The 116,574-nt window shown below is 49.5% G+C and overlaps 1 protein-coding gene and 1 pseudogene across 4 annotated transcripts; one reads left to right on the top strand and one right to left on the bottom strand.

The window, feature by feature from the left end:
• Nucleotides 1-2,052: 2,052 nt before the first annotated feature.
• Nucleotides 2,053-110,831, bottom strand: BSN (bassoon presynaptic cytomatrix protein). Of its 4 annotated transcripts, none has more exons than XM_064367107.1 (12): nt 110,792-110,831; nt 45,984-46,392; nt 29,510-30,394; nt 22,465-22,974; nt 15,354-22,013; nt 11,028-13,110; nt 9,919-10,718; nt 9,686-9,785; nt 9,017-9,148; nt 8,745-8,799; nt 8,276-8,365; nt 2,053-6,033 (listed from the first exon to the last, which is right to left on the bottom strand). In XM_064367107.1, exons 3-10 carry the CDS (start codon nt 30,362-30,364, stop codon nt 8,759-8,761), a joined length of 11,181 nt encoding a protein of 3,726 aa, XP_064223177.1. In that variant the 5' UTR covers nt 30,365-30,394; nt 45,984-46,392; nt 110,792-110,831; the 3' UTR covers nt 2,053-6,033; nt 8,276-8,365; nt 8,745-8,758. The 4 variants fall into 4 exon arrangements, with proteins under 4 accessions (XP_064223177.1, XP_012323159.2, XP_012323158.2 ...); XM_012467736.3 differs by lacking the exon at nt 110,792-110,831 and adding an exon at nt 110,229-110,305; XM_012467735.3 differs by lacking the exon at nt 110,792-110,831 and having other exon boundaries at nt 22,537-22,974; nt 45,984-46,050.
• LOC105727650 (eukaryotic initiation factor 4A-II-like) lies at nt 100,212-101,423 on the top strand (annotated as a pseudogene).
• Nucleotides 110,832-116,574: the final 5,743 nt, after the last annotated feature.

Here is a 116,574-nt window from a genome sequence, read left to right as displayed (position 1 = left end):
GGGGGTGGCCCGAGCACCCGAAGGGCGGGGCCCGAGGGGAATGGGACCCATGAGTCTTTGAGGATAAAGGGCGGGGCGGGCACGGAGCCCTGCGAGGAATGTGGAGCCGGGAGCCAGTGAGGACGAGGACGAGGGCGAGGGCGAGGGCGAGGGCGAGGGCGGGGCGGTGGGGAGCAGGCCGCAGAGTGGATCTCCCGTGGCTCTGGGGCTGACTGTAGGGTCCCTGCCGGTCCACTACGAGGCAGGCATTCACTAGACTGTGCCAGATTCTGCCCTGGAGGACTCCCAGGCAGACGAAGAGAAGGGCGAGGGTCCGGGCGGAGGGCGCAGAGCAGAACCCTAGGGTGCCGGGAAAAGAGGGGCGGGTGCCGACTCTCAGAGTGCTGCCTGGGCTTATCAGTCACCAGGCCTGCCCCAAGAGCTATCTATCCCCGCAGCCTTTACCCACCCTTCTCAGTGGCTCCTTGCTGGGGAGCCTTGCTGGTGGGTTCCTGCCTTCCTCCCCAGGCCTCAGCCTGAGCTTTTGGCTGTGGAGGGCCTGGTGGGCTTAGACTCCACCCAGGACCAGAGAGCTTCCTGGGGAAAGAAACGAGGTAGGCAGGCAGGCTCCCTGTGCACGTGGCACAGGATTGGCTGGGCTAAGATGGCAGCAGAGAACAGGAGAGGCTGGACAGTAAGAACGTCCCCTCCATATACCTCATTCTGGCTGGTCTTCCACATTCAGGGCCCTGGCTCCCTGCTCCATTGCGTGCTGGTGATTGAGATTCCACCTGTCTGACCTGCAGCTTCCCCTTTCCCATCAGCATCATCATTACTTACTCAAGATTATTAGTTAAAAAAAAAAAAAGTCTCAGCCTGGCATGGGGCCCACACCTGTAATCCCAGCACTTTAGGAGTCCGAGGTGGGTGGATCACCTGAGGCCAGGCGTTTGAGACCAGCCTGGCCAACATAGTGAAACCCTGTCTCTACTAAAAAATACAAAAAATTAGCCAGGTGTGGCGGCGGGTGCCTGTATTTCCAGCTACTTGGGAGGCTGAGGCAAGAGAAGTGCTTGAACCTGGGAGGCAGAGGTTGCACTGAGCTGAGATCGTGCCATTGCACTCCAGCCTGGGCAACAGTGTGAGACTCTGTCTCAAAACAACAACAACGAAATACTAAAAGAGTCCCAATTTTCTGACGCCATTGCATTCGTATGTACAGGACTGGTATCAAGGCCAGAAACAGTAGAATGAGTGGCCCCAGATACGAATTTGGATGGAAAGATTGGAAACTAGGATGTTCATCAAGCATCATTTATAATAGGAACACTGAGAATACAGTGCCTGTTCCTCAGGTTGTGTGCAGTAGACTGGCTACAAACTCATGGTGTACAAACTCTGGAGGTTGGGCACTGGAAGATGAACACATCATAAATACCTGAAATAAACGTGGAAATAAACAGAAAGCTAGAAAACAGGATATATTGCACCTCTGGCTTCTTTTTAAAATGACTGGAGCAAGAAATAGTCAAGATGTTAACTCTGGGGAGAGGACCAGAGGTGAAGCTGGGATTCTTGTTTACCTGTGTTTTTTAAAAAAAATCTAGCAATTCTGGGTGACTTTGGTAAGGAGGTACTCCTGGCCATCTAAGGAAGGCTTAAGGTGTGGCAGCCAGCAAGAGTTTGGGGGTTGGAAAATTCGGAGCAAGGCAGAGAGGTGCAGGACTTCCTGGCAGCACCAGGGGGCAGCACTTGCTCACTGCCTCCCCGGAACCAGGCCCCAGAAAGCTGTGCGCGCAGCCAGCACACTAAAGGCCATGGAGGCACTGTCCCTCAGCAGCCTGCGCACTGACTGCCTGATCCAGGTCCAAGCTTGGGACCTCTACTTGGGCACCTTTGTGGAGGGCCCATTGTCTTTGGATGGCTTGCTGTGGACTCAGTCCCGTGTCGTGCCAGCATTTCTGCAACTTTGGCTATCCTTTTCTCTTTAGCCATGGACAGGATTGTTGCAAATTTGGGGATTTGCTCCTTCAGCTAAGCCTTCCCACTTGAGAAACCATCCCAGAAACAGTCTATAGGTTGTTTATATCAAGTCCTTTTATTCTGATACCACAGAATTACCTTGTCACAATACAGGGGAGGGACACTGAAGTACCACGAGTTCTCACAGAGCACAGGAGGACAGCACACAATTCACAAGGTCATGTGGAGGACTCGGGTCATTGCACTTACAACTGTAAACTTGTTTGTTTGACTTTGTACAGCACTCTTCCCCCCTCAAATAAAGGAGAGAAGGAAAGAAAGGGAGAGAGGGAGGAGGAGGGGAAAGCAAAAAAAAAAAAAAACAAAAAAAAACAAGACATGAAAGCTAGAGGAAAAGGTATTGAGTGACCACCACTCTCCAGGGTACTGCACTTGGAGAAAAGGAGTTGATTTGACCCCAGAAACTGAATGAGGCAGAAACACACACACACACACACACACACACACACACACACACACACGATCATGTGCATACACATAAAATATCTCACCACTTCCATGGCTCTCCAGTGCCACCCCAGTGCACATGGCAGCAGGGCTGCTGGCACCCAGGGAGACAGAGATGGCATCTCTGAGGAGTTTCAGTTGGTTAGGCCTGTCCCTCTAACCCTGTTGGAGTCCATGATGACAAGTATTTACAGCATGGGCGTGGGTAAGGGGAGAGGGGAGGAGGCAACAGGGCAGGACCATGCTGTCATGGCAAAGGACCTGCCTGGAAAACTCCCTACAGGCTCCAGAAGACAGGGCATAGTTGCCACCACTGCTGTTCTTTTACTGTGGGCCCTGAGACCACATGCTAGCCCAAGGACTAAGAGGATGGTGGTGGGGGGAGGGCTGTCACTGTGAAGTGAGTACACTGGGCCCTGAAGTGAGCAGAGAGAGGAGGCAATGCCCTTGCTCATGATGCTGGGAAGAGGGGTATGGAGAAGGCCTGGGCTGCATGCTAGAGACTCATTTGGAGATGTGTCTGTTGCTCTCTACTTCCCAAGGCACCGAATGCTGGTCCCTCAACTTCTGGCTGCATTGTCCCCAGAGTCACAACTGCATCCATGCAAGGGCCAGGAAGGATAGTCCATGGACCAGAGGCCTGCTCCAGCCACCTTCACAGAGGGCCAATGATGTATCCTGGGGGTACAATGGGGGATGAGGAGTGGCAGCTGTCAAATTTCAAACTCAGAGAGCTTGGCCAGAAAGGAAATTTGCGGAAAAGTCAGTACTTTAGAGCCTGAGACTAGGCCTGCTGGAGGCTCTGACTTCCTAACATTTCCCTGTCTGTTCCTTGCTTCTTGTCCCATCCCCTGGCCTGTAGTGGAAAGGATGATTGCCTTGGTCTCCAAGGCACATCCCCACACAGAGCTGGTCCTGGGTGGCCACAGGTGTTAGATGATGGCTTCCCTCAGCCCTTGCTCAGATGGTTTCATTCAATCCATACCTGATCTCTGGGATGAGGAAGGTATTCCATGGGTTGGGTAAGGCCAAATCCCAGGAAGGCAAGGGTGTTAAGTCCAACGCAGAGGTTGGCAGCTTCCTGACCCATCCATTGCTTCCAGAGGTGAGCCAGGAGCCCTCACTGAAGGGGTGTGTAGACCTTATAAAAAAGCATGAGAAATGCGGACCCCTGAGAAATGCATGGTGCAAACCAGAGCACTCTGGACAAAGGTCAGGCCTTGAGGGGTCAGGCAGCTACTGCCTGCCGTACTCCTGGCTCAGTGGTAGAAAAACTGATGAGCAGTGGGATGCTTGGGCTTTGGAGAAGGGGGTGGGCAGGGAGCATAGGGTCCTAGAGACAGATGCAGAGAGGGTCACACAGGACCTTCTATAAGATTTGCTATTGAGAAACTTCACAAGAAACTTAGCTTGAAGCCACTGTTTATGTGCACAGTTCCAGATGACCATTGTCAACTGTTCTCACCACAAGTGCCAAAGGCCCAGCTCTTCCTGAGCATCCATTGACCCCCTAGCTCCAGCCCAGATCTCCTGGCTCACAGTCCTTTGAGCCTCTTAGTCACAGAGGAGAGGCATGGAACAGGTACAGTCAAGAGCTGGGGTCCCTGAGGCACAGCCTGACTCTGGTCTTATCTCTGCCTCTCTGGCCATGGATGCTGCCCAGCTCTGCCCTTGACTAGTGCCCTTTGGGAAAGGGCTAGCAGATGCCTCTGGCTCAGGGTTGGGGTAGGAAGGGAAAATGACAGACAGACAGAAATCCTAAAGCAAGCCTTCAGAATGTCCACACACACGCATCCTGTTAGGCTCCTACCATTGTGTCTGCTCTGGGGATTCCTTTTTACCTGCTATCCTGGACAGAGAAAACTGCAGGGTGTGTGGGGCCTTGAACTACCTGCCCTGCAGCCTGGCACGCTCAGGCAACAATTCTGGCAGGTCCTCACTAGCTTGTGCAGAAGTCAGCTAGAAGTGCTCCTGAAGGAGAGGTTCTGAGGCAAAAAGAACTCCAAGCAAGAGGGTCGAGCATTTAAAATGGATGAAATCGTGCAAAGAGGCTGCGAGCTGTGCATGCTCCACTGCGGGACAGGCGGTGACTCACCTGGCAGCAGCGAGTCCTGCCACAGGTCAAACATGCCACAGACTGAGAATTTCACACACACAATGGGAGCAGGGGTGGGGTGGGGGTCAGGGGTGATATGAGTGTATCTATCCAGTTTCTCAGTTGCATGTTTGCAATTAACTCCTTATACATAACATGGAATTTATTAAATATTAACAGTTGTCATTGAGGGTTTATATTTCATTGCATAGAACGTTAGAGATGAGACTTGTGGCTGTGCCCAAGATGAAGGGAGGCCCCCAAGGGAAGGGCCTTGGGGAGGAATGCAGCCCAGTCCACCAGATGGATAGACAGTGGCACACTCCCCCACACAGGGCTCTGGACCTTTCCCTTGGCTAGCAGAAGCCTGGCCACTCTGCTCTGAGCACACCCACTGGTGATGGCTTAAGAAGGACTGGAATTGCACAGTAAACAGAGGCGGGCTGAGGGACCTCCCTAGACCTCGCCCTGGGGTTGTGCTCTTGATGGCCTGCTGCCCCCTATTGCTTCTAAGTCAACATTCTCCCTGTGCTGAGCAGGGGCAGAGCAGAGAGGAAACCGAACCATCAGTCACAAAGTGGTGGTGGAGGGGAGAGGCAAGGGGGTGAGCCAAGAGAAGAGAGAAAGTGGGAGAGAGAAACAAAAGAAAAATGTTTATGAGGTATACACGTAAATCAAACTGGAATGATTAAGGCTGTTCTTGAAATCAAAAGAAATCCCCAGGTGTACAGACGAGGAGCCGGCTGGTTGAGACAATGGCGGTGCCGCTGGGATGCTCACGATGGCTAGGGGGATGGCTTTGAGATGGTGGCAGTGTGCTAGGACGCTGCCACCCACGGGCTGGGAGAAGCCTCAGCCAGCGCCCACGCTGCTTTTCGGTGCTACGGCCTCTTATTTCAGTGATGAGACAGTGTTAGGTCCTAATGTTTGTAAAGTTCTCCCAACCCCATGCTGGCCACATGGAGGTCTGCTCCGATGTCACCCAGAGGGCAGGTGACGGGGGCAGGGCCCTGTGCCACAGAGGGATCCGGGCCAGCTGGAATGTAAAGGAAACGGAGCCCGGGACCCCCAGCCCTCAGTCAAAGCCCCTCTCCAAGGCTGTGGAAAAACTTCTGGCATCTCGGAGGGAGGGCAGTGTGCGCCCAAACTCTGTGTATAACGCATTGGAAGCCTGGCTGGCCAGGCTGCAAAGAGGCGGCTGTGGGAAGTATGGCAAGATACCGTGGTGGCCGGGTTTCTGGAGAGGGTCCTCCCTCCCAACGAGGGCTGTGTGCCTTGAAGGTGGTGCCCTACATAGAGCAGCGTCTCTGGAAAAACAATCAAAGGTCCTCCGGCCACTGGTCCCACTTGTCCAGCAGATGCTTCACCCCGACAGCTGCTGTGAGAAAACATCGCGTCCTCAACTGAGGCCTGCCTGCCACATCCCACCTGGTGAGTCTTTGGGCCAAGGGTTTGCCAGATTGTAGATGCTTGAAAGAGAAAAGGAGGGAGGGAGGAAGGAAAGAAAAGAAAGAAGGATTCTGTCAAGAACCATAGATAGCTGCTTCCCACCCTCACACACCTCTCAGCCATCTGCCTGTGCCAGCAGCCACCTCCTCACCCATGGGGTGCCATGCCGCTCAGGCCCAGGAGATGGGTGCTTGGGCAGGTTGGAGGTCACAGAGAGGACAGGAAGAAAGAAGAATCAGGTCAGCCAGGAAAGGACACTTCTTTTAATGTAACAAAAGTTCCTTTTTTTTTTTTTTGCTTGAGAGTGATGGAGATGGAATTTGTTTTGCAATGGCAAACTTTTCCAAGCCCATCTCTGAAATTGCTATAAAGAACTCCAGGAGAGGGATACTCATGGCAGCACTGTCCACTTGACCCAAGCATTAGCCGAATGCTAGAACTCGAGGGAGATTTCTTTAACTACAAAGTCAGTGGTCTCAGTGGCCCGCCCACACCATGTGGCAGGATGCAGAACAAAGCTGTGTCTGTGCTGCTTTTGCCTGCTCAGGAACCACACCCTGGCCCCAAAGGTAGGTACTGCCATGAATCCAGGCCATGGGCCGCCCCTCCTTCCCCTCCTCTCAGCACCACTTCTGATTTCACATCTGTTCCAGGGCAACTCCAAGGAAACATCAGCTGAGCGGGAAGCTGCAGGAAGCCCACTGTGGGAGGGTGAAGGCAGGAAGAATGCTGAGGGCTGCACTATGCTACTGTAATTAGAATAAATTCCAGGCTTCTTACTTGGCCTGCACAACCCACCCCAGCTGGGTCCCATCCCCTTGGACTTTACCCCTGACCACCTCTCCCCTCCACTGTGGCCCTAGCTGTGCTGGCCTTTTCCCTGTCCCTGGTGCCCCCCAGTCCGATCATCCGTCAGTGCTGTTCCCTCCCCTCTGTACATCCCACAGCAGCTGTCCTCCTCCCTCAAGCCTTCCCTCACATACCTTCAGCACTGAGCACTTTATCTAGAGCAGACCTCACTGCTTTCATAGCTCTGCTTCACTGGCTTTAAAATACTTATCACTTTCAGAAAGTACCTTTTTAATTGAATTTTTATTTTTAAACTTATTTATTCTCTATCTCCTTTAATGGATTGTCAGCTTCAGAGGGCAAGGACTTGGTTTTGTTCTCTGCCACATCCTCAGAGCCTGGAATAGCACCTGGCACATACCTGGGGCTTGATAAACATTTGTTGAATAAATGGATGGAAGCCTGGGCCTTTCCAGGGCCCCACTGCTTTTCCAGAGAGGTAGCCTGTGAGGTACCACACCTAGCTCCTTCCCTCCCACACCCAGGGCTCCCTTGAAGTGACCTGCTCACTGACCACCAGGCCCTGCATGGATACCACATACATGCCTGTACACCGTGAGAAGCACCCTGAAGTGGGAAGGAGGGAGAAGAGGAGGGCCAAAGGGCTATGGGACAGTGGTCAGTGGTCCTGGCTATGCACAGAGCCACACCAACAGCCAGGTGATTCTCCTCCCACTCAGGATGATGCACTTTCTCCTCCTCCCAAAGAGGCAGGGCCAAGGCCAGGGCCAGGGCAGGGTCCAGGAAGTGGTGTCTCATCCTGCCTTGGCCACTGCAGCCCAGACAGGGCCAGGGCTCCCATCCTGAGGCCATTCTGTCCTCTCCTTGGGCTGACCTAGACTGGGACTGAGACTCCCTTTCCTCTATGTCCCTTCCTGTCTGCCTCTCTACTCCTTCCACTCTTCTATCCTATGGGCCACAGGCTCAGCCTGTGAAGCCAGGAGTGTTTTGACTTCATTCCCAGAGTTGCAGATGCAGCTCTGCAGGGTTTGGGGACTCTAATCTCTTCCAACTGACTGGAGCAAAGGCACCAGTAGCAGACATCAGGGAAGAGGCGTGTTCCCCCACAGGAGCCATAAACCACCCTGTCCTTTGAACTCAGTGCCCAGCACATAGCCACAGACCACCCTGACTTTGAACTCAGTGTCCGGCACATAGACTTCAAGTTGTGGGGTGTAGTTGGCTTTGCTGGGCTCTTCTCCAGGGGTGCCACCTGACTCATCTGCCACCATCTCAGGGAGCTCTGTGGCCCCTGCCTCTGCCAGGATGGAGGGCTGCTGGGCCCATCACAGCTGAAGGAAGCCCACCAGGCCCTTCCCAGTTCACATTTGTTGGAACTGGCTAGCTGCTGTCAGTCAGGCCCTGGCCCTTCACCCCTCCTCTGGCGCATCTCACCCTGATCCTGACACTCACTGTTATACGCAGAGTCCAGAGCTGCGCCCAGGCCTCTGACTCCAGAGATTTTTCCACAGCAATGATAACTCTCTTCATTTCTTCAAGAGCCTGTGGAGCATTTACAGAGAAGGGCTGGAGAGGAGCTGCATGCCAGGGACCCTACCTATAACCCAGTGCCAGCCCACTGTTGTGAGAGCCCTGCAGGGGATAGCAGATGGTTTGAAAGACAAGGGGGCATCAGCCCTGGCTTTGGCCCCTCCTTTGCTGGGGGCCTCTACTGTGTTGGCCCCATGGTCGGGGCTCTGTGCACAGTGTCCTTCCTCTTTCTCCTCCCACATTCAGAGAAGAGAACATTGCATCTCTGGCCACAGCACCAGCAGAGGACCGGACTCCTCCCAGAGGACCCTTTGGACTCACAGCCCCATCCCCACTCCCATTGCCTGGGGCCTTTCCCAGAAGAGGCAAGGTACAGGCTGCTCGTACTCACCCTGCTGGGCATGGTCACCAGAATGAGGAAAATTTTTTGCCAAAAGCAGAAACAGCTGTGACATAGAAAGAGGAGAGAAGCATCAGGAAATTGGGCGAGAACCCTCCCAGTCAGGGCCACTTGGCATAGTGAAGCCAAGCATCAGCAGGTGGGCCCTCCGGCTGGCCTGTGCCTGAGTGACTGAGTCTGGAATCATCTCACAGACCCAGCCTGCACCAGAGCAGGCCCCAGAGCAGCCACCCACCACAGACCCGGTCACAGGCAGTGCATACCTTCCGTCAGTTTGCCAGCTTGCTCGGCTGCCCCACCAGGGAGTATCTTGGAGAACACGCTCTCCCCTTCGGCACCTGGCTGGCTGGTGGGAGCCCCTGGGGTTCCTCCAGGCCTTGCTCCAGCCTTCACACCTAGGAGGAAAGAAACCACCCTCATGAGCTATGCATGGCCTGCCTCTTCAGGGTCTGAGAGTGCAAGTAGGCACAAGGGAATCTGAACACAGGTACCCCATGAGCTGGGAAGGTGAGAAGGAGGCTATGGGAATAAAGAGGTGAAGGAAAGAACAGGAAAACAAGGGGTGGGAGGAGGCAGAAAAAAGGAGGTTGAGGATGGTAAAGAAGAAAGGGAAGCAAAGGCAGAGGAGAGGAGGAAAGGGGAAGGAAGGAGGGAGCAAGAAGCTACGGTCCCTGCCCTGTGCTCACCAGTGCCTTCCAGCTTCTCTGCCCAGAGCTGCTTGGGCCCTAAAGCCCCTGTGCTGGTGACCTCATTGGCTTATTCTAACCCCAGGCTTGTTTTCTTCTGGGGAGGTCCACAGCCCGTGGGGCACCTCTTCAGGAATTAGTAAGGGCATGCAGTGTGGGGGAGCTCAGGGCGCAGGTGGTGTAGAGAGAGAACAGCCTGGGTCTGTGCTGTGGGCCATAGCCAAGGATGCCAAAGGATAGGCTCACCTGCAGGTCCAGGTCCTGGTGTTGGCTGGGCCTGAGGAGCCCTTCCCTGTTGCGGAGCTTTGGCTGTCCCTTTAGATCCATTTGTCTGTTCTGCCCGTGGCTGCAACACAGAACCTATAGCTGAGATTCTGCCCATCAACCCTGCGCATGCCCAGCCTGGAACCAAGGAGATGCCCAAGCCTCATTCGTAGCATCTGCCCTGGTTATAACCCATGTACGGGAGCTCTGCTTACCAGTCCTGCTGGCTGAGGGCCTGTGGCTGTCGTGGGGCCTGGCTGAGGCTTCCCTGCAGGCTGGCTGGCAACAGGGGCTGAGCCCCGGGTGGTTGGCTGGCTCTGTTGCTGCAGCCGAGCCTGCGTCGGGGCCTGCTGTGGGGGCTGCAGCCCAAGACCTTGCTGCTGCTGCTGCTGCTGCATCTGTGGCTGGCGCGATGTTGCCCCAGAGGGTATTTGCCTGGATGATGGTGGCTGTGACTGCTGTGGCCCTGGAGCTGCCTGCCGACCTTGCAACTGCGGTTGCGCCTGGGGTTCTGCCTTTGACTGCGGTGCAGCGGGCCCGGAGTGGGCTTGCCGGGAGCCCTTCTTGCTGTCAGAGGCATGATGGTATGCAGAGGGAGCACGGGATGGCTGTGAGTACTCAGCAGAGCTGGGGTAGCCAGGCTGACCCTTCTTCGGCATAACTGGAGCAGAGCTGGGCTGAGAGTGGGGCCGGGCCTCATGGCGACCCAGGTCCCGAGCGTGTGGTTTGGCAACACGCCGTCCTGGCTCCTCACCAGTGTGGCGGCCTGAGTGCCGCCCGTGGTCACCATGGTGCCGGTGTTCCTTGGCTGAGGCATGGCGGCCTGGGCCACCCTCATCCTGAGGCCACAGGCCCTCCTCAGGGGGTTCATCGTAGTCATGGTAGCTGTGCCTGGAAGGGCCTCGCTTCTGGGAGGAGGAGGAAACTGCATGGCCCCCGTGGTGCCTGAACCGGTCGGAGCGGGCATCCCGGGGCTTATCAAACCAGTCTGTCTCCTCCTGGCCCAGGTGATACGCTTCAGAGACCAAAAACAGAATACCATCAACCCCTGGGCTGGCCACAGGGGGAGGCCTAGCTGAAGCCATGCAAAGAAACCAAGAGAGTGGGTGCCACAGCCACAAGCGGATCAGCAGGCCCCCAGCCCACCCTCCCGCAACCAGGGACCAGGGTACAGATGGAGCAGGCAAGGGCAGCCTGCAGCAGGGCCCACCAGAGGAAGCGCCAGGCCAGACCCTGCTGGGACATCTCAGGGCCCAGGGCCCCACAGGCAGGCAGGCCCCCCAGGTGCTGAGTATCCGCAGAAATCACCCCTGGCTGCCATTACCTTCACTGTCGGAAACCACGCAGTGGGAATCATCCAGGATGTAGCCCTCCTCACGCTTATATGCGTGGGCCCGAGGTCCGTCCTTGACATGCTCCTGGACATCAGGCATGGAGTGGCTGGAGCAGAACTGTGGGCAGGTATCCCCACCAGGAGGGAGGGGCCCTCCGGCAGGGCGGGGCCTCCCCAAGGGGCTGACAGGGCTCTCCTCTTCAGAGGCCTGGCTCCGCATGGGGGGCCGTGCCCGGCTGTGGGCCATACTTAGGGATGAGGGCTTGGGGCCCACTTTTTGAAGTCGCTCCACAGCCTCCCGTTCCCTTTCGTACCCCTTGCCCCTGCCGCTGAAGTCATGGCTGGACAGCTTCTCCCCACTGTATGTAGAAGGTGCCCGGGACCGGCTGCTCCCACCATAAATGCGGTCATCCTCCTCTACTGCGTCCCGGCTGGACATCCCATAGTATCTCTGCTGCTCATACACATTCTTCTTGAGCCCATAGGTGATTTCGTCCTGGAACTTTCTGCTTCGAGAGACCAGGCTGCTGCTGACTGCAGGTGGGGGGTAGGACGCCAGGTCTGACTCCACATCCTTGGCCTCTTCAATAGGCGAGAACTTGGAGATCTTTTGCTCCATGCCCTGCTTCCGGTGCTTGCTGCGCTTTGAGGAGATGGCAGCTGGAGCCAGGCTCTTGGAGGGATGCTTGGGCCCCATGGGCCCTGGACCATACTTCTCTGTTCGAGCCCCATGTCTGTAGTCACTGTCACCATAGTAGTGGGTACTGGCTGGTCGACCATTGCTCTCCATGCTCCGATGATGGCCACCCTTGCCGCGGGGGTCGTATGAGTCCTCCTCAGATTCCTCTTCTCCTCTGGCATAGCAGCAGGGCAATGTGGGCCCCTCAAGGACACCTGGTTCTCCAGGCTCTTTCCCTGGACGCCCACTGCTGCCTGGCCCCAGGGGCTCCAGCCGCTGGCTGTCAGGAGCAGTAGAGGTGCTGTCCTTGGTCAGTTCACTGATGTCGTCGATCATTACATAATTTCGAGGAACGTTCTGCTCAAGATTGGTATAGTGTGAGTCAGAGGGGTAGGTGGGGGCTGGGCTCTGGCTCACACTGCCACGGTCACCAGCTCGGGGCAACTCAGGGACCTTGCCCTGCTCATAGCCACTGCTCACTGTTGGGCCACTGTAGCTGGTTTCAGAAGGGGCCGAAGACATGGCCACAACGGGGCTGGCGATCACCTCATAGTTGGTGGGCACCTTCTGCTCCAAGTCGGCTAGCGATGTCTGCCGTGGCTTCTGCGGGGGGGCACGGCTATCAGCAGGGACTGGAAAAAGGGTGCTCTGTGTAGTTGGCATGGGTGTTTGGCCTACATAATGGCCTGTGGGACGGAAAGCCTGCTGGTTTGGCAGGCCAGGCTCGGCTGGGTAACTGGTGCCAGGAGGAAAGGCAGGAGCAGCTGGGTATGTGCTGGGGCCAGGGTAGGAGGGGGCCTGGTGGGCTGGGAATCCGTTCTGAGCTGGCCCACCACTGCCTGCAGTGTACTGTGGGGCCAGAGGCTGAAAGCGGGGCTGCTGGAAGGCAGTGGGACCTGAGGGGGTGGTAGGAGCAGCGGCAGTGGCAGGGAAGTCCACATACTGGCCAGAGGGAGTAGTGCAGCCCTGGAGCCGCAGCTGGTTAAGCTCGCTGTCCGACAGGTAGTCACGATGCTCACCAAGACCACGCAAGGGTGGGTAGTCACGGCCACCTCGGTCTTTGGCCAAAGACTCTTTGCGTTGTGTGATACCTAGCTCCAGGTACTTGAGCTTGGCGTCAATCTCCTTCTCCTCCTCATCCAACTCCGCCTGCTTCTTGCGCAGCTTGGTGGATTCATGTTCCACCAGCCGCAGGTCCCGGTCCAGCTCCCGGAGCATGCTGGCCTTGGTAGCAGGGACAGCGGTGGGCCCCGTCAGCCCTCTCTGCAGCAGGCTGGCTGCATACAGCTGTGGGGCGGCCTGGCCAGCCAGGGGAAGGTGAGCCTCCTCTGGAGGGGGGCTGGGCAGTGTCCGCTTCACCTTGCGGACCAGGCTGTTGGGTGGCAGCGCCGACACCTGAGACAGAGGGAAGGGTGGGCAGCACTGAGACCCAAGGTGTGGTGACTTAGCGGGGTGTGGGGTAGCAGAACCCAGGCCTGGGCTGGGGCAGGAGCTGGGCTCCACCGTGCTGGCACCCTGATTTACCAAGCAGCCTGGAGGCCTACCCTGCCCACCCATAGGCCTTGGTTTCTTTGCCATGGAAGGAAGATCTGTGATTATTTTACAGCCCTTCTCCTTCCCAGAGCTCTGGGAAGCAGGAGGGTAGGGGCAGATTCCCTTCATGCCGATGTCCTATACTGGCCCAGCACACGGCTTTGAGAACCCCAGCACATCTCCAATGGGCCTGCCACCCTCTGCTTCACATTGAGGTGAGGAGAGTACAGCTGTGGTTCTGGGTTTGAGGCCTAGCAGCTGACGGGGGTTGAGATCAGTGGAGAGTGTGAACAGGAGGGGTGGAGTGGAAAGCATCCTGGGCTTGCCAGGCTCCCTAAAGGATCACGGGAAGGGACACTTGCGGGCTATATGCCAGTCGTAGTAGGCTCTGAGTCTTATTCTGCCTCCTGCCCTAGTCCTCTCTAAAGTGACATGCTTCTCAGCGACCTGCTCACCCTCTTCCTCTAGTGCCCTGCACCGCCCTCTGCTGAACCCTCTGGGCTGTGCTCTTGGGCTAGTCCCTAGCTCCCTGCAGGTCCCTCAGTCAACCTGCTGTTCTCTGGAGCCACCGGTGCATCTCTAAATCCTCCAGCCCTATCTCCAGCAGCATGGCTTCCTGGCCAAGGTTCCCTAACAGTGCCTGCCGTAGATGCTCCGCATTGCCTGAAGTTCCACATTGCCTGGCAGTTCACTCCACCTTCTCACTTTTTCTCTAGCTCCTGGCATTCCCAGAATGCCCCATGCCCTTGGGTTTCAATGCCCTTAGAATTTGGGACCACCCACATTCTAATTCTGAGAAGTGACTCTTACAGGATTCTTACTTTTTACCTTGCCAATTAACTACCTAAAAGTCTCCCACCTACTTCCACCATATGTCATAATAAAAATTATAGTGTGCCACCAAAATCTCAGAGTGGGCCTTTTATGGAATAAATTTAGCTTTTTGAACCCCTTACTCTGTTGTCTCTTTTCTTATTTTGGCCACGGATCATGAGTGCCTATCACGACCTGGTCTCATGACCAGCCCATGGGACCTCTGTGCCTGCAGTCAGGATCCCCCTGCCTCTCTGACCTGCCCTCCCTGCCAGCCCAGAGTCCTGGTCCCACCCCCACCCATATGGCCTGCATATACCAAGACTCTTCCCTACCCAAGATCATCACCTCCACAACCCCAAACCAAGGCTCCACTTTTCTCCTCTGCGTCACACCCTGAAAATGGGCAAATATACCTCAAGATGCCTCTGCCAGGTCTCTTCCTTCAGCCCATCATCTCACATTCTGCCCAGGAAACTTTCCAAAATATCTGCTCTGTCCCATCTCACCTGCCTAAAACCTCCAGAGGCTTCCAGGGCCTTTAGGAAAAGCCCACCCTCCTCAGCCTGGCACTCAGTCATTGGCATTAGGCCCTCAAAACCCCCTATTCTCACCTCTGCTGCAGCCCACAGCCAAGCCGCCTCTCACAGTCCCCATACATCACTGGCAAATAAAGCCACAGACAAGGGTAAGTTTATGCTTCTGAATCCCTTATCCAGGGGAGCAGACAGGTGTGTAAACAGATTTACCGAGGGCCAGGTAAGGGCAGGGAACACCCTGGGGCAGAGAGCACACTGCAGCCCACTGGATGAGCCTCTAGTGCCAGGCCACAGGGCCTGGGCTTCCTGTGTGGCAATAGAAACCAGGCCAGGACTGAGAGGCCAAGAGCAGCCCTTCGAGGTCCATGTGACTGATTTTCTTAGGAAACACCCATAGAATGAGGTTTGGAATGGAAAGGGTCCAGACTAGAAGTGAGAGCTGAAGAGGCCTGAAGCGGGAGGTAGCAGTGGCTGGACTAGGGACAGTGCTGGGAGGAGGCTAAAGCTTCTAGTGGGGTATGTGGCTGGAAGGCTGTGGGGGTCCATGTGTGTATCTGTATCTGCCAGGCTGTCTGCCGGGCTGCAGGCTCTATCAGATGTGCACCAAGGAGCATCTGCCATTAACTCCTTCCCCTGGGCCTCTGGAGCCAGAGATGCCTCCACTCCCACCCCAGAAGAAGCCCCTCCCTGTGGGGGCCCCTTGGGCTAGGCAGAGACCCCTGTCCCACCCTGGAACAGCCCCTGTTCCCATACCTGGCTACCCAGTCCCCCCTGGTGCTGGTAGAGGGAGAATCTCTCTTTGGCAGACTCTTCGGCGGTGGGGCTGAGGGGCTTAGGGTCAGACAAGGACCGCTGCAGGGTCTTCATGGGGCGAGGCAGCGTCTGCTGGCGGAGAGCGCTGTCAGCTGTGAAGTGCTTCTGGGGACTCACGTGAGCCTTGTTCAGCCTCTCACTGGAAGCAAAGGAGGTGTCCAGGAGCCGGTGAGGGGACAAGGGTGAGACTGGTGAGTAGAGGACCTGAGGGGACTTGGGAGGCTGGCGGCTCATAAGCTGTGAGAGAGACTCTGGAGGCAGGTGGGCCTGGTACCCAATCTCCAGGGGATCTGGCTTCTTTTTTTCAAATCTGCCCAGAGGTCCTGGGGTGACGATCTGGATGCCGGGCAGGTAGGGGCTGATGGCAGTTGGCCCTACAAGCTGTGGCCCAGCTACACCCTGGGCCTGCCCATCTGGTTCCGTCTGGCAGGCCAGGCTCTCTCCGCGCCCAGTCTTCTCTGGAGCCGATATGTACCTGACAATCTCCACCTTGGGATCGGTGGCAGCTGTGATGTGGATGGCTGGAGAGACCCTGGGCAGCTGGTCGGGCTCCGTCTGCACAGAACAGTCACTGATGGTCTGGATGCCCACACTGCTCATGGCCCTCGCAGTGGCAGCAGCAGTGGATGACGAGGCAGTGGCATCGTGCTTGCTGTCAGAGCCCGAGTCTGAGTGGCGGGGAAGACGGGACCTGCGGCGGCGCACTGGCTGCTCCCACTCAGCACTGTCCTCGTCGTCCGTCTGCACGCTGCAGTCAGTACTCCGCCGTGCCCGGCGTCGCCGGGTCAAGAGGTAGCGGCCCTCCCCATCCTCATCGTCTGTCTGCACGCTGCTGTCAGCAATCCTCCTGACCATGCAGGGCTCAGGCGCGGATTCTGGTTCACAAGCATCTCTCAGGCGTGGCATGGAGTGCCGCTTCTTGATGCCACTACGGCTGGTCTCCCATTGCTCCTCTGTTTGCAGTGACATGTCTGAGGCAGAGCTGGGGAGACCCCGGTGCAGCACAGGCTCACGAGGCTGCCCAGGTCCTTCAGGCCCTGCCATGGCAATGAAGGCTGCATGGGTAAGGGGGGGCCAATACTGGCCGTTCTGAGCCAGCTCAGCAGCCGCTAGTGGAGGCCCTCGGCCAGGTGCCTCACAGGCTGCAGGGAAGGGAGCTTTCTGCCGCTGCTTCTGCTCCTCTAGCTGCTGCTGTAGCTGCTGCTGCAGCTGCTGGATCTGCTCCAGCTGCAGACGCTGCTGTGCTAGCTGTTCCCGCTGCAATGCAAATTGAGCCTGGCGTTCCTCTTGCTGCTGCTGCAGCACATGGTGCTTAATGGTCTGCAGCTCCTGCAACTCCCGCTGCACCAGCAGCTGCTCCTCCTCACGGTGCCTCTGCAGCTCCACACGTTCACGCTCTAGCTCCTCTTGCAGCCGAAGTTGTCGCAGCTTCTCCAATTCCACCCGCTCCCGCTCTAGCTGGAGCAGCTGCTCCTGCTGCTTCCGCTGCCTCTCCTCCTGTGATGCTTCCTCTTTCTCGAGCCCTGACCGGCTGAGGGCCCCAGTGCCACCTCCAGGAGCAGCATCTGCTGGTGGCTTCTGGCCAGCTAGTGGGGCAGGAGCTGGGGCTCCCGCAGCCTCCTTGATGGCAGCAGGGGTGGTTGTGGGAAGAGGCTCTTCCCGTGCAGCCCCTGCTGGCATCTCTGGCCTTGGAGGGCCCCCAGCCCCAGAGGCCTTGGCAGCAGCAGGTTTCCCCAGATAGACAGGACCCTCTGCAGGTGGAACACTGGAAGCAACGGGGAATCTACTTGGTGCAGGATATCGGTATAGCCCTGTGGGTCCAAGAGGTACCCGGGGGGCAATCATGGGCACACGTGTCAGACTGGTGAGTGGCACGGCTGTGACTCCACCAGATGCGTAAGGCCTGTACATGCCACCACGCACCATGGGCCGCAGGACTGAGGCAGGCTGGGTGGTGATGGGCAGTGTTGCAGCAATTGGGGTGTTGATAGTCGAGTAGATCATGCCATCAGCTGCGCGCACAGTGGCTGTGGATGGTAGCAGCTGTCTGACTGCTGTTCCCTGGCCTGCTGTAGGCCCATACTGGGCCAAGTTCCCAGGACTTGGGTGGCCCTCTGGAAAGGTGGGGTTACCAAGGAGTCCAGGTCTGAGGGGAGCCAGACTCTGCGGAGCACTGAGCCCGGGCCCATGCTGGGACTGGTACTGTACAAGGTCAGGGCCACCACCACCACTGCCATGCCGCCCACCGTACTGGTCCATGGAGTTGAGGGCAGCGCACATGCGACTGATTTCACGGGCTGTGGTGGCACTGTACTGGGCCAGGCTGGCCTCCTGGAAGCCAACTGCATCTCCCCGTGGGCCATACCTGTGGTCTGAGTAGATGTTTGACACTGAGCTATAGCGCCGCATGGGAAGTGGGTGAGCCAAAAGGTCTGTAGGATGACGCAGGTCCGTGAATGAGCCATACTGCAAGCCCTGCCCTAGGTAGCGTCCGTCCGCAAAGCCCAGGCTGTAGGAGTGCTTCAGTGAGCTGAGGTCCACAGCCGAGTCTCGTCCAGGGCCCTGGAAGAGCTGTCCGATCCTCTGGGCATGGTAGTTGAGGCCGGCCTCAGCCAAATTGGTGTCAGACATGGAGGAGTACAACCTACCAGGCAGGCCCTGTGGGTAGGGCCTCTGCTCCTCATGAGGCCCAGGCCCCACAACCCCCTGTGCCCGGTAGGTGAGGGGCTCAGGAGGCTCAGCGTCCCGGGGACCATAGAAGGGGCCACTGCTTTGGCCAGGTGGGGCAGCATCTGCCATGCTCTTCTCAGGCGCACTGGGGGCGGGGTGGAAGGTGCCAGTGCAGCTGCTCCCAAAGGGGAGCTTATAGACCATGTCACAGCATGCCAGCTGGCTCTCAGGCCTCATCCCCGTGAGGTCCAGGGCACCTGCAGGCTCCTCTGGGAGCAGCGTGGTCACAGTGCCTGCCGTGCCCTCTCCCATCTGCACCACCACTGTGTGTGGCTTCCTGGCACCTGGCAGAGCATGTGACCGAAGCTCTGCAGGGGTGGCCCGGTGGGGCTCAGCACCAGGCTCTGGCACTGGGCCTGGCTTGAGGCTAACACTCTGGGCGGTGCCCATCTGAGTGATTAAAATGTCCCTTCTAGCCAGAGGTGTTACTTGGTTGGGCAGGTTATATCTGGCAAGCTTGGCCTCCCTGGGTCTTCCCCGGGGCCCACTTCGGTATGGGACTGTCTGAACAGCCTGCTCTACTTGTTTGACCTGGGCCAGGCACACGGGGCTACCTCCACCCTGGCCAAAGTCGAGGCGGCTCTGGTAGGGGTCTCCATAGACCACAGGCTGCTTTTGTTGAGCCATGAGCACAGACGAGGCCATGGTGATGCTCACGGTGGTGGCAGTGGCAAGGAAGGTATGGGTCTGCTCCTGGGCATTGAGATTGATAACCAAAGGCTGCACAGCGGTTGACTGCCGTCCTGGGATTGGATCTAGGGCAAGACCATACTTCCTCGCTTCCACAGCAAGAGAGGTGAGGTCCATGCCCTGGTCAGTGAGGATGATGGGCGTGGGCTTGACAGCTGTACGGAGGTCTACTACTGCAGTGCCAGGGGGCCTGGGGCCTGGCTCAACCCTAGATGTCCCAGGGACAGAGGAGATCCGGCAAAGGGAGATGTTCTCAGCAGGAAGGGCACCCCAGCCATACAGTGCCAGGGGCCCATCCACACCAGCACTGGGTGCCCGTGGAAAGCCAGGTAGCCCAGGTGGCTCTAGGGGTAGCTGAGATACACTCGGAGGTGTTGTCTGGCTGTAGCTATGGGTGGTGGGCTGGGTTTCAGGTGAGCAGAGCGGGGAGGTGGAGGCACTGGCATGTACCATCCTGGTCTGGCTGGAGGCATCTGATGCCAGCGTGATGACCATAAAGGGAGCCTCCTGCGAGGACTCCTGCCACACCAGGCGAGGGGTGCTTGGTCGATGTGGTGTTTGTGTGCCCTGGGCTACCATAGGTGATGGGGTGGGGGCACCAGGGCTCCGTGGCATGTCTGAGGCAGGGGCTAGACTTGGTGTCTGTGTAGAGAACTCTGCTGTGGCCCTTTGGCCCAGCTTGCCAGGGGAGAATGTGAGACTCTCTGAGGGGGAAGATGGGGAGACAGGTGAGCTGGAGCTTGCAAAGTAGGAATATGCCCGGGAAGGCTGAGGAGTGCCACCCTCACCGTCACTCGCACTCAGTGGCTTCTCTCTGGCAGCCCATCCAGCTGTAGAAAGGCCACTGAGGACCTGAGGTAGATCCTCAGTTTGGGACCCATAGTTTGCAGTGGTTGGGCTGTGTCCATAGCTATGGCCTGTGGAAGACGGTGAAGGACTGCGCTCGGAGCCTGCTGGGGAGGCTGGAGTCATATATCCTCGTGGCAGCCCTGCTGGACAAGGAGCCACAGCTGTGGTGGCTGGGGTCCCAGGGCCCTGGGACAAGGGCATGCCTGCCTCCTTGGAGGCTGAGCTGGGAGAGGCAGGAGAGCTGTGCAGCTTGAGGGGGTCCTGAGGCTCCTTTGCAAAATGCTGAGTGACACGGACATCGGGAATAACTCGGCCCCCGCTGCTGTCCAAGGAGGTGGGGGTGGAGAAGGACACAGGGGCAGCGAGCTGGGTGGGACTGGTACCAGGAGTAAGGGGGCCGCCATTTTGCTTCATCGGGTCCATGTATGCACTCTCAGCATTCAGAAACTGCTTCTCCTTCTTTTTGTCCTCAGCAAAAGCCAGGTCTCGTGAGGAGGCCTGCCGCATGCGAACTATGCTCTGCGACGTCTGAAGAATTTCTTCGTACACGGCTGCTCCCAGGCTGGCTGGTGTGCCCTCTGTGGCAGGCTGAGCAGCCCGGCCATAGTCATGGTCTGCAGTGTCTTGATATTCGAAGGAGCCTGGGGCCCGGGGGCCTATGGGCTGAGAGGGGCCACCATGGGGTCCCCGGGCCCCTGGCGCCTGGCCCTGCTGCCTCTGGAGCAGCTCAGCTTTGCGCATCATCTCTTCATAGGCCTCCTCGGCACTCTTGAGGGGCCGTCCGGAACTGGGAGTGGTGGAGCTGCCAGAGGGTGTCTCGGTTGGTGAGTAGAGGGACATGAAGGTGGGCAGGTTGTACTCACTGCCCGATTTGTAAAGCCGGCTGGGGCCACCATCCAGGGCCTCAGCCTCAGAGTCAAGGGAGGGTGAGGGCGAGTACTCAGAGCAGGAGGAGCGGTGCAGCTCCTCCATCTCAGCTGCCTGCCTCAGCTCCTCCGTCGGGGAGGCATCCTCGATGGGTGACAAGTTACTGGGTGGTGTCTTGGAGCGCTCTCGCCTCCGCTGGGCACGCAGTTCTTCCTTGTCCCGCCGGGTCTTGCGGGCCGTGCTGCGGATACGCTGCTGCTCCACCTCCCGCATCTTCTCCTGCTCACGCAACAGCTCCTCTTCCTCCCGCAGCTCCTCCTCCTCCGAGGAGTCCTCAATGGTGGGCAGCAGGGGTCCGTGGGAGCGGTGCCGGGCCTTGCGCTGCTGCTTTGCTTCTTCCAGACGCTGCCTGCGGCTGGGGCTGCTGTCACTGTCCTCCTCTAGGGAGGACAGAGAGGTGGGAGAGGTGCCCGAGGTATAGCTGGGTGTGGAGGCAGGCAATGTAGAGGAGTGCTCACCACGGGAGCGGTCCTCAGGGGAGCCCGTCAGGCTCTCCATCTCCAGCTCGGGCTCCCGGTCCAGACTGGGGTCAGGGCCTTGGCCCAGGTCCAGCTCATGGCCATAACTTCCTGTGCTGTTGAGCTCAATAGTCTTGAAGCGACGGAGCCCACCCTGCAGGGTCCCACTGCTATCAGTAGCCTCTGCTGAGCCTCCCTCGGGGAGCAGCTCCTCATAGCCCGTGGTGGCATTGTGGGGCAGCCGCCTCTTGGGTAGTGCTGCTGGTTCTTGGCTAGGCTCAGGCCTGGGTCTGGGGCCGCCCTTCTGGGTGCCATGCTTGGCCAGGCCATGCCCGGAGGTGGCAGTGTCGTCCTCCTCCAGGTTGTCTTCCTCAGCACTCATCTCCAGAATCTGCCGTCGCATGAACTCCTCATCAGTCAGTTCTGCTGCCCTGGCTGGGGGCTGGGGTGGAAGAGGGGACAGGCCACCTTCACTGCTGTCCTCCACATAGTCATGCCTCAGTTGGCTGCCAAAGTCATCTGAGGACTCGGCAGTGTCCTGCTGCTCCCTCCGGCGCCTCCACTCGACAGAGCCTTCCTCTTCCTCCAGGATATCCTCCAGCTCTTCATCAGAGTCAAAGGCCTCAGGAGTGATGGACAAGGAGTGGGGCCGCTGCTTCTGCTCCTCGCCAGTACTGCTGCAGGGTGGCTTGCTCCGCTCACCACTGGGGGCCAGGCCCTGGGCCTCCAGCAAAGGCCGCATGCTGCTCCCCACCTTGTGGATCTCAGAGGGGCTGGGTGGACATGGCCCTGTCACCCCTGCACTGTCCAGTTGTTCCACCTCCTGCTGCACAACTCCTGTGATCTCACTCTGGGAGCTAGAGATGCCGTCGGAGGAATAGCCTGTGTCACTGAGACTCTGTGGGCTCCGAGACAGGTCCTGAGAGTAAGGCTTGCCCACCAGGTCCTGCAGCAGGGTGAAAAGCAGATACTGACTCCCCATGGCAAAGCTCGTGGTGGGATCCCAACCCTCCCTGTTAATCCCAGGGCCCCAGGGAAGAGTCTGTCCATTTCTCAAGGGCTTGCCACCCACCCTAGCTCCCTTTAGCCTTGAATAACCTGAAAGTTCCATGGCAAGCCCAAACCAGCCCTTGGTCTTCAAAGAGAAACTTTACTAGATCAAAGGGTATCAAAGCCCAGCAAAGCAACTAACAAGGTGCCATATGCAGCCTCAAACTCACAGTCTTCAAGACTGCAAGAACCTCATCTAGACTTTCCTTCTGCTGGGGTGTCCCTTCCCTCCTGTGTGGCCCCAAGGCACCTGTCCTGGGCCTACAGCTCAGCCACCCAGGAGGCAAGCCTTTCCATAGACTGTCCTGTCTGAAAGCTAAGGTCCCTGGAAAATGAATGGGACTGACCTCCACCTCCCCACCCTTGGGGGCTTCTGGAATGGCCTTGATGACAGGGGTGGCAGGTTCAGCCCTCCTCACCCCACTCTTCACTTTAGGAGTCCCAGGGGTCGGGGTAGTCTCTGGAGGTGGCTTCGGCATGGGCTCAGCTTTAGTGGGGACTCCGGTCTTCTTTTCCAGGGCACTGCTTGGGGTCTTGCTAGGTTCAGAAGCCCTGAGGGGCTTGGCCTGGGGGCTGGCCTTGGTGGGTAGGGGGCTGGCCTTGGTGGGTAGAGGGCTGGCCTTGGTGGGCAGAGGGCTGGCCTTGGTGGGTAGAGGGCTGGCCTTGGCAGGCAGGGGGCCTGATGGCTGGGCCAGCCCCTGTGGCCCTTTCTGCTTCAGAGGGGATGTTCCAGATGCACGGTGAGGGGCCCCGACAGGGGGCTGCTGTGAGGTGGGCGGTGGCAGAGGGGTCAACTCTCCCAGGCTGCCCTCCAGTAGCCGCTTGGTTTGGCAGTTCAGACAGAGCCACTCTGTTTTCTGCAAGGAAATGGGAGAGGAGGTTGATGAAAATTACGAAGACACTGAAGAACTCAAAGAATATTTCCATGCTATTTCTGTAACCTTAGGGAGGAGAGAGACTTTCAAAGCATGACACCAAAGACAGAAGGAGAAAAAGACTGATCAATTTACTGCCCCCAAATGACAAACTTCCTTATCCTTAAGATGAACACATACAAAGTCAAAATGCAAGTAACAACCCCAAAGAAGAGTACTTTCCTTAACTGACAGAGAACTTTTCACCCATCCAGAAAAGGGAGAGAGCTGCGGGGGACGGGAGGGCCTAGCCCTAAACATACGGGAAGCTGAGGTCTCAATCTAAGGGAGCAAACAGTGCCTAGCGGGCTGGTATGGAGTCCAGCAGTTGACAACCCTCACAGAACAGGAGTGGCATCCAAGCATGGAGCACTTCCTGGAGGCACTACCCTTCCCCTGCCTCCCAGCTCTCAGGTCTGACTCTATCCTTACCCAGCTGTGGAGGGGTACCCTTTAGATGCCCTACATATATATACTCACTATGTTCCCTGCACAGCCCAGCCCTAACACCACTTCTGACTCCCTTGAACCTTCTCTGATGCTCAATGTGTCTCCTCACAAAACCCCATGAGGCAATAAGTGCTGGCCGCTGGCCAGGCCCTGGGCTCACTTGGCTGCAGGGTCCACCCACAGAGGTGCCTGGGGAGAATGCTGGATAGGTTAAGACCAAGCCCCAGAAGAACAGAACATGGGAGAGCACAGAGCCCAATCCAGGAACCCTAGCTCACATGCCCCCAGCATCACCTGTGTACACAATGGAAATTCCCCTGTGTCAGACAGGACTGTGAAATGGCAAAATGACCCTGGAGAGATGGCAGGGCTACAGGCAGAGACCAAGAGAGAGAGCTCTGGAAATGAGCAAACAGCCCCTTCCCCAGCCCCAGGGTCAGCATGATGGGTTTAGGATCTAGGTCCAGACAGTGGGCTGGCCCAAGGCAGTGCTGCCCTCACTCCACTTTGGAGCCCTGTACATCCATCCCATGTTAGCCCTCTCAAAGTTTGGTTACCTGCCCTGGTCCACCTTGGTGGCTTGGCAAACCCATCTCTGGCCTGCAAACTCCACACAGAAGCAACAGTCTAAATGAAGCAGGGCACCTTGGAAGGGTGGTCTGGATGGAGGAGGCACCTAATGCTAAATGCTCTGACAGAATGCTGGAGAGACCTGCTTGGCTGAGCCCAGAGGCCCAGCCTTCAGCAGAGATGCTACCTGCGATCACATGCTCCCTGGGGCTTTGCTCCTTCATAGGCTTATTCACGGTGACAGCCAGGCTGCAGGTTGCCTGGCAGGCCCTCTTGCTCCTGGCTCTGCTATAGTAGGCAGTGAGGAAGGAAGAGCAGGCAGGAAGAGGCATGTGAAGTAAGAGCTAAAAATAAACATTGACCTGGCTGCTGGAGGCCCTTCCCAAGCCCTCTGGGGGTGGGGAAGAAGGGTACAGCGCACTGGGGCTGGTAGGAGTAGAGCCAGGGGAGACCTGTCCCAGGCCCAAGTCTTCGGGGGAATTAGAATCAGGTGGAAGGCAGGCCATGTAGAAGCTCTGTGCCTGGGGGATGGGACACAGCTGCTGGGGTCCCAATTCCTTTATTCATTCTATTCTCATTTTCCCCAACCCCAACATACCCCTACCTCCATCCCAATCATTTATTTCCTCATTCTTCCACTCATTTCCATTCCCCAACTTCAGTGTTGGTTACTCATTCATCCACCCAGTCATTGCACAGCCTTTTCATTCTCTGCCTCGCCCAGCCCATGCCAGCCCCAGTCCTTGGGAAAGTGCTGCCTGCTTACCCCTTTGCTTGGCCTCTTTGACAAAAGGGCAGGGGATGGATAATGGGGTGGCTCTGTTGACTACTTCTACCTCACCTCCCTCTGTCCAGTTCCTTTCTGGGGCAGGAAGGCACAAATCCCCCAAGGACAATCATCACCTAATGGTGGGAGAGGCAGGTGTGTATGCCTTCAGATGGAGCTCAGTGGTTCAGGGCATGACTACTTAGGGTGAAGAAGGGGAAATGAGATGACTGAGTTACTGGGGTGCCCTCTAGGCATGTGAGAGCTGCTGCCTTCTGGCACCACTGGCCATTTGCCATGTGGGCCAGGACAGATCCTCCACTGTCTGCTATCATCTAAATGAACCTGCAGTCCACATAATCTCTTCATGTGTGGAGCTGGCTTACATGCCAGTATGGTTATGGTGACACCATTCCAGTCAACACCCTATGGCCAGCTGCCTGGCCCTACACACCCTCAGCCCCGTTGCCAGACCAGGGGGCAGTGAATGAGAACTCCAGAGAAAAGGATGCCCAGAGGTCATCCTGAAGGACACTGGACCACAGGGATGGCTATCACTGGTGCTGCTGTTCCTCTCCTGATACTGCAACCCTGCATCTCCCTATCCCTGGACGTGCCTAAGCTCCTTCTTTCTGGGCCTCTTCTTCCCATAAGAGAAACCCTCCCTGGTGTTCCCAGTGTGTATCCTTGTGGCTGGGCTGTACCTCCCTCACCTCCCAGGACCAAATGTGTTCATTCCCTCTAGGGCATCCCTCACGATACCAAGAGCTTGCACTGACCACAGGGTCCATCCACACCCAGATAGGAGCTCGTGGGGATGCTTCCTTTTTCACACAGAGATCCTCTTTCAGGACGCTCCTGTTTCAATACCCTTAAGCTTAAGGGCTGACTGTGTCAGACCTTGTATAAGCATCTGAGGTACAGCATCTAACCTGGTTCTGTCCCTAAGAGGGAGTATTCTGGCCCCCATTCTACATGGGAGGCAACAGGGCCTCTGGCCTGGTGCCCCTACTGCAACCCCTGCCCCAATAAGCAAGCCCAGCCCCATGGGCTTTTGCACCCTCATGGGTGCAAAGCATTTTGCCCAGGGAGGCCTGACTTGTCAAGAGCACAGCAGGAATTCTGGCAATTATGATACAATAAGAAACTGGTAATGTTACTGTGACAATTCCAATTCTACTAATTTCTTCACAAACTCTATTTTGAACTGAAAGTCAATTAAAAATTAAGCCAGAGGGTACTATTATTCTTCCAAAAGATAAATAGGTAAAAAAATTGGAATCAACAACTCTTTTTTTTTTTTTTTTTTTTTTTTTTTGAGGCGGAGTTTCGCTCTTGATACCCAGGCTGGAGCGCAATGGCGCGATCTCGGCTCACCGCAATCTCCGCCTCCTGGGTTCAGGCAATTCTCCTGCCTCAGCCTCCTGAGTAGCTGGGATTACAGGCACGCGCCACCGTGCCCAGCTAATTTTTTTTTTTGTATTAGTAGAGACGGGGTTTCACCATGTTGACCAGGATGGTCTCGATCTCTTGACCTCGTGATCCACCCGCCTCGGCCTCCCAAAGTGCTGGGATTACAGGCTTGAGCCACCGTGCCCGGCCAACAACTCTTAATTATGAAATGACTCACTAAACAGCACTATGGTTATTTTTTTCAGAGGAAACTTCAAAGGGGAAAAGGATCCAATTTTACTCCCTCCTCTATTGTGTGCTCTGAACTCCCAATCTAGAAAGAAGAAAGATTTTTACAGCTCAGAAATGTTCAGGAAAATTTCCAACCTATGGGGAAGATTCCCAACCCATTGGCCCAGATAGTTGACTCTGGCCTAAGGTGGAGTCCTGGGAGGTCTAACAGGCCTGTGGGGAGCTATGAGTGAGGCTCTACTGGTCTGTCCTTCCTTTATGTACAGAGACACCGCACAGTCATTCTTGAGCTGGCAAGGTCCAGAGAGAGACAGGTATGGCAGACACACCCTTAGGACCCAGAGAAGGCCCTGCTGGCCTTACCACCTCACTCCCAAGGCAGGGTAAGTGCTGGCAAGTGCTGAGAAATCAGAAACCACTAACCAAGAACACACAAAGTAGGTCACAGGGAAGCACAAAATTGCTCAGGACACCGAGTGGCCACTGGCTGAGGTGAGATCCAAGACGGCCCATGGCCTGGTTAGGGGCCTCAGTGAAGAAAAGCAATGCTGGGGGGGATGGGGGACACATCAACACCAGCCAGCCCCTCTCCACCAGTTCCTCGCAAGACCCAAGGCAGGTGAAGACGCACAGAGGTTTTAGTCATTGTGTGGGTAAGGAAGGATAAGGACGGAAGGACTAAGGCTGTGACCGTGGGTGGGAGAGGAGAGGCCAGATTCTTGTGACAGTGGGGAGGCAGAGCTGGCAGGGCTTGATCCATGGAGCAGGTGCAGAAATGAGAGAGGAGGAGGGGAGGATGACCTTGGCTGCTGGCTTGCGTGTCTGGTGGTGGATGGTGGCACAGTCTCTATGGTGGGAACCATGGAAGGGGCATTATTGCCACCTGCCCACACCTTCCCCAGAAGGGCCACAGGCCCTCTGGGGACAATAGCATTGACAGGAAGAGCTATGAGAAAGAAGTTAGAGAGATTTCATCACCCTTGACTGCTGTGGGCTGGGGATGAGGTAGGACCAGGACTAGGACAAGGACATCTCCCAGCTTTGCTTTCAGGCTCATGGGATCCATCAGACCTGTGGAGACAAGAGTGGTCCTGGCTAATGAGGGGTCAGCGGGGCAGGGCAGTGGAGACAGCAGGAAATCATGGGGGGCTGTGATAGGGGAACAATGGCCATCAAGAGACAGAAGTTCCAGGGTCCAGGAAAGCCAGAACCAAGCAGTTAATGAAAGGCCTAGGTCAGAATCCAGACACTTCATTTCAGTGTGCAACTGAAACTCTTCTGTTTGGGCAGAATCAGCAATTCCCGTGGCCTGGCCCAGGGGCTGCCAAGAAGAGCTGTCAGGAACATTTATGCTCCTGGAGAGAGACAGTTTTCCCCTCCCCTTCATGCACATTCTGCTTAATAAGGAAATGTGGGCTGGGAGGTCTCTTGGGGACAGGAGTCCTCCAGGCCAGACCAACTCAGGAGTCCACTGGGGCTCACAGTCTCTCAGTGTCAGGGTGCCTCACCTGACTGGCAGTGAGTTTGTGCCTGGAGGTCTCTGGGAAGAGCAACCAGCTAGGGTTCTCCTGGTCTTGTGGTGACATCCTGGTGCACCCCTTCCCCCGAGCCAGTGAGGCAAACTGTGGCCAGTGAGCCACCAGACCTAGAGCTTGGAGAGTTGGCTTCGTGGTGCCTAGAAGACCACGTGGGTGCCAAGTGAGGAGGACAGTTGTCTTGTTCAAGGGTGCCCTTCCCTGCATATTGGAAAGCATGGCCTTTGGTGGCCACAGTAGTCTTCCTACTCACCCTGGGCTCCCATGGGGACTCCTCTGGAGGCCTGGCCCAAGGGAAGTCAGAACAAGGTGCCACAGAGGCCATGGAAACACCATGCTCTCCTCTCTTGTCTCATCCTGGACCAGTGATGGTTTGCACTCTGCACACCCCTGCCCCACCATCAGCTACAAATGGCTCAGCCCAAGAGACCAGAGAGCTCAGGTGGCTGCCCATGTGCAAGAGCCAGGGTCTTGCCTCAAACATCTCCTAATGTGACACAGCTGGGAAACACATTCACCTATCAAGACTGAGGGCACTCTAAGGAAGCAGACACACTAAGCTATGCCTAAGGCAGCACGGTAGGGGTGGCCCTGGGCTGGGAAGAGTGGGCCACAGGACTTAGGGAGGAGCAGAAGCAGCATCTGCTCCTGGCCCAGGCTGGTCCAGTTCTGTCAGGGCACCTTCATCTTCTGAGCCTCTTGAGCTGGACTCCAGGCTTCGAGGGAACACTGAGCCTTACACTGGGCCTCCTGCTCCCTCCCACCTAGCACTGCACAGTACCCAGTGCCCTTCCCTGGAGCAGAGTCTGCGGAGAGAATGGCCCCAACTTTCTGCCTCAAACCGTCCTGTGGGAAAGAGGAGCATCTCTGAGCATCCCCACAAGCAGTCTAAGGAGAGCCCAGGACCAGCCTGGGTAAAATATGTGGACCAAAGCCTGTGACTTTGACAAGTAGACGTCAACACTTACGACCTCAGCAGAGACAATCGAGGTTGAATACCAGCTAGCTGCGCTGGAGCCTGGGCAGTGGGACATGTCCTGCCCCATTGTGAGAAAGCTCCCACCCTACCCTGGACATGGGACACAACCCTCTGCCCCATGGCCGTTCAATCCCTAGCCCTGAGAGGGTCACAGATCCATGGCAGTGTCGGACCTCCCCCTCTGAGCAGGGGAGGTTGGTGTCTTTCATTAGGGACATGCCCATAGTAGCTAGAAATGGGGAGGCCAGCTCAGGGATTCTGGGATCAGCCTTAGGGCACTAGTCAGAGTCAGCAGGCACCATTACCTCCAACTACTGTGCCAGTTAGTTCTCTGAGTGAAAAGTTAGTTGTGAGTAGAACTGGGGCCTGAGGTAGGAACAGGAAAGGGAATGCAGTCCCTCTGCAGTATTAGTTGTGCAGGGGCTGCCCCGTGGCTGCTGCACACCCGGTACTCTTCCCGGTTCCCATGCCACCCTCTACCCCGGCCCGGCCTCTCATCAAGGCTCAAAGGAGCATGCTTGGTCCAGCTCTTACCTCCACCAGGTGGGGTGTTGGGTTGAAGCCACACAGGTTGCACACCTGGAGCTTGCAGGTGGTACACGTATTATAGTTGGCTGGGCTCTTGCTGCCCACGTTGAGCTCAGCTTGGCACAGTGGGCAGGTGGCCCTTTCCTTCGGCATGGTCTTTGGCTTGGCAGCAGCCTTCGATGCTACCTGGTGTTCTGCTTTGCCATGCTTTGGACTGGTTGTTCCCCCAGTTTTCGCCAGGGCTCCAGGCCCAGATCCAGGACCTGTTCTAGCCCCAGGTTCAGTTTTGGCTCCAGGTGCTGGCCCAGGCCCAGGCACTGAGCCCGAGGGTTTTGGGCCAGTCTCCTTGCTGGCATCACTGAAGACGATCTTGGGTGTCCCCTTGCTGGGGGCAGGCTGGCCCTGGGTGTCAGCCTCGGGCTGCACAGACATGAGGGTGCTCGCCTGGGTTAGCAGCGATGCGCCGAGACCGAAGAGCTTACCAGTGAGGCCCTCCTGGGTCTGCTCGGCGGCACCAAGCCCAGTGGGCACTGCGGTGGCACTTTTGGCTGGGGCCTCTCCTGCAGGTGGCCTGGGCTCAGCTGTGGAAGGCTTGGTGGGTTGAGGGGGCTGAGGAGACACCCTTCCCACCTCTGGAGGGGCAGCTGCTTGGGCAGACCCCGGCCCTGAGGTGGCCCTGGCGGTCTCAGCCTGGGAGGAGCCAGGCTGTGGTCCTCCTGGGCCCCGAGATCTCTCTTGCTCTGGCTTCCCCTGGGGCTGTTTGGCAGGGGAGTGGGCAGGAGACAGGGCTGGGGAGTGCAGCTGCTGCTGGCTCTTGGAGCGAGGTGCAGTGGTCATGTCCATTCCCAGAGCCCTCTGCATCTGACAGTTCAGACAGAGCCACTCCTTCACCTGAGGAGAGAAGCAAAGTAGTCAGCAGGGTGGCCAGGACTGGCAGTACTCATGGCCCAGGTCAATGCAGGCTCCACAGCAGCCAAGGGCACTCCTAGCACAGGCAGGAGCACCAAGCCCTGCTCAGGCATTTCTGGGCTGCCAGGGGGCAGGGCTGAAGGACAGATGGCACTCCCCTACCCTCTAGGAGTTGCCAGGTATATGGAGCAGAGCAAAGATAGTCCCATCCCCCCACCCCACCTCCAACCACCAATCCACTGCCTGCCAGACGCTCCTGCTTAAGAGTCCTCCCCACCGCCCCCTGGCTGTGCCTCAGATCTGTGCACTCCAACCTCCTGCTTGGATGAACCCAATAGCCTTCCTCTGCTTCCCCCTTCAGGCCATTTGCACATAGCAACCAGACTGATCTTTTAAAACCTAACCCAGGAGGAAAGGCATGGCCCTAGAACAGTGCCTGTACACAATGGGTGTTCAGTAAAAACTTGCAGAATGAATAAATATGTGAAGAGTAACACGTGGGAGAAGGAGGCATAGAGAATAAAAAGAAACCAGAAAGAGAGAAAAAAAAAAGAGAATAAAAAGAAACCATGATTCCCATTCTGAAGGAGCTCAGAGTCTAGCTGAAGAAAGATTATACGGAATGAAAAATCTTAAGAGCAAAATAAGTGAGGGAAAAGTAATGCAATGTAAGTGACTGATGTTAAGTAGAATTTTTAAAAGCCTTTTTTTCCCCCTTAAGGAAGATAGCTTTTTAAAGAAATGGGATAATTCATGCCTCCAGAGCAAACGAGACACGTGCCGCTATCCATGTGATAAACACATAATTTCCCTCTGTCATTAGCCCTGTGCAGGGATGGGCACTTGACCTGGCAAACAGAGCCAGTTAGCACCTTCTGTGTTATTTGGTAATGAACAACAGGAGAGAGGGTCTTGTTTCCTTTTCCTTTGGATTATTAATCAGAAGGATGTAGCTTTGGAGCAGTAGTAGTCTTTCCCAACGTGCAGAGAGACACTAAGAACAACGTCAATAGCCGGGCACGATGGCTCACACCTGTAATCCCAGCAGTTTGGAAGGCCGAGACGGGCGTATTATGAGGTCAAGAGATCAAGACCATCCTGGCCAACATGGTGAAACCCCATCTCTACTAAAAATACAAAAATTCACTGGGTGTGGTGGCATGTGCCTGTAATCCCAGCTACTCGGGAGGCTGAGGCAGGAGAATGGCTTGAACCTGGGAGGCAGAAGTTGCAGTGAGCCAAGATCATACCACTGCACTCCAGCTTGGCAACAGAGCAAGATTCCATCTCAAAAAAGAAAAAGAAAAGAAAAAAAAAGAACGTTATCAATAGATGGTAGGAAGAGGAGTCAAGAAAACGGGAAAGGAGTAGATCTGATGACTTCATTCCATTCCCTGGATCTGGCTACGCCCCAAGTCTACACTTGGTCTTCCAATTACATGAGCCAATATTTTTTCTCCAAAAAACCCACATGTTAATCAGAGCATCTCACTAATAGGACCAAACCCTCTAAGTGGATTCCCACCACACCTTGGGAACTCTTCAGTACAACCCTGTGACCCATGCCAGCCTGCCCCTTTTTCTCTGGCCTCCTTTCTGCCATCTCCCCTTGGCTGTCTCACTGCAGACACATTAGGTCTGTCAGTAGTCCCCTGAGCTCATTTCTGTACCAGGGCCTTTGTACTCCTTATTCCCTCTGCCCCCTGGCCCAGCTCGTTGTATAGATTTCAGATGAGGTATCACTACCTCACCAGGGCCTCCTCTGGCCACACAATCTAAAACACTCTCTCTCCTTTGGCTGGGCACAGTGGCTCATGCCTGTAATCCCAGCACTTTGGGAGGCAGAGGCAGGAGGATCATTTGAGGTTAGGAGTTTGAGACCAGCCTTACCAACATAGTGAAACCCCATCTCTACTGAAAATAGTAAAAATTAGCTGGGTGTAGTGGCGAAAACCTGTAATCTCAGCTACTTGGGAGGCTAAGGCAGGAGAATTGCTAGAACCCAGGAGCAGAGGCTGCAGTGAGCCAAGATCGCGCCACTGCACTCCAGCCTGGGCAACAGAGGGAGACTCCATCTCAAAACAAATAAATAAATAAATAAATAATAAAACACCTTCCAGGTACTCTGCATCAAATCACCCAGCTTATTTTCTTCATAGTGCTTATTCTTTCCCAAAGTGTCTACTAATTTGTTGTTTATGAGGTATCTCCTGTCCCCGCAAGTGGCCTGTGAGCTCTTGTTGATAGGTTGTTCCCAAGGCTTCACACAACATGTGGTGCAGAGTAGGGCTCATTCCAAAGAGGCTTTCTTCATTCATCCTGGCAATTTGGTCAGGCGGGTCACAGCTCAATAAGGTGGAAGCCCCAAGATCTGGTGCCTCAATAAAGAGGCTCCTCCTCATCGACAGAGCCAAGGCTGGAGGCCAAGGCTGTTTTCTGTCTGTGGTTGCAGCCAGAGGTTCTGAATGCACCCAGATGGCCACCCAGTCATCACCAAGGGAAGGTGCAGTCTCATCCCTGGGGTAGAAGACCCCTTCTATTCACCCACAAGCGTGGCTCCAGCCCTGCTCTCTGCCTTGAGGCCCCAGGGCTACTACTGCAGCTTGACTTGCCAGTTAGGGGGCCTGGGCTCAGGTGACTTATCCCAGCAACCGAAGAGCAGCAGCCAAGAAGAGGGAGAACACTGCACTTTAGCGAACACCCCTTTGTGTCAAGCACCACATAGGGCATGATCACAGGCATTCTCTCATTTTGTCCTCACAGGAGAGAAAACCAAACTCTGAGATGTTTTAGCAACGTGCCCTCATGGTTCCCTGGCTCGGAAGTGTTGCTGCTGGCAAGATCAGCCCTGACAGCTCTACGCAGCTCCTAAACCACAGCCTGGACAGCCTGGATCCTGATGCCTTCTACAGTCCTGCCTCTTCCAAAGGCCAAATCAGGCTCTAGAAGTCAGCGTTGCAAACCCTGGCAGAGGCCCCTAAAGGTCAATCCCAGTTCTAGAAACTCTAAGAACGGTGATGCTGAAGCTGTGAGGTATGAAGCCATTAGCCTAGTTGGGAACCATTAACCCACCCAGATGCTTTTTAAGAAGCAAGGCAGTTTTGTCTATGTTTGGGCAGAGAAAGCCACAGAGAAAACAACTGCAGTCCCTGAACCCAGTCTAAAGACCTCTTTAGAAAGGTGATTCTTAGGAGGGAGGGGCTCACTCCCATCAAAGTGGGAGTTCCCAAAAGCGGGCCACTTCTACTCATCTGGAGAGGGACCCTGGAAGGGAATTACTCCCCAGAGGGAAAGCTCAGCCTCTGGTTCAGGGTGGCAGCCACAAATTCAGTTCTTGCCGTGGGTGCCCAGCCCACACCCAAGATCCCATCTCTCTCATTCACCTGGCCACTGCAGCATGCCCTGAGGTGAGACTTCTTCCTGGAAAAGGGGATTTTGGAGGTAAGGCTTCTTATCCTGGGACTTTGGGGTGACTCTCCCTGGGGTTCTAAATCAGGCTGAACAAAGGCACGTGCCAAACCTCCTGCATTTACCGCCAGAACTTTCCTTTCCCCAGCCCCGTTATCCAGGCTGTGGCACAGGCATCTCACCTAAAATAGAACTTCTCCAAGAAAAGGCTGAAACACCCCTCAATGACTCATCGCCCAGATGGGTGCAGCTATTTCTATCCAGCCTCTTCCAGACGGTGAGGAACCTTGACCGCACCCTCCTCACAGCCCCTCCCAGGCTCAGGCCCAGCATGCAAGACCTCCTAAGGAGGACACTGGCTGAGGGAGTTCTCTGAGGCCAAAGAGACCTCCCCATCTCTGCCTCTCCCACAGATCCCCAGGAGTTTCCTGGGAGGAGCCCAACCTCAGCCTCTTCCTCCCTGCTGCAAGGCCCCCTCCATCCTCAGGGGGATGGAGGCTGTCCACGGGGTAAGGAGAAAGATGATAGCCATGCACCCCAACCTACCTGCTTACCCAGCCTGGGTATACATGAATAGTCCTGTGGCAGACTCCCCTGACCTAAGTGCCAGCACAATTAGAGCCTTCCTTAGCTGCACAGTGATGCCTCCTCATCAGGCGGTTGAGCCCAGAAGGCCCCCTGTGGCTCCTAGGCCCTCTCCAAGCTGGTTGTCTACCACAATCAGAAGAGCTAGCCTTCTACCAGTGTGACAAGAAGCCTCAGCTAGGGTTCTGCTGTCTAATACCTCCAAGACCCTGATCTGGCACATGGGCAGGAGATGTGCAGGCCAGCAGCCATTAGCCTCATGTCCCAGGAGCCTTCCTGGGGGTACCCTAAGGTGGACAGCTCTGCTAGACATTAGCTTTTATCAAGCTGACCCTTCTTGCCAGCAAGGAAGCCCATCTTGCTATCTCCAAGGACTGGTAGGGACCTCCATGGAAGTCTATGCACCCTAGTCCAGTGGGGGCCTGGATAGCAGTAAGGATGGGAAGGCTCAGTGCAGTACAAGATCAAGAGGTTGTCTGAGGGGTAGGGGAAGCAGAAGCTACAGGAAGCCTTCCTACAGGCTTTGCAGGGAGCCACTGCCACCTGCTCTGCCATGAGTCTGCTAGGGACTTGGAAAGGCAGGGCCCTGTGGGCTCTGTGGCTCTGAGAGGACTTTCTCCCTCAGCAGAGTCTTTCTTAGCTGCTTCCTTACTCAAACTGTTCAGTGTGCAGAAGGGCAGCTAAGGTGGCACTGGCTACCAAGGATCCAGAGGCTTGGGGCCCAAGCTGGGGGCTGTATGAACCCTAAGTTGAATGAAGAACTGTGATCTGTCTGCAATGGTCACTCCCTGCTAATTCCTCCAATGGGCTCTGGAGCAAGGAGGGCAGTTCTGGGAAGAGCGTCTACATCTTCCCTGCAGGAACACTGGCTATAAAGAGTGTCTCAGCCCTCAAGAGTGGGACCCAGCCTTGCTTGCCATATCTGGCTCCAAAGGATGCTCACAGGGTGGAGTCTATCTCACTGTCACCTCCATGGCTACCAGGAAGCTCTGAGAGCCCCCAGAAGTCACATGTTCTCTTCCCACTCCCCTCCCCTCACCCCCCAGCAGCAAGGAAAAGGAGGGCTGCAGACGTCAGTCAGCCTTCTTCCTGTGGAGAGCCCCAGCCCTACCAGGGAGAGCAGGCATTCAGTGTTTCAGAACACTCAGCACTGACATCACGCCTGATGCCGCATTCATGTTTTCCATTTTGGCACTAGTTGAAACATCACAGAAACAGCTCATAAAGGAGCCCTCCCTGCAGGTGCCAAATCTAGAGGTTCTTAGGAGGGCCCCACTGACTAGTGTAACTATATGCCTTTCTGGGCTATGAGTCACTGGCCAGGTCTCAGCTGGAGAAACATACCTCCCCATGTCCCCTGGATAACAAGGACAGGCCAATGTGCAGAAGGGCAGCTAAGGTGGCAGCTGTGAGGGAGGGAGCCAGGCCTGGCCTGGGTCTTCACACTGCTATAGCAATGGACATGTCAGCTGCCCCATCTAGCACCTTAACTGTCAGCTGGCTGACCTCAGGCTTAGGAAGCAGGTACCACAGGATCCCAGTGGGCACAGTCACACTGATCCAGAGCTGGACCAGCCAGGGGAGGCCTGTGCCAATCTATCAGAGTCCTGAGGAAGGTCTTGGAAACCTACCCAGTATCTGAGGCCAAGATCTGGGGAGTGGAGAGTGAACCTAATCGCTTCTTGGGGCTAGAAGGCCTCACTGGCTTGGATCTTCACAAAAGGGAGGAAATCCATTCCCTTGCTGATCCCTGGACACATCTGCCTCTCTGCCCCCAGTATCTCTCAACTCCTCCCACACTGCTCTGGACAGCCTCCCCTCCCTCCCAGCCCGATCCAGTGCACCCCATAACACACCCCGTCCATGACCTGCCAACTCACCTGCACCCTCCCCATACACACTCCTCTTAGTCCCCAGTCACCCTCTCCAGGTGCACCCTTGGACTAGCCTCAACTTCTCCTTAAAATCCCCAGGACCCTTTGGCTCATCCCCAGCTTCCCCACATTTCTCCCTGGCTTCTGCTCCCCTCCCAGCCCCTTCATCCTGGCCTGCAAGTCCTTGGCCCTTGCCTCCTAAACTTCCACTAAATGACTCTCATGGTCACTCCAGATGACCTGCAGCCCACATGGGGCTGAGCTGCAGACCGCTTCTCAAAGCTTAAAGCAATTAATCTCTGCACATTGCATTATATGTAAACTTTACCTGAAAAAAAAAGAAAACTTACATAAATGCTGAACTCTAGTTAATGATATGCTTGGTGAAGTGCTTAGTTGGAAGTATACTGATGTCAGCAATGTACTGTTTGTTTGTTTTTTTGAGACAGGGTCTGGTTCTGTTGCCCAGGTTGATGTGCAGCAGCACGATCATGGCTCACTGTAACCTCTGCCTCCCAGGCTCAAGTGGTCCTTCCACCTCAGCCTCCTGAGTAGCTGGGACTATAGGCATGGCACCACCATACCCAATTTTTTGTATTTTCTTTGTAGAGGCAGGGTTTCGCCATGTTGCCCAGGCTGGTCTTGAATCCCTGGGCTCAAGCCATCCTCCCACCTTTGCCTCTCAAAGTGCTGGGATTACAGGTGTGAGCCATCATGCCTGGCCCACTGCAGTGTACTTGGACATTCAACAAAAAGATGGATGGAGAGATGGACAGAAAGAAGAACAAATAGAAGAATGGATAGGTGATAAAGCCAGGAGAGGAGGGGTTCATCATAAATCCAGATAGTAGCTTTGTGGGTGTTCCTTGTACAATTCTTTCAACAATTTTGTAGGCTTGAAAATGTTTATAACATGATGTTGGGGGTAAAAATGAATTGTTGACCTGGTTGTTCTGTGTTGCTCCACCCAGTGAGGCATCAAGAGCTCCTGTGATGGGCTCTTGGCAGTTGACTCCCAACTACTACTGCCCAGACATTCTCCCCTCCTGGACCCCTTGGCCCTCCACTTGCTGGCCTTTCTACTCTTCTTTGCTTATCCTTGCCAGCCACCTTTGCTGGGTTCTTCTCAGTGTTGGGGAGCCCAGATCCTGGCACCTCTTCTCTCTGTCCACATCTCTTCTAAGGCAATTTAAATATCATTATATGCTTGTGAATATGAAACAAAAGTCTCCATCCCAACCTGCCTGCTTCATGCCAGGGTCTTAGATTCATCAGGCACCTTCAACTTGGCACGGCCCAAACAGAAAAATTCTCTATCTCCATCTCCTACCCCCAACATCCAATCGAATTCTGTCTGGTTAGCCACCCAAATACACCAGGAATCTAACATGACTCTCCAGAGTCACCATCACCACTATCCCAGCCTCAGTCTCAGCCCCTTCTGCCCCTCTGGCTCCCAGCACCCACCCCCTACCCCTGCAGGCTGTTCTTCACATAGCAGCTGAGGGGGTCGGTGTATATATATGTGTTTGTGTGTATGTGTGTGTTGTTTTAGTGTATATGTATGTATATGCACACACATATATAGTATGTGTTAAAATAAATATAAAATTGCCATTTTAACAATCTTAAAATATACAATTCAGTGGCATTAATTGTTCATAATGTGTAACCATCACCCCTGTCTATTTCCAAAGGGTTTTTAAAATTTGCATTATTTTTGGCTGGACACTGTGGCTCATGCCTGTAATCCCAACACTTTGGGAGGCTGAGGCACATGGATCACTTGAGGTCAGGATTTCGAGACCAGCCTGGCCAACATGGTGAAACCTCACCTCTACTAAAAATACAAAAATTAGCTGGACGTATTGGCAGGTGCCTGTAATCCCAGCTACTTGGGAGGCTGGAGGTGGAGGTTGCAGTGAGCTGAGATTTCGCCACTGCACTCCAGCCTGGGTGACAGAGACTCTGTCTCAAACAAACAAACAAAAATTTGCAATATTTTTATTGTGGTAAAATATATGTAAATTTACTACCTCAACCATTTTTAAGTGTACAGGTCAGCGGTATGATATTCATAATGCTGTGTACCCATTACCACCCTCCATCTTTGTAACTCTTTCCATCTTGCAAATCTGAAACTGTACCCATGAAACTCCCCATTCTCCCTTCCTCCAGCTCTCGGCTACTACCATTCTACTTTCTGTCACTATGACTTTGACTATTCTGTCTACCTCATATTTGTCTTTTGGTGACTGGCTTATTTTACTTAACATAATGTCCTTAAGGTTCGTCCATGTTGTATCATGTGTCAGATTGTCCATCCTTTGTAAGGCTGAGTGATATTCCATTGTGTGTATATAGGTATATACATACACTTGGTTTATCTGTTCATTTGTCAATGGGCTGTTCGTTGTTTTCACATTTTAGCTATTGTGGAAAATGCTGCTATGAACATGGGTGTACAAAGATCTCTTCAAGACCTTCCTTTCAATTTGAGTGTATACCCAGAAGTGGAATTGTTGGATCATATGGTAATTCTATTTATAATTTTTTGAGGACGTGCCACACTGTTTTCCAGAGTGGCTGTACCATTTTACATTCCCAAAAACAGTGCAAAAGGGTTCCAATTTCTCCAACATTCTTGCCAACATTTATTTTCTGTTTTTTTTTTTTTTTTAATAGCAGCCATCCTAACGAGTATGAGATGGTATCTCATTGTAGTTTCAATATGAATTTTTCTAATGATTAGTCATGTTGAGTATCTTTTTTTTCTTTCTTCTTCTCTCTTTTTTTTTTTTTTTTGAGACAGTCTCGCTCTGTCGTCTGGGCTGGAGTGCAGTGGCACAATCTTGGCTTACTGCAACCTCTGCCTCCCAGGTTCAAGCAATTCTCCTGCCTCAGCCTCCTGAGCAGCTGGAATTACAGGTGCCCACGACCACACCTGGCTAATTTTTTGTATTTTTAGTAGAGACAGGATTTCACCATGTTGAATGGTCTGGTCTCAAACTCTTGACCTCAGGTGATCCACCTGCCTTGGCCTCCCAAAGTTCTGGGATTACAGGCATAAGTCACCACCGCCAACCTATGTTGAGTATCTTTTCATGTGCTTATTGGCCATTTATATATCTTCTTTGGAGAAATATTTCTTCAAGTCCTTTGCCCATTTTGTTTTTCAGAGACAGATCTAGCTAGTTGCTCAGACTGGTCTCGAACTCCTAGGCTCAAAATATCCTCCCGCATTAGCCTCTCAAGTAGCTGGGACTAGAGGTGTGTGTCACCACCACACCTGACTCCTCTTTGCCCCCTCCCCCCATTGCTTTTTTTTTTAAGACAAGGTCTGGCTCTGTTACCCAGTACTGTGATCTTGATTCACTGCAACCTTTGCCTCCTGGGCTCAAGTGATTCTCTTGCCTCAGCCATCCGAGTAGCTGGGACCACAGCTGCCCACCTAGTTACTGCCCAGCTAATTTTTGTATTTTTAGTAGAGATGGGGTTTCGCCATGTTGCCCAAGATGGTCTCAAATGACTGAGCTCAGGCAATCAGACTGCCTCAGCCTCCCAAACTGCTGGAATCACAGGCGTGACCAGGCTCTTTGCCCATTTTTAATTGTTTTTTGTTTGTTTGTTTTTGTTGTTGAGTTGTAGGACTTCTCTGTATATTCTAGATATCAATCCCTTATCAATATATAATTAGCAAATATTTTCTCCGATTCTATGGGTTGCCTTTTTACTCTGTTGATAGTGCCTTTAGATGCAAAAAAATTTTTAAATTTGTATGAAGTCTATTTTGTCTATTTTTTCTTTTGTTGCCTCTGCTGTTGGTGTCATATCCAAGAAATCATTGCCAAATCCAATGTTGTGAAGCTTATCCCCTATGTCTTCTTCTAAGAGTTTTATAGTTTTAGCTCTTATGTTTAGGTATTTGATCTATTTTGAAGTTAATTTTTGTATATAATGTAAGGAAAAGGTCCAACTTCATTTTTTTTGCATGTAGATATCCAGTTTTCCCAACACCATTTGTTGAAAAGATCGTTCTTTCCCTACTGAATGGTCTTGGCACCCTTATCAAAAATCATGTGACCACATACCTAAGAGTTTATTTCTGGGCTTTTTTACTCCATTGGTCTATATGTCTGTTTTATGCCAGTACCACATTGTTTTGATTACTGTAACTTTGTAGTAAGTTTTAAAATCAGGCAGTGTGAGTTCTTCAGCTTTGTTCTTCTTTTTCACAATTGTTTTGGCTATTTGAAGGGCCCTTGAGATTGCATCAGAGGGGTGTTTAAAATGCACATCTGACCTTCCCACTGCCACCTTCCCAAACCTTGGGAGTACAGTAGGAGACCCCAGCAAGCCCAGGAGGACCTGTATGCCTTCTAGTCCTGTTCTGTGATACCCCAGCTCTCCTGGACCTGACTTGCTTCCGAGCCCTCACATGGACCAAGAACATCCCCTCAGGCCTCCCATTTTACCAACTGCCTTCTGTCCAGCAATTCTAACATTCTACAGCCTAATGGGTTCTCTTTGGAGAAGCCCCCCAATAATTTTTTTTTTTTTGACAGTGTCTTACTCTGTCGCCCAGGCTGGAGTACAGTGGCATGATCATGGCTCATGCAGCCTATACCTTCCCAGGCTCAAGTGATCTTCCGACCTCGGGCTCCCAAATACTTGGGACTACAGGCATGCACCACCATGTATTTTTGCACCATGTATTTTCTTTTTTTTTTTGAGATGGAGTCTCACTCTGTCACCCATGCTAGAGTGCAATGGCACAATCTTGGCTCACTGCAACCTCTGCCTCCGGGGTTCAAGCAATTTTCTGCCTCAGCCTCCTAAGTAGCATTACAGGCACACACCACTACACCTGGCTAATTTTTGTATTTTTAGTAGAGACAGGGTTTCACCTTCTTGGCCAGGCGGGTCTTGAACTCCTGACCTTGTGATCCACCTACCTCAGCTTCCCAAAGTTCTGGAATTACAGGGATGAGCCACTGTGCCTGGCCACACCATGTCTTTTTTTTTTTTTTTTTTTTTTTTGGTAGAGATGGGGTGTCACCATGTTGCCCAGACTAGTCTTGAACTCCTGGGCTCAAGTGATCTGCCCACCTCGGCTGCTCAAAGTGTTGAGATTACAGGTGTGAGCCACCATGCCCAGCTACCCCAGGAATCTTGTCTCAGCATCGTACCAACAGTAGCCCCATGCCCCTCCCCTCCTTGACCCCAGATGCGATTGTGTGTTTGCTTGTGTGGTTCTTGGTGGAAGTGCTGCCTCCTGCACTGGCCTGAAGGCTTCACAGAGCTGAGCAGCACATCTGCTTCACTTCTGCCTATTTCTCTGGGTCTGGGACAGTTCCTGGCTAACAATAGGACTGAAAAGCACTGTGGAGGGTGGCAAGGACAGGAAGAAGGGAGAGGGCTGCCCTCTGACTCAGTAGGATAAGCATGCCTGTCCAGGCCAAAGGCTGAGCAAAATAAAGAGTAGAAGCAGCAAAACCAACAGGTTACCAGCCAGCAACTGGGAACTTTACCAAGATTTCGTGTTCCCTGCCTCTTCCTGCTTCTGGCTCTCTCTCCCTCACCTCCCTTTCCTGTCTCCCCTTCTTGTGCCTTCTTCCGCATCTTCCCACTCGTGCTTTATTTACGGATTTCTCTTTTTCTCTACCATTTTTACTGCATTTTCTTTTTATTCTGTTTCCTTTATCCTTAGCTATGAAAACAAGTGTTTTAGGAGTAAAATTGCATATTTTCAGTTCAGAATTAATTTTACATTCATTCTTAGCTTAACTTATGACCATCTTCCAAAACTAAAAGGTAGAATTCCATGCCTGTTGTCTCCTCATGACCCCAGTGGCTCTTGCCTCCACCCTGCAGAGGTCCAAGCAAATAAGTAGGCTGAAGGTCCTGTCTCCTGGGAACATGGACCGCCTCGGGGCATGTATTAAGCTGCCCCAGAGTAACTAAAGTTTGGAGAGCATTTCTCTATTGACTTGGAGACTGTTTAGGTCAAAGAGGCTACTCTAAAGCAAACTGCCCAAGGACTAGCTATTCAGTGGGAGAAAGGCCTCCTGGAGGACCTGCCACCTGGAGATCCACTTCCATTTTGCTTGGAGGTGAGTATTGGAAGGCTGGGCAGACACCCTCCTGGGCCCAGGAAGGAGGAAGACACCTTTGCCTCCCCTCAGTACACTGCTGGTCCCATGTCCTGAAACCGGCTCCTCATTCCTCTCTGGCCCAAGCAGCAGTGTGGCCAGGAGGGAGCAGAGGGAAAGAGACAAGGCTGTTAGCTGCAGTGGAGGGATCTGTGCTGAACTCACAGCACCACCCCCGAGCCATCTGGTGCCCTGGTCCTTGCCGGAAAGCAGTGGGATGCAGGCAGGAGAGAGAGAGGTTCAGAGCCACTGCATTGTCTCCCTCCCTCCTCCACGCCACCCACCCTGGGCAGGAAACTGCGTAGGCTCACGGCTTGCCATTGGGTAGGAGTAGTGGATGGTATGGGATAAACATCTTTGGGTTGGCCTCAGCCAAATCCAGACCTTGGAACAGGTGAGGGAAGACCATGCTTGCTCTTCTGTGATTTTCCTAGAGAAGCTTATAAGTAATTCTGACTAGAGCAAGGGAGGTACCTGGAAGGCAGATGGATCACCTTGGCCTAGAAGGCTGGGAATGGGGTGGCAACCGTGCTGTTGCCCACAGGGGCAGAGGGTGGGTCCCTTTACTCTAGATGGTGCTCTGGAGGATTCAGCTGATCAGACTGGAGGCTTGGGCATGCAGGCAATCCTGCATCTACACTGCACTCACTGCTGGGATGCCTCTCTGATGAGGACAGACTGGCATCTGGAGGAGCTCTAGGCCAGAATGTGCTTCTGGGACTGCTTTGAGTGCGGCATGGAAGCCCCAGGCTACTGTTCATATTCCCCAGCAGCTCATTCCCATCCCCACTGCCCACCCAAACTGCATCTTCCCATCTTCTACCCAGGAGGCTCAGGCCCATGCCTTGTCTCCTACTCCCAGCTGTCAGAATAGAAGCCTAATAAGGGCAACATGGACCACCCTTCTGGTTCAGAGAGGGGTGGTGGGCCCAAATGTAAGTCACTGAAGAATGGAGAGGTGGACTCGCAGGCCTGAGCAGGCATGGGCATTACCAAAGCCACCGATGCCAATCCCTGGACTCCTGCTTTTCCTTCAGAGAAATCTGACATTCAGGAAATTCAAGTACTTGTCCAAAAACCCACATCTACAGAGAGAAGAGGAGAACTGTCTTCCTGCCTTCTCCATATCATTGAGGACTGAATGCCAACGCCTCTGCCTCCCTGGCATCAGTGTATTGTCAGAGGGAGGGTCTCTTGTGGGTGGTGAGAAATGTTCAGGCCTCAAACAGAAGCACCCAGTCTTTCTCTGTGGTTTCAGACAGGTTAAATTACTGGCTTGCCCTGAGCTACCAGGCCTGGAAACATCTGGAAAGAAATGGCCTCCACCCAGAAGAGTATCTGGGACCTCCCTATTTGTTCAGAACCAGCTTCAGTCTGAGCAAAAATGGACTATGGATGGGGAAAATGAGGCAGAAAATCCCTAGGGGAAAGCTGGAGACCAAGCCACTGGTCTAGGTCCACAGCTCTTTTGTCCAGAATAACCCAGAATAAGCCAAGACACAAGGAAGATGTGCCAAGGATTATTTTTCCTTGACAAGAACACCACTGAAGGCCAACTCTGGAGAAGTAAATGTCCTACCTGGAAAACCCAGCAGAAAAGGGCATCCACCATGTGTGAACTTGGAGAAGGGACCAGGTCAGCAATTCCCAAACTGGGTGCCATGGAACAGCAGCTCCCAAGATGCTCTGTGAAAGCAAGTCTGGGAAAGGCTGCCAATCACAGCCCTGTCCTGGAACTCTGCGATGCCCCTCAGAACACTGAAAGTCCTGCAGAATCTCACAGCAAAGAACCATTTCATTTCATTTGCCCAGCCCAGCATTTGCTTGAAGTATTTGGCTGAGACCCGCTCTTCACCAAACACTGTGGATCTGCAGTGAGATTGAGGCCCCATCTTCTCCTGGCCCTGAGCCTCAGCTTCCTCTCAGCACAACGAGGCAGATGGACTGAGTGTCTCCAAGGTCCTCCTACTCTGCTGTTTTTCCAGGCATAGTCAATGCTGGCTCCCTTCCTACCTCATTGAAGGTCCTGGGCTTGGAGAGCCTATACACAGAGGCCGTGGGGTGGTGAGGAATGGGATACCAACCAGGAGCCTGGGGCCACCATGTGTGGCTCTTCCTTAATCCCCACCCACCTCACCCGGCATCGCCCAGGTCCTGTGCTACATCTCAGGGGAGCTGGAACCCAGAGGGGCAAGGCCAGCGTGAGGAGGGAATGTCCCCATAGCAGTCCAGTCCACCTCCTCCCTGTTCCTGTGAGGTGCTTCTGGCTTCTCGCTGGTGGAAACACACAGGTGAGCTTCCCTGGCCTTAACTGTATTGTTCTAAATTCTGAATAGCAAGCGCTTACCTAACTGAACAGTGCAGGATGGCCTGTTTCTAATCACAGATGCAGTAATCACGAGCGTGCACGCCTCCTCAGGAAGCCCCCACACTCCAGGAGCGACTCCAAAGGCACTGAGTCATCTCCCCACACCGACAGCTCCTTCCTCAGAATCTCACACTTACCTCTCACAAACCACACGTCCCACACCCACAGCACCTCATGGCATATATAGACCCTGACCTGTGAACAATTATTCTCACTCAGCCCTCTCCCACAGAGTCCAAACAGCTCCAGCTGCTGTTAATCCCAGAGGCAGCCATGCCTGTGCCTGCAGCCAGCCTCTCTCCATCCTGTCCAAAAACAGATCCTTGTGGAGAGAACCAGAGGCTTCTACTCCCAGAGGAGTAGGAGAAAATCAGCAGACCTACTCCGTTCATTTCAAAGCGATGGCCTCAGCTCACTTGGCAAGGCATCCCACAGTCATTCAAAGCGTCCTCAACAAAGCCAGATTAGGGCTGTAGACCCAGAGTCCTCTTGTCCTCTTGGGCAAAAAAGAAGCCAAATTCACAGAAATGGTCCTACAGTGGCCTCTTGGTGAATGTAGGACACTGTCATCATCCTTGGCGAATACTTGGTTCCCAGCCTGGGTCTTTATCCCAAGGTCATTTCTTTAGAGTGGGGTAGCTGCCCCACCACCTCAGGCCCCCAGCTGACTGGAACTAAAGCCCATAAGAGGTGCTTCCCAGAGCCCAGCTGGAAGGCAGTTTCCTGCCTCCAATGAAACCTTTCTCCCCTCACCAGCATCCCCCTCTAGGGCCTGCTGTCAAAGAGAGGCCTCCTGGCCTAGGTCAGGGAAGTTTGCCATGGTGAGGTTTGACCCCACACCAAATGAGCTCCATTGGGAAAAATTGTTCATAAGATTGTCTTTGCCCCTCTCCAAGGCCATTTTTCCAGACCAAACTTGATCCAGAGGGTTAGAAAGTATCTTCTACTCTCAGACTCTGCCCAAGCTTTCAGGGTATGCAGAAATCCCTTGGGACATCTGGGGCCAGGCCCAGTTCTTTGCTACCACATCTTAGAACCAGGACACATCCCCACAGGAGGACACAGATGCTGGTGGCCAAGGGAAATGACCAGGAAAAGAAAGTTGGTGAAAGAGGGGAAGGGAATCAGGGGAGGTATGGTAATGAGGTGGCAGGTGAGTGGGGAGCCGGCGCAGGGGTGGTTACCTGGGTGAGATGAGGGTTGGGGTTGAACCCACACTGGTTGCAGACCTTGTTGTGACACTGGGTGCAGGTGTTGAAGTTTGGCTGGCTGGGGGTCGACGTAAGGTCCGAAGTCTTGCATATGGGACATAGCGTGCTGCTGGGAAGGGGGGCGATCTGAGGGACAGAGTAAGGTGATGTGGGGGTGCTGCCTCTGTCCGGTGACACTGAGGGGGACCGCCCTGATCTCTGTGTCCTGCTGTCTACCTGCAGCGTCCTGCGGGGACCATCAGCCTCCTGGCCTGCTGGTCCCTGTGCCCTTGTCTCCCGCGGGCTTTCATGGCCAGGAGTAGTAGCAGAAGCCTGCTTCGGAGTTGGGGAAGCTGCTCTCTGGCTACCCAGGGGTTCCTTGGGGTCCAGTCTCCGGGAAGTGCTGAAATGACATTGAAGATGACTGTTAGAGACACATTTTAGAGAAGCAGCTTACAGAGGTCTCTACCAAGCTGGGTGATCCTGCCAAGCCCCATCACCACCCTCCTCCTCCTGCCCAGCGGCATTATCATGGCACCCATTTGCTGTGTCCTGTGCTGAGCTTTGACAAGCATCTCTCACTTGAACCCTTAGCACCACATCATGTGGCAGGATCAGAACATGTCCTCTCACGTTCTGATAAAGTACAGACTCTGATTCATTAGATCTGAGTAGGGTCTGCATTATAAGAAGCTCTAAGATGATGTCAATATTCTGGTCTGAGGCCCATGCTTTGAGTACCAAGATTCTAAACCTACACATTAGAAATACCTAGGGTGGGCCAGGTGAGGTGGCTCAAGCCTGTAATCCCAGCACTTTGGGAAGCCGAGGTAGGCAGATCACTTGAGGTCAGGAGTTCAAGACCAGCCTGGCCAACATGGTAAAACCCTGTCTCTACTAAAATACAAAAATTAGCTGAGTATGGTGGTGCATGCCTGTAATCCCAGCTTCTTGGGAGGCTGAGATGGGAGAATCACTAGAACCGGGAGGCAGAGGTTGCAGTGAGCAGAGATCGTGCCTCTGCACTCCAGCCTGGGCAACAGAGTGAGACCCTGTCTCAAAAAAAAAGAAAGAAAGAAAAAGAAAAAGAAAGAAAGAAAGAAAAAGAAAAGAAAATAGAAAAAAAGAAATACCTAGGGTGATATTTAAAATTCTGACTCCCAGACTGCATCCCAGTCGAATTACATAAAAATCTGTGGAGGCAGGACCCTGGCATTAGTATTTTTTCCTCCCTAGGTGATTCCAACATACAGCTCAAGTTACTATACTATACCATACTATACTGAGATAGTATACTGAGATACTATACTGGCTGATCTGTTATATCTTGCCTTGTCTCCTTCAGAAGCTGCCCCTAGATCGCTGGGGATGGGGAGATACTGCAATGCCTAGTTAATGCCATCTCTTATACCAGGGGCCTGTCTCTACACAAAGGAGTCTGCCTTCTGGTGGCCCTCTGGCAAGCCTGATGCCAGACCAAATCTACCAAGATGGGATAAAGTGTTACTTTTCCACTAGTGTGAAGCTGGGTGGGGTTGGAGTTCCAGGATCCAGCCTTGAGGAACCACTGAGTGAGATCCAATGTGTCTAACCCCCACCTCCATCCCAATCTGGCTGCAGAGGAGCCAGCAGTGTTGGGTAGTTCCATGAGGTAGAAAGCAGAAAGCAAACCATCAGGCTAAAAGTCCATCATATATTCCTTCTCCTTTGACCCAACTTAAGTTCATCTCTACAACTTTCCTCTTTTTCAGTTTAAAAGAGGATGAGCACAAAAAAGCTAAAGGCAATGCTTTATACTGCTTCCCTGAAATTTTCTCACTGCTTTAGTCTGTACTCATTAGGGTGATGCTGACACTCAGGAGACAGGGCCGACTTGCTGAGAGCAGTGAGGAGGCTGCCCTGGCTGCTTCTGCCTCAGTGCCCCAGGGTCTGACTGACAGGGGATGATTCTAAGTTTGCTGCCCCCATCTGAGGCCATCTGCTTGCCAAAAAGATTTAAGAGCCGACTGGTAGGGCATCTTAGGACAGGCCATTTAAGGGGAAAGATGAGGAGCCCGCCTGGGGATGCCCACCCCAAGACACTCTGCAGTCCTTCCTCCCTTCTGAGGAACTGGGGTGTACAGAAACATATCCTTGGTCTAATAAAGACTCTTCTGGAAAAAAAAAAAAACACTATTAAATAGTGTTTAACATTTCTCTCATCAACCATCAATGGCATATACCTAACCATCCAGTCACAGACCCACCAATTTCTTCTTCAGCAAGACAACCAGAGTTTGAGTCCAGCCCCTCAGGGCCATCTTTGCCACCAGCTGTGAAGCCTAGCATGGTGGTGGCCACAGCATCTGTGGCCCACAGTGGGAACCTGGGCTTTTCCGGGCCCTTTCAGTATACTAATTTCTAGGTGTCCTAAAGCAATATTTCCCACTTGGCTAAATTTATAGTTTCATTTTTCACTTAAATTATTTGGGACTGGAGTTTAAAGGCAGTCCTTGAAAGCAGATCAGAAGCGATTGAGAGCCTTTTTAACATGTGAATGGGCTGCGGCCCCCTCTCCAGGCTGTGCAAGTCTTCTGAGAAATGTAGCCATTTCTATTCTATTTGTGTTGCCCAATAAGTAGCAGGCAATCTACGTACACAGTAACTTTTTAACTCAATGTTGTATCACAATGTAGTCTTTCTGGAGACATTTTATGTGAAGATTAGGGTTCTAAACTCAGCTGTGGTAACAGTGAATAAACAAGCAATGTCTCCTGCACCCAGCAAAGTCTGCACTGCCAGGGCAATGCTCCTGGCATTGATGTGTGCCCACATACCTCATAGTAGCCATCGGAACACTTGGAGATTGCAATATATGCCCATGGTCCTTGTACTCTCCCATCTTCCTGGATGCTTCCTCACACCTCTCCTTGATCCTCAAGTCTCCCAGCACCTCCTTCTGTCTCTTCACTGCCACTGATGACCTGCAGACCATCTCACGAAAAAGTAGGACCCACCAGAGGGAACCCGCACAACCTCAGCCTCCCTACTCCTGTCCCCAGTGTTCATCTGCCTCCTGATCCCAAGGCCCACTTCTAACCTTCTCCAATTCTCCCTCTCCCTCATCATCCATTTCCCCCTCTCTATTGGATCATTTCAATTATCATACAAACAAGCTTCTCCCATCCTAAAAAAAAAAAAAAGAAAAGGAGAAGCAGCAGCAGCACTTTGCTCCACTACTCCTTCAGCTACTGTCCCATTTCTCTGCTCTTCTTCACAGCAAAACTCCTTAAAATAATTATCTCCACTTGCCTGGCAAGGTGACTTGCACCTGTAATTCCATATTGGGAGACAGAGGCAGGAGGATCTCTCGAGCCCAGGAGATCAAGGTTACAGTGAGCTAGGACCACACCACTGCACTCCAGCCTGAGCGACAGAGCAAGATTCTGTCTCTAAAATGAATAAATAATAAAAGAAACTGCCTCCACTCACTACCTCCCACTCCTCTCCTCTCTCCCTCTTAACCCACCCCTCCAACCTGGCTTTTGCCCATCACTCCACAGACATTGCTCAGGTCACAGTCAGTAGGGACCTCCACATCGTCAAATCCAACAGTCACATCTCAGTTCCTCATCTCACTTGACCATCAGCAGCACTTGATCCTTGGTGATCACTCCTTCCTTCCTGAAATAGGTTCTCTATTTGTTTTCAGGAATACCACCTTCTCCTGAATTACCTCCCCCTGCCTGGCCACACCTTCCCTGCCTGGCCACACTTTTCTAATCTCTTTTGCAGGTTCTTCCTCATCTGCCAACCCCAGAACCCCACTTCTTACACTGGAGAGACCTGGGGCTCAGTCTTTATACAAATTTGCTTCTCTGAGTACTCACAATCCCCAAGTCTCAAGACTTACCCAGTCTCAGGGCTTTAAATCCACTTTCCACTGATACCCACCAAATGTCTATCTCTGGCCCAGAATTCTGCTGTGAACTCCTCACCTGTCTAACTGCCAACTCCTCATCTTCACAGAGATTCCCTGTAGGCATCTCCACCTTAACACACCCAAGCTGAGCCCCTGATCTTCCCCCTAAATGTGTGCCTCCTAGTCTCCCTGTTGGTGCCATCTCTGCCTCCCTTCCTCTCTCATCCTAAGTCAATCCAGCAGTAAATCTTGTTGGTTTCTGAAGCTGGCCACTACTATCTCCTCCCTCCTCCTCCTCATCCTACCTGGTTCGAGCCATTCTCAGTTGCCAGGATAAGGCTTTTTTTGTTTTGTTTGTTTTTGAGAGAGTCTCCTTCTTTTGCCCAGGTTGGAGTGCAGTGATACGATCCAGACTCACTGCAATGTAGCTGGGACTACCAGTGCACACCAGCACATTCAGCTTATTTTTTGTATTTTTAGTAGAGTCGGGGTTTTGCCATGTTGGCCAGGCTGTTCTCGAACTCCTGATCTCAAGTGATCTGCCACCCTCGGCCTCCCAAAGTGCTGGGATTACAGACGTGAGCCACCACGCCCAGCCCCAGAATAAGGGTTTAAATACACAAATCAGGCCACTTCGTTGCTTTGTTTAAGCCCTCCACTGGCTTCCTTTCCCTCCCAAAGGAAAAGTCAAAAGTCTTACAATAGCGCATGAGGCCCCATGAGATTTGGCCCGTTTCCCTCTGGCCTCATCTCTGATTACCATCTCCCTGATTCCACTTCCCTATGCCAGGTCCATTCCTGCCATGTGCATTTGGCCATTGGATTTGCTGTTCTTTCTGCGGACACTTGCTCTCTCTCAAGCCTTTACTCTGGTGGCATCCTTTCAGGGACACTTACCCTGACTATTTAAAACTGTGCTTGTCTCCCTGCCTCTTTGTTCTCTGTGGCACTGAGCACCTTCTGACCCATCATATAACAAATGTACTGCTTTTTATATCCTCTGGGATCCCCGCATTAAACTGCCAGCTCTGTGTGGGCATGGCCTCCATGTGCTTTCTTCACAGCTTTCTCCCAGGGCCTACCACCGTGCCTGGTGCAAACTGGATGCTCAATATGTATTTCCTGAATGGGTGGACTGTAGGCACTAAGTGACTCAGGGCAGTAAAATATGGCCCCAAAATTTTAAAGCTAGGGAAACACGGCAAGTACCTGGCATGGCACTCGGCCCTTCTCTGGGTCTGACTTCATGCAGGAGAGAACTTCAGGAATGATACCTGGCATCCTCCCTGCAGCTGCTGGCCACACCGCCAGCCATACCATAGAAGGCTCTGCTGACAATAATCGTGGTAATGCTGACCAAACCCTCACCATGAGCCACCTGTCACAGTAACTGCTTTAAGCCTCACAGCAAATTCACTGGGTACGATCTATTTTGCCCATTTTACAGATGAGAAAACTGCCACACATGAAAGTTAAGTAACATGCAAAGCCATCGTGACTTGCAAATGGTGGAGCTGGGATGCCAATATCCAGGCTACCAGTCTATGTCCTTAACCACGTCCCATACTGCCTTTCTAGGGGAGCGCCGTGTAGCTGTAGAGGGAGTCTCTGTGTATACAGATTGCCTGCTACATACTGGGCAACACAAATACAGTAGAAATGGCTACATTTGTCTCTTGCACAGCCTGGAGAGGGGGCTGCAGCCCATTCACATGTTATAAAAGGCTCCTAATAGCATTGCAGTTTGGGTTCTTTGGATTATTTTTTCTGAAGAGCTGCTTACGCAGAAGCTCCCTGGGAAGAGGTCTCACCATTTTGCGCCCCACTATATCCTTAGGACCCAGTGCCACGCTTGGCATTGAGTGCACACTCAATAAGCACGTGCACAGTGACCAGAACAATGTGTGAACAGTAGAATGAGCTCACGGAGTGGGGCTGGGCTAGGGCCATGACACCTGGGACTTGCCTAGCAACACTGAGAGACTCATACAGAAAACGACTCCAACAATAGATATTCATTCATTTAGGCATTCACATTTACTGACCCCTGGATTAGTTCCAGGCCCTATAATAGGTATTGAGGGTATAAAGGAATTATATCTCTTCAATGGAAGGTGGGTCCACAAGTGTTCATCATATTGTTATTCTTCACATCTTATACATGTTTTATAAGTATTCTTATATTCTTTATAAACAGTTATTTAGTATTGAATTAAATTAATTTTTGTTTTAAGATGGAGTCTCACTCTGTTGCCTAGGCTGGAGTGCAGTTGCGCGATCTCGGCTCACTGCAGACCCTGCCTCCCGGGCTCCAGCGATTCTCCTGGTCTCATGGATGTGGCCTCATCAGCAGAGAGGCCCCTTGAGGCCAGTGCTCCTCCCAGTAGCCATGGGAACCCTACTGCTAGGGAGGGCCAGGGTAAGGGTGGGTAAGCAAGGACGGGAAAGGGGCATCACCATAAAGCAGACACAGGGTAGCTGGGACTACAGGCATGTGCCACAATGCCTGGCTAATTTTTGTATTTTTAGTAGAGATGGGGTTTCACCATGTTGGCCAGGCTGGTCTCGAACTCCTGACCTCAAGTGATCCTCCTGTCTCAGCCTCCCAAAATGCCAGGATTTCAGGTGTGAGCCACTGCATCCAGCCTAAAATAAATTTTTTTTTTTTTTTTTTTTGAGACGGAGTTTCGCTCTTGTTACCCAGGCTGGAGTGCAATGGCGCGATCTCGGCTCACCGCAACCTCCGCCTCCTGGGTTCAGGCAATTCTCCTGCCTCAGCCTCCTGAGTAGCTGGGATTACAGGCACGCGCCACCATGCCCGGCTAATTTTTTGTATTAGTAGAGACGGGGTTTCACCATGTTTACCAGGATGGTCTCGATCTCTTGACCTCGTGATCCACCCGCCTTGGCCTCCCAAAGTGCTGGGATTACAGGCTTGAGCCACCGCGCCCGGCCTCTAAAATAAATTTTTTAAAAAATGATTCATATAGGAGTCCAGTCCTCCAAGAGCCTCTGGCCTAGAGTAGAAACAGATATGCAAACAAATCCCTGCAAGACGCACTGCTGCATGGTCCAGTGGTGGGCAGAAGCAGAAGTCTTTGAGGATGAGAAGACATCTAAACTGGGTCTTAAAGGATGGGCTGTTCACGCCAAGGTGACAAGGCACACTAGGCAGAGGCAACAGCACGCACAAAGGCTCAGAGGCACAGCAGAGCATGCTCAGTCTGAGCAGCTGTGTAGGGCAAGCATGGAAGACGCAAGTCATTGCTGCTCCCAGCACCTAGAACAGCTCCCAGCTATGGTGTTGTGATAGTGTGTGTTGAATTACCTGAGCTAATTGGGAAGCTAAAATGAGCAGGGCCTGTAAGGTTTTCACATAGGGGAATGTTTAGGCTCCGTTTAAGGAGAAGATGATGAGGTAGGGAAACCCGTGAGAATCAGGCACTGGCCCAGGAGATAGCCCATGTGGTGAGAGGAAGGGAAGGTACAGCAGCAGGTATTCTGGCTTTGGCTCCAAGGTGGAGTGTTCCTTTTCATTGAAATGGGGAATCCAGGGAGATAAGTCAATTAGTGGAAAGTGAAATCGCAAAATCACAAGTTTAGATTTGGTTGTATTGAGGTAGGGGTAGGGGGTAAGAGACATTAAGAGATGGGTCATGGCTTGGGTTCAATTCAGATAAGTGTAGATATTTTTATCTGGGAGAGCTAAAGGTCTTGTTCACAGACAATTCTCAGGCTGAAATCACCCAGAGAGCAGTGACCCAAGAAAGCTTTGTGGGGAGGACCAATGTTCATGGGAGTAGAGGAGATGTCAGAACCAGAGAAGTCAGAGAAAGGAGAAAAAAAGAGAATGACCCTACAGGGTTAGAGGAGTTCCTATGAGGAGGAGCACTCAACAATGCCCCGTGCCATGATGAGTCTACATAACATGAAGGCCAAGAAGTCACAGGAAGAAAGGTTACACCCATGAGGGCCACACACCATAAATGCCCAAGCCCTTTCCCAAACCAGTCCAGCTTGGAAGGGGCCAGTTCCTTCTCCAGCTGAACACAAGGGTCCACCGTGGCAGGAGCTTCAGGGGTCAGGACTATCTGTGCCACACACCTGAACACACATCCCAGGGGAGCCACAGTGACTGCAACCATCCAAGGCCTCCTCAGGAGGGAAGAGGTGAGCCCTCCGGAAGGCTCTTCTCAAGAGACACAAACAAAGGCCTCCACCAAAATATGGCTGCTGGGCAGGAGAAAGAAGGGAATGAGGAAAAAGAGAGGGAGGTGTCCACAGACAGGACCCAGCCCACCCCAAGGAAGACCTGGTCTCATGGATGTGGCCTCATCAGCAGAGAGGCCCCTTGAGGCCAGTGCTCCTCCCAGCAGCCATGGGAGTCCTATTGCTGGGGAGGGCCAGGGTAAGGGTGGGTAAGCAAGGAGGGGAGAGGGGCACCACCATAAAGCAGACACAGGAGACAGGCAGGTGCAGGAGGGGAACAGCGGAGAGATGAAGGAGTGGCTAGGAGCTAATCAGGGAAGACTAGAAATGCCTTATCTAGGGATAAATATGTATTTTTTAAATTTTTTATTTTACTTTAAGTTCTTGGATACATGTGCAGAATGTGCAGGTTTGTTACATAGGTAAACATGTGCCACGGTGGTTTGCTGCACTCATCAACCTGTAATCTAGGTTTTAAGCCCCACATGCTTTAGGTATTGAGACAAATATATTTTTAAGGAGGCCAATAAAGGTAGAGAATGTAGAAACAGCAAGATATCTACCAGCTTTCCTTCCTTCCAGCATTTAAGGCTATTAACTGATCAGAAACAATCTTAACTCAGAGCTGTTTGCCAAGGCAGGAAGGAGCCCCCTGGCCACAGAAGGGCTGCTGGGAAGGGGAACAGAGCCAATTCAGTTAGCCTCTCCCCCACCAGTCCTTAGCACCCTGTGGCCTCCTGCCCTATCCCATGACCACTGCTGGGAGAGATAATCCTGACTGCACTGGTCAGAGGTTGGGGGTCCTCTCTGTCAAAAGCCCACAGAAAGGCACAAGGCCAGCAATTGTCAGTGACTTAAAAAATGCTCCAGACACCAGTTACATCCATAATGGCAGAACCACCAGGGAGAGATGTGGCTGCCCTGGGGCACAGTGGGAAGGAGGGCCTGCCCAGGCTGATTCAGACCGGAAGGAAAAGCAGCCAGGCATGGAGCCAGTGCAGGCGCCAGAGGGAAAACCAAGCTGGTCCCCACAAGGCAGCATTCCAAAGCATGCCCCTCACGGCCTCCAGTGGAGCATTTGAAAGAGAAGTGTTTCCCATTAATAAACGGCTGTCTTTGTTCACCAGGAGGGGAGTGAACTTAAGGAAACTGTTTCTCTAAGTCAGAGCAGCCGGAAGAGTCCCACAGCTTCAAATGAGGTTTTGATAAATTCATGGCTGACCTTTCTGTAATGGGCAATTAGAGATGGGCAGGTGCTGTGGGAGGACCCTGTCCTTTGAGGCCCAGGGCTGGAAGGGCTACTGGGCCACCCCACTGTTCCCTGCGCAGCCAGGCAGCTAAGTAGAAGCTGTAGAGCAGTGGGTGCTGGGGCCAGGCCCTGCGTCCTGGAGCTCCTCTCTCAGGAATGGATATGAGAATCCAGAAAGTTTAGGCTTGGAAAAAATTCCAGTTTTTGTGTAAAAATACATGTCCTGGCCTGCTCAGCCTTCAGGCCAGTGGCCTCCTGCCTTTTCAACCATGTGCCTATATCAATAAAACATGTTTCAGCCTCTCCAACATATGAATATTCACCTACCAATTATATGCATGCATATTTTTTATAAAACCCACCTCCCCAAATGGAAAAGTTTTAAAAGATGAGATAGATAATAAATGTAAATAGGAATTTCCATATGTTCTACCTTGTCCCTCCCTCTTCCCCAATCCGTTGGCATATGTGTCCTAGTTGAGGCCACTGCTAGGAAAATTCTTAAACTCTCAATCTCCAGTCCTTAAAATCCTATCTATTGGTTTCCCAGACCAGATTCAGTCCTACCTCCCACTGGGTTCCATGGAAATACTTAGGTCAGTGACGGGGAGGCCCCAGGCCATCAAGGGCTGGCCTCATCAGCTTCCTGATTGCCTATAGGCCAAAAAGAATTTGCAGTGCTGATGGCAACAGCACAAGGGTGAGGATCTCCATAACACTCAGCCACAGCTACAGAAAGAGCCTGTGATTGCCCAAGAAGATGGCATCAGGAGCTCAGAGCCTCTAAGATGCTGTCCGTCTGCTGGCTAGGGAGGGAAGGTGCCACACCCAGGGTTCCTGGGCAGGGTAAGAGGTCATGCCATAGGCAGAGCTCCCTTGAAGCTGACATCTTCTCTTCCTAACTTCCAAGCCCTTTTAAGTTGTGGCTCCACTCTGATGGTACATTTCCAAGACCCAAAAGAACTCAGAGTAACCCAGAGAGCTAGCTTCTTGGTAGAGCTGGGAACAAAGCACCATGGAGGCCTGGTGATGGCAGGTATATACTGATGCACTTGGGCAGACACGCACTCAATGCTCCTGAGCAGACAAACCCACATGAAGGAACCATCAGTGTTACCAGGTACCTGCCACCTCCACTCATCCTTTCCACTCAGAAATGTCTGGCAGGTGGGACTCCTGTGGCCAAACAACAAGGCTCAATTTGCTCCAGGCCAGTCTGTTTGGGCCAGAAGAGAACATGTTTAAGGCAGTGAGCTCTGAATGCTGTGCTGTTGCTGAGAGCAAGAGTCTGGCATGAGACTTCAGGTGGGTCAAGAAGGGGAGAATGTGACAAGAGGAACTGGTAGGAGCAAGACTTGCTGCCATTAAACACAGGCTAGGGGAAGCTGCCAGCATCAGAGGGAGAGACCACCAGGAGTCTGGGAGCAAGGGGGAAGCTAGTAACTGCCACAAAAGCAAACCTCATTCCCCAGTCTTGGGGCCTGAGTGGCTCTACTGGATTGAAACATCTCTCAGGGCAAATTGATTTGCTTTTAGTTTCCTCCAGGACCAGCTAGTCTCCAGAATCCAGAGCAAGGATGGGAAATAAGGGTAACTTTCCTAAAACTCCAATAAATTGGTAGTGACTGCCTAGGAGGTAGGTTTGAGAAGGATTCATGGGAAAGATTGTTACCATCAATTAAGCATAAAGGCCATGGGCTTGTCATCCATGATGGAGAACAAAACCAAACCCTTAGAGCTGCCTCTATTCTTGTAATGTCACACTAAGAATTGCACCAGGCCCGCCTCAGGCCAAATTCTATAAAGAGACCAGTGGGTATACCGTAGTGGTTTATGTAGTGTTTACCTTTGATATTCCCCTCAGTCCCATTTTCACCTCTATCCCATGGCTTTTCCAGAGTAGCAAGAGCTATATGTGGCCATCAGTCAGCTGAAGTGTCAAATGCCATGAGCTCAGTGTCACTTTAAAGACTGAAAGTCTTTTGCACCATGGGGCCGGTGACAAGCATTGTGTGATTGATGGCTCATCTGAGGGCAAATAAGTGGTGACGAGGTTACTAGTCCTCTAATCACAGCATCTCCATCTATGTCTTATGGAGTTTATCTCTAGAAGTTTTTATTCATTCATTCATTTAAAAAGAACTCATGGCCAGGCATGGTGTCTCACACCTGTAATCCCAGCACTTTGGGAGGCTGAGGTGGGCAGATCACAAGGTCACAGAGTTTGAGACCAGCCTAACCAACATGATGAAACCCTGTCTCTACTAAAAATACAAAAATTAGCTGGTCGTGGTGGCGTGTGCCTGTAATCCCAGCTACTCAGGAGGCTGAGGCAGGAGAATCACTTGAACCCAGGAGGTGGAGGTTGCAGTGAGCCGAGAGATCATGCCATTGCACTCCAGCCTGGGCAACAGAGTGAGACTCTGTCTCAACAACAACAACAACAACAACAACAAATAACTCAGGGAAACCATGTTTTCTAAGTACTTGAATGTCTGAATATATCTTCATGACCTTTACACTTGAACTACAGCTGGGCGCGGTGGCTCATGCCTGTAATCCCAGCACTTTGGGAGGCCAAGACGGTGGATCACTTGAGGTCAGGAGTTTGAGACCAGTCTGGCCTACATAGTGAAACCCTGTCTCTACTAAAAATACAAAATACAAAAAAAAATAGCCAGGTGTGGTGGCACATGCCTGTAGCCCCAGCTACTCGGGAGGCTGAGGCAAGAGAATCGCTTGAACCCAGAAGGCAGAGGTTGCAGTGAGCCAAGATCGCACCACTGCACTCCAGCCTGGGCAAGAGAGCAAAAACTCCATCTCAAAAAAATAATAATAAGCCAGACGCAGTGGCTCACGCCTGTAATCCCAGCACTTTGGGAGGCCGAGGCGGGTGGATCACGAGGTCAAGAGATCGAGACCATCCTGGTCAACATGGTGAAACCCCATCTCTACTCAAAATACAGAAACTTAGCTAGGCATGGTGGCGTGTGCCTGTAATCCCAGCTGCTCAGGAGGCTGAGGCAGGAGAATAGCCTGAACCCAAGAGGCGGAGGTTGCGGTGAGCTGAGATCGCACCATTGCACTCCAGCCTGGGTAACGAGCGAAACTCCATCTCAAAATAATAATAATAATAATAATAATAATAAATTAACTTGAACAACAGGTTGGCTGGATATAAATTCTGGGTTTACACTCTCTCTCCCTGAGGACTTTGCAGATATAGCCCCTCTGTTTTCTATCTTTGATTATTACTATGGAGAGCTCTGAGCCAGCCTTTTTCTCCCCTTATATAGATATGTTAACTTTTCCCCTCTGGATGCAATAGAACTATTTTTTTCTCTTTGGAATTCAGTGACATCACCAAGACATGTTTTTGGGTTGAATATATCTATTTTTCCTAAAATTCAGTCTGGCCTTTCAAACAAAAGATTTATGTGTTCTTTTATTTCAGGGGAAAAGTTTTCTTCTATTATATCTTTGAATATTTTTGTGTTCCATTTGTTTTGTTTTCTTCTCCAGAGATACTAATTACACCTATTTTGAATTTCCTTCATTTTTCTATTGGCTGAACTGCTGGCAACCCATAGTTTTCCCCTCCCATGCCACACCCTGCTCAATTCCTAGGGTAACTCCACCTCCCTAATAACTCCTTGGCATCCCACAGGGTTCTGAGACACTCCCTAACCTTCTCTGAATATGCTGGCTTTGCTAGCCAGTCCAACAGAGCATTATTTGTTTTGGCCCTCTGGACTCTGACAAGTGTCCCCTCCTAAAATCCTCCAACCTGGACTGATTTTGATCCTGGAGTTGAAAATCATTCTTTGTTTCTGGTATTTCAGGTTATGGGTGTTTGTTACTTTTGTTGAAGGTAGAGTTTTCTTTTCTGTTTCTTATTCCTCTTGCAGCTTTTGGTAGGAAAAAATGCCTTTTTTTCCTGCTTAGTCATCAGATTTGGGTAATAGCTCAACAGCAGGAAATTCTTAGGGGAGATAAGACAGGTGGGAGTCCATGCTGGGAACCAAGAGGAGCAGAGGAGGGAAAGAAGACAGGCAGGTGGCCAGGCCAGAGTCATCTCCTGAAGCCAAGACCTAGGTCAGCAGCTCCTTGAGGAGCTCCTCCTATGATCTCCTAGGCTCTCCAGATGACCTTGGCCTGGGACACCAGAAGAAACTAGGGCCTCAACCTTAGGGACTCTTCCTTTTGGGTGCCATAGGACTGAACCCAAGACACTGCATTTCTCTGAGCAAGTTACAGTGCATTCCTGCATTAAGACCTTCCTGGCCTTCCTAGTCTACAGTGACGGGGCACTCTTTAAGAGCGTTCTAGGCCAAGTAGGTAGCTCCATGTGTTCCCCTACTAGGCTCACCTTTCTGAGGGACGTCTAGCTGGCCAGGTAAACTCTCAGCCACCTCTCCACAGACTTCTAAGGAGCCTTGGCCTCAGTGCCGGCCCTCTGTTCACATTTCCCAACCCCGCCTTCTGGGAGTACCATAGCTCTCAAGTATACCCCAGGAGTTCTGATGCAGCCCAAGTAACTGAGGCTTCTGCTCCCCAGCCAGCCCCAGGCTTGCAGACACCTGCATTAGGACCCCACATGATACAACTTTGGGTTGTATAGAATCACAGTGTTCTGGCCCAGGTCAGCTCCTAAAGCTGGGAAGCTTGAATCAGGAGACTGAAGTCATTACATAAAGCTGAGCCAGCTTTTCCCATGTTCCAGCTACTGCAACTCCTACTACTACAGCCTTTTACCAAGGGGACAATGCTGTGCTTGTCAGCTTTCTTCAAAATTTTGCTGCAATCTGGAAGTCAAGATAAGCTAAGAGAAAACTGCAAGTCTTTATGACTAGAAAGGAAGCAAGCCACTTCCCATAGTCCTGCTCCCAACAGGGCAGAAGCCAGAAGTCTGGTCCAGAAACCTCAAGTTTCTGACCAGTCATCAGACCCAATACTGATAAGAGACTCAGCACTGAGCTGCCCTGAGGGGTTGTCTGGACACATCTTTAGCCCACAAAGATGGTTAAGGGTCTACATCACGCTCAGCCCTGCTCTAGGCACAGGAAGAGAGATACAGGCCAGCAACGGAGTTAGCAAGATCACCCAGTGTCTGTGTCACTACTGCATGCATGAATTAGCTGAACATCTGCTGTGCTCAGGGGACTAAACTGACCCCAAAAACATCCCAGTGTATGAAGCATCCCAGAGCCTCCTGTTTGAGACTTCCAGGGAAACCCCATCTGAGACCCTTGATACCTTTCTCATGGGAAGTCAGTGGAATTAAAAAACTATGCCTATTGTCTATTTTGTGGGAGAAAGAAACACCAAACTAATATCTATTCATCCCATGTTAAAAATCTCTCTGTCTAGAAATCAGGCCTACTTGCCTTTTTTTTTTTTGAGACAAAGTTTCATTCTTGTTACCCAAGCTGGAGTACAGTGGCATGATCTCGGCTCACTGCAACCTCCGACTCCCAGGTTCAAGTGATTCTCCTGACTGAGCCTCCCAAGTAGCTGGGATTATAGGCCTGAGCCACTACGCCTGGCTAATTTTTTGTATTTTTAGTACAGATGGGGTTTCGCCACATTGGCCAGGCTGCTCTTGAACTCCTGACCTCAGGTAATCCACCTGCCTCGGCCTCCCAAAGTGCTGGGATTATAGGCGTGAGCCACCGCACCCGACCCTACTTGCTTTTTAAAAAATTCAAAGAAAAATATTTTGTTGACTAACAATAGCCTTCTTGCTTTTAATATTTCTATATAAGAATAAAGGAAAACTAAAAATTAGCTGTAATCCTAGCTACTCGGGAGGCTGAGACAGGAGAATCTCTTGAACCCGGGAGGCGGAGGTTGCAGTGAGCCGAGATCACGCCATTGCACTCCAGCCTGGATGACAAAAAGAAAAGAAAAGAAAAGAAAAGAAAAGAAAAACTTACAGCTGGGCGCAGTGGCTCACGCCTGTAATCCCAACATTTTAGAAGGCTGAGGTGGGCAGATCACCTGAGGTCAGGAGTTTGTGACCAGCCTGACCAACACGGTGAAACCCTGTCTCTACCAAAAATACAAAAAAATTAGCCCGGCGTGGTGGCAGGCACCTGTAATCCCAGCTACTTCTGAGGCTGAGGCAGAATTGCTTGAACCTGGGAGGCGGAGGTTGTAGTGAGCCAAGACAGCATCATTGCACTCCACCCCGGGCAATAAAAAAAAACTCATTCTCAAAAAAAAAAAAAGAAAGAAAGAAAGAAAGAAAGAAAAGAAAAACTTTTCTGTGACTCAAAAATGGCAAAAGAAAATTGTGATTGGGGATCATCTGTGTTTTAGCTCTGAGCAAAACAACAGAAGGGGTCTGAACTTCTCCATCCTTCTTATTCCCCAGAATCACCCTGTTGGCACCCTCTGTCACTTGCCCTCAAAGCCCAGGACACTGTGTTAGCTCTTGGAGAGGGCTACTGCAACAGCTGAAGAATCCTACCTTTGGACAAAGGGCTACAGCACTGGTTTGGTGCCAGGCAGTGCTTGGCACTAGAAATAACAGTGCTTGGCACTAGAAATGAAAATGAGACCCTCTGAACTCTACCTTTGCCTTGCAATTTCAAATTTATTACAATCAGAAGAATACAAAGCAAATGTTCTCACACACAAAACTCCATCTATCACACACAAAAGCATGGGAACTTGAATGTGCATGTGTGTGCATGGTAAGAGGGGTCAGTGGTCCAGGGGTTCCCAGAAGGAGAAATCAATATGGGCTGGCAGAGTCCAAGAAAACCCTGGAGGAAGACGTGGGGAAGGGGAGTGGTTCCAGAGAAAAGTGGGCCATCTGGCTTTCTGCCACACACAGTCACCACTGAGTCCTCAGAATCTGGTACAGGGCCTAGCTGAGAGCAGGGCTCAGTAAATGTTTGTGGACTGAATGACCCATGGGCTCAGATGATCGATCAGGGAAGCAGAGACTCTATGTGGTAGCGGTGGCCAACACACTGGGCATAGAAGACAGAAGACCCACTGCATTAATTCTGGGGCCTGTAAGGGCATCCCAGGTCGATGATAGACAAGTCTGGGGGAGACAGGACTCTGAAGCCTGGTACAGAGACATGAGGGTAGGCCCTGCTTAGGAGTCTCACTCAGACAGCCTGTTTGAAAAAGGCCTGGCTTTCGTACGGTAGCTGCCACAATCATAGTCACATGTGTGAAAGCTCACACTGGTTATACTGTGCTGAGTGCTCACTCCTCCCATCCCACCTAATCCCACCATATGCATGTCAGGCACAGCAGCATATCCAGGGTCAGCACTCCACCCTGGACACAAGTGCCCACAGCCTTCAAAGCACTCTACTGTGTGGCTCCTTCTATCTAGGCAGTCTCTCTTCCTGCACTGCCTTCAGCAGGGATTCCTGAGGCTCCTCATCTGACCCCCACCCCTACCAGCTCATGCTCTATTCTCTTTCTACAAGGCTGTTTCCTTAAAAGCCAATTCAGGCTACACGTGTGGTGGCTCATACCTACAGTCCCAGCACTTTGGGAGGCTGAGGTGGGAGGATCACTTGCCCCTAGGAGTTTGAGACCAGCCTGGGCAACACAGGAAGATCCCATCTCTACAAAAAATTTTTAAAAATTAGCCAGGCATAGTGGTATGTGCCTGTGGTCCCAGCTTCTTGAGAGGCTGAGGCAGAAGGATCCCTTGAGCCTAGGAAGTCAAGGTTGTAGTAAGCTATGATCGCACCACTGAGCTCTGCAATCCAGCCTAGGTGACAGAGACCCTGTTTCAAAAAAAAAGGTCAATTTAACCTTCAAAACCTGGTTTAAGCATCCTGCCCTCTATGGGCCCTCATCAGATTCCTCAGTTCCCAGAAATCAGCTGTGCCTTCCTGCAGACTCCTCATGGCCTCATGCAGGAGGGCTCCTGTATGCTGTGGGCCCCCTCTGGCCTCCCTCTTTCCCCTCACCTGCATGCAGCATGAAGCCAAATGCCCAGACAGGGCTGGTGCTAAGGAAGTATGGACCAACTGAATGCAATTCTTTATAAGGCTTATAAAAGACAATGAGAATGATTTTAAAAAGGCCATCTCAAGACAGTAACTGAGACTCAAGATTTTCAGCAGGAAAAAACATCCCCTCTTCTAAATAATACCCATTGCAACATCAAAGGACATTTTAAAAGGAAAGCCATCTACTACCTTCCAGCCTTCAACATTACTGTGTCCTTTGTTCCACATGCCTGTCAATCTAGTTGCAGAAAAATATACATAAATGGTGGCTTGTTTTCCTTTCTTGCCAACTATGCGGCCTTTCCTCTGTGGTTTTCTTGTTTTTCACTTCTAAGGTGTCTAACTCAGAAGGAGAAATCTAATACCTATCTGTGGCACTTTGGCTACTGCCCTTCCTTCTCTCTCAGCCTGTGAGAGCCAGGAAGGTGCTGGGGGTTCATTTCTAGATTCCCCCTGTGGACAATTTCCCTAGTGGCCAGTCAGGGAGATTGCCTCCCACTGACAGAGACCACCCAGTGAGAGGCCTCCTGCAGGAGATGACTGACACCCCCTCCATACCCTCCTCCCATTCTTCCTTCCTGCCTCAGAGATTGATTCTCAGTTCCCCTCACTGTTCAGCCTGATATGGGGTAACAGCCAAGAAGGCCTGGTCTAAGGAGCCATCGATCCCTTTTAGGTGGCTGGACCCACCCTTGACTAGAAGAGCCCCCCACCCCCCACTCCTGGCAGACCACCAGAAGCTCCCTCCTCTACTCTCTTCCCCTTTATAGGGCTCAGGTCTGGGGAGCACAGGTTCAGGTAGCACAGGTCAGGGGAGCACAGGTTCAGGGATGCCCATGTTCCTACCTGACATGTTTTCACACATTGAGAGCATTAAATTCAGCTACTGCGGCCTAAATTCCATCAAGACAGATGCTCTCATATAGGAAATATCTGCCTATTGATTTGAGAGTGGTGACTAAGACCTGAGAAAACTGCACACGTGCATGTGTAGTGTGTGCCCACACGTGTGTGCACATGCATTGTGTGCATGTGTGTGTGAGAGCATGTGATAGTATATTGTGATCACGTTCTCCACGGCACAGAGCTAGCCACTGAGTAATGAGTAATATACTGCCAAGCAGTCCTGCTCCCAAAGAGATGGGCAAGTGCTCTGAAGGACTAGCCCAGCCCTGAATCACCACACCCAGAATGCCTGGGCCGGACTGAGCCAACAGAGGGGCCAGGGCCACCCCAGCATGAGGAAATGCAGTGCCAAGTGCCCAGTAGGCACTGAGAAAAACATTAGCCTTGCCTTCCTCCCTTTCTTCCTTCCCTGGCTTGACAACAAGTGGAGTGGGCAGGAAGCCTGGATTCTGATGCCAAAATCTTCAGGGTAGTGGGAAATAATGAGAAATCCAGGCAGCAATGCTAAAGTAGAGATAGTGGTAGAACTGTATGGTCTGTGTCTGACAAGAGAGGAAAGACCAGGGTCTGAGAGCCACGCTCATGCAAAGGCCCCCTGGCCCAGAGGATCAGGCAAGTGTGTGGGGGTCCACACAGCTCTGCTGAGGGAGTAAGGAGAATACTACATACTCAGGCACCCGCCACCCTGACCAGCTAATTTTTGTATTTTTAGTAGAGACGGGGTTTCACCATGTTGTCCAGGCAGGCCTCAAACTCCTGACCTCAGGTGATACACCCGCCTCAGTCTCCCAAAGTGCTGGAATTACAGGCATGAGCCACCGCTCCCAGCCTGCAAATAACATTTTGGCATGGCCAGGTTTTTAGCTAGCAGAAGGTAAAGGGAATGTCTGTGGAAGGTGCTGGGGACTCAGGGTAGCTTAGGAGTTCCAGAGAACAGAGTGGGGTACCTAACATGGAGGCTGTAAATACAGACCCAAATATAAAACAGGGAGGTAAAAGGGGTCAGGGCTCCAATGGTGGCCAGAGCAGCACAGGCGTGTGGCTTTACTGCATGTCAGGTCCTCACTGGGAGCTTCACGGCCCCTGGCACTGGGCTGCACTGCAGATGCTGGCTACCTAGTAGTGAGCAAGGCAGACAAGGCCACTCATCTCACAGGACTCACCTTATGGCGCAGGATATAGGCAAAGACCAAGAAGACAAATAGGTAAGCCCCATTCATTCGGAGTACAATAGGTACTTAGAAGAACAATATGAATGAGAAAGGAAAGAAACTACCCTGGTGGGTAAGGGGCACTTCTGAAAAGGAGACACCTGAGCAGAGTCATGCAAATATATATATATATATATGCATACATATGTATTTTTTTTGAGACAGAGTTTCACTCTTGTTCCCAGGCTGGAGTGCAATGGTGTGGTCTCAGGTCACTACAACCTCTGCCTCTGGGTTCAAGCGATTCTCCTGCCTTAGCCTCCCAAATAGCTAGGATTACAGGTGCCCACCACCATGTCCAGCTAATTTTTGTATTTTTAGTAGAGATGGGGTTTCACCATGTTGACGAGGCTGGTCTTGAACTCCTGACCTCAGGTGATCTGCCTGCCTTGGCCTCCCAAAGTGCTGGGATTACAGGTGTGAGCCACCGCGCCTGGCCTGCAAATATTAATATTTCGGGAGAAGCCATGCCAGGGCCCTGGGAAGAGCATCCCAGAGGAAGAAATGACAGGGTCCATCAAAAAAAAAAAAAAAAGAAAGAAAGAAAGAAAAGAAATGACAGGGTCTTAGGCTTTGAGGAGGGGGTATGCACTGCAGGTAGGGAGCAGCAAGCAGGCCAGTGTGGCTGCAGGGATGTAGTCAGGGGAAATATGGGGAGGGAAGAGGGTGGGGGAGGTAGATGTGGGAGGCCTGGGAAATGGGAGCAGATCCTGCTCCTGGATCCATTCTCACACCTCAGCATCTCATCCAGTGCTCAAATGTATGACCCTGCTCCAACTGTCCATCAGGCTGTTGCAGTGCCCAAGAAGCCATGCATCATTCACACTAGCCAAGAGGTAAAAGCAACCATGTCCACTGATAGATGAATGGGTAAAAAAAAAAGTGGTATATACATGCAGTGGAGTATTATTCAGCCTTAAAAAGGAAGAAAATTCTGATACATGCTACAATATGGATGAACCTTCAAGAGACTATGATAAGTGAAATAAGCCAGTCACAAAAGGACAAATACTGTATAATTCCACTTATATGAGGTACCTAGATTGTCAAATTCATAGATATAAAAACTAAAACAGTATTTACCATAAGCTGGAGGGAAATGCAGAATTACTGTTCAATGGGTACAGAGTTTCTGTTTGGGATGATGAAAAGTTCTGGAGATGGATGGTGATAACGGCCACACAATAATGTGAATGTACCTAATACCACTGAACTGTACACTTAAAAAAGTTAAAATAACACATTTTGAGCTGGGCACAGTGGCATGTGCCTGTAGTCTCAGCTACCCAGCTACTAAGGCCTTCAACTTCTGGGATCACTTGAGTCCAGGACTTGAAGGCCAGCCTGGGCAATGTAGCGAGACTCCCATCTCTTTAGAAGAAAAAGAAAGGTACCTTTTATGTGACATATAGTTTACCACAATAAATAAAACAAAAGGAATGAAGTACTGATACCTGCATACTACAATGTAGATGAACCTCAAAAACATTAGGCTAAGTGAGAGAAGCCAGGCACAAAAGGATATCTATTTTATGATTCCATTTATAACTATTCAAAATAGATAAATCCATAGAGACAGAAAGCAGACTAGTGGTTACAAGGGGCTGGGGGAGGGGGAAATGGGGAGCAACTGCTTAATGAGTGTGGGGTTTTCTTTTAGGGTAAAGAAAATGGTTTGGAACTAGATAGAGGTGATGGTTGTACAACATTGTGAATGTATTAAATACCACTGAATTGTTCACTTTAAACTGGCTAATTTTATGTGATGTGAATTTCACAGAGAAAGACAGAATCCCTGTGTAAGATCAGAGAATGCTTCTAATGGGCTGCAGAGATCCTCACCTTGTTCCTACCATGAGGCAGGCTTCATCTAATGTACCAACAAACCTGCAGACTTCATCCTCTTCCTGACCCACAGGGTCTACTCAGCACTCCTCACACATGAGGCCCCTCTTAGACAAGCTCCAATCATTTGCTCATTCAATAATCATGGTATAATCCAACAAGCCTACATTGCCTACTGTGGCAACCTTGGCAGGCAACTCCTAAGATACACCCTGAGAAGTCAGGAACCTGAAGACGGAATTGGGCAAGGCTGGTGGCATCTGCTCACCACCACTTCAACTGGCCCCCAGGAGGAAGAGTTTAACTAGGGTCCCACAGTAGCCAGGTAGCAACCACCAATAACCAGAGATGAGCGAGACACAGAGGCAAGGGCACTTCCTGTGACAGTTCAGAGACTGTCCCCAGGCCAAGCACAGAGCAGGTAGGCAAAAGGGTAGGACCTGGGGGCCTCAAGTTCCCAGGTTGGTGTCTGGGAGGGGCCAGCAGTGGAGAGGCATGACTTGATGGGCCCAGCCCTGGCCACAGATATGGAAGACCAGGCCCCAGCTGCCCAGTGAAAGGCAGGTATGCCCAAGTGGGTCAGGCTGATCTGCTGACCAAGCATGAAGTGCCGGGAGCAACACTGCAGCGAGCTGCATGGGATGTCAGCATCTTCCGTGCCATGCCCTGATTCACAGCACACCCCTCCCTTTACTCTGCCCATGAGCATGATCTGAAGAAGGGGCAGAGTGCGCAGGAGAGGAGGTCAGACTATGGGAGAGGGTCAGGAAACTGGTCGTTTTTTAGCATGTGCCAGACACTCTACACCCATTGGTTAATCATCCTCATAACAGTGCTGCACTGGAGGTCCAGATAAGGAAATCAAGACTTAAAGAGAGGGCCAGGCGCAGTGGCTCATGCCTGTAATCCCAGTACTTTGGGAGGCTGAGGTGGGTGGATCACTTGAGGTCAGGAGTTCAAGACAAGCCTGGCCAACATGGTGAAACCTCATTTCTACTAAAAATACAAAATCAGCTGGGCGTGGTGTCGTGTGCCTGTAATCCCAGCTACTAGGAAGGCTGAGGCAAGAGAATCACTTGAACCTGGGAGGCAGAGGTTGCAGTGAGCTGAGATTGTGCCACTGCATTCCAACCTGGGAGACAGAGTGTGACTCTGACTCAAAAAAAAAAAAAAAGATGCAAAGGAAGTGATGCGCATAAGGCAGAGCAAGGATTGGTACCTAGGTCTCTCCTTCCCCAAGCCTGTGCCCTTTCTCTTGTATTGCTTCATGCTCCCATGACCCTTCCTGACCTGAGGCATTGCCAGCTGCCTCAGAGAGAATTCAGTCAGAATGAGTTGTCCTGCTGCCCCAGGGACACAGAGGAGACCATCAGGGCACAGCATGTCAAGAGGACCTATGGAAATCACCCTGCAATGGATGTTCCTCTTTCTGATCCAAGGGGCAAACTCAAGGGCACTCCAAGGAAAGAGCTGGCAGAATTCAGTGGATAAGGAGCCCTTGGCGCCAGCCCCTACCCTGACTCACCCAAACACAGTAGACTAATTAAAGGGATCCCAAGTAGAGAGGCTCTCAGGAAACAGGGCCCATTTTCCCATATCTCTACTCAGGCAAGGCTTGTGTCGGACAGGCAGTGATGGTAAGCTCAGGGAACACCAAGTTCTCCTGCTTCTCTTATAGCTCAGTCATAGAACAGAACTGGGGACCACGCAAAAGCAACAGATGGAGTCCTCTCTATTTCAGCCAAATGCTGTGACTCATTTAAACAAATCCTACAGTTTTCAGAAATCTAATAACTACCTCCTATCAAGAAATAAAAGAATAAATACTTCAGAATCAAACCCTGCTAGTGATACATACAAAAACTGGAAAAATGTTCTGGTGTCATTCTGAGACTGGATATATACCAGGCTACACTCAGAATCAGGCTTCACTCTGAAAGCGACACCACAGAGCAGCTTGGGTGAGAACGATGGCCTCCCAGGAAATAGACTCCTGGTCCTCCCACCCAAGCCTTGGGCTCTACTTGCCAGACTTGGCTTCACTCTCAACTTTTTGGCCAAGACACAGAGCTATAAGGTGGCACTGGAGGGAGGTGCTATATTCAGACCAATCTCAAAGAAGCCATGCTCTTATTCAGGTCTCTCCAGGCTTCCGGCCACTCATACATCCCATGAAACCTTGGAAAGGAAGGCAGAGCTGAGCACATGGGATGCTGTCACGCCCAGAAGTACAAGTAAGAACTTCCTTAACTCCTGCACAACCTTCAAGGGGAAGCTCTCACATATGACATCCAGGCGGCTCTCATGATTGTCACCTGCAATGTAGATCACCTCCTCTGTCCCTCCAGTTTTTCTGGCCATATTTCTAGGTCACTACTAGCTGCCTTTCTCTGGAGCCCAAGGCATTCCCTACTTGCCTTCCTCTTGGAGAACCAGCTCTCCTGTCTGTTCCCCTAGAGAGGTTTCTCTGAGACAGAGTTGGTATCTACCACTGGCCACTGACCATATCGCAGGAGCTAAGGATAAAGAATTGGGGCTTCTTTTTTTTTTTTGAGACGGAGTTTCACTCTTGTTACCCAGGCTGGAGTGCAATGGCGCAATCTTGGCTCACCGCAACCTCCGCCTCCTGGGTTCAAGCAATTCTCCTGTCTCAGCCTCCCGAGTAGCTGGGACTACAGGCGCACGCCACCATGCCCAGCTAATTTTTGTATTTTTAGTAGAGATGGGGTTTTACCTTGTTGACCAGGATGGTCTCCATCTCTTGACCTCGTGATCCACCCACCTTGGCCTCCCAAAGTGCTGGGATTATAGGCGTAAGCCTTGAGGATGGCTCCTCACCTGCTCCTTCCTCATTCCTGGTGAACTATTCTTCTGTCTCAGTCACCTCTGTCACTGGCTCCAAGATGGGGCCTCTGGGTTATGACTACAGCCTCCACTCATTCCCAGGGCTACAGGCTCCCCTCCTCCATATATGCCATACACAGTGGCCAGAAGAATTTCCCTAACAAACCTCAGCAATCTTCAAGGGCTTCTCTGCTGCCTTTATTTACTCATTTATTTTTTAGAGATGGGGTCTTGCTCTGCCACCCAGGCTGGAGTGCAGTGATGTGATCACAGCTCACTGGAGCCTCGACCTCCCCGGCTCAAGCAAGCCTCCTGTCTCAGCCTACAGAGTAGCTGAGATTACAGGCATGCTTCACCACAACCAGCTGATTTTTTTATTTTTATTTTTACCTTTGTGGAGACAGGGTCTTACTGTGTTGCCTATGCTGGTCCCAAAATCTTGTCCTCAAGCCATGGAGTTTGGCTAGAGTACAGGATCCTTCCACCTCAGCCTCCCAAAGTGTTAGGATTACAGGCATGAGCCACCGCATCTGGCCCTCTGCCACCTTTAGACTCAAAATGCTTTAGTCTGACATCCCAAGCCCTTGCCTTCTGGTCTCACCACCCTACTCAACCTCATGTCTGGAGGTCCCTTAGCCCAGCCCCCGTTTCCAGTCAGGCGGGCCTCCTCACAGCCCCTGCACACTCCACAGATAACCATCCTTTCACGATGTCCTCACCTGGAGCGCCATTCCCTACACACTCTCCCATGCCCCTGCCAACATCCTGCCCCTGGCCCAGGCTCAAGACCTGGTTCTTCAAGGCCTGGGCTCAGACTGCCAATTCAGGATCTGCCTCTGAGCTCCTCTGTCTCCTCCTCCTGAACTGACATAGCTGTTGTCGTGGGAATCATCAACCCACCATTTCATCCCCAATTCACACATTACACACAGCAAATTACTTGATGAAGAGCTGCTTGCTTGCCTCCCACTGAGGTTTCTTCTGGCTCCTTGAATACAAAGGGGCTATCCCCATGTAGGACCCAGCAGCAGGCCAGGGTCTAAGCACAGAGCAGGCCTCCCTCACTGCTTATATGGGGAAGCAAATTCAAGGTGTTTTACTTCTTTTTACTCCACTGGACAAATCCTTAATGACAGAGTCCATGTTACCCACCCAGGAAGATTCCTAGGGCCATCCATGGAGTAAATAAGAATTGATAAGGAAGAACATTTGGCTTTATGCTGAGGAGTTACAGTATGTTTTAAAATAACCTAGGAAAGGACTTCTAAAATGGTGGAGAAAAGAGGTTGGTGAACACCTTCCCCAACAAAATAACTTAAGTGGAGGAAATTATAATGAACAATCATTTAAAGTCTCTGGAAATTGTCCTAAGGGCATACAGCAAATGGAAAAATATTCAGTCCAGAAAGTCTACTAAATCCTGGTAAGAACAGTGAGAGTCTGTGGTGTTTGGACCACAACTCATTCCCTCCCCCATCCCTAGCTCTCTGTCTTAGGAAAATGCTATTCCAGATGCTCCACCCGCAGCAGGTATGGCCAAGAAGATGGGACTCCCTTTCCCCCCAGCTTCCAGTTTAAGATGGCAATTTCACCCCAAGAGAGGCAGACTTCCAGGTTTCTCAACAACCCCTTGTCCCCCACAAAAAGTTCATGTTGCAGAAGCTCTATTCCAGGGAAAGATACATCCAAGAGGATCCCTCTTGGGGTCACTGTCAACCTCAGAGATTAGGAAGGCTGTGGACATGCACTAGGCCACACTCACTCATGAGCAATCAAAGCAGGATGTAAAGCAGATTTGAAAACATTCCCCAAGCCACACATGGCTCCATCAATAAAAGGAGGAAGCCTCACTGGTACAAAAGACCTCAGCACAACCTCCGACCAAGCACTGTTGCAGGAATAAAGCTACTCAAACCCAGGGGCAAACAGGCTTAAAAGCAAAATTACACATAGCCCTAGCTGTCTGGAAGACTCTATACATACCCAAGGCTCCAACCTCTCAGAAGCAATCAAAGGATATATCCAACCTCCTAGTTCCTGGCTGAATGTGGGCCAAAAATGTAAACTCTGTGAACTGTGATAGCAGCCTCCAAAACATGGGGATATCCAACAGTAAAGGGCAAAAATCTGGCTGGTCAAAGAGGCTTAAGTACAAGATTTCACCAATTGTTGACCTTTGATCTCTGACTTAGGGGTGGCCCCTGGGATAAAAAATTAAAAGAAGAGGCCGGGCGCGGTGGCTCACGCCTGTAATCCCAGCACTTTGGGAGGCCGAGGCGGGTGGATCACGAAGTCAAGAGATCGAGACCATCCTGGTCAACATGGTGAAACCCCGTCTCTACTAAAAATACAAAAAATTAGCTGGGCATGGTGGCGCGTGCCTGTAATCCCAGCTACTCAGGAGGCTGAGGCAGGAGAATTGCCTGAACCCAGGAGGCGGAGGTTGCGGTGAGCTGAGATCGCGCCATTGCACTCCAGCCTGGGTAACAAGCAAAACTCCGTCTCAAAAAATAAAGAAAAAAAATTTTTTTGTTGTTGGATCTATATGCTAAAATTATAAAATGCTGATGAAATAAATTTTTTAAAAACCTAAATAAATGGAAAAATAAACTACGTTCATGGACATAGTATAGTGTGTAGTCAATGTAAAAAAGATGTTAATTCTTCCCAAATTAATCTGTAAGCTTAATTCAATTTCTATTAAAATCTCAGTCACATTTTTTTATAGAAATAGATAAACTCATTCTGAAATTTACATGGAAAGGCATGTACCCTGGAATACTAAAATAATCTTGTCAAAAAAAAAATAAAATGGGAGAAATTATTCTACCCAATTTAAGACTTCCTATGTAGCTCCAGTAATAAAAATAGTATAGTACTGTTGGAAGGATAGACACATAAATCAATAGAGGATTTAGAACACAGAATTCAGAAATAGATCCACATAGATACACTCAACTGATTTTTATAAAGGTGCAAAACCAATTCAATGAAGGAAAGATAGCCTTTTCAACAAATGGTGCTAGAGCAATTGGATATCCTTATTTCTTTAAAAAAATAAATTTTGGCCTAAGCCTCAAAACTTACATGAGAATTAACTAACACTGGTTAATATATTTAAATGTCAGAAAAAAATTTCAGGATCTACAACTAGATGAAGTGTTCTTAGACTTGATACTAAAAGCATAATCCATTACAGGAAAGACTGACAAATTAGATCTCATCAAATTTAAAAGGTTTTGCTTTGTTAAAGCCCATGTGAAGAGAATGAAAAGAAAAGCTATGGACTGGGGAAAATGTATTTGAAACTACATATCTAATTTTTAAAAACTAGTATCTAGAATATATAAAGAACTCTCAACACTCAATAGAAGAAAAAAAACTCAGAAGAAAAAAATTTAGAAAACAGGAACAAACATGAACAGACATACTGAAGAGGATATACACACGGCAAAGTGTTTGAAAAGATGTTCAACATCGTTAGCCATTAGGGAAATACAAATTAAAACCACAACACCGGGCACAGTGGCTCACACCTGTAATCCCAGCACTTTGGGAGGCTAAGGTGGGTAGATCACGAGGTCAGGAGATCGAGACCATCCTGGCAAACATGGTGAAACCCCGTCTCTACTAAAAATACAAAAAATTAGCCGGACGTGGTGGCACATGACTGTAACCCCAGCTACCTAGGAGGCAGAGACGGGAGAATCACTTGAACCCAGGAGGCGGAGGTTGCGGTGAGCCGAGAGTGCGCCATTGCACTCCAGCCTGGGCAACAAGAGCGAAACTCTATCTCAAAAAAAGAAAAAAAAACCACAATAAGATTCACTATAGACTTATAATGATAATTAAAATGAAAAAAAAATACAAAGATGTAGAGAGACTGAATCACTCTTACATTGCTGGTGGAAATATAAATGGCACAATCAACCTGGAAAAGTTTGGCAATTTCTTTAAAAACTAAGCATGTGACTACCAATTGACCCAGTGATTTTACTCCTGGACATTTATACCAGAAAAATGAAGACTTACGTTTGCACAAAAGTCTGTGCATCAAGGTTCACAAAAGGTTTATTTGTAATAGGCCAACACTGGAGTCAGCCCAGATGACCTTCAACAGTGAATGGTTGAACAAACCATGATACATATATACCATAAAATACTACTCAGTAATAAAATGGAATGAACTATTGACAGATGCAACAAGTTGGATGAATCTCTAGGGAATTATACTGAGTGAAAAAAGCCAACCCCAAAAGGCTACATACTGTATTATTCCACTTATGCTACATGTGTGAAATGACACAGTTTTTTTAATGGAGGACAGGCTTGTGATTGCCAGGGATTAGAGATGGGGTGGAAGGGTTGGGCAAGAGGAGGTGAATGTAGTTGTAAAAAGACAACACAAAGGATCCTTGTGCTTAGAACTGCTCAGTATCTTGACTGTGGTCAAGACACACAAATCTACACGTGATAAAATTGTGTACGATTTAAGCACACACAAATGAGTACAAGTAAAACTAGGAAAATCTGAGTAAGATTGGTGGATTTTATGAATATTGGTTATAATATACTGCACCATTTTGCTCAATGTTACCACTGAGAGAAATTGGGCAAAATGTAAAAGGATTCTCTGTATTATTTCTTACAACTGCATGTGAATCTCAATTTCTTTAAAATTGAGAAATAATTGGTTAGGCATGGTGGTTCATGCCTGTAATCCCAGCACTTTGGAGGCTGAGGCGGGTGGATCACCTGAGGTCAGGAGTTTGAGACCAGTCTGGCCAGCATGGCAAAACACCGTCTCTACTAAAAATATAAAAATTAGCCAGGCATGGTGGTGTATGCCTGTAATCCCAGCTACTCAGGAGGCTGAGGCAGGAGAATCGCTTGAACCCAGGAGGCAGAGGTTGCAGTGAGCAGAGATCGTACCACTGCACTCCAGCATGGGACAGAGTGAGAGTCCATCTCAAAAAAAATTAAAGTGAGCTTAAAAACCTCTGGAAGAGGCTGGCATGGTGGTTCATGTAGGATTACAATCCTAGCACTTTGGGAGGCCAAGGCAGGTGGATGGCTTTAGCTCAGTAGCTTGAGACCAGCCTGGGCAACATGCCAAAACCCCATCTCTACATAAAATACAAAACTTAGCTGGACTACACATCTGTAGTCCCAGCTACTCAAGAGGCTCAGGTAGGGAGGATGGCTTGAGCCTGTGAGGTCAAGGCTGCAATGGGCTAAGATTGTGCCACTGTACTCTAGCCTGGGTGACAGAGTGAGACCCTGTCTCCAAAAAAATTCCTGGAAGAAATAGATTAGTTTTAAATAAAGGCAAAATAAAGATATTACCAGATAAACAAAAGCAGGAAAAAAAAATTCTTGGTAGCAGATTGCCTTACAAAAAATAACGAAGTTCTTCAGGCAGAAAGCAAGTGACACCACACAATACCGTTATTTGAATCCACACAAAAAAACGAAGAGTGCTGGTAAAGGTAATTACGTAGGTAGGTACAAAAGAAAGCATAATTGCATATTTCATCTTTTTTATTCTCTTAACTGAATTAAAAAGCAATTCCATAAAACAATGTGTGTATGTGTCTGTATTGTTTCTATATAACATATAGAAGTGTAATATGTTTGACAAAAAGAGCACAAAGGAGATGAGTGGGAACAAAACTGTATTGAAGTAAGGAAATGATCAGATAGTAACTTGACCCACAGGAAAAAATGAGAAGAATCAGGAATGTAAATAAGAGGGCTGATATATAACAAACTCTACAAATATATACTTGCTCGGCCGGGTGCGGTGGCTCACACCTATAATCCCAGCACTTCGGGAGGCCAAGGCGGGCAGATCACCTGAAGTCGGGAGTTCGAGACCAGCCTGACCAACATGGATAAACACCGTCTCTACTAAAAATACAAAAAATTGGCCGGGCACGGTGGCTCAAGCCTGTAATCCCAGCACTTTGGGAGGCCGAGGCGGGTGGATCACGAGGTCAAGAGATCGAGATCATCCTGGTCAACATGGTGAAACCCCGTCTCTACTAACACAAAAAATTAGCTAGGCATGGTGGTGCGTGCCTGTAATCCCAGCTACTCAGGAGGCTGAGGCAGGAGAATTGCCTGAACCCAGGAGGCGTAGGTTGCGGTGAGCCGAGATCGCGCCATTGCACTCCAGCCTGGGTAACGAGCGAAATTCCGTCTCAAAAAAACAAAAAATTAGCCAGGCGCGGTGGTGTATGACTGTACTCCCAGCTACTTGGGAGGCTGAGGCAGGAGAATTGCTTGAACCCAGAAGGCAGAGGTTGCAGTGAGCCGAGATCACACCATTGCACTCCAGCTTGGGCAACAAGAGCAAAATTGTCTCAAAACAAAAAATAATACACTTGCTCTACTTTTATTCCTCTCAGCTTCTTTTTGTTTGTTTGTTTGTTTTTTGGAGACAGAGTCTCACTCTGTTGCCCAGGCTGGAGTGCAGCGGTGTGATCTCAGCTCACTGCAACCTCTTCCTCCCGGGTTCAAGCGATTCTCCTGCCTCAGCCTCCCAAGGCTAATTTTTACTATTTGTATTGGAGATAGGGTTTCACCATCTTAGCCAGGCCGTTCTCAATCTCCTGGTCTTAAGTGATCCACCTGCCTCAGCCTCCAAAACTGCTGGGATTACAAGCATGAGCCACTGCACTTGGCCTCGCTCAGCCTCTTAAAAAAATCACATAAGGTTATATATAGCATTGTATAATTTTGCATAAAGTCATAAGTATATAATTATATATAATAATTATTATGTTTTATTTAGTTTATAACATATGTAGATATAATATATATATCATAATAGCACAAAAATAGGGTGAAGCAATGTAGCTGTATAGGAGTAAAGTTTCTATATTTCACTTGAATTAAATTAGCATTAATCTGAAGTAGATTGTGATAAATTAAGATGTGTATTGTAAGCCCTAAAACAACCACGAGGCACATAATTTTAAAATATATAATTAAAATGTTACACTAGAAAATGTCCACTTGATAAAAAAGAAAGTAGCAAATTACAGTGGAAGAGATAAATAAAAAAGCATGAGACAAATAGTAAAAAAGTAAAATGCCAGATATAAATCCAACCATATCAATAATGTTAATTAAATGAAAATGGATTAAATAACCTAATCTAAAGGCAGAGATTATCAGATTTGGTGGGTTTTTTTTTTAAGAATCCAACAAAATGCTATCTACAGGAGACATTTTAGACTCAAAGAAACAAATAGATTGAAATTTTTTTAAATGAGCAAAAATTATCATGCAAATAGCAACCACAGAGAGCTATAGTGGCCATATCAATATCAGACTAAATAGACTTTAGAACACAAAACAAAAGTCATTGAAAATTAAGATTTGGCTGGGCCCAGTGGCTCACGCCTGTAATCCCAACACTTTGGGAGGCCGAGGTGGGCAGATCATGAGGTCAAGAGATTGAGACCATCCTGGCCAACATGGTGAAACCCTGTCTCTACTAAAAATACAAAAAGTAGCTGGGCGTGGTGGCGTATGCCTGTAGTTCCAGCTTCTTGGGAGGCTGAGGCAGGAGAATCATTTGAACCCGGGAGGCAGAGGTTGCAGTGGGCCAAGATCACACCATTGCACTCTAGCCTGGTGACAGAGCAAGACTCCATCTAAAAAAAAAAAAGAAAGAAAGAAAGAAAGGAAATTAAGATTGGCCGGGCACCATGGCTCATGCCTGTAATTCCAGCACTTTGGGAGGCTGAGGCGGCAAATTACCTAAACTCACAAGTTCAAGACCATCCTGGCCAACATGGTGAAAGCCCATCTCTACTAAAAATACAAAAAAACCAAGCATGATGGCAGGAGCCTGTAATCCCAGCTACTCGGGAGGCTGAGGAAGGAGAATTGCTTGAACCCAGGAGGGGAAGGTTGCAGGGAGCCGAGATTGCACCACTCCACTCCAGCCTGGGCAACAAAGCGAGACTCTGTAAAAATAAAAAATACAAAAAAATAAAAAAATTCCCAATTTCCATGTCCAAGTAACAAAATAACAGAGGCTACTCCATTTAGATGGCAGATGATAGAAAGTACCTTTGATTGGTCCCCTCCTGCAACCAATCAGACACTTGCATAGGGTGTAATTTGTAACTTCAATTCAGCCTCTGATTGGTTGCCTTCCACAACCAATCAGACTGGTCACAGGCTACCACTTCTTTTACCTAAGGAGTAAACCAAATAACCAATGGGAAACACCTAGAGGCTATTTAAACCCCGGAAAATTGTGTAACCAGCACTCTTGAGCTGCTTGCTCTAGCCTGCTCCCAGTCTGTGGAGTGTACTTTCATTTCAATAAATCTGTGCTTTCATTGCTTCATTCTTTCGTTATGTTTTGTCCACTTCTTTGTTCAAAATGCCAAGAATCTGGACCACTTGTAGTCAAGAACCTTCACCAGTAACAACAGTACTGAAGTCCTAGCTAGAGCAATCAGACAAGAGAAAGATATAAAGGGGATCCAAATTGGAAAGGAAGAAGTCAAATTATCTCTGTTTACTGATGATAGGATCTTGCATTTGTAAAAACTGGAAGATGCTGCAGGAAAACTATTAGAACTGATACATTCAGTAAAGTTGCAGGATACAAAATCAACATACAAAAATCAGTAGTATTTATATTACTATATGCCAACAGTGAACAATGTGCAAAAGAAATATAAAAAGTAATCCCATTTACAATAGCCACACATAAAATTAAATACCTAGGAATTAACCAAAGAAGTAAAAGATCTCTATAATGAAAACTATGAAATGCTGATGAATGAAATTGAAAAGGAAACCAAAAAATGGAAAAATATTCCATATTCATGTATTGGAAGAATCAATATTGTTAAAATTTCCATACTACCCAAAGCAATCTACAGATTAAAAGCAATCCCTAGGCCGGGCGCGGTGGCTCACGCCTGTAATCCCAGCACTTTGGGAGGCTGGCAGATCAAGAGGTCAGGAGTTTGAGACCAGCCTGGTCAACATAGTGAAAGCCCGTCTCTACTAAAATTACAAAAACTTAGCAGGGCATGGTGGTGGGCACCTGCAATCCCAACTACTCAGGAGGTTGAGGCAGGAAAATAGCTTGAACCCAGGAGGCAGAGGTTGCAGTGAGCCTAGATCGCACCATTGCACTCCAGCCTAGGCAACAAAAGTGAAACTCTGTCTCAGAAAAAAAAAAAAGATTCAAAAATAAATAAGTAAATAAATAAAAGCAATCCCTATCAAACTATCAATGACATTCTTCACAGAAATAGAAAAAACAATTCTGAAATTTATATGAAACCACAAAAGACCAGAACAGCCAAAAAGATGCAAAAATCCTTAAGAAAACACTAGAAACTGAATTCAGCAGCATATTAGAAGGATTATACATCCCAACTAATTGGGCTTTATTTCTGGAATGTAAGGTTGATTAAACATCCAAAAATCAATCAATGCACTGGGCATGGTGGCTTACACCTGTAATCCCAGCACTTTGGGAGACTGAGGCTGGCAGATCACGAGATCAGGAGCTCGAGACCAGCCTAGCCAACACAGTGAAACTCCGTCTCTACTAAAAATACAAAAAATTAGCTGGGCATGGTGGTGGGCGCCTGTAATCCCAGCTACTCAGGAGGCCAAGGCAGGAGAATTGCTTGAACCCGGCAGGCAGAGGTTGCAGTGAGCTGAGATCTCACCATTTGCACTCCAGCCTGGGTGACAGTATAAGAATCCATCTCAAAAAATAATAATAATAATATGTAATACACCACATTAATAGAATGAAAAGGGAAGAAACCATATGTTTATCTCAATTGATGCAGAAAAAGCATTTGACAAAAATCAATACACATTCATGATTTAAAAGACTTAAGCTAGAAATAGAAGGGAACTTTCTCAATGTGATAAGGGGCATTTATGAAAAGCTCACAGCTAGCATAATACTCAATAGTGAAAAACTAGAATCTTTTCCTCTACAATCAGAAAGAAGACAATGATGTGCAAGGATGTTTTACCATTTCTATATAACATCGTACTGGAAATTCTAGCCAGAGCAATTGAGCAAGAAAAAAAAAAAGGCAACCGAATTGGAAAGGAAAAAGTAAAATTATCTCTATCTGCAGGCCACATGATCTTACAGGTAGATAACCCTAAACAGGCCACAAAAAGAGTTAGAACTAATAAACAACTTCAGCGAAGTTGCAGGATACAAAATCAACACACAAAAGTCAGTTTCAGCTCCTCAGCAGGCTGAAGCAAGAGGATTGCTTGAGCCCACAAATTTCAGCCTGTAGTGTGTTATGACTGCAAACGTAAATAGCCACTGCACTCCAGCCTAGGTAACACAGCAAGACCCTGTCTCAAAAAAAAAAAAAAAAAAAAAAAAAAAATATATATATATATATATATATATATGCAAAGGACTTGAATACATTTCTCCAAAGATATACAAATGGCCAATAAGCCATTGATTAGAAAAATGCAAATCAAAACTACAGTAAGATACCACTTCACACTCTTTAGACTATTACTGAAAACAAACAGGATAAACAGAAAATAACAAGTGTTGACAAGGATGTGGAAAAATTGGAACCCTCCTACCATGATGATGGAAATATAAAATGGTACAGTTGCTACAGAAAAATTTTTGGCAGCTCCTCAAAAAGCTAAACATAAAATTATCATATGATCCAGTAATTCCACTCTTAGGTTTATATCCAGAGGAAGTGAAACTGGGGACTTGAACAGATACTTCAATGCCAATATTTATTGCACCATTATTCACAATGTAGTAGTCCCCACTTATCCTTGGGAAATATGTTCCAAGACCCCCAGTAGATGCCTATATACACTATGTTTTTTCCTACATATACAAACCTATGATGAAGTTTAATGTATAAATTAGGCACAATAAGAGAGTCATAATAACTAACAATAAAATAGAACAGTTATAACAATATACTGTAATAAAAGCTATATGAATGTGTTCTCTCTCTCAAAATATCTGATTGTACCATATCATTGGTAACTAAAACCACAGAAAGCAAGACCGCAAATAAGGAGGGACTACTGGAGTCAAAAAGCAGAAACAACCCAACTGTCCATCAATAAATGAATAGAAAGGCCAGGCATGGTGGCTTATGCCTGTAATTACAGAACTTTGGGAGGCTGAGGTGGGCAGATCACTTGAGGTCAGGAGTTCAAGACCAGCCTGGCCAACATGGCATAACCCAGTCTTTACAACTAAAAATACAAAAATTAGCCTGGTATGGTGGCACACATCTGTAGTCCCTTTGGGAGGCTGAGATGGGAGAATTGCTTAGGCCCAGAAGGCTGAGTGAGTTGTGATCATACCACTGCACTCCAGCCTGGGTGACAGAGCAAGATCCTAGCTCAAAAAAAATTCATAATGTAATATATAATAAACCACTGAATTATACTCTTTAAATGGGCACATTTTCTGGCATATTAACTATATCTCAATAAAACTGCCTTAAGAAGATTTCATATTAGGGCCGGGCGCGGTGGCTCATGCCTGTAATCCCAGCACTTTGGGAGGCCGAGGCCAGTGGATCACGAGGTCAAGAGATCGAGACCATCCTGGTCAACATGGTGAAACCCCGTCTCTACTAAAATTACAAAAAATTAGCTGGGCACGGTGACGCGTGCCTGTAATCCCAGCTACTCAGGAGGCTGAGGCAGGAGAATTGCCTGAACCCAGGAGGCGGAGGTTGTGGTGAGCCAAGATCGCGCCATTGCACTCCAGCCTGGGTAACAAGAGCGAAACTCTGTCTCAAAAGAAAAAAAAAAAAAAAGATTTCATATTAATCTTTCACAAGCTCTTCTAAAAAATAGAATAGGATAAAACACTTCTGAAATCATTCCATGAGGCCACAGTTACCCTGATATCAAAACTACACATAAGTTGGATGTGGTGGCATGTGCCTGTAGTCCCAGCTACTCAGAATAATAAGGTGGGACAATCATTTGAGCCCAGGAGCTTGAATCTAGCCTCAGAAACATAATGAGACTGTGTATCTAAATAAAATAAACAAAATTAAATTAAATTTTTTAAAAAATAAAAAGATATAGACATCACAAGAAAATGATAGACCACTCTCTTATTATAGATGTAAAAATTATAAACAACACACTAGCAAAACAAATCCAGTGACATAGAGAAAGGATTTAATATAATAACCAAACGAATTTTTCTCAGACATACAATTATGGTTTAGCATCTAAAAAAATCAGTTAATATGATATAGCATATTAATAGAATGATGGACAAAAACCATCTCTCAAGATTATAAAAGCTACATGATCATCTTGATAGATGCAGAAAGCATTTCACACCTTTTCCAATTCAATACCTTTTTATGATGAAAAAATTTAACAGACTAGAAATTTTTAAAATCTTCCATTTTTTTAAAGCACATTTATGAAAAACTCACACCTAAAATCATACTTATTGATAAGTGGATAAAATGTGGTACATCCATACAATGAAATATCACTGGGCAATCAAAAGGAATGAAGTACTGGCTGAGTACAGTGGCTCTGGCCTGTAATCCCAGCACTTTGAGAGGCCGAGGAAGGAGGATCACTTGAAGTCAGGAGTTTGAGACCAGCCTGGGCAACACAGAAAGACCATATTTTAATGAGAGTTCCTAAAACTATCATTACAAAAAAAAAATAAAAATAAAAATTAGCTAGGCATGGTGGTGCATGCCTGTAGTCCTAGGTATCTGGGAGGCTGAGATGGGAGGATCCCTTGATCCCAGGAGTTTGAGGTTACAGTGAACCATGATCATGCCACTGTACTCCAGCCTCCATGTCCTCTGGGTGACAGAGTAAGATTCCCTCTCTAAACAAATAAATGAATAAAGGAATGAAGTACTGATACACACTACATCTTACATCCCGGATGAGCCTTGGAAAACACACTAAGTGAAAGAAGCCAGATCCCCAAAACACATATTGCATGATTCCATTTATATGAAATGTCCAGAATAGGCAAATCTACAGAGGCGGACAGTAGATTAGTGGTTGCCTTAGGCCTGAGGGGTAGATGGAGGAAGGAAAAATGGAAAGTGACATTTTGGGTATGGAGTTTCTTTTTGGAGGTGATGAAAATGTTCTCAAATTGTAGCTTTGGTTGTAGAACTCTAAGTGCACTAAAAACCATTGGATAGCACACTTAAAATGGGTGAATTATATGGTAAGTGAATCATATCTCAGAAAGACATTTTTAAAATAATAACTAGGCAAGCAAAGTGGCTTGCATCTGTAATCCCAGTTACTTGGGAGGCTGTGGCAGGAGGATCACTTGAGGCTAGGAGTTTGAGACCAGCCTGGATGGGCAACAAGGAAGTCCCTGCCTTTAAGAAAAGATATCTGAGCCTGCAGCCCCCAAATATGAAATACTTATTTCTAAATTGTAAGCATGTATTACTATGCTAATATATTAAGCATTCACAAAATGAGAAAATAACAAGTGACATTTAAAATGAAAAAAGAAAACAGGTATGAAATCTGTAATTATTTAAATGCCTTTCGTTGCAGGGAATCAGGACATTAACCCCACTATTCCCAGTAGTTACTATGTTCTCAGCTCATTCTATGTACCAGGCTCTTCCCTTACATAATACCGGCCTGACAACCACACAGGTGTGTATTCTTATCATTTCTATTTTTTTCCAAGAAAACTAAAGATTAAAGAAACAAAGCAAGCCAGACGCAGTGGCTCATGCCTGTAATCCCAGCACTTTGGGAGGCCGAGGCAGGCGGATCACCAGAGGTAAGGAGTTCGAGACCAGCCAGGGCAACATGGTGAAACACTGTCTCTACTGAAAATACAAAAATTAGCTGGGCATGGTGGCATGCGCCTGTAATTCCAGCTACTCACAGGAGGCTGAAGCAGAAGAATTGCTTGAACCTGGGAGGTGGAGGTTGCAATAAGCCAAGATTGTGCCACTGCACTCCAGCCTGGGCGACAGAGTGAGACTCAGTCTCAAAAAAACGAAAAAGAAAAAGAAACAAAGCAGCTGAAGGTCAACAGAAAAACATTTAACCTTACCTGGAGCTGAGATGAATCAAAAAAAAAAGAGAGAAAAAAATAAACTAAAATTTAAAAAGGAAAAAACAGAAAAACAGGCAGCAAAGCTAGGACCTGGCCTGGGAACTCCTGGCCTCCAAGCCCTGCTGTCACGGTCTCAACCCTCTGAAATGAAGTGCTTCCTCTGAACTGCACCAAGAAGGCCAATTCCTAGGAAACATGTCTCCCAGCTGTCTGCCATTTCATAGAAGATAAAAAAAATGTTCCTAGTAGGGTAGAATTTGAGTTAAAACCCAGGAAAAAACTCTTGTGATTTGATTGCTTGGAAATTCATATTCCTGGGGTAAATTTAGAGGCAGAAGCTTCTCACAAGCAGTCGGGAAACAAGCAAGATAGAAAAGAAATTCAGGAGCAGGATGTACTCAGTAGCCAACACTAAGGACTGCCTAGAGCAGTGTTTGGCATGTAGCAGGTGTTCCATACATATTTGTTGAATAAATGAATGACCCTAAGCACTATCCTACCCTGGAGAGGAGGTCTGATACAAGATAGACATGGACTGCACTAGAAAAAAAATTTCAAATGCCAAACACCAAAACCCTTAATGGAGAAGAGTTCCAGGGAGATGGGAACCACCCTCCTTCCGGTTTGGGGTTGAGTCTCTGAAGGGACATAGGCAGCATATACCAATGTAGGGCACCATCTGGCATCAAGAAGAAAGGCAGGATGCTGGCTGCAAATGACTACTCATGCTGCAATGGCCCTGCTCCCAGGGAACCTCTGAAAGCAGTCTTCTGCCAGATGAGTATGAGCCTGAGCAAGGCAGATTGCCCAGATATGAAGGTATGAATAAAGAAAAGTGAGGCCGGGTGCAGTGGCTCACGCCTGTAATCCCAGCACTTTGGGAGGCTGAGGCAGGCGGATCACCTGAGGCCAGGAGTTTGAGACCAGCCTGGCCAATTTTTGTATTTTTGTATTTTTAGTAGAGACGAGATTTCGCCATGTTGCCCAGGCTGGTCTTGAACTCCTGATCTCAAGTGATCTGCCCTCCCAAAGTGCTGGGATTACAGGTGTGAGCCATCACGCTTGGCCTTACTTGTATAATTCTTAAAAATTTTAAGCCAAAAGAAAAAATTCCAGAAGAGTCTCATCAACATAGTCAAAACCCAAAATTACAGGACATACCAGAACTCAGAAGAGGAATATACAAAAGGGGCACCAGCCATGCATGGTGGTTCACGCCTGTAATCCCAGCACCTTGGGAGGCTGAACTGGGCAGATCATCTGAGGTCAGGAGTTCAAGATCAGCCTGGCCAACATGGTGAAATCTTTCTCTACTTTAAAAAAAAAAATACACAAATTAGCTGTGAGTGGTGGCACGTGCCTCTAATCCCAGCTACTCAGGAGGCTGAGGCAGGAGAATTACTTGAACCCAGGAGGTGGAGGTTTCAATGAGCTGAGATCATACCACTGCACTCTAGCCTGGGTAACAAAGCAAGACTCTGTCTAAAAAAAAAAACAGAAAGAAAGAAACCCCATCTCTACGAAAAATATAAAAATTAGCTGGGCATGGTGGCAGGCGCCTGTAATCTCAGCTACTGGGGAGGCTGAGGCAAGAGACTGACTTGAACCCAGGAGGTGGAGGTTGCAGTGAGCTGAGACCACACAACTGTACTCTAGCCTGGGCAACAGGAATGAAACTCCATCTCAAAATAAAAGTGGTGGGGAGGACACCAAGAGAAACCAAGGGCACAAAAATAAAGAACAGGCCACATTTGCAAAAAGAATCCTGCTCAGGCAAGATCACTGAGAAGTCTGGGGTTGGTAGGACCCAAAATGGGTGAGAGCCCACCCCAGGCAAGTCTCCTTCCCAACGTTGCTGCTCAGTGTCCTTCACCATTCTTGGGGCCCTCACCGTGCCTCTCCCTGCTGGGCATGCAGTAACCTAGGGCTGCTATGACCTGGTCTGGGATGAGAATATAGTAAACCTCTTCTCCATGTATCAGTTATGCTAAGCAGTCACACTGTTAGCACTGTGGTCAGCGGTGTCATGGTCACAAAAAGCTACCATGAGCAGGCTTTCCTGCCCCTACCCCTGCAATGCACTTCTTGCCTCTTCCCTCCACATCTCTTCTTCTTCATGAACTCAGCAGACAATGGGATCAGCCCTGGGGGGTCTCTGTCACATCTGTGTACAAGTCTGGTCTTGGCTTCCTAAAGGTGTGGCTTGTGCTGCTGGGGTTTTAAGAGGTTTGTCTTGAGACTAAACAGGCAAGGAAGTCTTCTCTATGAACCCTGTGACTATACTAATAGCTAATGAGGGCTACTGGGCTTGCTCTGGGATGCCCTTGCTGTACACCTGCTTAGAGAGAGGGAGTGGGCAGCAACTTCAGATGAGACCCTAGTGAGACAGACCAAGCCTCCAACTCCAGGAGAAACACCTGGGTCCACCCACTGCCAAGGCTTCTCAACAGGGAGGCCACAATTGGCTATGGGTGACCCTGAGTCTCATCCCTCCCCAGTGTTTCTTGATGGGTAACACAGAGTTCTTGCCCTTGAGAAGCCTGGTGAGTGAGCCCCAGTAGCTACTGATAGTTTCTCAGCACTGCTTTGCTATGAGACAAGGAAGGGGCAAGCTCTTCCTTGCACCTGCCCCCAGTGCTAAGTTTTTGGACTGCTATGCTTTAAATGTTTGTGTCTCTTCCAAAATTTATGTTGGAACTCAAACTCCAATGTGGTAGTATTAAGAGGTGGGGCCCTTCGGAGGTGATTAAGTCATGAGGGCAGAGCCATCATGGATGGGATTAGCAACCTTATAAAAGAGGTGGAGAGAAATAGCCAGGCTCTTCTTTGCCCTCTGTCCCTCCTGCCAAGTGAGGACACAGCATTCGCCCCCTCCAGAGGTTGCAGCAATAAGATCATCTTAGAAGCAGAGACCTGACCTTCACCTGACACCAAACCTGCTGATGCCTTGATCCGGAACTTCTAGCATCCAGAACGGTAAGAAAATAAATATCTGTTCTTTATAAATTACCCAGTCTCAGGCATTTTGTTATAGCAACAAGAACAGATGAAGACATGGACTAAGGCCACAGCCACAGGCAGAGGCTCCATGTCATGGTGAAGGTATACTCATGGAAGACAGAATGGGACCAGCAGCCAGGACCTGGCTGGGGAGCAAAGGAATTTGGGGGCTCCAGGGTAGAAGACAGCAATTAAGCACACTCGTGGTCCCAGAACAAAAGAAGGGGCCCCAGAAGCAGGACTCTGGGAGGAAAGAGTCTGGGAGGATGGGGCAAAGTCAGAGCTCAAGGCTGCTGGAATATGTTCTTCTCTTCCTGGACAAGCAAAGACTCAGGCCCAGGAGCCATCCTCTACTCTTTAGAGCACATGCCCTGGAAATCATCCTGGCCCACCCAGCCTTTTCTATCTCACTTGGATACCAGGTTCCCCTGGGTGTAAGATAGAGTCAAAGAGGCTGCACATAGAAAGGGTTTTAAAGGGGCACTTTCGCATGCTGGCCAGCAGAAGGAATCCTGAAGATGGCCCTGATGGTGTACAGTGAGCTTTTCACCTGGTTGGGGACCCTGGAAGAGTATAACCCCTGGTCAGCAGTCAAACCTGACTGTGCCTCTACTCCTGATGACTCCTGGGAAAGAGGTAATAATTTCACTATGCATCCAAAAACATGTCTTTACAAGTACTGTTGGCTGGGCACAGTGGCTCATGTCTATAATCCCAATACTTTGGGAGGCTGAGGCGGGCAGATCACTTTAGCCCAGGAGTTCAAGACCAGCCTGGGCAACACGGGAAATCCTCGTCTCTACAGAAAAAAAAAAAAAAAAAGCCGGGCGCGGTGGCTCACACCTGTAATCCCAGCACTTTGGGAGGCCAAGGCGGGTGGATCACGAGGTCAAGAGATCGAGACCATCCTGGTCAATATGGTGAAACCCCGTCTCTACTAAAAATACAAAAAATTAGCTGGGCATGGTGGCGCGTGCCTGTAATCCCAGTTACTCAGGAGGCTGAGGCAGGAGAATTGCCTGAACCCAAGAGGCAGAGGTTGCGGTGAGCCGAGATCGTGCCATTGCACTCCAGCCTGGGTAACAAGAGTGAAACTCCGTCTCAAAAAAAAAAAAAAAAAAAAAAAATTTATATATATATATATATATATATATATATATATACACAAAAAAAAAAATTAGCCAGACATGGTGATGCACACCTCTAGTCCCAGCTACTTGGGAGGCTGAGGTGGGAGGATTGCTTGAGCCCGGAAAATTGAGGCTGCAGTGAGCTATGATTGCACCACTGCACCATGGTGATGCACACCTCTAGTCCCAGCTACTTGGGAGGCTGAGGTGGGAGGATTGCTTGAGCCCGGAAAATTGAGGCTGCAGTGAGCTATGATTGCACCACTGCACTCCAGCCTTGGCAACAGAGCAAGACCTCATCTCAAAAACAGAGAGGAAGTACTGCTGCTACCTCTCTACCTCTCCTCAAGGGGCAATGACTATTTTGGTGAGCTTCCATAGTGGCAGGAGCAGCTAGCTGGATAAACAGCCCCAAAGTGGGGAGAGGCAGTGAGCTCCTATTGGAGCCCAGAGGAAAAAGCTGGGGAGGAGTTAGAGGGGACAGGAGAGGCAGACTATCTGAACAACCAGCCCCAGCAGTCATAGCAGGAGGATGTCCTGGCTAAAAGTAGGCTGTGTGTACCATTGCCAGAACATGTCCCTTTGCACCCCTCCATGCTTCTGGTCCATCTTCCACTGAAAAGAAACATCCATTTCTTTGACCATGAGCCTCAGGGCCTTTGCATGTGTGGTTCCACCTGCCTAGAAGGCTTGACCCCCTTTCCTCTCCACCTACCTGTTTCCTTGACACCTACTCACCCCTCAGACACAAGCCACACACATGTCTTCACCTGGCATCACTGCCTCAGGACTCTTCCTCACCCCTCAGACACATGCCACATACCTGTCTTCACCTGGCGTCACTACCTCAGGGTTGCTACTCACCCCTCAGACACAAGTCACACACATGTCCTCACCTGGCATCACTGCCTCAGGGCATTAGCCCTCATGGCTTCTGGTCCTACTCCTTCAGTAGCATTTTGATTTGTGTGTTATTAAAGTCAGTCTCTCCCACTAGACCCTTATCTCCTTGAGAATAGGGCTGCACCAACTTTGCTCACCACTGCATCCCAGACCCTAGCATCTCACCTAGGAAAGACAGAGTGGAAGTATCCATTAGCCTGTGTCTGTCAGGTACTCTGAGACTTCGCCTCTCCCAGTCTCAGAGTACCTGAGAGACATCTCCAAAAGAGGTACTTGGCAGAGGCTGCCTATTAACTGGCCTTCCCCCTTTCTTCTGTACATGCAGCTGAGGGATCTGAGGAGCCCATGAAAATGCAAGGTGATCCCAATAATGAAAAGGGACTGGCAAGAGCAGTACAATTCCATCATCTATGAAAGCAGAGACTGAGATGAGCCCTGCAGGGACAGCTCTAAACTGGAGAAACTGAGCTCAGTGGACAAACAGGGACTGAAAGCCTCAAGACCCTTGGGAGTCAGGCTAGAACAGAATAAATAGGTCCCTGGGGTTAGTCCTGCCTTGAGAGAGGAGAGGGAGGGGGGAGGGGAAAACAAGTGAGGAAGATGAATTTACCTTTCAGAATTTTCCCCGAGTTCATCTCTTATCTCAGTCTCTCCTGTCTAACTGTAGAGGCTGCTTTTAGGACCACCCCCCAGATCTGCAGAAGGGTCCTGTGCAGACCATGTATGACGCAGCCCCACCTGCACTGCAGCGCAGAGCTGGTGCTGGCCCCTGGCCCACATTGAGCCTCTCAGAGTTGCTCTCCTGGAAATCTAAAAGGGGAGAGAAAGGAGAGCAGGCAGAGGAGCATGTGAGCCATGGGTTGCCAAGATCCACCAGCCTGGAGAAGTCCAAATGGCCAGGTTACAGAAAGAGAAAGAAGCAAGGAGATTAAGAAAGTAGGGGGTTGGGCGCAGTGGCTCACGCCTGTAATCCCAACAATTTGGGAGACCAAGGCAGGTGGATCACTTGAGGTCAGGAGTTCGAGACCAACCTGGCAAACATGGTGAAACCCCATCACTACTAAAAACAAAAAAATTAGCCATCCATGGTGTTGGGCACCTGTAATCCCAGCTACTCGGAAGGCTGATGCAGGAGAATCACTTGAATCCAGGAGGCAGAGGTTGCAATGAACTGAGATCATGTCATTGCACTCCAGCCTGGATGACTGAGTGAGACTCCATCTCAAAAAAAAAAAAAAAACCACGAAAGAAAGAAAGTAGATACAGAGGATGGTTTCCTTGATTCCTTATCCTTGTCCAAAACCTGGCTGCAAACTACCTTTGAGTTCCAAAGGATACCACTCTGGTCTCGTAATATCACCCACTTTTGACCTGGGGCTGTCCAAGTTGGATTGTGATATTTTCCCCTAGATGTGTTCCTTGATCCATCAAGCATTCCCTACTCAGCTTCCCCCACTGACTTCAAGGCCCTACGGAGCCCAAATCTGGGTCTGAGAAGAGGTTCCAATCCCAAACGAAATACTTTCTGAGATCTCTTATGGACAATAAACAAAATCATTGATTTTTGTCCTCAAAAAGTTTTTATGTCTGATTAATTCCATCATGTTATAGACTCAAGTTTTCCCAAGAAAAGAGCTCCTACAAGTCCAATGGTCAATACTATTGCACTATTGAAATACTGAAATAGGGGGAGAGAAGGGGGTAAGTGATGGTACTGTGCATGGTGGTGTCCATATGGAGATGTCCACTGAGCACTAAAGAACCTGAGCTGAAGAGAGTTTTGGAACCATCAGCATGCAGCACCTCTCAAGCAGAAGCCCTGGGTGGGGCCCAGTGAGAGGGAGAAGAAAGATGGCTCAGGGCTGAGTCCTGGGACTTAGGTGGGCAGAGCAAGTGGTGCCATAGTGGAGAATAAGAAGTAAACAAGGAGGTGGTATAGAAACCTAGAAGGGAATTTCCAAGAGAGTGTGGTCAAAAGGGTCTGAGCCCCATAAGGAGGTTTACACAGATAAAGACAGGCGAGCATTCACTGAACCTGGCCATTAGGTTATCCCTAAAGCCCTGGGAGCAGCATCAGTGTGGGGTATTGGGTGTGGTGTGTGTGTGTGTGCTACCTGTGTGTGCATGTGTTGGGGAGGAGCAGCCATCACCTGAAGCTCAGGCCTGCCCAGCCACAAAAGAAATCTTGCTCAAGGCTGGCAGGACATCAGCACTCTGAGACCAACAGTGGGAACTGTGAAGAAGTCTTCCCCTTCCACCATGTGGCTTTAGCTGACGCTTCTGTGCTTATCCAGTCTGTGGAATCCAACTAGCCTGACTGTTGTGTTTCCCCTGTGAACTCAGAGCCTGTACAAACTCTGATACACAGCAGGGGCTACATGTTTGTTGACTGAATGGACAAAGAAACAACATTCTCAAAATGCTGTATGCACTGGGGAGCAAAGCCTTCTCTGAGGATAAAGCAGGGTCTCTGAAAAGCTAATTTATTAGGGTAGGGGGAGTTGGTGGTGCTGCCTCTATCCCACATGCCTAAACTCACCCCCACTGCATGCCATCGAATAATCAATACTCTCTATCAGAATCACTTACATGGTGTGGGTCTTATTCCTGATGGCTGCGTGCTCCATATGCATCGAGAACATGTCAGCTTGTTTACAGTTATTCCTCCATGTCCATGGCAGTTGGAGGAAGAAAGGGATGACCAATCTCTGTCCTCATTCTCCCTACTATACCCTGAGGCCTCTGGGGCCTGGCTCAGAGTGAGTGCACTACAAAAGTGGGCTGTTCCAAGTAGTCTCACTGTGGCAGAGGCTTTGCCACCAAACTCCATCCTATGAGGCCTGGGCTTTTCTGGTCCTGGAGCCTTATACCCCAAGGCTACTCTGAAGCTGCCCACCCCCACTCCCCACCCCCAGTCTATGCTCCCAGAGGCCTGTGCCCTGCAACAAGGGCAGGAAGTGTGCCATTCTTACCTACTGGATGCCCTGACCCTTCACTGGACACATAGAAACTTTCTTATTCCAAAGTAGCCAGGGAGATTCACCATGCAGAGGCTAGAGCTAGGAAACCCAGGCTCCTCTTCCCTGTCCAGCCCCTGACTTGCTGTGGCGTGCTCGGAAATGCCCACTACCTCTCTGGAATTAGTATTTCCATCCCACCAGTGATCTTAACTCTCTATTGGCCAGAGCTACACTGAATTTAAAAAAAAAAAAAAAAAAAAAGCGTATTTTAAAAATTCCTCAGCTACTACTAAGAACTGTTACTATCTTTTCAAAAGCAATGCATATTGCTATCTGAACTTCTTGTTTTTTCCTGAGCCACAAGTAGGGACTAAGGAAAAGGAAGCTGAAGGAGCTTGACTGAGGCCCACGTTCCCTGCCAAACTTTGCTGGGAGGCTCAGCTCTGGTACTCCTGGGGTTGCTTCCCCTCCATTTCATGGGTCTGAGAGCCTACTAGTCTATTCTTTGCCATGTGACTTTGCAGTTCCTCCAACTAGAGGCAGAGTATATTTTTTCCAGAGTCAGTGCTCATGTGGGACTGCAGGGAGCACAGGAGCCTTTCCAAAAGGGCAAAGCTTCTAGTTTCCTCTTTCTTCTTGCCTCTGAAAACAAGTTATCAGCACTACCAGGCAGGCTCAGCGCAGCAAGCCAGGGTCTTGGCATTGGAAGGAGAGGTGTTGCCCCCCCAAGAGTCCCCATCAGGCTCTCTGACAAAGTTGAGAACAGGGAGAACATGTTTGCTTTCTTCTCTCAACACTCAGGGAGGTAGAGGTTTTGTTTGTTTTTTACTATCTAGAAAAGGAGATTATGTGGCTCTAGCATCTGTCCCTGGAACCTTGGAGGGTCTTCTCAGGGCTCCTGATCCCCAACTGGGACCTGGGTAGGGACAGCACAGAGGCTGGTGCCTGCTGCTTTTCAGTCTGTTTCCACAGCTCAAACCAAAGTAAACAACAGAATGGCCACGTAGGTGTTACGAATGACAGCATGAACCCTTGGGTGGGCTCCAACACACACCCTAATCAAGCTGGGGAGGAAGGGGTCGGGTGGAGGGAAGCAATGTGGCAAACCTGGTCTGTTGGGAGCACCAGATCAAGCCTGCCTGTTCTGCCTGCTCCCTTCTTCCCTTTCTTCCACTGGTTTAGCCTGCATCATAGCTCCCCAAAAGTGCACTGGCAGGAAACCCCCTCTGACTCTGCTCTATAGGTGGTGTATCTTAGACTGCCAGGCAATCAGTGCTAAGTACCATCATTTGCAAAAAGTGCTTTCAGCCCAGGAGGGGAGCTGAGATGAGTGCTTGGCCATTGGGAAACTCCTATTCCAGTCCGCTGGCTTCCAAGACAGTTTCATGTGCTACAGCCTGCATCCTGGTTCCTAAGCCCAGAGAAATATACATCCCAAAGTCAAATAAGGGTATCTCTGTTCAGCTGCCCAACAGCAAAATCATAACCCCAGAGCAGCAGCCCCAGACCTGGAACTCCTTCTCTCCTGCCCTCTTCCCAGTACCCAAAATCTGTCAAGGGGGGGCCTGTCCCACTCCACTGTCACTCCAGCTGAAGGCCAACCCCCCTTACCTGGCTTCATGAAGTTTACTGAACAGGAGCGAAGGCTAAAGAGTCAAAGTGACACTTTTCCCATAGTGAGAGACTATTCTCTGTGGTTCTGGTGGCCTGAGCTTCATCTCTGACTAGCTGAAGATTCTAGAGCCAATAGAATGGGTCACGCCTTTCAAGTGAACTCTCCAGTCTGAGCCTCAAATTCTGTAATCTGTTTTAGCAGCTGTATGTGAAGATGAGGAGGCTGGACCACAGTACGCCTCTGAGCCCTCCAAGCATCCCCTACTGAGTCAGAGCTCCCAGAGGCAGGGACTATACCCTTAATCAGGTTTAACTCAAACATGTCTGGGGTAGGAAATCAGGGCATAATCTACCTGTTCACCTTTCTATCCTCAGCCCTGGGCGTGGAACGTGACATCAACTAGTAGGCACTTAATGCCAGGCCTCATGCTGAGTGTTTCCATTTCCAACGTTTCATTTGAAAAGGTAAATATTTGTTGAATTGAATGCACTTGATTCACTCTCTTGGAACCTTAGTACTGCCTCAATTTCCTCCTCCCCCTTATCTCTTTTTCAGGGTACTTGTAGGAACCAGGTGGCATTAATATTAAAGCACTTGCAGGTGAAGTGCTACTTTATTTTTCCAACCCAGACTTGAATACCCAGCTGCCTACCTAATATCTCACTTGGATGTCTCTAAAAAACAACTCGTCCAAAAACAAACTCCTGGTCTAGGCCCATTCCTCCTCCTCCCTGTGTACACCAGATGCCCAGGCCAAAACTCAGAGCTCCTCCTAACTCCTCTCTTCAACTCTTTACAGCTAACCCTTCAGCAATCCTTTTGGCTCAATTTCCAGAATATATTCAGAAGTTGAGCACTTTTCACCACTCTTACTACTCAGCCCCTTCCCACCTCCCTGTCCCGTGACCCCCATGTAACCCCCACGATCATCCTCTCTTGCCTGAATGCTATTGCTTCTGCCCTTGGCCCTCAGTCTTAGCAACATAGAGAAAAACAACTTATACATTTACCATTTTGTTGCAGCAATCCTACTTCTAGGAAACTATCTCACAGACACACTGGTAAAATTACAAAATGTTGTATTTACCAGATTCCTCACTGTGGTTCTATTTGTAAGGGCAAAAGACTGGACACAGCCCAAAGTCCATGGATAAACCACGGCATGTCTACATGGTGAGGCACAGCGCAGATGCAAAAAGGAATCAAGAGGATTTCTATATTCTGCTACAGGGTAATCTTCAAGATTGATCATGGGGGAAAAAGCAAAGTATAGAAGAGTACTTAGAGTCTCCTACCTTCTACATAAAGAAAAAGGTAAACAAATATATTTGTCCCTTAAATTTGCAAAAAGAAACAGTGGAAAAAATCTGATATAAATTGTTTCTTATCAGAAAGGCAGAGAGAATAAAGTAGAGGGAACAAGATGGAATTAGACTTCTCTCAATATACCTTGTTTTATTTGGAATTATATGAAAGCTTTACATAATTTTTTTAAAAGTACGTTAGATGCCATTGTTGTTTTCAGTTCTTTACTTTCCATCAATTTCTGTTCTTTGCCATGTGACTCTGCAGTTCCTCCAACTAGAGACAGAGTATATTTTTTCCAGCTGTGGCAGACTGTATTTTCCAAAAAATACAGCAAGATTTCCAGTCCCACATGTTCTTACAGAGTCCATATATCCCCTCCTTTGAAACCTGGGCAGGATCTTGTGACTGCCTTAGTGAACAGAATGTGGCAGAAGTGACACTGCATGTCTTTTGAGACTAAATCATAAAAGTCAGTACAGTCTTCTACCTGCCTCCCAACCCCTACCTTGCCCTCTTCCACCCCTGGAACTGAGCAACCACATTGTGAGGCAGCCCAAACTAGCCCACCTGGAGAAATCACATGGAGAAGCCCTGGGGCTCCCAGCTAACAGCCAGCATCAACTCTCAAACATATACGTGATGAGCCTTCAGAAGATTCTAATCTCTGGCCTTCAAGTCTTCCAGCTGAAGCTCCAGACATTGTGAAGCAGAAACAAGCTACATTCTACTGTGCCCTGCCCAAATTCCTGACCTGCAGAATCTGTGACCAGAATAATGGTTGTTTTCCACTACTAAGTTTTGGGGGTAGCATGTTACACAGCCATAGTAATTGAAATATAACTCTTTGACTTGGATTTAACAATGAATTGCTTTGACTAAAGGAATGTTACCAGATGTGTCATAATGTCAGAGGCTTGAAATGGGCTGTGTGGTTAGGCACACCCTCTTGTGTGTCTCTCATCACCATAAGAAGAACATATGGCCAGGTGTGGTGGCTCACACCTGTAATCTCAGCACTTTGGGAGGCCAAGGTGGGCAGATCATGAGGTCAGAAGATCGAGACCATCCTGGCCAACATGGTGAAACCCTGTCTCTATGAAAAATACAAAAATTAGCCAGGTGTGGTGGCATGCACCTGTGGTCCCAGCTACTTGGAAGGCTGAGGCAGGAGAATTGCTTGAACCCGGGAGGCGGAGGTTGCAGTGAGCCAAGATCACACCACTGCACTCCAGCCTTGTGACAGAGCAAGACTCCGTCTCAAAAAAAAAAGAAGAAGAAAAAGAACATGACCCAGCTAGACTGCTGTCCAGAGAAGATGAGAGACACACGAATCTGACCAGGACCCAACTACAGCCTGGAGCCCAGCCTAGATCAGTGAATTCTAGACAACATGCAGATGCATGAGTGAGAATAAAAAATTACTATTTGAAGCTACTGAGCTTGGGCTGATTTATTGTGCAGAATGACAGTGACAGCAGAAAACCGATCGAAAAGTAATACTTATAAATTAAACACAAATTGGAAAAAAATAGCTTAATTTTATAACCTCCTAATCAGATAACCACACAGAGAAGAATCATTTCTAATAACTCTAAAACACAGAACATATATCTTTGGAAAGAGATAACCTAAGGGCAAAGGAAACCACAGGAAGTCTTAAACTATATTCATGAGTATTATCGTTAGTAAACATACCTACATTGTTATTTAGAAGCAATCCATTGAAAGGAGCATCAAGCATGGAGAGTTAGCCCAGTTTGGAGGGCATCTTGAGAATAGAACTGTGTCTTTTTCCTTCTTGTGTTCCTGCTATGGACTGCAATGTTTAATAAATGTTTGGTACATTAAAAAAAAAAAGGTTAGGGCCGGGCACGGTGGCTCACGCCTGTAATCCCAGCACTTTGGGAGGCCGAGGCGGGTGGATCACGAGGTCAAGAGATCGAGACCATCCTGGTCAACATGGTGAAACCCCGTCTCTACTAAAAATACAAAAAATTAGCTGGGCATGGTGGCGCATGCCTGTAATCCCAGCTACTCAGGAGGTTGAGGCAGGAGAATTGCCTGAACCCAGGAGGCGGAGGTTGCGGTGATTCGAGATCGCGCCATTGCACTCCAGCCTGGGTAACAAGAGCGAAACTCCGTCTCAAAAAAAAAAAAAAAGGTTGACATAATTTTTATAGAAGAATTTCAGCTAATTTTGCAGCCTCTTATTAAATAATGGATCTAGCTAAGGATAATTAGTGAATGCTAAATTCATCAGGCAAAAAGTTGATGAGGACTTCATAATGGATTAATCACTGATACTACTTGAATCCCCTAATCCATCTTTTTTTTTCCTGAAACAGGGTCTCACTCTGTGACCCAAGCTGGAGTACAGTGGCACGATTACAGCTCACTGCAGCCTTGGCCTCCCAGTTTCAAGTGATCCATCCTCCCACCTCAGCCTCCCAAGTAGCTGGGACCACAGACATGTGCCATCAGGCCTGGCTAATTTTTTTGTATTTTTTTTGTAGAGATGGGGTCTCGCTATGTTGCCCAGACTAGTCTCAAACTCCTGGGCTCAAGCAATCTGCCCGTCTCAGCTTCCCAAAGTGCTGAGATTACAGGAGTGAGCCACTGCACCCAGGCTTGAACCAACTTTTCATCACTAATGTGGGACAAGGAAACAGATGTAGCTCCTCCTTCTGGGATGCAATTGGAAGTACACAATATCAATGAAGTGTTCTTTCCAAAAAGATTGAATCTATTCTGATCTGGATCTAACTACCAGTTTGTAGAAAATATGGAGACACTAGGAAGCAAGTAAAATAACATCATGATGACGTGCTTAGCCAAAACCAAAATGAGAGATAGTCTAGGACAAGTGTCCTAATGTTTTCACCAAATAAGTGGCATTTAAAAACAAAAGGAGCAATGGGGCTGTCAGAAACTTAGAGAACACAGGCCAGGTGCAGTGGCTCACACCTGTAATCACAGCACTTTGAGAGACCAAAGAGAGCAGATCACCTGAGCTCGGGAGTTTGAGACCAGCCTGACCAACATGGAAAAACCCTGTCTACTAAAAATACAAAATTAGCTGGGTGTGGTGGCGCATGCCTGTAATCCCAGCTACTCAGGAGGCTGAGGCAGGAGAATTGCTTGAACCTCGGGGGCGGAGGTTGCGGTAAGCCGAGATCACACCATTGCACTCCAGCCTGGGCAACAAGAGCAAAACTCCGCCTCAAATAAAAAAAAAAAAGAAAAATTTGGAGAACACATCAACCAAATGCAATGTGTAGACTTTGCTTCAATACTGTTTGAACAAACTAAAATGTAATTTTTGGGGCCAGGCACAGTAACTCACGCCTGTAACCACTCTGGGAGACCAAGGTGGATGGATCACCTGAGGTCAGGAGTTCAAGACCAGCCTGGCCAACATGGTGAAACTCCGTCTCTAGTAAAAAATACAAAAATTAGCCAGGTGTGGTTGTGGGCACCTGTAGTCCCAGCTGCTCAGGAGGCTGAGGCAGGGAGAATTGCTTGAAGCCATGAGGCAGAAGTTTCAGTGAGCTGAGATGGCGCCACTGCACTCCAGCCTGGACAACAGAGCGAGACTCCATCTTAAAAAAGATAAATAAAATAAAATGTCATTTTTGGTACAATAAAGAAGAATTAAACATGGACTCAGTATTTGGTTATAGTAAGAAATTAAAGTTAACTCTGTTGGTTGTGATAATGCCATTGAATTAAATGTAAAGCACCCTCTAACTACTAGAGGTACATCCTAAACTATTATGAGTAAAATTATATATTTCTATTTTGAATGAAAATCCTCCAGAAAAAAAAAAAAGTTTGGAGAAATATAGATAAAACATGTTGGCAAAATACTAATCATTGTTGAAGCTAGGTGGTAGGATCACAGGAGGGACTTCAGTATACCTTCCTTTCTCCTTTTTTTTATTTCTCCTTTTATGTGTGTTTGAAATTTTCATCTGCAGAGCACTTGCTGCTCCTGCGGATACCTACCCTACAGAGCCAAAGGCCAATGCACCCCAAAGTGAGGCCAGCTTAACATGGCTGATCAGGAAAGGACAAGTCTGCACAAGGGTTTTCTCTGCAGAGCACAGGGGCTGCCATGCTAGGATGCAAGGGGTGGTTGCCTCTCCAACACAACCCTAGCTGTCATGTCACCTGAACTACGAGTGACATAGTCTGAAGGACAACGGGCCTTCCTCTTGCAGCATGAGAACACCCTTCCTACACTGTGAGAGCTGTTGGGCAGCTACTCCCACTACTCAGCCATCATCACTCCAAACCTGAGCTGGCAAGGCCTTGGCCTTGAGCATCCAACACTGGTCACCCTACTCCAGGTCAGATGCAGGGGTTTGGAAAGTGGGCTCTCAGGCCTTAGGAAGGGGAGAAGTTCTCACAGCGTGGTTCCTGAAATAAGTACATTGTCTTAGTTATTACCCTCAGTTTGTGGAACAGAGTCAGGTTCCAAAAGAGTCTCACTAGGTTGGAAAGGATCTCTAAGTATAGCCAGAGAAAACATAGCAGAGACTCACGCAGGTCCCCCACATATTCACACTTGGGCTGTGCAAGTCCAGGATGGAAGGCACCAGACTTCGTGTGAAGATGCCCAGCATGAGGCTGGGTAAGCGTGGGAGTAGCTGCCCAAAAGCTCTCATAAAGGTGTAGGAAGGGTGTTCTCATGCTGCGAGAGGGAAGATCCCACGTCCTTCAGACTACGTCACTCATAATCCAGGTGACATGCTGAGCCCTAGGCCCTGTTCTCTGAGGCCTCCCTATCCTTTTAGGATACTGACAGCCTTGGGCAGGGCAGTCCAGGCTGGCAAGGGTCTCAGAGTCCCATTGCACCCACAGGAGCTGGAGAAGTGAAGTCCAGAGAAGAAAACCAGGATTGAGGAGGTAAGCGCAGGGCCCTCAGCCCTGGCACATAGCAGGCACAGTGAGCACCTGCTAAACCTGTAAGCAAAAATAAGTCAGCAGTGCTGGAGGGCAGAGCCAGGACCAGTAGATAGGAGGTGTAAGAAAACCTGTTTCAGGATAACAGCAGAGAACATGGCAGCCCAGAGAGAATGGACCCCGATGGTGTCATCGAGAGCAACTGGAATAAGATTGTTGATAACTTTGATGATATGAATTTAAGGGAGTCTCTTCTTCGGGGCATCTATGCTTACGGTTTTGAGAAGCCTTCCGCTATTCAGCAGAGAGCTATTATTCCTTGTATTAAAGGGTATGATGTGATTGCTCAAGCTCAGTCAGGTACTGGCAAGACAGCCACATTTGCTATTTCCATCCTGCAACAGTTGGAGATTGAGTTCAAGGAGACCCAAGCACTAGTATTGGCCCCCACCAGAGAACTGGCTCAACAGATCCAAAAGGTAATTCTGGCACTTGGAGACTATATGGGAGCAACTTGTCATGCATGCCTGCATTGGTGGAACAAATGTTCGAAATGAAATGCAGAAGCTGCAGGCTGAAGCACCACATATTGTTGGTAAACCTGGGAGAGTGTTTGATACATTAAACAGAAGATATCTTTCTCCAAAATGGATCAAAATGTTTGTTTTGGATGAAGCAGATGAAATGTTGAGTCGTGGGTTTAAGGATCAAATCTATGAGATTTTCCAAAAACTAAATACAAGTATTCAGGTTGTGTTGCTTTCTGCCACGATGCCAACTGATATGTTGGAAGTGACCAAAAAATTCATGAGAGATCCAATTCGAATTCTGGTGAAAAAGGAAGAATTAACCCTTGAAGGAATCAAACAGTTTTATATTAATGTTGAGAGAGAGGAATGGAAGTTGGATACACTTTGTGACTTGTATGAGACACTGACCATTATGCAGGCTGTTATTTTTCTCAATACAAGGCGCAAGGTGGACTGGCTGACTGAGAAAATGCATGTCAGAGACTTCACAGTTTCTGCCCTGCATGGTGACATGGACCAGAAGGAGAGAGATGTTGTCATGAGGGAATTCCAATCAGGGTCAAGCCGTGTTCTGATAACTACTGACTTGTTGGCTCGTGGGATTGATGTGCAACAAATGTCTTTGGTTATAAATTATGATCTACCTACCAATTGTGAAAACTATATTCACAGAATTGGCAGACGGGGTCAATTTGGGAGGAAAGGTGTGGCTATAAACTTTGTTACTGAAGAAGACAAGAGGATTCTTCGTGACATTGAGACTTTCTACAATACTACAGTGGAGGAGATGCCCATGAATGTGGCTGATCTTATTTAATTCCTGGGATGACAGTTTGGATGCAATGCTCGCTGTTGCTGAATAGGTGATCACAATGTGCATTGTGCTTCTTTCTTTGGGAATATTTGAATCATGTCTCAATGCTTATAATGGATCAGAAATACAGATTTTGATAGCAAAGTGACATTAGTCGTGAGCTGTTGTGAGGAAAGTCATTGACTTTATCCTCTTTAGAGTTAGACTGTTGGAGTGGGTATAAAAGACGGGGTCTGTAAAATCTTTCTTTCTTAGAAATTTATTTCCTAGTTCTGTAGAAATGGTTGTATTAGATGTTCTCTATCATTTAATAATATACTTATGGACTAAAAGATATAAGTGCTATATAAAATCAGCCAATTATGTTAAACTAGCATATCTGCCTTTATTGTGTTTGTCATTAGCCTGAGTAGAAAGGCCTTTACAATTTTTTTAGAAAGCATTTGACTGCATTTTGTTTGGTAGTGTATTTATTCAATAAAGTATTTAATTAGTGCTAAGTGTGAACTGGACCCTGTTGTTAAGCCCCAGCAAGCAATCATCCTAGGTAGGGTTTAATCCCCAGTAAAAGTGCCATATTGCACATGTCTTAATGAAGTTTGAATGTTAAATAAATTGTATATTCACTTAAAAAAAAAAAAGAAAACCCATTTCAGACAAATACAAAAAAAGAACTCTCCAGCAGTAGAGTCATCTGCCTGAGAAGAACCAAAGGCTGCTGATCTCAGGTATTCACACCAAGGCAGAACTCCAGCCCATACAGAGTATGACAGCAGACATTCTGGCATTTGTTGGGGGTTGGATCAATGCTCAAAATAAAAGGATATCAGAGCAAACATACAACCTGCTGAAGCCAAACCACACTCCTGAAGGAAGCAGCCTCACATACCAGACTTTGACATTGGAGGAGATCTGGCCTGAACCCACAGAGCTGCAAAAGCTGCAGAGAGCACCACATCTGTTTCTTCATTCTACAAATGAAGGATTCTGCCTAACTGGAGTCTGCAGATCTAAAGACCCTTTCAGGCTAGCCCTTCCCATGCCCCACCCTTCCCCATCACAAAGCATTTGCCAGCCCCAGCTCCCATGGAAATCATGGCACACTGGCTACTGCCAGAGGGAACAGGGAGCCTGCAGCAGGCTCTGCCAGTCTGGGTAGGAGCCTTGCTGGCTGGCCAACTAACCCAGCACAAGGAGGCCATCCGCTTTTCAAGAGCCCCTGCCTACCAGAAGCAACCCAGAGACGGGTTGCCAGCCAGTCCCTCTCTCCTGGCTCCAGGCTTGAGTGTACAGTCACCTCGTCCATTCTGAAAAATCTCTGCCACATAATGGAAGAGTAAGGGCTCTTCATTTAGAGCTGCTACAAAGTAAACCAAAAAGTGCACGATGTACTTTTGATTTATGACCTTGTTTTCTATGCTCAATGGGGCTGGAGAACAATGGGAAGCATCACCCTTCCTTTTTACACATCTCACGGAAATCATCTGTCAGAGCTGGAAGGAATTGTGGAGATCATCTAGTTAAATCTCTCATTTCACAGATTAAAAAACCAGGGACATACCCAATGTGCACAGCTAAGTTTGGGCAATGTCAGGATTGATTAAAACCTGAATTTCTGACACCCAGCCAGCATGCTTCCACTATTCCTCTTCCTCCACATCATCCTACTTTGCCCTTTGCTCAAATGTCCTACTTTCTGACCCTTTCCCACGCCTCAAAGCCTTTCCCATCATCTTGCTAAATCTCCCATCTTCACAGAGGAGGAGGCGGGGAAGTGACAGTTCTCCACAGCATTCGGCATTTTGGTTTGCTAAAGTCTGCTAGCTGGCTGTTCTTCTACATCACTCCTCTTAGGCCTTTGGAGCTTCCCAACAGAATAAGTGAATGTTATGAATGTGTTTTGTAAGCTGTAAAATACCGTACAAATATACGCTCTACTATTTTAGAACATGAAACAATGCAACCCCTTCTAATCATACTATCATTTCCCTTACCCCTTTAAGACAAAGAGAAGGCAGGAGCAAACTCTAATTTAAGGAAGACAAAGTTGAGGCTAAAGATCTGGACATGAGTTATTTCTCCCCACACCATGGGCCCCTTTAGGGCAGAGCCTATTTTGTGCTCCTTCTCTTATTCCTTACACTTCACCCAGGGATAGGTATCCAACAGATGTTCAGCAGAGTTTCTTGAATATGTGGATAAAATTTCACTTAAAATTTTTTCTACTTCTCTGTAGAATCTAACTGTAAAAATCCCCACAAGCACTCCCATATCCAAAAAAGTGTAGGTGACAGGGTAGGAGGTAGAAGGGAAGGTTGACGAAATGTTTCAGTTAAATAGGAGGAATAAATTCAAGAGATCTAGTCTGGGCATGATGGCTGGCTTATGCCTGCAGCCTCAGCACTTTGGGAGGCTAAGGCAGACGGATCACTTGAGGCCAGGGGTTCAACACCAGCCTGGCTAACACGGTGAAACCTGGTCTCTACTAAAAATGCAAAAATTAGTTGGGCATAGTGGCACATGCCTGTAATCTAGCTACTTGGGAGGCTGAGACATGAGAATCACTTGATCCCAAGAGGCAGAGGTTGTGGTGAGCCGAGATCATGCCACTGCACTCCGGCAGCCTGGGCAACAGAGTGAGACTTTGTTCCCCACTCCAAAAAAAAGATCTACTGTACAACATGGTGACTATAGTTAACACCAATGTATTGCATTCTTGTAAATCACTGCTAATAGATTTAAGCATTCTCACCATAAAAAAATGGTATGTTAAGTGATGGCCATGTCACTTCACTTGATTTAGCCATTCCATAATGTCATAATATGTAAATATCTCAAAACATCAGGTTGTATATAATAAATATACAGTGCATAATTGTCAATCTAAATAATTATTTAATTTTTAAAAATTTTTAAGTGTGAGCGACCCTTGTTACCTGCCTGCAAACACAAATGTAACAGTGTAACTACTGGGAAATTTCCTCACCTACCTTTTCTTCCAAATACCCAAATGCCTTAATGGTTCTTCCAGCATCTTTGGGAGGTTTGGCTTCCCACGCAAACCAGTGGCACTAAAGAGCTAGGGATCCTCTGAATACAGGGGGCAGTCCCAGATAGGACTGGGTGGGGTGATCCTTGCTGCTGAGGTTCTTCGATCTCCTCAGTGTTTGGGACCAAGACCCAAAAGCCATCCCTTCTATTTCCCCTTAGGGAAAATCTTTTCTTCACCTTTGGCCCTGACAGCAGTCCCATCCACTTCAGGGGAAGCCTGGCCTCTCCAGGCCATTCAAGATTTGGTTTGATCCTGGGGTGATCTAGAGTTCCCTGGAGGCTTCCAATCTGCCTCCATGTGACCCTCTTGTTAGAAAGAAGTAGGGGCACCAGGTAAGAGGTCTCTGCTAGAGCAAAGCTCTTTTCAGAACCCTATGTGCCCATAAAGACAAATAATAGGAAGGAGAGATCAGAGCAGCCCTGTGGCCAGCCTGAGAGCCCAAGGCACAGCACAGATGAGTCGGGGAGTATGCCATTCCACAGCAGAGCTGACCAGAACCTAAAGTATAAGACAAAGGAGCAAAGAGAATGCCAGGGGGCAACAGACATGCACTAGAGGCCCAATCTGTAGGGAAGGAACCACAGAGAGTGAGACACCAAAATTCTATCACCCCTACCACAGGCAGGAGCCCATGGGCCAGTGTCCCAATTCACTCCACAGCTTCAACCACTGTACAAGTGAACAGAGATGGCAGAGGTCCCTCCAGAAAAGGAGCCTGGGCAAGTTTTACAAATGCAGGATCAATACCAGCATGACATGCTCCTGGCACCAAATGAAAGGACTGGGCAGGAGTTCCCACAGCTAGATTGTCCACCAGTCCCAGCTTACCCAGAGGGCCTCACGTCCCAAAGTGACAGTCAGCCCTTGCTGTAGGCATGCAGGGCTTAGCCACCATTTTACCATTTAAAAAGTTAGTCCCCAGGCAGGAAAAATATGTAAAGCCGATAGGCAGGGCCTGCAGAAGCTGAATGGCCAAGCAGGTAGAATAAGAAATAAAACACCCAGCAGAATGTCTGTGATAAGGCAGTCATTCAGTAATGGTAGTTCTAACTACTATCACAGTGTTGTCAACCTACCTTCACGTTAGCCCCAACTTACTGCACGTGGCCCACAGGCACAACAGGTTCCCCTCACATAGCCCACACGAAGTTGGTCTGGCCCTCCACACCCCCACAACTAGCAAGAGAAAAGGGCCCCATTCATAAATGCAGGACCTATGAGAAGGGGAAAGATTTATTAAAGCCCCCAAATCCTAGCAGCAGCCTCCTATTCACATATGCAAGGAGGACTCCCCCAAACTGGGGTGAAAGGCATGACCTTTCTCGGGAACAAAAAAAGCTTTCAGAAAAAAGCTTTCCTCTGAAAGCTTTGGCTTCTTAAACTCAGAACCAAACTGACTCAGAGGAAGGAGAGCTTTAGAAAAGGAACAGAAAAGTGGTCCACTGCACTGTTCTTTGGCTCCCAATTAGCCCAAAGCCTGGCTCTGCTTTCAGTGAATTCTCAGCCTCTCCACATCTGAAGCCTTCAAGAAACCCTTTTTTAAAAAGCTAGAATTTCTTGGCCCAAAGAATAAAATTTGAATCTGATTAGCTTCTAGATAGAATTCCCAGTTTGCAAGAAAAATATGGGACAGAGGAACATCTTAAATGACACCACAGGGATGCAATCAGCATAAACCCGAATATGAGAAACCACAGGACAAATGACACAGTTCTCTAATAATAAACTGCAAGGAGAAAAAAGGAGAGAAAATATATTAAAAAACTAGAGAGATGCATCAGACAGATTCAATGTGTAGACCCTGTTTAGATCACAATTCGAATCAATTATAAAAGTAAATTCATAAGACAATCAGAAAAATGGAATCCTGACTGGATATTTGCTGAGTTCAAGAAGAGATGATCATCCTATTTAGATATGGCTGTGGTCCTGTGGTTATGTTCATGTAAAACCCTTATTTATTGGAAATACAAACTGAACTACTGATGATGAAATGTTGGGATGCCTGGAATTTGCTTCTGTAGGGGGTGGGATATAAGAGATAAATTAAACTCAATTGGCCGTAAGTTGATGATGGCAGTAGCTAAGCAATGGGAACAAAAAAGTTCATTAGACCATTTCCTCTACTTTCATGTATGTTTGAAATTTTCCATAATAAAAAGTTTTTAAGATAGCATTTCTCAGCCAGGTACAGTGGCTCACACCTGTAATCCCAGCACTTTGGGAGGCCAAGGCAGGCAGATCACCTCAGTCAGGAGTTCTAGACCAGCGTGGCCAACATGGTAAAACGCCGTCTCTACTAAAATTACAAAAATTAGCCGAGTATGGTGGTGAGCACCTGTAATCCCAGCTACTTGGGAGACTGAGGCAGGAGAATCACTTGAATCTGGGAGGCGGAGGTTGCAGTGAGCCAAGATGGCACCACTGCACTCCGGCCTGGGCAACAGAGTGAGACTTCATCTCAAAAAAAAAAAAAATTAAAAAATAAACAAAAGATAGCATTTCTCCTCATAATCTCTCCATTACAGTTTTACATTTTTTAAATCAGTAGCACCTTATTAGTCTTCATGATGCTGGGAACAACTAGTACCCTGCTTTCCCTGAAGAAATGCAAAAATAGTTGCCCTTTGGGTAAAATTTTGATATCATCACCATTCAGATGTAAGATCACTTTAATTCACACCCCATGACATATCCTCTGTGAGATCCAGCCACTGGGGACAAAGAAGATCTCTAAGTGATAAAGGAGCATTATTCCCAGACCTGGCAGTTATGTCCTTTCATTTTATCTTTACAAGCCTGGGATAGAGTTAGTCTTAGATTTTTCTAGAAGCTTACTTGGCTGATAAAATGTAACAAGTTTAGCTAATCCCAGAGATACTATGCCTGACAAATCCATTTTGAAACAGGAACTCTGGGTATGGTTCTTGGAGCAACCTTGCCCACCTTCCAGTAAACAACCAGGTTTTCCGTGTCTAGCTATCTTTGGCTCAGGGTGTCTGTCTCCGTAGCATATGGACCAGAAGTGAGTAGAGGTGACTTTGGCATTGATTACGGATTCTGATGGGCAGTGAGGGAGAAGGGCCTCTCTTGGCTTTGCCCTGGCTTTCCCCCACCCCCCTGCACTTAGCCTCATTCTCTGCTCACTGTCCCTGCCTGTGTAGACCACATTCTTTATGCCATTTCTATATCTATCTCTCCTAAATCAGTCATTTTCCAGGATGCCTCGTATCTCTACCTCTCCTAAAGCCTAGCTCTGCCTCTCCAGTCTTCCCAATTAACAACCTTATAAGCACTGCCTATTTGACATTTCTCAGATACTGAGTTGCCCACAGTGTCTCTCTTAGGATTCTTCCATTATCTGATTCTTCAAGAGCTATCTGACCAACCAGTCTGTGAGGTGCTGAAGGACAGGAAAGCACTTTATATCCTTTCCATATCCTCCACAAAGCCAAGAACCGTGATTGCTTTTGACAGCTGACAAATACACCTTAGTTGATTGACTAGATATCAATTTGCAAAAATCAAAACACATGCAAGTCCACAGAGCTGGTGTAAACTAGACAGGCTGCCACTGGTCTACATGGCTCCTTCATGCAATTATTTTAAAAAGTACTTTCTGGGGTACTGACAAAGTTCTGTCTTGATCTGGTAGTGTGTCATGGGTGTTATGTATAGTTAAAATCCCATCAATGTGTATGTTCCACTGTACATTAGGCATATATCCATAAATAAGTAAATGAATTAACGAGTGAATGATGCCCCTTCCTCTAAGAGGATGCAGCCTACACCAGAGAACACAACTTAGAGAGTGGAGCCTGGGATAGAGTTTAGCTTTCTCCCAAACTGGCACTCCTTGGAAAAGGCACAGATTATATAATTGTACATGGCCACCCTGACACCAGAAGCAGAGAGCCCTTCCTTGAGGGACTCTCCAATGCCCAAAGGTCCACATCATCCCGACGGGCTAAGAGGCAGCACTATGGGTGTGGCAGCACTGCTACTCACGGGTGTGGCAGCACTGCTACCCTACTTCAAGTCAGGCTCTTCAGCGGAAAATGCTGGAACCACCCCCTCACAGAGTCCAAGTCAGCTCAGTATGAGGATGAAAAGACTAATTCAGCCTGCAATGACAAGGTAATATGGCAATAGAAAAGAGCTAGGATTTAACTCCCCCATAACCTCAGTTCCATCTCCCTCTTACCTGGCCCTCTTCCCACCTCTATGAGGTTTCTGACTGCCTTAAAATTCAAAATCTTGCTGAAAGCAAATATGTGTCTTGTTAATGCTCTTTCCTGAATGCCCAGAAGCACATCCACAGGGCTTTTTCCCCATGAATGGGCCAATCTGTTCAGCAGCATCTTAGAACAGAACATGCTAAATTTGGCATCAGGTACCTGAGACGGACAGATGCTCTAGTGAGAGGAAGTAGAAGCCATTGTGATGCTGTAGAAGAGATAAGGCATGGAGGTGCTGCTCAGCTGAGGTGCTATGATAAGCTGAATATCAGGTGGAAAAGTAAATCCCACCTCCAAAGGGTCTCTAGTCCTGAGCTTTGGGGACAAATAACCAGCTCTCTTTCTGAGCCTGATAGTCACAGGACCTCAGCACCACAGGTCCAGGTATGAGCCTTGCCGACAGCCAGGTAGGAGACTGTGTGACTACTAAATCCACCAGGAGTCCGTGGTTCCCTTTACCCACAGCAGTTCATGGGTCTGCCCTGCAGCAGAATGTATGGATGAAGTAGAAATGAAACACTAAAAAGGCAAATGAGCAATAGACACTAGCCTCTTTCTGGTCCCTCTGAGCTGCCCAGGTCTTTCCAGAATTTCATATGATTGGTTCTGCAACATCTGATAAACTACAATCAGAGCAGCCTGTTTGGTTATCAGAAGAGAAATGACAAATTCCCCATACAGAGAACTCTCAATAACAAGGTGTTTTTCCATTCAGTTTCAGAAGCTTTCTCTTGGAAGGAGAACACTAAAGCCTGGGTGAGCCTCCCTCAAGCTAAAACCCAAACAGCAACTCAACACGCAGCAAAATGGACAGTGTTTGCATTGCTAAGAGCTGTGTGCTATCCAACTGCATTACTATAACAGCTAATGTAAAATGGACAAATCCCACCTCTAAAAAGGATGCTCACAGGCTGACCTGTCTGCCGCAGGTTTCAAGCTACTAAGAGCCTTTCATTACTATTAGTTGTCTAAGAAATGACTTCTGAGGAAATAAACACACGAGAGGCACAGTCAGGCAGCCAAAGGATAAAAAATTATGCATCCTCACAGTTTATGTGTCCCCACACAGAAAAGCCAGGGCAACATATATCAGCAGACTCACATGGAGCTGGAAGCACCCCCCTCCCACTCCCTGAGGGTTTTGCTACTCTCCAAGCCTATTTGGCGCAAAGATAATGCCTTCCATTTTATCCTGTCATCTCTTAGTGGTTTTCCTGAGTTTTGAGTCTACTGACTTATTATATATTGGCATTCCCTTACAGCTTTTGCTACCACTTGATTGTTTTTGTAGGACCTGGGTTGGCACACATTTAAAACAAACTGGTTTCACAGTATTTAATCAGATACGTTCTGTTTAAAGCATTCTATGTGGGTTTCAGCTTTTCCACTGGTTTGATCTAAATCATAAGGTAACAAGAACGTATCTGGTGCTGGATGACTCAATAGCATTTTTGCTTCACCCCAAAATGTTTCCCTAAACCATGGTGAAAGCACACGATCCTATTAGTATTGTTGGGCCTAAATAAGCACCTCTTGGTGTCCAGTGGGCAATTTTTCTTTCCTCCAAAGGTGATTACAGCCACCAAATGCCCAAGGAAAGCCCAAGACCAAGTTCATGGTTCAACTATTTTCATCTCTCTGTTCCTCGCAGTGACGCTTATCTTCCCTGACAGCCACTCCCATTGTGCTCTTTCCTCGGCCCGGCACAATGGACACATGCAGACACCAGCAGTAAGGGAGGACGTTTTCCATCCCATTGCTCCCCTGTGCGGAGGGACCAGGCTAAGGTTACATAAGCCCCTCCTGAGCGGTCAGGCCCCAGTGTTGGGGAGAAGCGAATTTGGGGTTCGTGACGGAGTCACGGTCTGCAGGCCCCGACTGACCCTGCGCTCGTCATCCTGCCACGCCAAGGCGGGGCAGCTGGAAAGGAAGGGCCGCTTCCCGCGACCACCCGGTTCACGCCAATCCGGCAGGGTTCAAAGTGCGGCGGGACGTCGAACCTCGCTGTCCACACTAGATCGCAGGATACTCGGCCCGGGCCCCAGCCTCAGGCTGCAGCTCACCGCCCCCCGGGCGCCGAGACACGCGCTTACCTGCCCGGGCCGGGGCCGGGGCCGGGGCCAGGGACCGGTGGTCCCGCGGTCCCCCGCGCTGCTCCCGCCGCGGGGAGCTGTCCGCCGCCGGCTGGTGCTGAAGGTGGCTTCCCTGTGCCGGGGCCGGGGCCAGGGCCCGGGCCGGGGCCGGCGCCTCCAGGCGGCAGCGGCCCGTCGCCAGCGCCACCTTCCAGGCTGGCCTCGTTGCCCATGGCGGGCGGGGTCGGGGTCGCGCTGCGCCCGGGCCGGCGGCTCCCGGGCGGTGCTCACACTCTCGGCGCCGCCGTCGCCGCCACCGCCATCTCCCAGCTCTGCTCGCGCCGCCGCCTGACGCTGCGCATGCGCTCCCGCGGCCCCCTTTCCCTGCACACGCCCCCCTCCCCCAGTGCGCGCTCTCGCCAGCCCGCTAGGACCTGTGTCCACGCGCTAGCCTCGGGGTCGCTGGGAAACGGCCGCCGGCGCCCGCGCATGCGCACTTCAGGGCCAACGCGGCTGTCGCGTGCTGACAGGAGCCGGCCGGGGGCCGGCGGGACTGTTGCGAGGGTCCTGTGAGGAGGGGCACCGGCCACTAGAAGCGGCTGCGGTGGCGTCGCGCTGAGCCCTGATTTGGAGTCAGGGGCGCTTTCCACCTCGGTGAACTCGGAAGTAGCAACTCTCCTCCGGGTAACCGGAGTGCCACAGCGGGCAGGCGTCGTGAGGACAGGCCTTGGAGAGGAGAGGGGCTACCCGAGGTGGCCTCAGAGGATGCATAAGAGTTGGGAAGGCAGAGGAGCAAGTGTGTTCAGAGACGCAAGGTCGTAGAAGGAAGGAGAGGGAGGGTGCTGGGTGGACAGGCCGGATTGTGAGGGTCTCTAAGGCCAGCTGGGGAGTGGAGCGTTTATCCAGATGGCGATGGGAACCATCTGGGATTCACGCTGAGGAACTCGAGTCTCAGGAAGCACCCCGGGGACAGAAGGAGGATGTGACAGGGCTGCGTGAAGCCAGCTGGAAGGCCACCTCAGCCGGCCCTGGGAGAGTGACCTTGGGGATGGAGAAGAGGAGCTGATGATTCTCAGGCCTGGAGCTATAGATCCCGGGACTGTCTCCACACGGGTCCGCAGGTTGCCTCTGCATTACCCTAAGAGCTTTCCGAATTACTTCTCCGCTGCTTCACATTTACAACCGGTGTCTGCCCACTACTCAGGATTGTCTGCCTCAGTGGCTTCTCACACAAGCCTGTGCTTTCCTGAAGAAGAATATTTCCTAGGAGATGCAGCTTATATTCCAGTTCGTCTCTGGCTTCATAAATCTTGACTGTGTAGAAGGGCTTGAATAACTTGGACTCATTTTACAAACCCATTTAACTCTCCTAATGATGCAGAATATATCAGATAGAGTGTCAGCTGTTCTAACTGGACCTGGAATAATCCAGGGATCCCAGTGAACGCCAATAGCTATCCTGCTGGACAGACTGGTGGCTGTGTCAGTTCTGCTGAGGAGGGGCCAGGACACCCTGGGCCTGCCCCTAGGCACTCTGAGCTGTTCCTCCCTACTTCTGGGATGGAGCAGGTAAGAGAAAGAGGAAATGCAGAGCCCTCATTTCCTGATGTTTTCTCCTGACCTTATACCTCCCATCTTTCACACTAAACTGCCTGGCCCCTCTGGGATGACCTAGGGTGAAGAGAGCCTCTCTTCCTGCATATGATGGTCCTTGCCATGTTTCCTCCTGTGCTGCTGGATGTTTGATTCAGCTTCATGAGTGGTGACTACATGTGCACATTTAGGCTCCAGAAGAGTCTGCATCTCATCCCTGCCCCTCCCCAGATGGGACCCTGGCAACTGACTTAGGCTTACTAAGCCTCCATCTCCTATTCTGCAAAGTTAGAATATTAGTAGCTCCTCTATATGGGCGTTTATAAGGGTGGAGTGGCTGATGTAGGTATAAAATTTTTTTTTTTTTTGAAGACAGAGTCTTGCTCTGTCACCTACACTGGAGGACTGTGGTGCAATCTCAGCTCACTGCAACCTCCACCTCCCAGATTCAAGCAATTCTTCTGCCTCAGCCTCCCGAGTAGATGGGATTACAGGCTTCCGCCACCATATCTGGCTAGTTTTTGTATTTTTAGTAGAGACGTGGTTTCACTATGTTGGCCAGGCTGATCTCGAACTCCTGACATCTGGTATTCTGCCCACCCCGGCCTCCCATAGTGCTGGGATTACAGGTGTGAGCCACCGCACCCAGCCTGATGTAGGTAAAACACCAGAGCAAGTGCCTGGCACACATATGACAACTCTGTTATTAGTTGTCTCCCTGGTGGTGGTCTGGGATGTGGTGGTCTTGTGCCACATATTTCCTCCTGGGGAAGAATATGCTCTCAAACACAATGGGCAGGCCAGAGGCCTGACCTTATCTCAACCCAGGCTGTTATGGCTTCACAGACCCCAGTCAGTGTGGGTTGGGCTACTTGAAACGGGGGAAAGGATGTTAATTTTTTTGTTTTTGTAGAAACCACAGGAGCTATGGTTTTCCACAGATTTAAATCAACATGGCTCTGGTTCCTGTGTGCTTAATTAGCTCTACCCAGCCTGCAGGCCTGGGGAGTTGCCCTCCTCACAGTGGATTCCTAGCTGCTAGTAGACCTCCAGGGCCTCTGCTGCCTTGGTGACAAAAGGCACAGTGGACCCAGGAGGACCTGAAAATGTGGATTAGAGGTGCCCCTCCTCTCCTCTCAAACTCTCCCAGTTCCATTTCCTTTGAGGAGAATCCCCAGGAACATGCCTGCCCTGTGCTTATTCACCCCTGACATTCAGCCCAGGGACTCCTGCTGACCATGGGATGGTGCTGGCCCCTGGTTATCTGAGGTTCTGATTCAATCTCCCATTTTCATTCACTGTCTCAGAGGCTTTTACCTCCTCTTGACCTAGACTGGGGCTCCCCAGTAGCAGGACCTTGTCTGACTGGTTCAGGACTGGCCTTCAGCAGGCTCTCAGGGGCTGATAGTTGTGCTGGGTTCTCCATGATGCTCTGAGCATTTCCCTCACCTGTGCCTCCAAGGGGTCCTCCAATCACCAGGCTTAAAGGCACCCAGAGAGATCTTTGGCTTTAGCTGCTGACCTAATAAGTAACAGGGAGAGTGCAGGGATTGCATCTGGTTAATCCTCATGGAGGGGTTGTTGATGAGCTGTCTTCATTCATCCAGAAAAATTCACTAGACTTGACTGTGCTTTATTACAAATGAATAAACAAATCTTTCAGTTTGTGCAAGCCAGCTGTGTGATATGTCAAATACTACTTCCTCCTGGGTCCAACTGCTGCCCCACCAGGGACGGGATGGACCTAGAGACCCTGCAGGAGTTTCCCAGTCCCCTAAGCTTCACTTGCTAAAAGTTAAAAGTATCTTCTTCCCACTTCGGCATAACATGTGACACATGGCAGCCATTTTAGAGATGGCCAGATGGGAGGACAATCAATCTACATGCCCAAATGGAACTGACGGACATGCGTCAGCTTGCTTCTCCAGCTTATGCTCTCAGACACTTGTAGAGAGGGAAAATGGAATACAAAAATAAAATAAAATCCAGGGCCAGGCACGATGGCTCACTCCTGTAATCCCAATCCCTACACTTCGGGAGGCCAAGGCAAGTGGATTGCTTGAGCTCAGGAGTTTGAGACCAACCTGGGCAACATGGCGAAACCCTTCATCAACTAAATACAAAAACTAGCTGGGTGTGGTGGCATGCACCTGTAGTCCCAGCTAGTTGGGAGGCTGAGGTGGGAGGATCACCTTAGCCTGGGAGGTCAACGCTGCAATGAGCTATGATGGTGCCACTGCACTCCTACCTGGGTGACAGAGCGAGACCCCATCTCAACAAAACAAAACAAAAAACCATCCAGGTGGGAAAAGGCCCAATCAGAGCCAGCTCACTGCTGGGATTAGTGGAAATGATTAGGCAAATCGTGGGAGAGTGAAGAGATGACAGGACCTCAGGAACTACACCCAGCTGTGCCATGAACAAAACATCATGCAGGTCATCCCCAAGAAGGGGAGAAGGGGTAGAGGTCAGACTCTTCCCTGCTTATGCATAAGTCCAGTTCACCCTGGTCTGATGCTTTCAGAATGGCAATCTCCATGGGGAAGCACAAGATCCAAAGATGAAGATGTCTACGTGGGTGAAGAAGAATAGCAAACTTTGTAGGCAAGAATGGGTGTTAGAGAGATCAGAGAAGGAAGACAACAAAGAAGGATGACACAGGACAGACTACATCTAGAGGATGACATAGACTTTGGACTATTCCAGAGAGGCTGAGAGAGTTGGCTTCTGTCTACAAGGCTCCTTGATCTCTGCACCCTTCTTTTTGCTAAAGTGCTGCTGAGCCCTGTCTCACCTCCCAATGAGAAGCAACTCAGGAAATGGACTCCCTGCCCCTCTCCTTCTCTGGGAGAGAGAAACAGAACTGAAGAGGAAGGAAGGAAGCCCAGAGAAGCAGAGGCTTTCATTGATACAGCTAGATCAAACTGACCAAAAAAAAAAAAAAGAAGAAGCAGCAGAGGCTTTCTTTCCTGGCTGAGGTTTGTTGGCACTGCCCACTAACATAGATAATAAAGCAGCTCCCCAAGCAAGCCTTAGGCTGGCAGGAGGCTACAAACAAGAGATTGTATTTTTATTCTGCTCAGTAGCCCACCTGAGCTGGCCTGGTCAACCTCACTTGTATACTGAGGTCTTCAGCTGGCCATGGCCCTTGGTAAAGCAGGAGAAAGGAATAAGGCTGGAAGGTACAGAATTTGCTTGATGCCTTGCCTACATAATTTCTTTACTGTTCCAGTTGGCAAATCTTTGCTTGCATTATGTAAAAAAAAGGCAGTAAAAATTGTCAGAAATATTTACCACCAGCCTAACCCCACCGCCCATGCATTGCTACCAAGAAAGCTAATTAAGGCCCATTGCTATTAGAGTTGCATGATTCTGAAGGCTTGTTATGACAAGAAAAAATAATGAAGACATGGTTCCTCCAAGTCATAAGCGTCTAAGTCAAAACATACTGCATCCTAGCTGGGCGCGGTGGCTCATGCCTGTAATCCCAGCACTTTGGGAGGCTGAGGCAGGTGGATCACGAGGTCAGGAGAACGAGACCAGCCTGGCCAACATGGTGAAACCTCATCTCTACTAAAAATACAAAAATTAGCCAGGCACAGTGGCGGGTGTCTGTAATCCCAGCTACTTGGGGGGCTTTGGCAGGAGAATCACTTGAATTCAGGAGGCGGAGGTTGCAGTGAATCGAGATCACACCACTGCACTCTAGCCTGGGCAACAGAGCAAGACATCTCAAAAAAAAAAGCCAAACTGCATCCCTTGTCCCTCTGTGTTCCCCCAAACAAGCCTCTGGGCTGACTTTGCCTATCTCACTCATGCACGCATGCACTCATCCTCCTTCAGCCGGCACATGCCTGACTCCTACTCAGTGCCAGGTACAGAGAAAACTGTGTAACTTGCCCTTGAGGAGCTCTGTTTGCAGGAAGAGAGAGATAGGCACACAAATTGTTTTCAATAAACAACAGAAAATGACACCAGAATCTCTATTGTGATCCTGTCCCCCATCCACCTCTGTTCCATAGATTGGGGAAGAACAGTCCCAAATGGAAAGTCATGCACTCATACCCTCTCCTGACCAGCCCACATGTCTTACTCCAGACAACAGTGGTTCAGGCATGACTCTGACCATTCATGGGAAGGGGCAGCTTGCTCAGCCCCTCCACCAGACTCAGTTTTTCATGTCTTCAGGGAAGTCTCTCAGAGAGGTCCCT

The sequence above is a fragment of the Aotus nancymaae genome, unplaced genomic scaffold (genome assembly GCF_030222135.1).
Source record: "Aotus nancymaae isolate 86718 unplaced genomic scaffold, 86718_ANA_hifiasm-v0.15.2.pri h1tg000067l, whole genome shotgun sequence".
NCBI lineage: Eukaryota > Metazoa > Chordata > Mammalia > Primates > Aotidae > Aotus > Aotus nancymaae.
This window is presented reverse-complemented; position numbering and strand designations above follow the sequence as displayed.

Excerpts from the sequence above, each read along its gene's own strand:
- BSN (XM_064367107.1), bottom strand. The coding sequence starts at position 30,364 with ATGCAGAGGGCTCTGGGAATGGACATGACCACTGCACCTCGCTCCAAG. Across the intron at positions 22,975-29,509 it reads CAACACCCCACCTGGTGGAG|AAAACAGAGTGGCTCTGTCT; the intron begins GTAAGAGCTGGA and ends ATTTCCTTGCAG. Across the intron at positions 9,786-9,918 it reads GCCCTCAGCCAGCAGGACTG|CCACGGGCAGAACAGACAAA; the intron begins GTAAGCAGAGCT and ends TCTGTGTTGCAG.